At 43.6% G+C, this 143,037-nt stretch overlaps 4 protein-coding genes across 4 annotated transcripts; 3 read left to right on the plus strand and 1 right to left on the minus strand.

The window, feature by feature from the left end:
* The first annotated feature begins 7,142 nt into the window (after window positions 1-7,142).
* LOC104567782 (histamine H2 receptor) lies at window positions 7,143-13,706 on the plus strand. Its single transcript, XM_010214634.2, has 3 exons — window positions 7,143-7,424; window positions 11,061-11,237; window positions 12,785-13,706. Exons 1-3 carry the CDS (start codon window positions 7,153-7,155, stop codon window positions 13,461-13,463), a joined length of 1,128 nt encoding a protein of 375 aa, XP_010212936.2. The 5' UTR covers window positions 7,143-7,152; the 3' UTR covers window positions 13,464-13,706.
* A 2,324-nt stretch (window positions 13,707-16,030) lies between these two features.
* Window positions 16,031-58,532, minus strand: EIF2AK3 (eukaryotic translation initiation factor 2 alpha kinase 3). Its single transcript, XM_088524964.1, has 17 exons — window positions 58,243-58,532; window positions 51,980-52,109; window positions 37,331-37,525; window positions 35,398-35,528; window positions 33,265-33,499; window positions 32,774-32,936; window positions 30,748-30,885; window positions 30,120-30,242; window positions 29,249-29,469; window positions 28,834-28,946; window positions 27,703-27,825; window positions 26,302-26,451; window positions 24,602-25,376; window positions 20,979-21,146; window positions 20,312-20,413; window positions 18,148-18,210; window positions 16,031-17,081 (listed from the first exon to the last, which is right to left on the minus strand). The coding sequence occupies exons 1-17, from the start codon at window positions 58,500-58,502 to the stop codon at window positions 16,905-16,907; spliced, it is 3,267 nt and encodes a 1,088-aa protein (XP_088381090.1). The 5' UTR covers window positions 58,503-58,532; the 3' UTR covers window positions 16,031-16,904.
* A 5,623-nt stretch (window positions 58,533-64,155) lies between these two features.
* RPIA (ribose 5-phosphate isomerase A) lies at window positions 64,156-76,601 on the plus strand. Its single transcript, XM_088524965.1, has 9 exons — window positions 64,156-64,344; window positions 68,084-68,144; window positions 69,738-69,793; window positions 72,477-72,536; window positions 73,011-73,075; window positions 73,227-73,295; window positions 73,775-73,916; window positions 74,174-74,273; window positions 76,380-76,601. The coding sequence occupies exons 1-9, from the start codon at window positions 64,156-64,158 to the stop codon at window positions 76,475-76,477; spliced, it is 840 nt and encodes a 279-aa protein (XP_088381091.1). The 3' UTR covers window positions 76,478-76,601.
* A 14,580-nt stretch (window positions 76,602-91,181) lies between these two features.
* On the plus strand, window positions 91,182-103,581 carry SUCLG1 (succinate-CoA ligase GDP/ADP-forming subunit alpha). Its single transcript, XM_088524966.1, has 9 exons — window positions 91,182-91,303; window positions 96,316-96,419; window positions 97,442-97,558; window positions 98,134-98,346; window positions 98,435-98,492; window positions 100,554-100,637; window positions 101,311-101,462; window positions 101,969-102,157; window positions 103,125-103,581. Exons 1-9 carry the CDS (start codon window positions 91,255-91,257, stop codon window positions 103,149-103,151), a joined length of 993 nt encoding a protein of 330 aa, XP_088381092.1. The 5' UTR covers window positions 91,182-91,254; the 3' UTR covers window positions 103,152-103,581.
* Window positions 103,582-143,037: the final 39,456 nt, after the last annotated feature.

Consider the following 143,037-nt stretch of genomic DNA (forward strand, 5'->3'; position numbering starts at 1 on the left):
TGCAGCAGGTCTTCGGTGTCTCTTCAATAGGATTTCTGTCAATTTTTCCCCTCTTACTCACATTAAATCTGGGCTAATGGTTAACATAGAATTTGAAGTTTTTTCCCCATCACCTGGCACTGACTCATTGTGCAGGTTTTGGCAAATCATGGGGGCTAACAAAATGCTCACTCATTCTTGTTGACTCAGGCTGAGTGCCTCTAACTCTTGAGCGTGAGTTTCTCAGAGAAGCTGAGAAGCCAGGAGTACAGGCACTGCAGTGACTTGCACAACGATCCCAGAGACCAGCCTGGACACTGAGGAGTGAAGGTGCCTGTAACCTGAATCAGAGCACTTTAGGAAATGTTGGTCTTACTCATTGAACCTTATTTATCCTTCATTAACATAAGGGCAAAAATACCTAGGCTCCTTGAATGGGCTTTTGTTTGCAAAACAGTGATCTTCAGGTGAGAAGCTCAGTGGTGTAAACAAGGGAAAGATGTGGCTGTGTTGCAAACCTGACCATCTGATAAGTAGGACATGCCCTTTCACAGGCAAAAACATTTTGCTTAGAAGTACCATAAAAATTCTGGAGAAATCTCCCGCACAAGTACAAGGCATCTGCCCAGCAGCTACATGGAGATAAACAAGCCACTTCGGAGATGTGAACATACAATTTCATCAGTGTTTGTATGGTAGGCACCATTCACATTTCACTGCCAGCTAACTGAAGTTCCCAGAGACCCTCCTGATACATAACAGCTGGCCATACTGTAAAAAATCATGACTGCTTTTGCCTAAACCTAGGAATACTTTTTCCTGTCACCACAATTCAAGGGGTGTTTATAGCATAACTATGGCTCTTGGATTAGCAGTCAATCTAGAAGGACTGACTGGACAGTATAAGGTCTTTCCCTACAGGATAAATGTGTGAAGTCTCATCCATGTGTCCACAAATGCTCAATTGTAGCTGCTCATGCATGGAGTAACATCAATATTGCTTACTTGCAATGAAGAGGGGATGAAAAATTCAAATGGTAACAGAGAAAAAAGCTTGGGATCTGTCACCATTATTAGTCACAGGCAGTGCTCTTCTGCTTCTGAATATGTTTTTGCAGCTTTCAAGCTTCAAATTATTCTGTAGTTCAAGGGAGAACCACAGTTAAAATCAGATGGGGATCCATAACTCCATCTGCTAATTAACCTGACCCCTATTACAGCTTCTTATGTTTGTTCTTGTTCTTTGTCAGAGGTTATTTTCACATCCTTAACACCAGGAAGGACTGGGATACATGAATTTAGGTGGGAGACCTCTACCACAATAGAGTTTGGTTTTGATAGTTTCGAAGTGTTTATCTTCTAGTGGATCTAACCCTTTAAAATTGCCCCCTAAACAAAAAATGTTGACTACTTCCAATAGAACCCCCTGATCCTTACAAAAGCCTGCTGTGCTGATCCAGTTCAAGTTCTGATGAGTGTTTTTCTCTTTGCCAAGTACTAGAAATGTAGCAGATATAACAGCATGTAAAGTATTAAAAAAGCACAATCAGGGAGCACAGCAGGTGTCATGACTCAAAGGAACTTGGCTCTTTGAGCTGATAAATCCTATTGCTTATACAGAAATCAAGTGAAACAGGCTAATGTACCCTGACAAAGCACATCTGAAGCAGCTGTGCCTGATCTGCAGTTCAGCTAGAAAAACAGTGCTTAGCACTGTCTTTGGTGGCTTCTGTTTGTAATCCCTGTCAATCAACAGTTATTAAAAAGTTATTTCAGAGTAAAGATGTCTGTTTATGCAGCTTCGCACCTGACTAAATCAAGACAGACAGGAAGGCAAATGCTTTCTTCTTTGTTGCCTTTCATGTAGCTTCCCTAGGTATGGTGCTGGATAAGGGATAGGAATATCAGGCCAGGCTCCCCCCTCCCAGGAAAGAAAACAGGAAAAAGCTATAGTTCCTGTAGCTTCTCTTAGCTTCCAGTTTAAGGAAAGGTGTTGCAGTCTACCCTTGGCAGTACCCTGGACTCTGCACGATTGCGACTCCTGGTCCCATCCTCTGAGGTCAAGTTGCTTTGGATATGGAAAAGATTCTCCAGAACGTACACTTCTCTTCTTGCCAAGATCAGAAAAGGAATTAAATTCTGTTCTTTTCTCTTTCTGCTTTCCTCCTTTCTAGCCAGTCTGAAGTATAATGTAGAAAACGAGCCCCCAGCAAACCGCATGACCCTCGCATTTACGATATTCTAGGGATTACAAATTACACTTAACACAGTCCATTCTGCCGGGCTTATGGTGATTTGTGACATTGCAAAGTGTGATCCGGATCACAGGTGACACAATACCACAGGTTGACACAGCAGCGGAACACCTTGCCCAGATTGCTTCTTCTCATTTTCTCTATTACATATACATGTTTTTGCTTCCTATTATTTGTTGATGATTGTCACTGGTGGGGAAGTAGCAGTTTGGTAAAGCTTTTTTAAAATTTTTATATTTTTATTATTATTTACTACTATTAATATTTTATTTTATATATTTTATTATATATTTATATTTAATATAATATTTATAATATTATTTATTTTTATATTTTATATTCAAGATTTTTATTATTAAAAATATTTTTTTAAAGAAAATCTTTAAATTGTCTGAGTTGTACTTCTTACACATTGCTTATCTTCCGTGGCCGGGAGTTCCCATTTGACATACTGCTATTGAGGAGCATTTTGCCCCTTTTTCGAGTTCTGGAAATACTTTTAGCTTAACGCAGACCAATGCAGATTCAGTTTGATGCGAATTAAAAAGATAGAAAGACCCATTCAAAGCCCCCGAAGTAGATGTGAGGCCGTTTCCAACGTTTTTTGAAGGGCAACCTGCTGAGGCCACGGCTACAACACACAAGGTCCCAGCGGATGTTCCCCGCCATCACCGCCCGCGCAGCCGCCCGCGCTCAGCCGTTAACCGTCGCTTGCCCGCGCGCCTCAGCCGTTAACGGCCGCGCGGCGGGGCTGTGCGCTCCCTCCCCTCTTCGCCCCGCCGCCGTGGGGAGTCTGGGCCGGGCCGGCGGCGCCGCCCTGGGGCCGGTAAGTGCAGCCGCCCGACCCCAAGCCCGAGGAGACCCTTCTCCCTTGCTCGGAACAACTCCTCAGGCAGAGCTCTGCTCCGCTATAAACCCTCCACAGGGGTTCCCTTCAGACCCCCTGACCCGCCGCGTGCCCCAGGCAGGGCTATGCCATCCCTCCACAGACACTCAGCATCTCCGACAGGGCTCCCCCGACAGGGCTCTCCCAGCAGGGCGGTCCCGTGCCCTCCCATAAACACCCCTGCTCCTCCCTCCCAGCGGGGCTATCCCACCCCTCCATAGCCAGACCTCCCCGCCTCTCCCCAGAGACCGCCCCAAGCAGTCCCCCCTCTTCCCATAGGTGAGGGGTGGGAGCTCTATGGAAGATCCAGCCCTCCCCGAGGGTGCATTTTCCAGGGGAGAGGCTTGGCTTTTCCCACCCCGACTCCGCTGCCCCCGCGGCGTGGGGATGCGGAGGTGCCAGTGAGCACCCCCTGCTTTGCTGAGCGGGCCGGACTTCAGCTCCAGTTTTAAGGCTGCGACGGTGTCGGCTTCTTCGCCTGCAGCGCCGTCCCCCGCACGCAGGGAGTCAGAGACTTGAGAAAAACCAGAAGAAAGCTGGGCTGCTGTGCAAGGTTTTCCCTGCGTGAGCCTTAGCTACGTGGGGACAAGACACCTTGGGCAGACTGAGGTGGTGCTGTGCCATCCGCTTGCCTTTACTACGGGAGAGCGCACGCTTCTGCTGGACAGAGGTCTCAAACCAAACACCTCCGTACTGTTTAACGGGACCGAGTCCGGCGTAGCGGACTGGGGGCAGAAGTAACCGGCTGCACGAACCCGGGCAGAGGAGGAGCTCCGTGGGAAGGCACCAGGGAGGCTGCCGTGAGTCACTCGTCCCCTGCTGCTGGGAAGAGCAGCGAGCAGCCGGGCGAGCAACACCGGCGAGATGCTTCGTGCTGATGGTCTGAAATGAACGGCCGGTTTTGGAGGTGAGGACGGTCGGTTTGCTGGCGCTGGGTGGCCAGATGTGACGTCTGGGGCGGGGTGTGTGTGTTGAAGGAGTCGCTCTGCACTGGTTTGGGAGTGGGCAGCAAGGATGGCTGTCTGTACGCAGCCGATTTGAAGATGAGCCCTGGTATTTGGGAAATGGCTCTGATGGCTCTGCGTTCCCCCGGCACACTGCCCCGGACGGCCGGGGCTGACTCCTAGGCAGACAGTACCGCGAATACGTCCCCAGCTGCCGTCCCTGCCGCCCCGTCAGCTTGGGGCTGCACCCTGGCTGAGGGTGGCTGGTTCCTCTTCTTTCGGGACCCTTTTGCACCCTTTGCAAGGGTGGCCATGTCTGCGTATACTGTTGACCTCCTCCCTAACAAATCACAGACCTCTTTTTCATTAGGTGCCACACAACTGCAAACTGCAAAACCGTTTTGCTGCCCTTCGCATGGTGAAGACAGGCAGAAGTTGACTGGGGAGGGAGAGAGGGGAGAAAAGCTACCAGAGAAGCCCACTTGCTAGCGTGGCTTCCTCGAATACATGTTTTACCGCTGGAAGCATCCCCAGGGACATCTCTCTTACCACCACACACTAGGCTTGCGTACTAATGCTCTGCTTTCTGACAAACCACGCTGCAGCTGCAGTCCTGGCTCACTGCAGCGGCAAGGAATGAAACACATTTTGAGGTCCTGAAGTAGATACAGTTACGTGTGGTGGTGTGCAGATCCTTACTTGGTTTAGCAAGCAGCCCAGAACATGAGTCTGGCAGCAAGTATGTCTTCAAATTTCCTAATTAAGGTTTTAAAGTGCAGTCAGCCTCGAGATTGCAAAGGTTTATTATTATTTTATTATTTTTTCCCTCTATTGAAAAATATCCATTTAGTGATGAAATTAACCTTTACCTTGAGATTTGTTTGCTGAATAAATTAGTCATGCTTTCTGAATGTTGAAGGAAAACAGCTGACATTCTAGAATTGCTCTAGACTTCTATCAAGGAGAGTGAGCAGAGAATCTAGCCCAGGATGTTTATTTTTAAAAGGGAAGCACAGCTGTTATGTCCCAGCAAGAAGAATGCAAACCTTAGGGCACCTGATGCTGGCAGGAAACCTGGGGTGATCCCACATCATGGTACAGCAGGAACTTATCCATTCACTTAAGACTCCTTACAGGAAGGGTTGAAGGACTGATCCCAGAGAGTCCTCACTGTGCATAGCCACCGTGTCCCCATGGGCTGGTGTGCCTTGTATGAGGGTGTAATAGCTCCAATGCCTATTTTGTGAGTGGAAGTACATTCCTTGGAAGGGTGGCAACTTAAAGATTATATCATCTTCTGGTTTCTTGTATTAATTAACAATTTTCCAGGTGTTCAGAAGTAGCATTTCTTAGAAAGCAATGAGTTGCTGGTCACAGGCCAAAAAACAAACTATTGGCTATAGCACAAACTACTGATTAGCTTTCAGAAGACTCTATTGAGTATCCTCGAGAAGAAGCCAGGAGCAGAACACTGGACCTTCATTACAAAACTGAAGTTTCAAGCAAGAGATTCTTCTTTTTACTGAATATTTGCTTAGGATGTCAGAGGAGGACAGTCTCATTTTCCCCACCTCAGTCTGTCCTGGCATCTTGGACTTAGAGGGGCAGGAGAGTTTTGGTTCGCAATTAGCTAGCCTCAGCTTGAGGAAGGACAAGAGGATTTTTCCTCTCTTGTTTTTCTAGGGAGTGTTTGATGTTTCCAGATTGTTTTTAACTTGAAAGAAACAAAAGTAATAAATCCAGCAAAAGCAGAAGGCACAGAAATGAGCTGAGAATATTGAGGCATAGGTGGGTATACGTAGTACACAGCTAAATAGTATATGCTGGGGAAAAGTCTGTATTGCTTTTATAAAAGGCAACCTGGCCTCATGAACATATTCGTAACTGTTTTTTCAAAAGCCTTCTCTTAGGTGATGATAGATACCAAGTTGGCATAGTCTGTTTGGATTTCTGAAAGACTTTCAATATCGTCCCTCATGCAGGGCTTTGGAGAAAACTTGAGAGTCCTGAGCTGAGAGTCCAGAGTTCCTTGCATGGATAAATAATTATTGAAAAGATGAAATGAAAGGGGTGAGTCATCAGGTAGAAAAGAGCAGTGCTTCCTATAGGGATTGATGCTGGGACGTGTGTCATTCAATATGTTTCTAACAAACTAGAAAAATTGGTAAGGAAAGAAGCAGTGATTCTTGGAGATGTTACAAGGTTTTATCAGGTACTAAAGACAGTGCCTAACTTAAAGGATTGTGGAAAAGCAATTATGAGCCTTAAAATGGAAGAATAAATTTGTAAAGTGATGGACTTTGGGGACGGCGAAAAGGAGAAAACCATCCAGCTTTCATTTCTAAAACAGAGGGCTCTGAGCTGACCATTACTACTCAGAAAGAAGATATCTGCATTATGACAGGTAGTTCCTTGCAAAGGTCAGCTCCATGCTAAGTGCCAATCAAAAAAAACAAACCACGTTAGGGTTTATTAGGAAAGAAATCAAGGACAAACAAAGACCATCATTAAGCCATTATAGAAATCCACGGTGCATTTATATCTTGAAAGCTGTTTACAATTTTGGTCCATCCAGAGAGTCAGAAGAGTAGCAGGGAAGGCCGAGGGCCTTCAGTTGCCAGCCTGGGCAATAGTTTGACCTAGTCCGTGAATGACAAAAATGATAACTTTGATGACTTGCTGCTGTTAAATGGGATTTAGCAGACCTGCTTTAATTTTGGATTTATTTGCCCTCTTTATTCTTGACGCTTTTCTTTCTGTCCCTCTCTGCCCCCCCACCATGTCATGCTTCACCTAATGATGTACTTTTCATTCACAGCAGAGCTTTTAATTGTCATGAAGAATGTCAGCCAGTGCTGCACGTTTATGATCTTACTCTCAGGACTGCAGATACTTCTAACAGGCTGAGGACAATAGTACAGTGATGGCACAGACACAGCAGGGCGTGTGTGTGTGTGTTTTAAATCTATGAAAGGACAGATAGAAACGATTTACGCTATATTCACTTCGAGAAAAAAAAACAATTCATTTGTGTTAATGACCTCTTTTTTTCTTTTCTTCTCTCCTTGAGATTTTTTACAGTGGGAAGATGCTGAGGGATGAAAATGCATCTTGGTTCTCCAATTTCTCCTCTGCTGCCTCCTCCTTTGTGAAAGGAGGTGGAAACTGGGAAGGGATCGGCCTCCAGGAGGTGGTCATTGGACTGATACTAACCCTTATCGATCTGATCACGCTCCTGGGAAACACAGTGGTCTTCATCTGCCCAGTGGTGGAGAAGAGGCTGCGCACTGTCACCTACATGTTCATCATGTCTTTAGCCACGGCAGACTTCCTTGTCGCGTGCCTGGTCATGCCCTTTAGGTAAGAAGTTCTTGTCAGGTAAGACTTGCCTGCACTGTGTGCACAGCGTTGTTTGTTCCAGCTTTCGGCTGCTGCGAGCTGGGCTGTCTAGCAGTTGTGTGTTAATGCTTGGGGCTGAGCTCCTACAGCCCAGCTGTGTGTCTGTGGGTGCGTGGGTATGTACGCTTTCGTGCCTCACCTTCCCAGCCCAAACCTGTTGACTAGCTTCCCTTTACAATAAAAATATATGTAGAGAAACTTCCCAAGGGCTTTTCCCCCCTTTTGGCTACAGATGGGCCCTGGCAGCTCATCTAAACCAGAAGTCTAGATTTTCAGATGGCTACAGTGTGATGAGTCCTGGTTTCCAGGATCAGGGTGGCTGTTGAATGTTTTTGCATGCTCGGTTTGGGGAATGTGACTGCATTAGTGTTGATATTAAGCATGATGGCTACACTGATTCTCCTAATCCTTCCAAGGTAGGAGAAATTAGACTGCATTGTTCCCTCATCTTTGCCAGTCTAGAATGACTTTCAAAACAAGCGGAGTTGCATTCTCCACCTTTGATTTTATGCTGCTTTAACCTTATATCTTACTTTCTGGTGATGAGCAGGACGAATTAAAAAGTCCCTTACTAATGACAGAAAATGAATGATTTCAGATTGCTAAACTTGAAAGGCTATTGTAGAGTTGTTTAATCTTCATAGTTTTGTTGGCACTCAGAATTTTTATTATTCCTTCAGTCCAGTCAAAATACCGGTGGTGTTTATAGGAAAGGTTGGTGCAAAATAAATCTTTACCTGATAAGAGCGGAAAAAATGCACTGTGGAATGGGAGAGCAAATGTCATTTGATTCATTTCAGGTTTTGTCTGTATTATCAATTTGCAATGCTCTCAGATAACTGTCAGATTTGACCTGGGCAGAAAGGCCATCTCCCCTCTCTCAGGTTGTGTGAAAGTAAATATTTTATTTTAGGGTAATTTATTAAGGAGGTATTAGATAAGTACAGTATATGTAATGAAGGAAGAGACATTTCTAGAGGGCAGCTCACCCTGCTTAGGTCAGTATCTAAGGGAGCTTCACTGCATAGGTAAAATTAAGTAAAACAAATTCAGAGACTCATTAGCTAGTAGCTGGCTGGCTGCCTTGTGCTGCAAAGTGCCCATAAGTTTCTTTAAGGTGAGTGAGTGACTGCATTGTGTTTAGCATTCTTAAAGGAATCTAAAGAAGCCAAAGCTTATTTTTGCATGTTGTGTCTTAATCCTTATAGGGCTGCCTACGCTTCTGAATTTGGTACTGAAATATATTTTCCCAAAAAAAAAAAAAAAAAAAAACCTGAATTGCTAGCTCATATTGTCTGTTTTTTTTTTTTTTTTTTTTTTTTAAAAAGGGAGGGGCGGAGAGGGGGGCGGCTAATGGTGCCATTTAAACAATTTTGATTCTAAGCACTCTGAATATTTAAAAATAGGATCCAAAATCATCCATCTGTGTTTATATGGCTCTTCTCCTCACTTGATGCTGCAAATACCTGCTGGGGGCCTGAGTTCCACTAGTTGTACAGTGGTCTAACCTGCTCCCACTCTATTAATAAAGGCACTGGGAATTAAGGTAGCGAGCGACTTAACCAGGAGATGGACTAGAAGATTTTTCCCTGTATGTAGAAGAAAAATGGGATTGTTGATGGACCTGTTGGCAAGTCAGGAATGGAAAGAGCTTCCAGGTTGGCTGCCCTGTCTCAGGCTGCCCTGTGGGAAGATTGGCAAATGCTCAGAGCCAGTGAGTGGGGAACGACCTGGCTGAAGTGGCCTCAGAAGTCTGGAGCACTGCTTCCTTCCCTGCTTCAGCTGCAGGGCTAGATGGGGCTGAGCTGGGCTGCCACTGGTAACATGCTCTGCAAGGCATGGACTGGGCTTTTCTACATAGCAACCTGTTTCTTTTATTTTTTTTTCTGCCCAGAGTGGGTGCAGAAATGATCCATGAGCTACCACTGACAGCAGCACATGCTATTTTCTCCGCAGAGAAAATCTGTTTTTTTCCCCTCATGTGCTGCACAAACCAGGTCACTGCGGTAAAATGCACCATGCAGAAGAAGAACAGCAGAGGGTCAGCCCCATGAAGAAGGGCTGCACTTTGTGGCTGCCACAGTGAAGTCTTGCAAACTTTGTGGACCATTTGGTGAGGAACTGGCTCTGCCAGCTCAAATTCCTGTTGCTGCATCACCCTGCTGGGGTGCTTCTGGGTCATATCTTTCCCCAGTTCTCAGCTTCTTATCTATATTGCTCTTTTGAATTGCTGCTTGCTAGTTGTTAGCACCTTGGCTTGAGTGCTAGCACATGCCAGAAAGAAGTGTGTGTGTGTGGGGGGGAAATCCCTAGGAGCAGTTTTGGTTCAGGAAAAGTGGTTTTGCAAGAAAAGGAAAAAAAGGATTGTCACGCAGTGCTTTAATTTCGTAAGAGCAAGATTGCTGTTCTGCTCTTGGTCTGGCGTGTTCGAAGGAGCAGTTGAGCTCTGCTTAGCTTGTTGTTTAGGTACTCCAGGCAGCCCAGTGGTTTCCAGCCTGAATGTTTCTCGCTTATTCTTCTCTTTTCCAAGCATAAGTGACACACTGAGGTGAGCTCACTGACATATCATTTCTCTATCCATAAATTCCTTTTCGGTGTCTGTAAATGCCCTTTCAGTGAACAGTTTAGTAGTTTTCAGGCCCCCTGGTCTGCAAAAATGGAAGCCACCTAGGTGGACAAACAAGTTATCTAGTAGACTTCATTATTGCTTGAATTTTTGCATAGCCTAATCTTGCATAATGGGAGAGTGCCTAGGGCTGGGGCCCTTCAGCAGCACAGGAACCTCTTGATGCACTGGCAGCAATTGTTGGGCTGTGAAACAACCTCTGCAAGTAGTTTTAATAAGTTATTGCTAATTGGATGCAAACCAGGCATTGTTTTCTAACTCCTCTTACATCAAGTTGATTATTTTACTCCTCTTACATCAAGTTGATTATTTTACTCTCGCTAGATGGCAAAGCTGACCTAAGTGCACTGCAGTGCCGCTGCCGCAGCTACGCTACATTTACCACAAAGCTGTGAAGGTGCAGGGTAATTAAAGCTTTGCAGGGACAGGTAGTTACTCAACCTTCCACATAAAATCCAACCGCAGGGGTTGTTTGAGCAGCGCCCCAGTAGTTACATGAAACTGGTAAAAGGAGGAGGAAGCAAATTGCATTTAATTGAACACTGTAGAAGCGTGCAACAGCCTTCATACAACTGCCATGTGTTCCTTCCTTGGCTGCTCGCTTCTTACAGGCCCTCCCTGACTTTACTAGGCTAATTTTGGCATTTTATCTTCTTTTTGCTGGGTGTTTTCCTCACTGAGACATTTGTGAGTCAGATAATGTAAAAGACTCACAGTCATCCTCCTGGGGTTTTCTTTCTTTTTTTTTCTTCTTCTTTTTTTTTTAATATATACTCTTTCCCTCTCTCTTTTTTAACTCAAGAGTTGAAATCCTTCAGGTTTGAACCCTGAGCCCTGATGAAAGCTGAGTTTCTTGTTGCAGGGAGCATCTTCCATGCCCCAAGAATTGGGGAGAACTCATAAAGGTCTGTGATTCATAGCATTAAATCAGTCTGTTTCTGACTTTGGTTTCTCTCCGTTTTCCCTGCCAGTATCATTTATGAGGTGACAGGGATGTGGCTGTTTGGAAGGCTGTTTTGCAAGGTGTGGATCTCCTTCGACGTCATGTTCTGCACTGCATCCATCGTTACTTTGTGCTTTATCAGCCTGGACAGATACTGCTCTGTGGTGACCCCTTACCACTATTCAAGAAGGATGTCCCGTGGCAGGTGAGTGCATTTGCTTCAAGAATTTGACAGGCAACCACAAGGATGGCAAAGAGAGGGAAAAATTGGAGATGTTTCATTCTCACTGCAAAGCTCTAAGGCTTCTGTACCTATTCTACCATAGATTTTTTTTTTATGTGAGAATGACAGTTATCCATTTCAGAGTCATTACAGGTCCACGCGGTTATCTTGTTTGCAGACTTTTCACTCTGTCCCTATTCCTTACAGGCCCGGGCAAACTTAAATGAACTATGGACTGCACAAAATCTGAGGAGTGTGGTTAGAAAGATCTTAGCACCATTTAAAATTTTGCAGCTGGGAGGAATGCAGCTGGCCTGATTTGACAGTACTTCTGGGAAAGCACCTTTTGAGTTAAGGGTGGTTTCCAGAATGGGGTGGAAACCAGTGAGTGGGGCTGACTTGTGCTTGCAGTGTCTCCCTTGCTAGGCATTTCAGGGGGCGTTTTCCCTGAGGAGGAGGAATGACACCCAGAAGAACTCCTCTAACATTGCCTTCCCCCTCCTAAATCTTTAGTACTTACAAAGCGGTATTAATGTGGGGAACGTGGAGAAAACAGGATGGGTGTTTAAGCTGCTGCCACATTTCACATGTAATGTTCAAATGAGGACTGCAGGGTGGGTGGCTCTCCAGTTTGATTTCTCACCAGATTCTGTGCATCATCCCTTTACAATCCGTTTGCTACTGGCCTGTCTCACCAGAATAAGGCCCAGCCACCAGGTTTGGTGGATCCCTTTTTAAACTGTAGGTATTTAAAAGCAGAGGGGTGTTCAGGAAGTAGCCCCAGGGCAAAGGATGGTACCTCTGCATTTGGGTGTCTTTGAGTGCCCTTTTGCTGCCAGGCCTTGCGAATGTTACAGCACCCCAAGCCCCCTTGAACAAGTGCAGCTGTGGATGCTGCAGCTGCAGTCTTTGCTGCTCTGGCTACACTGCCGTTGGTGACTCACAAAGTGGGTTCAGGCTCCTTGGGAACTGTCTTTCCTCAGCTGCAGCTCGAGCAGTGTATGGTTTGCAGGGTGCCCACAGTTAACCAAAACAGGGAAGGGGGCTGTGCAGCACACCATGGAGAGCAAAGGCTGCAGTGATGCTGAGCACCTGCAGCACCCAGCAGCTCCACCCCTCTTGCAGGAAGGATCCCTAGAGGATAATATAGTAATGAGAGATGAATGCTGGAATTCATTAGAAAAAAAATCCGTGTGTTAAGGTTTAAATATTAACAAATACCTGTAAGGCCATCATTCTTCCTGGTTTCCCATCCAGCTGCGAGCTTCCCTTATACACCTGGGCTATTCTGTAAGCCGTAGATCCAGAGTACCAAGTCATTAGAGATGTTCACAGACGGTCTTAGAGACATTCACAGATGGGCTTGGTGTATCCCAGCTTTCTCTCTGCTCTGCCACTCTCAAAACCCTCTGGGACTGTTGTTCAGTGATATCCCACAGGGGTTACCATGGGGATTGAATTGTACTGGATGTTCTCATCTCAAAATAACTCGACCTTCTCCTCTCCCTTATTTTTTTCCCCTTTTGCAGGTGCATTGTAATGACCTGCATGGTTTGGGTGTACTCTTCCCTCATTTCCTTCCTTCCTGTCATGCAAGGCTGGAACGAGATCCCTGGAGTGGAGTTTGATGCAGGCAGAGAATGCGTCTTTGTCACCAACTGGATTTTTGCCATTGTAGCTTCTGCCCTTGCCTTTTTTGTCCCCTTCATGGTCATGTGCAGCATGTATTTCTTCATCTACCGGGCTTCGCGGCTCAAGGCCACGCGGATCATGTCTCAGACGCTGGAGATTCACTACCACCCCAACAGCAAGCGGCAGAACCACCTGCAGCTGGAGAACAAAGCCACTAGGACCATTAGCATTATCATTTCTGTCTTTGTGCTCTGCTGGCTGCCCTACTTTGTCCTGAATGTTTGGTTAGCTGCCAAAGGGGCTGATTCCACTAGCGCCGTCCTGGTTGATGCCTTCAAGATCATCACTTGGTTGGGTTATTGCAACTCCACGATCAACCCAATGCTCTATGCGTTCCTGAACCGGGACTTCCAGCGGGCCCTGAAGAAGCTGCTCATTTGCAGGCACAGGTCTCAGGTGGACATTGGAGAAGACATGGTTTCAATAGCCACATTTTCCAAGACTGCTCCAGACTTGGAATGTACTGTGTCGGTGCCAGTGCCTAACAGCGCTTTGAAGGGCAAACCCAAGCAATAGGGATTTGGAATCAGCTGCTGGAGGCTGTGGTGGGAACAACACAAGAACACATCTGAATGGAAGAGGAACGGGGAGGAAAATAGGGGAAGGAGAGGCTGGAACAGGGCTTGATAGTTTATTACAGCTGGGGGCGTACTACAAGATATTGCTTCATCTTCCAAACTTTTATGAATGATGAACTTTGCTATTTTGGGGCAATTTATCGTAGCTAATGAAGATAATTACTGTCTTACTATTTATCTTTTTTAATTAATATTTCCTAAGATGAATTCAAACTTCATGCTGGAAAAAAAAAAAAAAAAAGCTTGCATTGTGAACTTATTTTGCTCTGTTTATAGCCTGGTAATCTCTTACAATCGAAGGTGGGACAGCAGTTTTTTTTTTCCTGCTGAGCTTACTGTAACTCTCATGTTACAACTCAGATCATAAGTCTGATAAATTTTAACAGGTTCCCTTGTGTCAGTCTGTGAATGGGCGTTGGCAGGATGAGAGAGCAGAGTTAAGGCCTATATAAAGCCAGGGTGGACCGAGAGCTCGTGCTCGTCGGCCTGGGCTGCCTGCGCAGGGTTTAAAAGCAACGTGCTCGCTTCTGTAGCATGGAGGGGCTCCATGCTTTCACGCTTCAGACTTAGTGTTTGGCAGCATAAGAATGGTTCAGCATTGGTCATGAATGGGCAGGAGAAATACTGCGTGCTTTTTCTTTGGATGCCTTAGTAGTCTTAAATTCTACAACTTCAGGGGTGTTTTCTGTGAATTATTTATGACAAGTTGCCTTATTTATTCTGGAAAGATGGAGATGAGCTGGCCTTGCTGAAACATTTATCTGGAGCATCAACTACCCCAGGAGCTCAGAGGGGGTTACAGGTGACTGACACCAGCCAAGCAGCAGAGGTGGAGAAGTTACTGGTTAAGGGTGTGTTTTTTTTTTTCTTCACTGTGGTGCCTATACATTGATGCAGTGAGTGTAACCATATAGAGTGTTGCTGGAGAACACAGCAAGAAAAAAGGATAAATATCCTTTCCTCTCACCACTAAAACCCCAGCAACAGTGTACAGACTTCAAGCAGAAAGAAGAACAGATCACCTGTTTCAAATAACTACAGGAACACTATTATTATTCCTCAGTGCTTCACTGAGCTTTAAACAGCAGCTCCCTGGCCCTGGTTCCCTGAAAGGGAGCTGGGGAACAACTGAAGGATGACCCTGGAAAGGCAGGATTGCACCAGAACATGTCTGCAAGTATCTAACACAGGGTAAGAAAAGAGGGGCAAGTTGGTCAAAGGCCTGAGTCCTTCCACTTCCAGCATGAGGGTAGCAGGGAGGACAGACCTAAAACGGTTTAGCAGAAAGCAAGAAGCTGTTGCCTCAACTACCTCTGCTGCTGAAGACACACATGAGGAGGCGAAAGTCCTTGCTCCTTAAGAATCTGGTTCTGCAGGAGAAGAAACAGCTCCGATTCATGAAGTACATCAGCTCTTCTAGCTCCTTTAAATCCACTAAATAGTAGGAAAGGGTAAGAACCTCATGATCCTGATGTCGGACAGGATCCTTGTACCTGGCAGTCAACCCATTTTCATAAATGGGACAAGCAATCGGGTTCCAGCCCAAGAGCCATGCAGGCTGCCAGGGGGAGGGGACAGAGGTACAGGGCAGAGATACTGAGCAGTGAGTCAGGACAATGGTGTATATGAGCCTGAGATGAGAACTCCCTCGTGCAGCTGTGGTAGCCTTGGCAAAAAAAAAGGAGTTGGCAGAAAGACACATGCTCATGTCCAGGGCCACAGGAAGACAAGAGACCTGTGGCAGCCTCATAGTTATTTTCTAAATTTCCCACAGCTGCTCATAAATTAACTGGTGAATGAAACATCTGATGTTCTGATGGGCCAGAATCTAGGACAGGCACCTGAGAGCACAAGCAAGAAAATCCTGTCCAAGCAGTGGCACTCTGGCCTTACTGCAAGGCTATAAAGTGCCATTGCTTGGAGTGGCACTTCAGGCGCTGGCTGAAGTATCATAGCAGAGCACTGTGATCCCCTGAAATACCCGGCTCTAGCTTCACTTTAAGGAACTGATTTCAAAGTCTATAACTGCAAAATTTAATCTTGGAAAACGTATTGTAAAAAACAACAAAAATTTATGCGAATGTGTGAAAATTATCCCCTTTTCTTCCCCCTCTGATAACACGATTATGTCCAAGCCTCCATAATCCACACCTTAGCTTTGAGAGCTCCATCCTCCTCCAGATAGTATCTGGCTTTAGAGTGACACACATACACACACACACACACATGTCTTTACATACCATCTGCATTGGAGTAACAGAGGAAGGCAAAGCAAGTGAGATAAACTGTCTCTGCCCTGGCTACCCACAGCTGCCATCTGCAGCACACACCCCTATAGGGCTTCAACACAAGCAACTACTAGAGTTTTTTTTTTTTAATAAAAAAGTTTATTAAATCATTTAGACTTGAAAAAAGTCACAGTAATTAATGCACCCAACAATTACAGCAAGTGCATTCTGTACACCACCAACCCAAATGGATTGATTCTGTATTTTATAAATAAAAATTAACATATTTACACTGAGAAATAAAAGCATGGTATTAGGCAGTTAAATTAGCAGATTAGAACAAATGCCTACCACTTGATTTTTTTTAAAAAGTACAAATCTACAAGATTACATAGGACACGTATGACTTCATTAGGTTTAAATCATCAGAAGCACAACATTTCGTACATATTTCTTTTTACTATGGCTCTTCCAACCATTTTCTATAAACCCCCTTTTTCATGGCAAAAAGTTCCTTTTCCTTTTCTACAGGTTTATCAGTATAAAATGCATTCCCTAAGAACTACAATAGTGCGGAAATACGAAACAATTTCCTCTAATGACTGACCATGGAGAGTGACCGTATGTACAGGTGTGGTACTTTTTTGCTTTAAAAATAGTGCAATTTCCAGTTTACCCACCAGGGACAAAAATGGAGTCATAGTTTGTTTCAAAAGCATCTTCATTTCAAGAGCAAGTGATCTGGATATACACTCACTAGGCTTAGAGACTGTAATTTGCACTATAAAAATACAGTATTTTAATTCTATTTACATGTTACAGATCTCTCACTTACCCAGCAAGCTGACATTTACAGGCGTAAAAAAAAACCCAATAAACCCAAACAAAAGATAATGAAGCACAAAATTGGTAAGCACAGTAGCTGGACCCATCCACCTAGAAGAGTTTAAAATGGAATGTGAAAAGTGTAGTTACTGCCTTGCCTTGGCTGTCGGAGTAAACCAAAATCCGTCCAATGCATCTTATACATTAAACATGGCAAAAAAAGCTGAAGTAAACTATTTCCAAGATAGACATTCTGCAACACAGGATCCTTCTGCTGAACAATCCCTTTAAAGCCTGTCGAGTGGAAGAAGGGATCCTGAGGATGTTTATTTGCTTGGTTGTCTCGAATGCTTATTTCCTGATAAACTCATTGTCCGTGACCGCTGTCTCAGCACTGGTTTTGCTGGCAGTTCCAAGTCTTCAAACACAGGGTTTTCTATGATCACTGCAGCCTCTGGTCTCTCCGTGGGGCTTGGAGAGAGCATGTCCTTCACCATGGTGTACTAAAAGACAAGATGAGATGTGCTACATGAAGCAGGTCAGAAATTCCTCCTCCTTTAACGTTCCGACTTCAACTGTTGCTGTATGAACTGGAAAGCATCCCCAAGTGCTTTCTTAGTGATTTGAGAATTAATATTTCAGGACAATATTTAGAAGTGCATTAAACCTTTCAAAACATATCACTGTGCATCCACTGCCTACGTTTTTATCAAGAACTACACTGTTTGGCAGATGAAATCTGACTCAAGGTTCAATTGAGTGATAAAAACTTCACATTATTTGCTACCACAAGACTTTAAAAATCTTGTATGAAGTTTAACTTATAGGCAATTTTTAAGCATCAGGTTTAAGCTGCACTAGTTTCACAGGGTGAGATGGAGTATTCCTTGAACTATTTAGGTAGTTTGAAGATTCTTCTCAAATCTCATCACCAAAAGCACTTTCCAAAACATCTTGGAGTGAGAAACAGCGTGTCCTGCTCCCGCAGAGCCCAGCGCATTCCCCCCAGCCCCTGGAGCTGTACAGGAGGAGAGGCTGGGCTCTGAACTCCTGCACTGAAGCCACCATGAAACCTAAAAGCATCTCAGTTTTGCAGAGGTTTTTAAACCTCCTCTTTACCTGGAATGTTACCACTTTATATAGCTCTCCACTTGCAAGATCCAGTTCCTGGAGCTAGACCCCATACATCCATGATGCTACCTGTCTAGAACTCTCTGCACTTCGTGTACATGGACTCGTTGCAAGAAATCACATCAAGATTTAGGTGAAATGAGTGACAACAAGTGACAAAAGAAAGTCAGCTAATATCCTACAGTTACTGCAGTTAAACTGTGTGGCAAAAACATCGCCATGCACAGAGCCACGGAATGGCTGAGGCTGGAAGGGACCTCTGGCGATCAGCTGGTCCAACCCCACATTATAACATTCTAATTTTGAAGCATCGTAAAATACTGGACAGAGAAATGCATCTTAAAGACATGAAAGCTAAAACTTCTGCTTTTTTTACTTGCAAGACAACGGAAAAACAAATCAGAAAAAGCTAAAATTACGAGCATCAGATATACTTACCTCTTGTGCATACTTCTGAGTGAACAATGATGGGAACTTCAAATTTCTGACATCACTTAAGGTCTGTAAAATATTAAGAAAAGCACTTAATTCTTCCAAAATACCATTTCCAACAATGTATTCTTATTATTTTTCAAAAGTATCCAAACTATGCAAACTAATAATCCTGATAAAGGAAAGGCTTTCTTTTAATTATCGTTTTCGTGGTTCAAACTACAATGTATTTAAATGTTCACACTACTGTTTCCCTATGGATGCAGTTACAAGAGCTCTGGTCTTCGCAATTTTAGAGCGTCCAGATGCACAGACTCTTGCTTTCCCACTTCGGCTCAGCGAGGTCAGCGCTGCACCACCTGTAACCAAGATCTCCTGAGTGCAGAATGGAGATGCAGGCAATGCCAGGCTCTCTCTTGGCACTGTAATCCCCAAGCTGCTAATGGGCTCACAGCAGATCTATCAGCGGTTTCAAAGGCAGCTCAAGCGGCCCATTTGTGTGTCCCTACAACAAAGCTGCTCTCCATTAGTCACTGTTCGTGACAAGCACATTGGCTCCATCTAGTGACAGTGCCTCACACGTTCAACTACAGAATTTGCAGCAAGCTATTGACATAAATTACGTGATTTACAGCAAGCCATGACCCGCTTTGGCATGCATGCTTCTAGTCCAGAAAGACAATATTTAGTACTCTACATTTTTTAAGAAGTATCCCCTTCACAAAAAATAAAAGGCATAAAATAAATAATTTTGAAAGAATAAAATAATTCTGAAGTTAAACTCAATCTATTATTATTTTGCTGAAAGCATAAGCTGATCATTGCAGTCACAGCCACACTTCTGAGAAAGATAAAATTGAGTTCTGTGCCAATAAATAGCTCAAAAAAACCCAAACTTCTTTTTTACCAATCTATCTGAAATCTGATCTGTTTTCAAACATCTTATCTGAAAACAATCTGCGCTGCCACAGACTAACCGCTAACAGCCTGAGGCAGAGAGGCATCTTACATTTCTCCTCTGGGAATTTTTCTGCTTACCAGACACTCCGAGGATTTGCTGCACTGCCTGGTCAAGCCCGGAAGAAAAATTATTGGGAATTTGAGGTAATTTAGGATTCATTTTCCTGATTACTTTGCTTTACTTCTATACTCAGGGCAGACATTGGAAGGGCAAAGCTCTTGCAGTCACCGCTGCGTAAGATCTTGATGATCAAGGAAAACCCTGGGGCATATGTTCCAGGCAAATTATTTTAATTTGGGGAAATATAGGGAAATTTAAGCTGTTTTCAGTCCAAGTTAAGCAACTTCAGTCCTCTAGAATATGCTCCTTTGTGTCATTTAAATCTAGAAGGCTTTAACAGAAGAATGCAAGACCAGCAGATATGAAGCACTCGGTCCAGCTGGTTTCATGGTTTTGTTCAAGATGTTTTTACATCTCTGCAAAAAAAGAGCCTGTCCTTACATTGAAACGCCAAACATATCCCAGTGACAAATACAAGTTATAACAATTCTCTCCTCTTTCATGGGTAGGTCATTGATCACAATGTACAAGAAAAACAGGCTGTAGCCCTTGCTCCTCTGTATGAACTTGTTCCAGATGGCAGAGATGGATTTCACATGTGTTCTAATAGCAGAGAAAAATAATAATGTACCACCAAACTTCCCAAATTCACAGCTGATGCAACGAGAGGTCATTTTATTACTGGGTAGATGGTGCTTTAAGAGGAGCAAGACTCAGCCAAGACTTGCTATTAGCAAAGCTAATGGCAACTTCCACTATATGTTTTGAGTGACAAAGCACTGGATGGGCAAAGGAGGAAGGAATGGCAAAAACTCAGCATGGGTCAAATTCTCCAATGAAAAACAAACTGATAGGCTTAAAGCCACAAGTGTATTTGTTGCTGAGGTCCTGTGTGTCGTAGTTCAACAGTTTCTCTTACTTGGCTTGACAACAGTGTAAATTTGTAAAGAAATCAGGGCCTCAACTGAACTGCACACGCTAGCAAGACTGCAATTCATTCCCGATCTGTACAAAGCTGAAAAAGAAGCTGTCCTTCTAATTTCAAAAATAGAGCCAAGAAGAAGCTCTTGCAAATGCTTTTCCAAGCGAATGGAGATTTTATACAAGAGACCAAACAGCAGATAATCCTTGGTAAAACACGGTACCTACCCTGACCCTCTCCATCTGTGTGCTGAAGGGGTAAAGCAGCTCAAAGAGAATCAGCCCCAAAGAAAAGATATCCACTTTGTGCGAATAGGTGTTCCCATAGATCTGAAAATCCAAAATTAGGGTTAGGTCAGTCAAAGTCCTTACTGCACGGAAGGACACGGTGTGATCAAACCCCACTCGGCCAACCCACGAAGTGCCTGGTTCTGTGCAGAGCCAGGGCAGGTTTTCTATCAGCCTCTGGGCGCGCAGCCAGGCTTCACCAAGGGAGCAAGAACCAGCCGAGCGCCTGACCATCAGCTCCCCTTGGCAGGTACGACTGCCAGGTAAAGTGTTTCAGCTTCAGTCTCGTGTGCCACAGCGTGTTCTTTCTCATCAACCCTGAATTCGTTATATAGTTTGTCTTCTCTTAGCAGTAACAGCAAGATTAACTAATCAATGCACCTAAGCAGAAATCATTAGCCAAACACTTTTTTGCTGTGATAAATATACACCTATTAAAAATATTAATTTGGGAATTCAGTTTAGGTCAAAATTTTACCTTGATGGTTACAATAAAAGAATTTAAGTAACCCGATTGCAACAAGTCACTACATAGAAAGAGTGCCTGATGTGTGAGCTCCTGGGGATCCACACAGCTACCAGGCCTGCTGGAGCAGAGAGCACCAACCTGTTCGGGGCTCATGTAGAGCTTGGTCCCTACTTGTCCCGTGTGTCTGGCGTAGGCCGGCATTGGCGTGAGGACCGATTCCTCCTCCTCGTCTTGGTCCATAGCAGTTACCAGTCCAAAATCCCCGACCTTTACTATGTCATCCATGGTGAAAAATATATTGGAAGGCTGAAAAAAAAATCAATAAAGAAAGAGAGAGAAAAAAAAAGCAAGTAACTAACAAGTCTCAAGGTCTCAGTACACAGAGCATTTTGTTCTAATTCAGCTAAAAATTTCTAATTAAAGATCACATTAGCAAGACAGGCTGAGAATCCCAGCTATTCAGGAAAACAGAATTATTCCACAATAACCAGTGTCCTCCTTGAATCTCAGACTGCTCATCTCTTGCCTTCCTGTAGAGGGTTACCAACACCACAGGAGCCTGCAAAAATAACATCTCTAGGAAAGAGCAGCACCAAGTCACCCCGTTCGCCATCACACACATGGCAAATTCCCACCTCACGCTGCAGTTCTTACTCCTAATCATTTATTCTGATCTCCGAGCGTTACAGGCACCCACAAAATCTTTAATTGGCTTACAGCATATACCATCTTTACTTTAAATTATAGATATATCGAAAGTCTGGGAACAAGGTCCACTCCTTGCTTGTACTGAGTGGCCCTGGGGGAAGAGCTTCTACCCAACGGAATTAAAAGTTTATGAACTTTGCAGTCACAAGAGCAGCAACACTGACACCCTGGCTTTAACCCTGCTTTAGCTTGCTTGCCACATACCACCCTCTTTGCTTTAAACTATGGCAATGGACACTGACATTGAGGGAAATGCACACAGAAGCACTCGGAAATGCTTTCAGAACTGAAACGTGCAAGACACAAACGTCTCCACGAAGGATTTAGAGGCTACAAACTTCATCTCCGTTCCCTCCCCTTCCAGCGCACACACAAACCAGGAAGATGCCTCTTGCTTCGCAGAGAAACCCACGGTCTGTGCCCGGCCTCCCCTCGCGCACAGGGCTGCTGCAGACCGGGGAGAGCGGAGCTCCCGCAGCCCCAGCGGAGCGCGGCCGGCAGCAACGCGCTCTGAAGCGAGGCAGGCGCCCTCAGCTGGGACTGAAATCAGGAAAATACAACCCATTTCCAGTTTAATTATCTTAGCTTGTGCACAAAGAAATTTCAGATTCTTCCATCACAGTAAAAATTCCCAGGTTTCCACATAAATGAAGGATGTAATCACACATCTGGAAGACTACTGTTCAATTCAATTAAGGATGCTAAAAAGCGGCTTTTTGTCAATCCTTTGATATCTCATTTGATCCAACATGTTTTTTTGAGCTGCCAAAGCACGGCTGACAGCTCATTCTGGGAATAACAGCCAATCCACCTGACAGACATAATTATTTTACTCTCTTTCAAAGAATTAGAAGCACAACCCATCCAGTTGCTTACCTACTTGCCTAAATTCCTACTGTCTTGTCACTAAGCTATCTCTGATGAGGGGGAGCCTAATGAATATATCTCAGTGTGTTGTTAATTTAACAATTCTTTTTAAATAAATCTTTGACTCTTTCAATATACAGGCATTCAAAGCTATTTTCACACAGGTCCAACCAGCTCTCACTGGTGCCAATGGGAACAAGAAGAGCTACAGTAGAGCTAGACAGAGGTTAGCAGAGGAAAACCAGATTCACACATTCATGTATTAGAGCTGACAAACAAAATTAGAAAATTAGATGAAACTTCTTCCAAGGAGCTCCTGAAAACAAGAAAAAAACCCCTACTAGCCGTTATTTTGACCAAATTAACAAATCATAGACAAATAAACCTCTAGGATATAAGAATAATGTCTACACATGCACAGGAAGTTTTCTGAACCCTGGAAGTTGCTCATTTGGGGAGATTCTTCCAAGTTGTTTATACCAAGTAAACAAAAACCCTCTTGTTCATCTTCCTGCCAACACTGAACTTTTAAGATGTTCCAACAAAACTCCACATAACTGCTGATTGACACCAATGTAGCTTTAAGCCAAGATCTACATAACTTTGCAGAAGAGTGACCCCAGCAAAGACTCTGCAGAGTTTCCAGGCACTGTATTGTTAAGAAATGCTATTAATTAGCATGTCTAGCAACATATTAATATATGGATTAAATTACTTGTCTGCTAGGTTTCTCAAGCACTAAAGATTTTCATATAGTTTGGGTTCAAGGTAACTACTTAATGCTGATGTGAAAAGAAAATACTTGGATAGGTTATGAGTTTTTCCAACTTTAGCATGTGCTTTTAGTGTTATCGAACTTTTATTCCCCTTTTAACAGACATACCTGACACGGTATTTTAATCTTTTGTTTCTACTGATACCAAATGTTTATCATCTGAGGAGCTCCAACACAGCTGTTGGCATTTCAGTATCTGCTCCACTGAGGTGGGTATTAATGCTCCCCCAAACAGAAATGGTAACTGCCTCTCCAGGACTTGACAAGAGTAAAGAACTGCAGCCCTCAGCGATGTTATATGAGACTATCTGCATCATGACTCCTACTTGGTTCGTGGTAAATCTGTAGATTTTGGTCACTGGTAACAGTGACACTTCCAATACTAGGTTTCAGCAAGATAAGGCAACACAGAAGAGGTATAAAATCCAGTAAGTTACTCCTATTTCAACTATCTCAAATGCCAGAGCTAAAAGCAAACAACTTTCCTGTGCTGTAGAGCACTCATTACTGGTCTTAACACGCTGCACCTTATCACACATTAAAAAGATTACAGCAGTCAGCACTGACTTAGGAATTCAGCTGCAGAACAGCTCACATGTCAGTCCTACAGTACTAATGCATTACTTTTGATTTCTGTAAGCATGATTAACACTGCTGCTCTTAGGCAATATCGCTACAGAAAGAGTAAGGAGAAAAATAAAGAATTATCTGGTTCACACCAAACAGAAATTTCACACTAGGAGCTTTCTTTGCCGTATAGCTCAGCAATGAACAAATCTGTAAAAGCACAAACCAGAATTAAAAACGCCGTAACAAATGAAGCAGATCCATGGCAGGTACAAGGGGTCTTGCCGTAGGAAGAGTTGAGTTGTAATGATAAATGATGAATGCTGACTTCCTGGAGCACCCACTTCCAAATTATTGTAAAAATATCAGACTTTGCTTTTGCAACACCCATTCGGAGGTAACCAATACTGTCAAATATCTTAGTAGGCTTTCTCTCCAATGTCATGTTATCCCCACATTTTTTATATATATGTGTTACCTGTAATCACATGATTTCTCAGTTTAAAGCAGAACCTAAAATTGAGCTGAGAGGCAGTCAAACATGCAATTGCTGATCCCCAAGTTAGTAATGCAGTAAGCAGGCAGCTACTCTGTGCTGCCATCTGAATCAGTCCCTGCGCTTCAGGAATTTTACAGCAGCAGAGACTTGCGTGTGACAATTTGGGCACAGATAATTCAATTGCCATAGCTCCAAAGATAATCTCACAGCAGCAAACCAGAAAATATTTGTCAAAAGGACACAGCCAGTGATCACAGTTACAGTTAGAGCTTGGAAAATTCAGGCATTCAGTGACGTTCATGCAAATAGAGAAAACATTTCCTACAATATTCCACCAATACAAACCTTGAGATCCCTGTGCATTAATCCTTTGCTGTGCAGAAAGTCAACTGCTTCGGCTATCTGCAGAAATATCTGCAGACACTCTGTCCTTTCCCTCTCCTCTATCATGCATCTTCTGCTCATCCAGTCTTTAAGGTTCTCTTTCCTGCAGAGCTGCATTTGGATGTAAAGATACACTTTGGGAGAGGTGGGTTTGACCTTTTCCGTTGTATTTTTAGAAAAGTCCAGGCTTAAACTTGTTGGCCTTGGTGGAGAAATTGAGAGGGGACTTCCTGAAGCAGATTTCCTGTCACTGGACTCCTTCGTATTTGTAGGCTTATCCTCAGAAACACTTTCATCATGTGAAACATCAACTTTATCCTCCTTACTGGAAGCATTCCCGCAGCCAGAATCTTCAAACACAATCGAGGACGACGTCCCTTCCCTCAGGTGTACCGCAGGGATAGCTGCAGGGCACATTTCAAAGGAATGACCCAGCTGGGTGGTGTTGATGGTACTGTCTTCCACATCACAGCCCATAAGAACACTGTCCTGCAGGTTTAATAGGGGATCTTTGGACTGGTGCAAGTCCCTGTTGTCCGTGGCAGAAAATTCCAGAGGAGAAAACCGGCTTTCCAATGAATCAGACTGTCCGCAGGATACCCCCACGGAAAAGGACCCTACTCTCTCAGATGAAGTGGCAATAACTTCAACATATTCTTTTGCAGAGAATGGCTCTGTTCTGATCTTAAATGATGGAACATCCATTGGACTGGGAGAACTGAGTGGCCAATCGGTGCTAAAAAAAGGAACGGAAAAAAAGGAACAGACAGATCAACACTGTAGAACTTCACCTCACCATAAATGAATTTTCAGAAGACTATGTTTAAACTACTGCTTGCTTTGAGAACAGAAGGCATCCTGACATAATAGCAAATGACTCTGAGGGGGGAAATCACTAGTAACCAGAATTCAGCATTATTTCTCTCAGTGAGGATTATGTTTTCTCATTGAGATAAATGTATTGTGCTAAATATCTCATGAACGATAAAAGAAAATTTAGCAAACCCTACTCCCTGCCTCCCTCTGTGCAATCAGGTTTATCTTCAGCTCAAAATATTCACTTCTTTTTAACATTTATTGCCACGTTGGAAGAGTTAGAGCTGTGAAATGTTAATTCAATCCCTGAAAATAAAGGTCAATGTATTCCAAAAATTCTTAGGCATTTTAAGATGTTACTATGAGATCACTATATAGTCTCATATTAAGCCTCCTTCCTTCCTTGACACCTTAAACTGCTGCTAACATAAATTCACTTTTTTTCTTCACTTTCAATACCCTCTTAATCTTCTCTTTTACTTAATTTTCTGTTTTTAACCTAATTCTACCATGCACTATAAATCACCCACATAAACCAAGACAACAAACTGGAGGACAGCAGAAACACAGAACAAAGATGACAGAAATAACAAATCTCAGTAACAACGCCCGATCTTCTACCCTTCTTTCCTTCCAAAGAAGGAAAGTTAAATGAAGACCTATAGCATGTTCCCCACCCTTTAAAAGGGCCTTTACACACCCTTAATTATCTATTATCTCTTTCCTGACTGATGTCTCCATCTTCTTGGATAGTCAACCAGTTCTCTCATTCTGTTGATGAACTTCACCATTGCAACATTCAACTGCTACAAAAATTCCATCGTGTCATCTCATGAGTGAGTTACCTTTCATCCTTTAGCCACTGCTCATCCATCTTCTCCTGCCATTGCTCCGGCGGCGCCTCCAACCACGCGTTGAAATACCGGACAATCCCTGGGTGCTCCAGCTTAGCCAAGGCCTTCACTTCCCGCATCACCTTCTCACGAGCCAGCTCCCTAGGGATTTGGGTGAGGAGGAGGAAAACAGAGGGACCAGGTCACACCAAGCAACAGCACAGAAAGGAAATTTCTGCAACGGAATTTAACCAAAGCTAGTCCAGTGTAAAGCAGGCTGGTAGCACTGTTCTTCACACCAAGAGACAGATCTGCCTTCAATTCCCCAGAATAACTCCTTCAGGTTAGAAGTGTGGGGGAGCAGCATATGCTCATAACGGCTAATTATTTAGTCATCTCTTTTCAAAAAATTATGGGCAACAAAAACTTAGAAGAAAAACTTCACCTTGCTCTCAGTTCTTTACAAGGATAGGAAAATGGCAATATTCTAGCAGGGATGTAGAAGACACTGACACAAAAGATGACAGACCATTATACCTCAGTGTTAATTACACCCTTCTTTAATTGGCAGAACTTTTGGAGACTGTGTAAAGACTATCTCCATTTTACAGGTAGAAAAACAGGTAGCCTGGTATCCTACAAAAACTCTCTTCATGAGACTATAACTGGTTCAAATCAAGTCAAAAGAGCTTTATTTAATGAATTTTAATGTTATAGGCTTGGAAAAGAAAAAAGCAGGCTACCTTAGTTTTTTGAACAAAATCTTTATCTTAAATAATCATAGTTATTTAACACATTTAAAAAATCGTAATTCTAGATTTGATAGCTTTACCCCCTCCCTCTACTGGCCTGCCTGTTGCTGTTCTAACTCGAGATTTCCAGAAGCAGTGTCTCCCATCTCCCACTAAAAGGAAGTGCTGCAAGCTCTGTGTAGGGGAATTCAGCAGCATGGCTTGACCACCTATGACTGAAAGAAAAGGTAAGGGTTGTGGGACCAGAAAATGAAACAAATGGACAAATGGAGTCAGAAAAGCTGAAGAGGGAGGGAGGAAAAAAAAGGATGGAATAGGAGAGGTAAAGAGAGGAAGGAGAGAAGCAAATTAACAGTGCTACAAATCACTGGTCCTGTTATCAAAGGCTTTATTCATCTAGGCAATCAACGGAGCTCCCGTGTAGCCGTAACATCCTTTCGAGTGTCCTGCTATGCAAGTATTTTAGCCAAGCAGGTCACCCTTCTGCTGTGATTACATATGGCAAATTCTCAATGCCAAAACTCAATCAGCCCCCCAGTAAAATGTATGTTATTCATCCTAACGTAATAGTATCTGGAAATTAATTCAGGAGCAGATGGTTCAGTGTAGGATTGGTTTCCACAACTCATTACTTTGTCTGTATCTCAAACTCATTCATTACCTGTTAGGCAAACGGATCCTTTTGATAGCATAATTGCAGTCATCTACTTTATTTTTGGCTTCAAAAACAACTCCAAAACCTCCACGACCCAGGCACTGAATTGGTTCAAAATCTGTCAGATATCTGGCAGGAGAGAGAGTGTCACAGAGGGGCAGGAAAAGGGAGGGAGGATAGTGGAGAGAAATGCATTAGTAAGGGATACTCATAATGGGATACCCATTTTCCTTTTCTAAGGGTGAAATATTTCTCTACAGGCAAAACATGCTGCGTGACTTCCAGCATTTCTCTGGTCTTTTTGCCGTGCTCAGCCACTGATGTAATCGGGGGGTTGGTTGTTTATGAAATGGACAGTTGCTGATTACACACTTATGCGGTGTCTGTCATGTTCCCAGCAAGACTCCTTACAGCAGCACATAATAAATGGAAGAAGCTTTTAGGATTATTAGGTTGGGTGCTTACTGTCAAGATGAGAGGTGTTTAGCCTAGGTTTCTATCCTCATAACTAGATGGTGACAGCCAAGCATCTAAATCACAAACTGCCTTAAAAATTGCCCCCTCTCAAGCATTTTTGCTACTAGCTCTTCCGTGCATCTTTTTTGAAACATCACTGCTTTTATATCTCATAACCCTTCTTATTCTTCCTCATTCTTATTTCTCTAGTTCACAGCTTCAGCAAGTTGCAAGTGGCTTATGGCCATATTTTCTTCAAATACCAGTGACATATGCCTAGAAAGTCTTTTGCCTTAACCAATCTCCTTTAAAAGAGCGCAAAGGACTGTTTCAAATATATTCTACTCATTTTGCTCATAAAATTTCAGATGCTTCCATCTCCAATTCCTCAAACAGAAACAGGACAGGCACTGAGGACCTCAAGGGTCAATTTTCCATTTCAGTGAGAAATATAAGCACAATTCCAAACACAGGCATCCTGAAGCCTCTCAGCGACTGCTCAGTGATTGCCATCCCATTGGCAGCGTGGTGGCAGGGTTGTGTGTTGCATTTGACACTTATTCTACGTAGTCTGAGAACACTAGTAGGAATCAACAAGTACAAACTCGCCGGGTAAGGTTAGTTCTCACCCCGACCAAAACACTTTAGCAGTCTTGTTGAATTGTGGTTACTTGAGCTCACCTTGACACGTATCCAGAGTTCTTGACATCATTCCAGCTGCTCTCTTTAACATCTCCACATGTGGACTCATATTTACTGTCAGTCTGACACTGTGTTTCAGATTCCTTCCGCAGCTACCAAAACAACAAAAAGTCCTTACTGCCTGAGATCAATTTGTACCTTTACATATGACATTAAATCACTTCTGTGTAATTCAGATATTGTTGAAGCAATCTATTTGCTTGCTGCAGCAGTTAAGCGACTTGTACACAGCAGCTGACAGCTTTCACAAATACATTAAATAAGAAATACAATAAATATAGGCTTTTGATTTTGCTATTTCATTAGTTATTAACTTATTAACACTACTCACTGAAAACCAAAAGCAAAGTCTAGAATAATGCCTTCTGTATTTAGGACTGAAAAAGGTACTTACTCTGCTGTGAGGATGGGGATGAAAAAGTTTGCGTACAATAAAAGTTGTGGCCACGATGCAGAATACAATAGTGCCAACTATTTCTTTCCACCAGTGAAGCAGAAGAACAGGATCTTTTTTGCGAATATTCTTGTAATTCATATCCTCATAAAATCTAACGGTGATCTGGGTGCTACGTTTATTTCTTTCTCTCTTGTAGTAAGGTAAATAATAACCGTTATCTGCACAGGAAAGACACAAGGAGGGAATAGATTAACTTGTGGGTAACTACAAGCAATTCTGTCTTGTTATTATTTCGGAATAGACGCAGAGTATTCTTGTTTGCATGTCCTATGATTTTTTATATAGCTCATTCCATAGCTGAATTCGGGTATTCAAAGCTGTGGACTTTGAATGGACTTTGAACTATGCCAAGCTAGGTCTCCAGTCACAGTTTATTGCTGAGGCCTGACCACTGAAAGACTCAGCACAGGAAGTCAGCCACATAGCAAAGCCATACAGCAAGGCTGAACCTCTAGCAACGTTAGCAAATTCTGGGGAAAAAATCTAAAAAAATCCACCACAAAAAGATCAAAACAACAATAAAAATCAACTTTTTTCACTATGTACAGCTACTACTGGCAATGACAGTACACACAAAACCTCTGCAGTGGCAACTTCTGGCAATGCAAAGTGCTCTGTGTAGCAGTGACAGCTCATGCAATGCAATTTGGAAATCCTAGTTTGGAAATCCTAATAATTTCCTGCTTCATTAAATGTTAAAAGGGCTATATATTTAAAATCAAACACACGGGCATTCATTGAATTTCACAGGTAACATATGAGTAAATGTGGATATTTGAAACAATTCCAAATTTAGGCTTCCGCTTACCATATGGATACTGCAGAACCGAAAGTGCTCCATTACTGTACTCTTCATGAGAATATTTGTCATTGCTGAGACACTTGTCAAATTCATCCGAGCCCACCAGGACTGGAGTCCTGGAAGGAGAATCTAAGCATAGAAAGGAAATTTAGTTTCTGAGTTAAGCTGTCATAAAAACTCCACACTTTCACACATATTCTATGAGAATTCCAAATGCATAATTTTAGGAAATGTAAGATTCAATTCATGAATCAAAATCCATGCAAGGAAACATCTAAAGGGTATTTTAAGATAATTATCACCTAATAAATCTCCACTCTCTCCTTGCCAAAATACTCTTTTCTGGACAAGTCCATGAACCAATCTTCACATCACTGCAAAAATTTCATCCTTTTTGCAGAAAGATTTGAATTAGAAGATGAGCAATTCATCAATAAATAAGATACTGTCAAATTCATAGTTTAAAAAAGATACTTAGATATTAAACATTCAAATAAAAAAAAAACATTAATATAGCACAGAGATTGTTTCTGTTACAGTTGGAAACATTAGACAAGGCTCATGCATAATGGGAGTCAGAAAGATGTCCTGTCTTTCCATTGCTAAGATAACAAAACTCTGCACTGCTACTTACGGATTAAGGGTTTCCATTTGATTTTGGGAAGAGGAATAATTGCATTATCATTTCTGGATTCCAGAGCCTTTGGGTTGGTTGGGAATTTTTCAGAAATTCTGACTGATGACTGCAGATAGAGCTGGCCCCTGTACATACCTAAGTAATAAACAAGAGATCACATTCGTGTTAAGATTCAGACCAGCACAGAATTGCCCAGTTATGAACGTGGTTAAACATTTCTGGCACTTCAGGTGTTTGGTTTTTAACCTCGCATTTAGTGCACAACCAACTGCCGTTGTAAGGAACAGGAAGGCTGCTAGGCACCCCTAATGCCTTACCTGCAGGACAGCAAAGGCTGGGCATGGAACCCCACTGGAAAAGGGGGTTTCTCTTAAGCACCATTTCAGAGAGCACCCACCCATGGAAGGAACAAGCATCTCATGTTTAATTCCAGGTAGAACTAATGAAAACTGTGAAAAATATATTTATTACTGTAATAGGGAAGTCAAATCATCACCATGCATTAATCAACAAAAAACTGGTTAAGATCCAGTTTCTCTCCTTGTAGAACAGTGTTCAAGAAGGATCCCCATCTCCTCTAGAGATGTCTTTCATATCTGTCACAGATCTCTTCTGTCTTTCACAGTGATCAGCGCAGCAGCTTGACCAGCAGTTGTTAGACAGCTCAGCTCAGTTCACAAGGCAATTTGTGACCCTACACTTACTTACCCAAGAAGTTCAAGGAGTAATTTTGTTATTAGTGACTCAAACTGCCTAACTGAAGAAAAGCAAAATTCATACCCTTGTAAAATTTCATTATTATAACCTTTATAACTTATTTTAATCTTTGCAGTTCATGCTAGTTTGAAGAAAGCATTTTGGAAAGTATTTGTCTGTATTCTGATTACTAGGTCTGGATGTATTCAAATAAGATGTTGCCTTTATTCTAAAAAGTGCAAGAGATCAACATGGCTTGTTTTGACTGCTGTAGAATCGAAATTTCAGAAAAGTGCCAGCAATTTTCAAGAGTTATAAAGCAACTTGGGCTTTCTATATGTAAGACTTCCTTTAATACTGGTACAGATTACTCCTCAACTGCCATTAACAGAAAAGCTGCTATTTTTAAGATTTATCTGTTTAACCACTAACAGGAAAACTGAGTGTAAAATCTGAGTGTAAAGACTCAAGAGAAAAAGGCTAAGGCAAAAAGAGTCTTAGAAAGCCAAAGCACATTTACCTCCCAGAGAGACAGCTCTATTTCAAATTGTCACAAACCACATTAAATAAAGTTAAATAAGTTTTGACAGCTGGACTCAGTAGTACAAAACCTTAGCTGAAATTTCTTCATGGGAAATTACTGTAATCCATGTAGAGATAAAAAAAAAAAAAAAGAATGTGACAGATCAGTGGGCTGGAAGGAAATATTGCTTATTGCTTACCGAGCAGCAAGACTGCCTTGGTAGGTACAAGGCTATCTTCAAAAGTTCTGAGACTTGGAAATATCTCAAAAGTACTGACACTACAAAGCAGTGAACATTCTGGTGTAAAAGATTTATAGTTTTACTATCTTTTTTGAAAAAGAAAGAAAGAAACAATCTTATTACTAACAGTTTAGTCCAAAGAAATCAGACAAATTAATTCTGCTGGAGTCAAAGCTATACCTTCTCTGCTGGTCTGTACCTTCTATGCTTGTTAAAATTTCTAAGATGGATACAAAGAAGAATGTCTTGGAATGATGGCAGCAGGGATGACCAGAGCAGGCTGGAGGGGATGAAAATACACCTCTACCCATTATAAATATTTAAGTCAAGAGTAGGTGCCCTTCTGGGACACGTGTTAATGAAATCTCAAATTCTGGTTCAAATTTAATGGTCTGCATTATATGGAGTATCAGACTGGACATGTAATTACTGTTCTTGACCTTAATCTACCAGTACAAAAAGATCTCCTTCACTAAAACCTCAGCAGAGAATGCTGATATGCACAGCATACATGTCCATATCCATATTTCCATATGCAGAGAATGCTATAATAGGTGTCTCACCCAAATAGACACTGGATTCTGTGGCCCCTCTGGCAGCTTCCACAAGATCTTCCTCATCTTCTAAAGCTTCATTGTTCGCAGTGTAACTTGTGTCATCAAACAGACTGATTGGAATCACTTTGCCATCTTTAACCAGCCATGCAGAAGCAATTGGAGTGCAAAACTGAAGAATAAAGAGATACGTTGAAAAAGTAATGATAAATGACATGCTTAAGCTCCTTGGATTAGTTTTTGTAACAAATGTAGCAGCTGAAAGATAAAAGTTCATTTTTAAAAAAAGTTACAAGCAGATGTGTGGCTTTTTTCCTTTTTTTTCACTAAGAATCATAGAATGCTTAAGGTTGGAAGTGACCTCTAGAGATCATCTAGTCCAACTTCCCTGCTCCAGCAGGTACACCTAGAGCACATAAGAAGAAAACTCAAAACAAATTTTCTGTAACGCTGTAAAGCTTCTACTTCCATAACATTTAATATTTTCTCTTTTTCAGTACCTGGTATTCCCATTCCAGATGTCCTCCTCGTTTATTAAAAGCCATAACCTTCCAGTCAGCTACGGAGACCTTTATCACTGTATCTTTCATTACAGCTTCCTGCTCCTCCACATCTGAAATTATTTTAGTTTCTTCTTTGTTCATATTTGCTTTAAAATTGCTCTCAATATATCCCGCTCTAGTTTCAATATCTGGGACATAGCGCAGTTCAAAGTGACCAACGCTGAAATTCCACCTTAAAGAGAAAAAGAAAAATTTTGTAGCAACAACTTACATTTTACAAGGGGAAACTCCCAAGCCCTCCAGCCAAAAGACTCTTAAAGTGAATTGTGTCCATTTGACCCATATTTTGCAGTAGGATTGGAAGAGGAAGCCAATTGTACCAGGAAAGGGGATGCTAATCCTCTAAGGAGGCTATTTCCAGGACACAAGCCAAACAACTTCTTGCACAACATGATGCATGAGTTGAGAAGGCAAAGTAAAGCAGCTAGTGAAGAAGAACCAATGGATTAAAGGTTAAGTTTAATATATGGGCATCGCAATTAAAAATAATGAAATATATTTGGATCTGTTTAGGTAGAATAACATTATGCATCTGATAAAAGCTGCAAATGTATGGTGTTTAGGAAGCAGCGGTCTATGCTCATTACACATTTCTCCATTGATAAAGCAGATTTTATGTGAAACAATTTTCAAGACGGGGAAAAATTATTCTTTATTTTTGCTTTAATCCCAGAGGTATATTAATACAGGATCTTTCTGACAGCTACGGCAGCGAAACCAGGACTGCTCAAAGGTGAATATGCTCTGAGAGAAAGACAACCATATCAGGAACACAGAGATGTCTTGTATGGCCAAAAGCTCCTTAACTTTTGCAAACCAGCAACTGAGGGCAGAAACTGAAAAATATTTTCAGAAGTAACGTTTAGGCACCCAAAGTTTGCTAGAAATACCTTGGCACCAATGAAGAGCCCGTTCAGTGCCCCTTAAAACATTTAAAACTCATATGATAGAATTTGTGCATATTTTATATTTTCAGTTGAACGTTATGGTTTTGTTCTTTCTCTGGATTAAAACACAGCAGATCTACTGTGCCAACAGGACAGCATCTCTTTCTGACTGCAAAGACAGGAGCATTTGGATACACAGATGTCACATGTTTGAAAAAGAGATGCACAAAGGAAAGAGCATGCACATTGCTAGGTTTTTGTGACATGCTTCTCCCTTCCCTTTGAAGGCTTCTGATCTGCTAATCTATTCAAGTTGTAACTAGGTTATCTCTGACTGACTACAGCTGCACAACCTGTTAAATCCTGCTGCAAACAGAAGAGGGAGCAGGGGGAGCAGGGAAAGACTTGTTCTTTGCTACATTGTTAGGCAATTATTGAATGTAAGTGGAGTAACCAGACTTTTGAATTTTTATTTTATGCAATATATATATTTGTTTTACTTGTGGAATGTGCATTTTTATAAAACTCTGGATGTGTTAAAAGCTTCAGCATGATAACACCAGTCGCAGCCTGAGGCAGTCACCACTGAATCACACCTTTTAAAGGACAGAAACATCATGAAAAGGACAAAGTTGCTTTAAGAATGAGACTTAAAAAATGGACCAAAAACATTTTAAAAATTAGCTTAAAATGACAGCTGAAGACATCAAGTACAAAATATTCCCATGATAGTTACCATGTGTATGTAAAGAACTTTAAAAAGCAATAGATCAGTTAGTCATAAGAAGAAAAACTGTTTCCTGATGTATAAGACCAACTGTTGGAACCATCACATCTGTGACTTCCCTTGTGCAGCTGCTGCTGGCAAACTCTTTGGAGATATCCAAGGACAAGAAAAGTCATTTTCATTTGATTTAGGGAGAGTCAGTGTGTGCAAATACAATTTTTGTCTAATCATCTATAAAACTGAAGTTTAAGGGATTTTTCATATGCATTAAAAAGCAAAAGGGCTAGAACTTAAACAACAGTCTGCCACATTCCTTCAGTTAGGAATCTCAACTGCCTTGTGCAGTTTGTAATTTAATAAGGGTTTAAAAAAAAAAAAAAAAAAAAGGTCAAGTCCTTAAAACGTTACATATTAAGGACTATTCTCTGCCTGTTTTTGAATTATTTGCACACTTACTTCTCATTGCCACTGCGCGGGCCAACAGCACGGACCGTTTTCTGGGTTCGGTGCAGGAGGAGAGTGTCCTCCTGCTCCGACTCGTCGTCGTCCCAGCGGCGGCAGCCCATGGCCGAGCAGATGTACTTCACCTAGGGGACAGGGCAGGGGACTGTTTAGAAAACTTGTGAACTTCAAGACAAACAAACTTAACAAACAGTAATGTTCAAAACTAGCAGTTTTTACACTATATTTTTGGCTCGCAAGTGATTTAGAGCTCTGCTGTTTCAAGTGCTCAACTTAAGGGGGATCCTGGAAAGTCTGGTTTAAAAGACCACGAGAGCTTTGCAGACTATAGCTTTCAAAAAGAGCCAGGAAGTCCACAACTGGAAGCCATTATTCAGTTTAGACCATTTCTGACTGTCTTTTGACTCTTCATGCTTTTCTGCTTCTAACAGAGAGGAATCTCAGCTTCCTCTTTCCCACCCTATCTCTGCGGACATAGAAAAATCCTTTCTACATGAAGCCTGGAGGATAATTCTGTTTCCATGCCACACACATCCCAGAATAACTTTATTAACTTCAAATGACGCACTACTCATTTGTATAAAATACTGCAGAGCCATCCGTCTCGGTCTTCTCTGCTGTTAAAGGAGGAGAGTGCCTTATTTAACTGTCCCAGCTGCATAGGCTTTGCAATACTCCCGATTTCGAAGATGATGTTTTGGATTAGAAAATAGAATTTAGATTATAAAGGCAATAGTATTTGGGAAAGCAAGTTGAATACAATTGTCATCAGTCTGAATTAATGTTATACTGCCAAAGGCAACAGATTGCTGAACCTCTTAACACGGCAGAGTCAGGCCCTGCTTTCTGTAAGGTGCATCACTGTTACTCAATGCACAAGCTGGGAATCAAAGCACAAACTGAAATTTCCATTTCCTGAACACGGGGGAGGTGCCCTCTACTAGAGTGAGTTAGTGTCCTCTGCTCTCGATGAGGAAATCAAAGTGATCTCAAAATCAGTTTGGGCTCCATATTCTCTCTCATGACTTATCACCACAGAAGAGATCTCTGTCAAACTGTCGCGTTGAAATGGGAAAATTGATTTTGTGAAAAACAAGCATTTGAAGTTCTCAGTTTTTAAAAAGCATTTTTAGCACCTGTTTTTGTTTTCCTCCTTGTCTTTTTTAAAATACACCAGCATTTATGATTTAATCTCTTCTTTACTACATGAAGTAACTATAATCATTTTAATATCTGACCCAAAAATGTTGTGGAAAGAGAGTCATGAAAATCTAAAACTCTGAACAGTGCAATCACTTTCTTTTCTTTTTAAGTCTTTTTTCCTTTTGTGTTTTTTGAAAGACAACTTTCAACCAATGTATTTCAGATAAAAAAATGCCTTCTAACCTAGCCAGATCGCAGTTTTCATCTAAGTTTTGGACCTCAGCAAACTGCAAAGCAGAGCTCAGTTACAGCTACATGATAGAGCCAAATTCCTCTAAGATGTTGCTGGGAAGAGGCCATTTCTTCTTCCCTCTTCACTCGCTTCACCTCACGGAGTCCCTGCCCCTTCCCCTGTGCTCGCTCTGGAGCTCGGCCCACACTTGCTGAGCTGACTAAATTTGCTAGCCCAGCACAAGCTAATCCAATAAAAAGTGAACTGTCTTCCGTTGGGTTGGCAAGATGAGTCAGCTCAGAAAGGGCAAGACAAGAGTTAGAGCTAGCGCGAGGGCTGCAGCAGGAGGGACCGCAGTGGGATACAGCTCAGTAGCAGCCTGCTTACCCCTATTCCAGCCTGCTGGATCTGCTCAATGAGTTCAGATTCTGCTCTGCTGTGCCATGCAATTTTATATTACCAGTTGTATCATGCTTCAAAACCTCAAGAGCAACCTATTTACAAGGCAGTCCTAGCAACACACAGTGGCAAGGGAACTTTTCCGGCTTTTACCTTCCCCGAATACGAGCTCAGCCCGTAGGTTGTCAAAGATTTTCCTCCAACTAAAACGACGTCCTCGCCGAATTTGTAGGATGACTCAAGAAGAGATTCAACTGTGAAAGGAACCGCTTCCATGCTCTCTCGATCTCGATCCCACTGGAAAAGGTCCCCATCCAAGGAAGGAATTATCATCTTATTTCCAAATACCTAAAAGAAATGCATTGAATTGGCTGTTAGACACCACTTAAACATCGTTTTAGCAAAACACACACACAGCACAAGTAGAAACACTGTATGACCAAATATAGGGCTCTATATGCCTATGGTTTTATTTTTTCTAGTTTTATATCTAAAAATCTTCTGTTTTAAGTTATACTGAAGAGAAAAAAAGCCTGAATATGAAAATTAAATTCCCATTTCACTATCTTAACAGTCCCTTATAAACCAATCCAGGATATGATGCTTCTTCCACTTTAAGCAAAACCATTTTAAAGATCAAGCAGCTGATAGATTAGCATTCATCCAACCTGCAGAAAACCTGATAAGGAGAATAACTGAGGTGGATAAGGGGAATAACTGAGGAGACTAAATACTCACAGGTTAAAACACAACTACGACAGGCTATTTACAATAGTTTTAAGACAGGGCGCTGCAAGCAAAGTTCTTTTTGTATTTTTTTTTCAGAGCTGATTTACTGCTAAATGCAGAATCTCCCAATCACTCAAGATCAGAGAACTGAATTCTGAAGAGCTAAGACTGTATATGAGCAATTCTGCAACTAATGACTACTCCAGAAAATGCATTATCCTTTAAAGCAGACAGAGCAATTATCATTTAAATCAGAGCTCATCTTTCATTTTTGCCTTTTTAGACAGCTAAGTCTAGCTTCTCCTCCCCACAATTTCTTATGTTGGAGAATACAATTCCTTTAAAACTCATCAGGCTTTTTCTTAAGCACCCAACAGGTTAAGGTATCTTCTCCAGGACCTGGAACTCCATCCATTACACTGAGATACTCAAGGAGATCCTGGCTCGGAAGTATGAGTCATTGCCAATGAGTACTAAGGGACTTATTAAGAAACTCATTATCTGCATGATAGACCATAACTAATACTGTGGAGCCACAGCGCCTGTGCTTTTCAGGATTAACATAGAAGATTATAATGCTTTTTCAGAACCTCTGTCTATTTGGGTAGTACCCTGCAGCATAGTCACATTAGGTTCAGATACCTTACACTTTGTCATTTAAAGATGGCTTCTGGTATATGCGTGTTAGTCACTCCAAACAAAATATTCCTGCATAGACTCCAAGCCACTGGCATCTATTACAAAAAGATCCAAAAGGTTTCTGGTTCTTATTTCAGGAATTAGTGAGAGGACCTGAAACCGCATCTTCTGCATGACTGAAATTCTCTCTACCAGGAGAGTTTTTATTCCTGTAACTGGGTCACAGAAGAACATACGGCACTAAGCAGAGTTGGGATTCATATAAATAGGGAGGGAAAGATCTTGTAGATCTGTGCATATCACGATTAATACCTGATAGAGCTTGCTCAAAGAGAACATTTAGGGGGCATTACCTCAGAGGTGACTGCACCTAGATCCCTCAGGATCCAACACCAATGCTCTGCAGCAGAGAAAAGTCTCACGGTGATTGACAATTAAATAAAACATCCTCGCAGGAACACAGTGGGTAATTGAAGAAGTGATAAAAATAGACCCCTGAGTAGATGCAAAGTACCTCACAAAGCAAAATGAGGTAAGTTTTTCCCCGCCCAGATATTCACCTTGTGGTAAGAAGGGCAGGATCAGGTACGAGTGAGCTGTGATGCACAAGGAATGCTGCTTTATGGCCCAGCTGGGGTGGGAAGATACACATACACACACATTTACAGAGAGTAAACAATAACAAAAGCAGAAGTTTGTATGGGGAGAAATATTAGAAATCACCCTATGATCAATAGGAAAAAAAAAAAAAAACAACCAGTAGGGCTAACAGCTTCTTGTATTACAGAGCAGCTTGTGAAGCTTAGAAGCCGAAACTTCCTGATTTTGGAAAATGCTTTCTTGAAAGCAAAAGACTCCGATGCCAATACCGGCCCTAACCAAGTTTGACTACTTTGTTAAAATGTTTGCTTTACACAGAACAGTAATGTCATTGCGATCTTTTTTTTTGCAATACACTTTCATAAATGCAGAGTAATTTTGATGAAAACTTTTAGCCTGTGCAGCCATGACATTACGTGAATAAATCCTCTGTCAGGCCTTTTATCTGCAAGGTCCGAATGCCTGCAAGTGATTCAGGACCAATCTACAGCCATACAAGATATTCTGCGGAGTAAGAAACGAACAGACAAGGTTCTTTATATAATCAGCTTTGCAAAGAAACAATAGCTAAACTGATAGCTGTACTACTGATTCGGCATACAGAGATCAAGCCGGGTAAATCCTGTTTTGCCATCAATATATCACATGGAAATCCATTAGCCACAGCTGTTTGCAGATGATGCAAAGAAAACAAGGGAAAGGTAGGAAGCACTGATATCGGAGGGGCCGAGATGGGCATTTTTGAGCAAAAAGGAACATTTGTTCTTCATGAACGAATGAGACAGTATCCTTGGGGTCTCTTCATAAGGAAGACAGCCTTACAGGGCACTCTGTGCCAGCTCACTGCTACCAGTCAGCAGGGAACAGGTTCTGCAGCAGTGGTGGGGGAGTGGGCAGAGCAGGGAGGAATGACGTAGCTCTGACAGACAGGGCTTGGACTAGGGCAGCTCCAAGGAAGAGCTGGAGGGATCCTAGTGGTTTGAATGTAGCTCAGAAGCCCAAGGTCAAGCAGGGTCAGAAGCTTTCAGAACACAGGAGAAGCACTACTAGGAATGGAGACATTAGGAAACAAAAAGAAATGCAAGGACAATTGGGAATACAGAGACCCAAACCTTAAGACAGAAAACCAAAGGCATGTACCAAGAAGGCATTCCCAACCAAATGGGCTCAAAAATGTTATAGTCACTTAATATGTGCTCTAAATGTCAATGCAAACCCAAAGTCAGCCCATGGGTAGGGTCCCCTGCTTCCTCCACACCAAAGGGAGGGAAGAAGAGGCTATGGCTACCTGCCTTCCCATGCAACAGGACACAGCTTCTCTCTTCCGTCCCAGTAACCACTTATCTCCTTTGATATAATCCACACACACACAAGTTCTGCATTTTCACTTTCCTCCATCACTTGCCTGTGACAACTTATGCATTAGTTAGCAGGGAACTTCAATCTGCTCACATGGCTGGGATCTGGGGTCACAGGTCCTCACAACCTGACCGCCAGACCAGCCACATTCTCCACCTTTTGCTGAACGTTTAATTATGTCCTTGCCTCAGCTTCACAGACATGTCAAGTCCTAGTAGGAGTTCAGGCCAACTTCAAGTGGCACCCTGAAGAATTTCTACTAGGTCATTAGGCAGTTAAATTCATGTGACCATGGTCACATCAGACACATGGTAGTGGTACTCGCTATGATCAGGTTCAGGTGGTTGGATACACTTCCCAAAACCACAACTGCAAGGGCTCTGCCTCGGCACGCTCCAAGGGCTGACGTCCTTGCCATCAATTTACAGAGACTAGAGTGGTCAGCAGGCAACCAGAGGTTGCATCTACTGCTGAGCACGGCAGCACCACGGTGGTTAACTCAGAGCTGCAGGGATAGTGACACACACGACACCATGTTCCCTCATCCTGAAGTTCTCCAGGGTCCCATCAGTGATTCCTGGGAAATTTTTCACTGTTAAACAAGAGAGACAAAACATTGGTCATCTCCGGGAACACCACACCCAAATTCCCAACATGCAGGTTTGCTTAGCAACATGCACTTGTATATTCCCAAGATATGAGTCAAATCAGGTCATGCTTTGCATGAATTCGAAAAAATTCTGACAGCAAGGCAGTAAACTGATCATCTGTTAAGATCTCAACCCCTACAAATTGCAGATGAAAGCCAGGGCAGCTCTGCTTGGTTCTGCTCATCACCTGCCTGTGCTCCTGATCGTAAGAGGAGCCTAAGGGAGCAGAATATCCCATATGACCCAGGAAGGAAAAGCTGAGAAAAGATACAGCTGCTGCCTGTGAACCCACTGGAGGGGTGAGCAGTGGCAGGGGAAAGAGCGATCAGACCAAGGGCCAGTGCTGGTGCGAGAACAGATGAGGTTGAATGACCGTGAACAAGCATGAGTGAGGCATTTCAGTTACCGACCATCACACACGTGGCATTCTACAAGAGCCTCCAGCTGGAATAGCAGGATAAAAAACAAAACAAAAACATCTTCTTGCAAGAGGATTTTACCTATAGCTGGATGATACACCCTGACCAGGGACTGCACTTGATTACCCCAAAGGTCCTCTAGTACTAAAAAGGCTTTATCTCAAAACCGGGGCAGCTGTGTAAATTTGCAGGTAAACACACGTGTCCAACAACAGGCACTGGCAGGCACAAGCCCTGACATTATTTTTCCAGGTTTTAGACACAGAGGCTGCAGCAATCCAGCAAATAATATTAATTCCTATTAGAGCTCCTGTTCTCTGTTCTCTAGGATATCTAGAGGCAGCCAAGGGACTTTCCTTGAAAGTAGAAGGAAGCCGCATCGGCATGCGGCTCAGGTAGAGGAATGACATCAGCCCGTATCTCCAAGGCATTACCTCATCCTCGCCCAGCAGTGAGTCACCCGGCAGTCAGCTGCAAATCTCCTGGCACGGCAAATGTAGGTTACCGCGCCGCGCTCGCACGTTCCTCTGATCCGTCAATGTAAATAGCTATTTGTTCAGCTCCGCCGGGCGGCAATATGGCACATAATTGTTAAGTGGCTTGTCTTTCAGAAGTAACACTTGGAAAAAAAAATAAAAAAATAAAAAGCGCAGCAAAAAGCAGGCAGCAGCCCGCCCTGCGCCGAGGAGGGAGCCGCGGCCTCCATTGGCTCCGCGCAGCCCTATCGGCGGCGGCAGCCGCGCAGTCGCCAGGCCGACGGGTGAGGTAATGCCCGGGCTCCGGAGCGAGGAGGCGGCGCGCGCGGCCGCGAATGCGCCGTCTAGACGCTCTGCTGGAAAGGAGGGCACCCCACGAGAGATCCCACGGCGGGCTGGAAGCGGCTGGTTTGTTTTAGGGGGAAAATGGGACGTGTAAACAGAGGGAAAAACAAGCTCACGCGCTCGAGCTTTCATGTGCTCTTTAGCGGCGAGAGTAATATCCGTTTCCCGTAACTAAAGATCGTTAGCACATGAAGCAAAAATCAAGCGTGCTCACGTGCAGATGGAGCTGAGACAAATTCGGTGCCAAAACAGTCGCTATCGGCTGTGGTGGACTTTCCACTAAGTCCAAGGAAATAACTAAACCGGGGTAAAATATTCCCCTCGGAGCAGAAGTCTTAGGTCTCTTACCTGTTTCTGATACTTAAGCTTGTGGATTTCAAATCTGACTCATGTGATGAACTCTCACTTGCCTGAGATGCTCATTCTGGTCATTACTGATAAGCAGATAACCCACAGTACTTGTTCCACATGTGTCAGGTTTGCCTAGGACCCATTTATCAACTGCTCTTTCTGATAGACTCTCGGGAGGCACCTGCACAGAGCCACTGGCTCAGGACTCTCCTCTAACAGGAGAGGTTATTCTTCCTCTTCAGTTTAAGCATGGCTGACTCCTCTGTTTTCCCTTCACCTAGGTGCAGAAATTGAAGCATAGGATACATGGATGACAATGTAGCTTTGTTAACTTAGGCAAATCCTATTTAAGCAGAAATACACTGGGATGCAGGGAAACAGTTCAAGGATGTGTTTTGTTTTTTTTCCTTCCCATCAATTCCTTGCTAGGTCTACAGCACTGACACTTCTTTAAGGAGAGTACAAAGAACCAGACACCAGTACTATATTAAAGAAAGCCCATAGAGTTAAGTTATTCCACTGCCTGAAGCTCATGCAAAAACCAATATCCTTCATGGGACACAGTCCTGTTTAACCAGCCAAGGGAGACAAAACGTGACAAAGGGCAGCCCATGATTCACATCAATCCCAGGTACAATAACCTTCTGAGATATTCTCAAGGGCAATGAGGAAACCAAAACAGGAAACACCTAGAGATAGTTGTTTTGTCTAGAACTTCATTTCTGCAAATACCAATACGCTTCGTTCAGCACCGTAACTGTTTTCAAAATACGTAAATGTGCCTGTTGCCAACTACATCCTGCTCCTCATCAGTGTGGCGACACTACCTTCAGCGCCAAAACCACAAGAAAGGTTGTGCTTAAACTTCTGATGATTCAGTGTTTTGCCACAGCAGTTTATCAGGACAGGATCATGCAGTCCTCCTCCTCTGATGAGGTAAAGGACAGCTGATGCCGGGCTGGCACATTGGAGAAGCCGAAGGAATGGGTATTATTGGAGCAGGTGTAGAACACAGTGAAGAGCTTTGCATGGGGGTAGTGAGGGTACATGCCTCTAAAAGCTATAGCATTTTCTACCCGCAAGCTGTGCAGCTTACCTAGAGTTGAGGGCTCGAGAGATGTGTCAAGTCAGCAAATCTGGCCCCATTTCTGCCAGTGGCTGTGGTAGGAGCTGTTTGATGTTAGCATCTACTTAGTAAGGCTGTTTGTCTCCATCCAATACCTTCCATACTCTACTACCCGATAGTTTCTACTTCATTCTTCCTCTGTTAGGGAAGAATGGACCAAGCCAAGCTTTGGTGGGCAAATATTTCATGTATACCAAGCACATACTGCAGAGCATTGAAGGGAAACTGCACCCTAGCCTTGTGCCTGGGTGAGTACAGGGATTTGAGAAGTTCTTTAGTCCCAAACTCTTCAAACACTCCCCCACTTTCCTCCAAAAAAACCCCAATATATTTTATGTATATATATATATATGTGCATGCATATATACACACATTGCTTTTGGAAATGTCACTTGCAATGTCTTGCCCAGAACTTTATTAAATGACTACAGCCGATATCACTGTCATGAGTCTATGCTTCAAACCTGACCAAGCAGAAACTGTCCTGACAACAGAGACACAAAAAGCAGCAGCAGCAGCACTGTAGCTGCAGAATATACTCTCACTACCAGCGTCAAGGGCGCAGTATCATGGCTGACTTGAGTTTGTCATTAAAAGGAGCAGTTTTGCACTGTCCCCTGCCCCTCCTTGAGCAGCCACAGAGAAATGGATGGGGGAACCACAGTGAGTTAACCAGACCCTGTCCCACCTTCAAAAGGACCAAGCTCCCCAATGCTGTTTGCTGTGCTATCAAATAAACCCTTCTGAAGAAGGCTAACAAACTAAAACGCTGCCGTTGCTTTAATCATAGTCAAACAAGACTTGGGGTTTTGACTACAGACATGCCAGCCTGCTTTGCTGCCATGGTAACAGACTTTTAAAAACTGTTCCTCTTAATAATAAAAACAGCACAGTGCTTTAAGAAAGACTTTATTTTGACATTATTCCATCCTCCCTTTTTAATGTCGCAAGTTTTATTAATAAGAAAAAACTGCAATAGTTTTCCAGAACTTAAGAGCATCCTCCCCAGACAAACGGGAGCTGCAGCTATTGAGCCCATCACTCAACTCCTTGACAATAACAGTACATATGGAAAAAGATGAGGGAAGAAAATGAAAATTACTGCTAACCTCACTACTGCAGAAACAGAAACATAAGCCACCATGGCAAAAGTGGCATTGTACCAGCACTAAGGGGTTTTAAGTTGATGCTTTAACTTATGTCGCCTTGAACTCCTCTTGCAAAACTACTCTAGGGAGAAGCAAGAGGCTTCTCTTAAGAGAGAGGGTAGGAAGAAGACAAGAGCAAAACCCCTGTCTCTTTAGAAGTCCAAGATTTATGCTGATCTCTGTCAGGCCTTGAGGTTTTCTCCCCCAGCACAGCCACGACAGGGAGTTTAAGGACACAGAGTATCCATGTCTTGGAAAGCACTGTGAGCCGCAGAGCTACTCACAGGAAAAGGGAGCCAAACGCAGGAGGGGAATGGGCAGGGCAAAAGCAAAGTCTCTCCTTCTTCAAGGATTTTTAAAAATGCAGAAAGGTTAAACGACAGAGCACAAAAAAGGCACTGCAAGTCTGACAAAGATTAATGCAGGCAGAGCACAGAGTTCATAAGAAATTCGAAAATGAAATGTCAGCATTTGGGCTGCGAGAAGAATGATTTGTTAAACTGCCTGAAATGCTTAGAGGTGTGTGCACACATATATGTGCATAGATACCATATATACATACCATACATGTGCATATCAAATATGTGCTGAAAGTTGAAAAAGGTCACTAGGGCAAAAGAAACCATTTTTGTTGTGTTCCGGGCAGCTGAAATCCAAATCTCTCTCCTCAGTTCTGAATGAGGTGTTTGTCCTGGCATTAACTCAAGCTGATCCATTTTAATAACTATACACACTAAAACTGCCCAACAACCAATAAAAACACGCAGTCTACCATATCCAATTAAATTACAAGCTACTATAAAAATAACTAAACAACAGAGGAGGCTTGGAGACAGCAAGCTGACGATAAACATCCTCTCCCAGATTTGCTACAGTATTTTGACAACCACAAGCAAAGTTGGCCATAAACATTAGCCCAGAATGACTCCGGTTTAGAAACTTTTCTGGCTTTGTTCAGAGAAAAGTATCACTTGTGAGGATTAGTGCTGAGAGCTCTGATATCATTCAGGCACAATATTTAGCTAATGTAGCTTCCCACGTGCCTTGGTAACGGAAGTTGTCTCCCCCCCAGTGTTATTACAGTATGAGTTAAGAGGACGCATGTCAGCACGTTATCAGAGCTTCATCACTGCTAACCGCATTAAGTGTCACTAGGAAAGCCACCAAGCTGCAGTTATAGGAAGCCTTTTTTCTTCTTTGTAATTGAAGGAGCCATTAAAGTGATATGATTGCCTTTGAAGATGTGCAGTTATGATAAATACCGAAGACCACTAGTCAGAGAAATTGCCCTACTTGTCACCCCAACAGAAAACACTGCACCGCATCACATGAACTCCTAACTCGAGGGACTGCCAGCAGATCCCCTTCACCCAGATTTACTGGTCCACATTTGAGAAGTTTGACAGGATTTTCTACTGAAGCAGAACATCTAGCTATCCAAATATTTTGAAATAATTGCTCCTTAGCTGATTAATTTTTATCCAGTAAACTAGTAGAAGTTGGATTTTCAGGAGAACTACGAATAGTTTGCTTAGTTTTATCAGGAAAAATCTGTCCACAGATCTCTAAGTTTGCCAAGTATTGCCAGGTATTCCTTGTGTGTCTCCAGAATCAAAAACAAAAATACCCCTTGAGCCACAGGAAACATCCGTACATCTACAGAATTAAAGAGCAGTCGCATCTGTTTTCCTCTCATAAAATACAGGCTCTGTTTCTTCTGATAGCATTAATCAGCCTTCTCTGCTTCAATTGTAATTAGAATTTATCTTTCTTTGAAGTACAATTCTGGACACTCACTTCTCGTTCATTATGTGCTTTTCCAGGACCATTTAAGACCCTAATCTCTCCCTGCCCTCAGGCAGCAGAGGATCACATTTCCCCCCTCCCTGCGCAGGATTCAGGATGGCAGTGGATAACCTGGATAACCTGTCACAGCATCTCCTGTACAGAGGAGTCTTTATTTACCATTTTAAACCACGCACCTCCAACCATCCGCGCAAGCGCAGTTATCAGTCCCCAGATCTCTGGGTCATTCAGCTATATCTAACTCACGTTTACATCTGTAACAGGTAACAGTTATACCACTTTATCTGCAAGGAAACAGATTTTCCTCAGACTGGTAACCTTGGTCCAGATTTACTCTGTTTACCACAAGAAAGGAGGACAGTTTGGGGTCAATTACGACATATGGAAAATAATTTTTATGGCATTAATAGGAATTTTCAATTTTTTATACTTCATTTTCTGGAGTAAAGTTATGCTTCACACAGACGCATATACACTCTAAAGCATCAGAGAACCAGCTTCTGAGTTTCTATGTGAAGCCTGATGCCACCGCACAGCATTTGCTCCTACGTGAAGCCCATGATGGTGCCCAAAGACTCCTCCGCGCTAGACAGAAAACGCCGTTTCTGGTGCTGATGTGTATACCACACCACATGTTTACATTAAAAGGTAACATTAATCTGAGTCAGACAGATGCTTTTTGGGGGATGAGGAGAGAAATCTTGAAGCAGAATACAAAGGATTAATCAGGAACATAATTTTTATTCAGGCTAATAAAACTAATAGAATACTTCTGCAGCGTGCCCTAGGAGGGGGGTATGATTTTCCTCAAAACTGATGTCATAAGATTTCTCTCTCAAAGAGAGAGCTAAAATACTTACCCTCCCCTAACCTCAGGCAGTGCACATTAAAGAAAAACTAGAAATCACAAGTCCACATCTCTAGAGGGCGTTTTGACCTCTCGTCTTGCTGCAAACTGCTCCAGCTTTGTAATTTCTCCTGCGCTGAGGAGCAAGAGGCCAGAGGACAGGAGTTGCTGAATTTCTTGCTGCGTTCACAAAGCGGCCCAGGATGGGTCCTTTGGTCCTTCTCTGCCCTTGACAGGGCATGGAAACTGCTTTCTTGGAAGCACAACCAGCCTTTCAGGGCTGTGCTGGGCAGTCAGCACCTCACCCGCATTGCAGGCTATCGCTGTTGCTGGACGTTTCACAGCAGAGCTTCATGTTTCTTTTCTTTTGGGGAATATCAAAGGATTGAGAATTTTAAAATGCTTGCAGCACAAAGCAAGAAAGAGGAATTTATACTGTATACTAAATCCTTTTGTGATGGAGATTTACAGACTTGCAAATCCCTTCCTAACTTACGTACTGCTATAAGCAGCAGCCTGTCCTCTCCAAAGGGCAAAACAGGAATAAACCAAAGATACCCAGTGGTCCAGTCCGTCTACAGCACAATTAATTTCCAGCTTGCCTCAACATGTTCAACTTCTCTGCATTTCCACATTTCTCTGGAAGAAAAAAATACTAATCCTAAATTGTCTCACAAAAATCAGCCATTTTTAAACAGGAGGAAAAAAAAGGCACAAGCAGATAAATGTCTAAATTTAAAGAAAAAGTTTATTTTGCGTGGCTATAGTGCTAAAAAAATGGCAAGAGTACAATATTTAATGCAAAGCACAAGTCTCAAGGTATTGAGAACCTTTAGAAAAATAAGGATGTTGATTAACAGATTCTGTAACACCACACCACGACTATTTCATACCACTGCAGCTCCAAAAATTGTTTACTGTGACTGCTCTGCCAGCCCCATAGATTCAAACTCATTTTGTCACGTGATCCCAAATCTCCCAAATTAAGAAATGGGATTCTTAGGGATTACTCTTTAATACCCATTTGGGAGCAAATGCAGTTACTTTTATCCAGCAGATTCAAGACGTGTCTATCCCGACTACTGAAATCATGATTTGAGCCACCCTATCCCAGCTCCCTGCACTGTTCCTGACAGCTCTTAGTGTCACAGTCACAAACTTATTTTCAAGCTGTTACTCTCACATCATCACCATGAGGTGTGCCCCTTGTTTTCCTATTTCTCATCCACCTCAGCTACTAGCTTTTTCACGGCAGCATCCTTACAGCTTACCCATCCTGTAGTGGGTCTTTTTCTGTCTCCATCATCTACCACCCTTCTCCAGCGTCCCATCGCTCATGCTATCCTCTAGTGACCAGTCACTTCGATTTACAGGTCACCCCACATTTTGTGTCTCATAAGACAGACAGAAACACAGTATTTTATTATATAGCTTTCTTTTGTCTACCATCTATCACATCAGACACAGCCTTTACTTCCACACGATGAACAGTCATTATTCCCACAGGCTGATTCCCTCAAATGTATTCCCATCTAAGTGCAGATGGTGTATTCATTACAAAGTTAAATTTTAAAGAGTAAATGGAAGTGGTTTTGTTAAAAGTAAGTTCCCTTTTGGAAAATTTGAGATTCAATGACTTTACCCTGAACTTTACTCTTTGCTTGCTAATGAGGAATTTTGGAGTTGTAACTTCTTGAAGGGAATTTTTTTAAACACATAGTAGAGGTGAAACCAAAGTTCTGATGCACAAGGCTGAAACACAGAGTACAAGTTTTTAAGCACCAGCATCCTGACCATGACTATAGAGGCTGGAGCTCAGAGCCAAAGAGTGAATTTTATCATCTCAGTTACCCAGATAAACAATTAGCAGTTTAACACACTTTCTATTTTAATTGATCTGTTCATATGACAAATGATGAACATCTCACTTGTCAGTGTCTTCAGCAGTAGTTTCAAGATCTGAAGTGTTTGACAGAGCTGCTGGAACATTTGAAATTTTACTACCTCACTTTCCTAATTAACACATGAGCTCAAGACAGCCTAGCTGACATTTTACAGCTAGGCAGAGGTGAAGCTAAATTTAGGAAGTAACTACAGTTCTTTTAAACACTGTATGTTTAAAGCCTTAATGTCTATTCTTAAAAGGCATTTAAAAAATAATTTGATACTTTTACACCAGGACCTGGAACTAGAGCTCATTGCACTGTCACCCAAGAGCGCAAAAACAGAAGAAAAACAGGTTTACAAGTTCCTCATTCTGCAAGGACACAAATCTCTAACACTACAAGGATAACACGAGAGGAGTTTCTCACCTGCTGTTTCCTGGAGGAAGTTCTACATTTACACCTTACCTAATCATACTGCTTCAAACACAAAATAGTTTGTGGCTGCAAGCCCAGAGAGCATCACTGTTTCAAAAAGGCTGAAAGGTGAAGAAAAAGCCTCAATGATTAGTTTGAGAATAAAACTGAACTTATCAGAGAGAATACAGTGCAGAGCAGGGAAGGGACAGACTCTGATGCTTTAATGAATCTGAGATTTTGACCCAGAACAAAACTGACAATTGTTCACAGCACCCGTAGAGAGAAGTATTCACTCAAACAGTCTCTTCATCAATTGTAAGAAGTCTTCCAGTTCAGTCTGGTAACAGATTAGGTTTTAAAACATGTAGCAAGCTTAAACATTTTAGTGTAGCATACCTGGAGCATTCATCATTCCTATTTTTTCTTACCCTAACAGCATTTATTTACCTGAAAGTAAGTCACCAAAAAAACCTATATTCATAAGCTAAAAGGCTTCTGAAAGAACAGAATGAAGTTCTCTATGTAGAAGAGAACTAATTTTGGACATTCTGCATCATAACTGTTAAAACCTAAGCATTTTCAGCAAAATCCATCACTGCCTTTGCCCACAGTTTAAGAGATGCAATCATTTGAAATCTGAACTGAAAACTTAGTATGTGTACAGCAAATATAAACAGTTGTTCGATTTTCACTGTGGTCCTGAAAAGCTATCCTGCACAACAGATTGCAGACCAATATTTTGAGTTTCTAGTACGGAAAATTAGCTTTGATCATCCACAAATATAACGGACACTTTGCCCTTTACAGTTTTCATGTTCTTTTCACTTCTGCTGTAGAAAACATTTTTATAAAAGTTCTTCTCTCCCAGTTTTTTTTTTTTTTTTGGTTAAATCCCAAAATATCCCGTCTTAAAAGAACAAGCCTCAGAAAGTTGCAACCTGAGATGAAATTCTCCAAGAAACAAGCACAGGCTGACATTCCCTTTATTTTTATTATCAATCATATACTTATTACTACCATTCACACACTACAGCACCAAGAAAACCTTTCATTAGACTTCTTTATGCTGAAAGCAGGTGATGTAAATTAGTCAGTAACCACACACAAGATGCTCAGTGTCAACATCCCGAATTCAACTCTCCTTCTCTGATCCCAAAGCACTAACCTGAATCCAGGAAACACAAGATTGGTCCTCAAGTCCAGTCATCCACAACAACAAAGGTTGGCACCACAAACTACCTCCAAGTTGGTACATTCTCTCCTAGTTCTAGGAGGGAATGACTCTTGGTTTGCTTCTTTCATGAGAGAAGAAAAGCAAAGCAGCTTATTTCTGTTTTCTAGCCTAAGGTGTTTTTTTTTTCTTTTTCTTTTTTTTTTTCCCTCCAAACTGATGGCTGAAATATCCCCTCAAAAGACATTTAACTCTTTAGGTCTCCTTTTTGCAGCTCATCAGCCAGAAATGATGCAACCCTTTTTTCACTCAGTATTTCAGGGTGACCTTCAGTGCTCTCCTTTGTTGCTAACATAACACTATTTCATAGGCAGCCTGCTTATCTAGTATAATAAATGAACAAAAGATTGTTTTTTTTAAAGTCACAAGGCCTTTTGCTTCTCTCGAAGGGGAAAGGAAGAAAGGAAGGGCCATGAGAGGTGGCAGTACTTGCCAAAACCCCTTAGTAACACAAAGCAGATCTTTAGGTTGCTTCAAAGCACAAGGAACTCGTTTCCAATCAGTAATTGCACACAACCCCCCATCTCGGTTACATCATCCAGCTTGATAGTTGTCACAAAGATCAATCTCAACTATAATGGTGACACACGCTAGTTTGGAATGGCAAAATGATGTAAACACTTCTGACAAGTTTGAGAGTGCCACAAAACTCTGGCCACACTAAGTTTGCTGTATTATTTGGCATTTATCATGGTGGATGAGAGAGCACTCTGGTTATTACAGAAAAGTCTATTATTGTCAAAGATTTCATCAAGAAAGAGATTAAGTCTTACCTCTGGTTTGCTGAGGCTGGATGACACAAGAGAACCAGATCCCACATCCAGATCCCACTGTTTTCTCCCACTATTTTCTGGATCCAGTGCAGCAATTCGTCCATCCAAAGTGCTAATAATTACTAAAGACCTGAAAGTCAAGACACATTCCTTAGTCAAAAGAGCAACCTGTAGTTTTCTCTCTTCTGAAAATACACACTATTAGCTATCCTCTGAACCTATATTCTTTTAAATAAACTTAAGTCAATATATTCTGCAAAACAGCACTTGGCAGCTCTACTTAGACAAAAAATAAATAAATAAAAAGAAAAAAAAAAGAGTAGAAAAAATTAAGTGTGTGGCTGTATGTCAAACATTCTACAAACCATAACACTCTTGTTCTGGTTCAATTGCATAGAGGGTATCTGACTTTTTACTCCTAAATGTAGGGGGTACAGCTGAATGAGACCTTCCTCTCTTTAGATATTTCTGTGAAAAGTATAAATACTATTTTCTCTAGCTCCTTGTCCAGGGATCTTTAATGTGACTTCTTTTAAAAACAAAACCCTCCAACAACAATTAACCCAGCAAATCAGCGTGTAAGAAATGCTAAGTTGTAACCAAGTAAATTCTCGGCATCTGTAGCTAAAGCACGGAAACCATGGAGGAGATTTAACAACATCCTATAATAAATTGAGCCTCTCTCAAGACAGACACAGAACACCACACAGAAAATAACTTCCAAATGCCTGTGGACAATAAAGCAAATTCTCTTATGCCACTTAAAGTGTAAGTAGCCTATCTGGCTATATATATATTTTTATATATCCGTGATTATAGCAGACTAGCTGTTGATTTCTCCACAGCCTGAAACTTATCCTATATATATATATATATATATATTATCCACGAAAAATAGACATACAAAATTTCTTACACAACTGAAATGAGTATTTCTGACTGGGCTAGAACTCAAGCATAAAAATAAAACAAACTAAAAAAAAACAACACACAGGTAGTGGCCAGAGATGAGATGCTGACATCTTCAATGGTCTTTTTTCCAGGGCAAACCTCATTTTCCCTGACCTGAAATGGCTGGGACCTGCGGGCAGCCCTGGCTCGCAGCAAGGCACCATTCGAAGGGCGGCGAGGGCCACCCTGGATCCCTTTACAAGCTGCTTGTGCTGCGAGAGGCTGGTTTAGTGACCCAGAAGGACCCTGTATAGACACATTTCAATGAGACAAGAGAACTGTGTAAATAAGCCTGCTCAGCAAATTAACTTTTTTCTGGTCTAGAGGAGGAGGCAGGAGGGGGGTTTAAAAGGCTACTGCACACACAGATACGTACACGAATTACCATCCAACCAGTAAGAGTCACAAAATTATGCAAAACTGAAGCCAAATAAATTAGCTTATCCAAAACTACCAATGCGGTAAGCTGATGGTTAGGCAGGAACTGATGAGGGCATTTGTTTTCCTTTAAGGAGGAAAATAAAAAGCGTGATCTTAAAAATATGCTCAAGGACAGTGGCCTATTACATCACCCATAACAAAAGCCATGTGAAACAGTGCAGTTTTACATGCATTTTTATAAAACCTTATACTATATTGCACTAACCTTCTAATGAATTATGGAAAACTGAACACATCTTTAAGCTGAGTCACAAATACTGCAGCAGCCCCTATTCCTGAGGGCAGCCAAACATCACATTCCTCCATAAAACTTAAACTTCTTCATTTAAGAAACTGTTAGGAAAGTACCAATTGTGCAAATATTTGAACAGGAGAACACACAAGTTTTATAGTCGAGTACATATAATTATTGCAACTGCACAGAAACCAAGAGCAGGTTAATAATAAACTAGATTGAAGGAGACCGTATCTCTGAGCACTGTAAACAAGGCGCACACCAAAGGCCTTGGACACACGTTTAACAGAACCTGTTTGCATATTATTGTAAAACAACTTATTTGAAATACTCTCGTATTGCACGAAAGTATTATTCTAAGAAGATCTATTGAAATTTTATCTTGATTCGGCTGACAACTAGGATTTGAGGGAAAAATGAAAAAAAAAAAAAAAAAAAAGATAGAAGCTAGAAACATTGCCAGAATGGAAAGAATCTTGGCAATAACACTGCGGAGATGAAAAACGCTACACATCACACTGTAAAACACTCCCTCCCTATCTAGTCCCAGTGTTTCCTTTAATCTAGCTCTTCCCACCTGTCTCATCCCTCTATAAGAAACGCTTTATTCTGTGTTGTACCTTTCTGTACTATCTTTCCTCACCAGGCACAAATCTCGACCTGAACAAAGACTTCTTGCTACTACCTGTGGGGAGCACCAGGACGCACATCTAAAGCGGTTAAGCGCCCCCAAACCCCTCCCCTCCCTTGGGTGCAGTGACATTCTTGTTACCCCCCGCCCCGCCACCAGCCGTAAAATGGACTTTGTTTCACGTTCTCCACCTCCTGAGCAAACATCCCGAGACCCGGAACGGGCCCAGCTCTGTCCATCGCTCTAACCTGGCACTGAGCTACATGCAGAACTGGAAGCAGGAGCAAGAAAACCACTGGTTTCTTTCAGGGTTTTTAAAATGAGTGATTTGTTTTAAACTACGATGCCATGTGGCAGGTTTCTCATCCCATCTTCAGCTTGCTCTCAAACCACATTCCTGCATGTCAAAGACTAACTGCTAAAAAGAATCCTAATTTGTGTACTAAAACCCACCGTTACTGTCTCTAATTATTTATTTTTCTATAAATTGCAATCTTAATGCCTAGTACCCCCATCTCTGACCAACTCCAAACAGGTTGAAGTCCTGTTGTTTGCACTCAATCAGTTCAGGATGTCTGCACATATGCTGGGAGCCTTGGTAGTTCTCACCATGAAGTTTTCCTTTTTTCAGCTTCCCTCCTTTTCCTGAGAAATTCCACTACTTGAAAATTTGAAGCCGAGAATACAGAGTGCTGATAAGAAAAAGATTTCTCCATCTTTCAGGTAGTCTAACTGAGCTGTAATTTGAAGAACTAGATTAGTACATTATGATAAAAGCCATTTAAGTTAATGCTATTCCAAGAAACTATTTAATTCAAGAGAACTTAGAAATGAGGAGGTGTCTTGCTTTTTGTCTTCCTGGATGGCTATCACAACAGTTTACTGTGGCAAATGATGCCAAATTCTTTTGCCAAAACACTCACCAGTGGAATATGGTCAACGATGTGAAAAGTTATTCAAGAATAAAGAGTGTTTTAGCCATCTCTTTGCACAGCTTTTGTTGACACGCAATGCAAATAAGTCACAGACTGTACTAGGGAGTGAATCAAATCACATACTACTAGGGAAAGCAAAAACAAAACAAAACAAAACTAAGCACAGATCTAGAACTGGAATTCTGGCAATTGTCCCTACAAGCCTGGACCAGAATAGAAATACACATACACGAATATATGCGTAAAATGAACAAACCACTCAACTCCAAATCATGCAGTTACTTGAACTCCAAGCTTACGGACAAGAGGTGTCAATCAGAAAGCTGAAAACGGAAATCTTAAGACAATCAAACCCCTTTATCACAAGCTAGAGCTCCAGAACATATTATAGAGCAAATGGTGGAGACCGTGATCTCTCCTGGGTCCTCACAGATGGCCAATAGGAGGACTAAAGGACAGGATCAGTATCAGGTAGTGCACACAGACATATTTTTAATAGCAGCACCAGACAGAGGCCATGTTAACACTATGTAGTCAGATTTTATTTGCGCTTAGTATGAAAAAGCATCCAGAAATACCATTTTTTTCCACTCAGCAACTATAAATAATCTCTACAGTTAAGTGAAAATGCTGCTTTTTACCATTTCCTGTCCTCTTTCGCTTTCAGACATGAGCTTGCTATTGCAGCGCAATTACAACTTTCTCTCTTTAAATTATAGAAAAAAAGATCATCTGGAGACTTTCACATACATTTATAAAAGGTGACCTAAAGACACTGTCTATATCCTGTTATGAACACAGCAAACTCCTCCACATGAGAGGGCTCAAGCACAGCCCTGCTCTACTTTACAGAAGTTAAAGTATTTGATTACCTACAATCAGAAGAAAACAGCTAAGATTGCAAAGGAAAAATCCATCTAAGAGAAGATGTGAAGAGGATGGAGGAGGAAAACTTACTGAGCTTGTCTAGGCTCTTTAACTCAGAAAAATATTTACATCTATTCAAAGGAGTTGTTCTCATTAACAAAACAAAGAAGATATTAACATCATCATTTATGTACAACATTTCCCTCTATCCTGCTTCAGGAAAAAGAAAAGATCCTAATACTGGACTGAAGCTGTTTGGGGCATTAAAGTTCCAGTACTGTAATGGGACTATTTGTCAAGCTTTACTCTAAACAGACACTCTAATTTCAAAACCCTCATGCTTGTGTGTAACAAGCACAGTAATTCACTAACCATCACATTTATTTTCTTCTAGCAAATAAATTATTCTCAACAACCAGACAATTACTTTCATTTGCCGACAGAGCAACAGAGTTTTTCAGATTACAATGACATACTGTTACACTGAACGGATATTTTATTGCTGAAGAACAATTTGCTGAGGTGAGCATACAGCTCACAGATACTGAGGTTAAAAAAATAAAGAATTAAGGAGAATACTACAACCATACAGCAATTGTGTTTTCATTTCATGACAGCAAATCTATTCCAACGTACTACTCAATTAGAGAACAGCTACATTTACTCTGAGGCTTTAAATTCTTAGATTGAACATCCTCAGTGCTTTTACTTAACTAGTAACCACACAGAATACATGCATTTAAATATTTTTTCAAGGGTAAATAAAAGAAGATCTTAGTAAAATTGGATGCAACTCTCTTCCCCACAACCAGTATAGTAGAACTGCAGTAAGCTAGCTAGGCTTTTGATGACCCAATACACAAGAGCATGACTGTTGTTAATAAGTGACTATATTTTCCTTAAAGAAAACAGGATGCAGAGCTGTCAGTCGGTCTCTTCCTCTAAACAAGTGCTCAGGCTTTTCATTTTTAGCACACACTCTCAAATAGAGCATGTAGTCATGCCTCTCCTCCTTTAAGCTCTAGCTGTGGCTTATCACCTCATCGCTTCTCAGCCAATTCAGAAACAGCCTGGAAACAGCTCAGTAACATTTCTGCATTTGAGTCATTCATTAGATTCCTCCTTTCCCAGCAGCTCTGTGCCACACGCACTTATCAAGTATTTTATTTCTCTTTGTTGTATTCTGAAACTTGTTTGGCAGTTTGTCATGTGCTTTCCTTCCCTTCAAGTGCACACTGGTACGTGTTTAATAGGCAATTAAGCAAACAGGAGAATTATCTTTTCTTAAAAGAAAAGGGATGACAAAAAGGAATACATCACACTGAACACCCCGGAGGTGCGAGCACTGGAAGGAATTTAGAGGACAGACCCCAAGGACCGTGCCTTGACTTTCGAATTTCCTTGCGGCTAGCACAGCGCTGTCCCTCAGGGACGAGTCACAGAAGGAACTGGGCTCAATATTATCACGGTAGCAGCCAGTCAGGCCAGATGCCCAGCACAGTGACATCTAGCAACTTAGTAGCACAGCAAGAATCAAGACATCCTTTCTCCCTCTTTACCAGGGAACCCCCACCGTGACAGCCAGGTCCTGAAGGATCCTGCAGATCCTGTGAACTTTCTGGCTGTCCCTGCACACTAGGTCACAGCAGCCCCACTCCTCTCTTTTGTCATGACCCCCTTCCCAGCACACGGCTCTTCACCAGCCCAGTTCACCTCTCCCGTGTCCCTCCTCCAGGCCATCCCCACTCGCACCCCCCGCTGCAGGCCCCCTGCACCCACTGCTGCGGGGCTCCCCGATATCCCTTCGCACCACATCCCCAATGCCAGGCAGCTCCTTCCCGCTGCACAGAGACCTTGTGCTGACCCCCTGCCCAGCGTCCCCACGTGTTGATCCCGCTTGGCACTATCCCCATCCCAGCATCCACTGACACCGATCCTAACTCCACTGACCCCCCTCCTCGTCCCATAGCAGGCACTGACCCCCACTCCATCCACCCCTATGCATTGACCGGCACCCTATGCACCCTCACACGCTGACATCCATCCTACGCACGGACCCCCACCCTATGCACAGACCCCCATACACGGACCCCCATCCTACACACGGACCTCCACCCTGTGCACCCCCCCCACACTGACCCCCACCCCACGCACTGACCAGCTGCCCCCGCAAGCCCAAGAGCCCCAGCTCCCTCCCGCCTACCTGCCGCCGCTCCGGGCCTCGCCGCTCTCCTCCGCCTCCTGCTCGCCAGGTGCCGCGGCGGCCACGCCGGCCTCGTCGTCCTCAACTGTCACGTCAGAGGGGAGCGCGGCGGGGGCGGCGGCCGCCCCCAGCCCGAAGGCGGCCTCGGCATCGCCGCGCACAGGCGGCGGTGGCGGCGGTTCCGGGCCGCCCGCCGCCGCCCCCAGCAGCACGAGCACCGTGAAGGCGGCCAGAGCGCTGCGGCCGCGCGGCCCCCGCATGGAGGGGCCCCGCCTCGCCCGCCGCCGCCGGCCGTTAGGGCATGAACGCCAACGGCCGCCGACAGCCGTTAGAACATCAACGTTAACGGACGCCGCCGCCACAGAATGGGCGCCCGCTGCGCGCCGCCACCCACCCCGCTGCCGAGCCCCGCCCCGCGCGCCGCCACGTACCGGCGCCCGCCTCCCCCGGTCGACCCCGGCAGCCCATTGGGCGACCGGTACGTCGCTACGGCCGCTGCCTGCGCCTGATTGGCGCGGCCGCGGGCGGGGCGGGGCAGAGCGCGGCGACGGTGTTTGTCAACAGAGCGGCCGGCCCAATGGGAGCCACGCCGCTTCCCCACCGCGGCCGCAGCGGCCAATCAGGATCGCATGATTCACCGAGGCGCTCGCGGATTGGCGGAGCGGGCGCCCCACACGTGCCGCTGACTGGCGCGCGCGCCGCACGGCCCCGCCCCCGAGCGGCCGCCCCTCCGCCGCGCTGGAGACGTGGCCGTTTCTCCGTGTCGGGAGGGGCGGGCGCAGCGGCGCGTACCAAGGGCGCGCGCCCGGGGGGGGGGGGCTCGGGGCGCCCCTGCCGCGCGGAATGGACGCGCCGGGCGGGGAGGGCCCCGCGGGGCCGGCGCCGCCGCCATGAGGGGCCGCGAGTGCCCGTCATGCCATTAAAAGTAGCCATTAAAATAGCACTAGCCAAAGTGTTTTGGGGTTTTTGGAAACGCGGCTCTCTGACCCCTCCGTGAGCTGTTCTCGAAGAGCTTTGAATTGTCATTTGTAGACTCCCATCTGCACTTCTTTCCTCCTGTTTACACTCTATTTGATGAGCTGGAAGAAAAACCTCACAAAAACAACAGCAGAAAATAAAAATAATAATAAAAAGGCAGCTCCAGGTGTAGGCAAAGCTGGGTCACAAACACCAGTCCCCAGGCAGCCCGTGACTCGCAGGCCCGGGATTTCTCTTGGATTCATTCATTAACAGCGAAGTCCACAAGAGTTTTACCTCGTGCCGCATGCCAAGCGGCTCGTGTTAGAAAGTTGTCATTTTTAGTAACTTAACTGACATTTTTTTTATTATATCCATATGGTCTGGTGCTAATATTTGCTTTATTTAGATAGCTCCTCTGTCTCTCGAGTGCTTGCCCCGTCATGTGTTTATGAGCGGTGATCACAGCCCTTCTGCTTCGCAAGCAAACGAAGCCAAGGACTCTTATTCCTTCCTTGCGCTTTTGGCTCTCGGCTCCCCCTCGTCTCACGAGCCCTCCCTTGCACCTGTTCCCAATTAAATTAATATTCTTTGCGTAGCACCGCTGCGAACAGGCATGTCGAAGGGTAGCTCCAATACATTTACAGTTTGAACTCTCTTTTATGGAGATGGTGCAGCAAATCTAGCCCTGTGCGGTGCTTTTTGCAGGAACTGCTGCTTGTTTGAGGGGCTTAGGGGCACGTAACTCAACAACCACAGCAAGCTTTAGGGTATCTGGATACCCCACAAGCAGAGCAGTACTTCCACATCTGTCCTGTTTCATGACTGCTTAAAACACATGCTACTTAAAACACAAAATGCCTTGTGAAAGCGTTCTTACCACACTCATGAAGGTTAACTCTTTTTCTTGTTCTTCCTCCCACTCCCCTTCCCCAGAGCAGCAGTCTGGCAAATGCTGCCTTTTCTTTTTCGGTGGCTGTGGGCAGCTTTCAGGAGAGCCCATATATTCTTCAAAGTTGCTCCTGATTCCTGTTCCTCAGCTCTGCAGCCTAAGTATTAACGATCACTGCCACTTTTCGTTTTGGAAACTCTGTTCTTTAAGACATGGATGATATTGCTCACAAGTCCATACACTGAGCACTGTATGATTTCCTCTCTGTATTAAAAAACTGGCGCCAACAACTCCAAACTTCCTGCACTTTGCAGAGCATGACTCACATGCTCCATTCTGTTCATACTGACTGACACAAGGGATCTATTTTGGTCATATGACAATAACTTAAAATCCGACCAGCCATTTAGCAGGAAATCAAAGCCAGCGCTTGCAAGATGCCTTGCAAAACGAAACTCAGTGTATGCGCGGCCAGCTCATCTGGAAGAACCTGCTCCAGCAGAGCGAGGCACCGCAGCGAGAGCCCATCGTGCCACCTTGTGGCTGCCCTATCCAAAAGCCATCGAAAGGCCTTGCAGGATGAAAATTCAGGCTGCCAAAAAGCTGTGCACATGGGAAGCGATTTACCAGCACCCCTCATTTCTTTTCTTTTCTTTGGCAGAATGAAACAGAATCACAGAACGGTTGAGGTTGGAAGGGACCTCTAGAGATCATCTAGTCCAACCCTCCTGTTCCAGCAGGGACACCCAGAGCACGTGGCACAAGGTGGCATCCAGGCGGGTTTGGAAGATCTCCAGAGAAGGAGACTCCACAGCCTCTCTGGGCAGCCTGTTCCAGGGCTCTGTCACTCTCACAGTGAACAAGTTCTTCCTCACGTGGAGATGGAACTTCCTGTGTTCCAGTTTGTACCCATTACCCCTTGTCCTGCCACTGGCCGCCACCAAGAAGAGTTTGGCCCCAATTGAAAACCAAGCACTTCCGTCAGGATCCCAGCAGAGACAAGAAGCCAAGCAGGTGTTATCCACCGAAATGTTGTCGAGCTGCAGTTTGCAGGATAAAAAAAGAGATAGCAAGAATGTATTTCCTGAGGCATGATTAGAAAACGGGCTTGGAGCGTTACTGCTGGAAATAGCGTTAATCTGGAAAAATGAGTCAGAAGTGCTTTCAAACACTCTCCCTTCCACTTACTTTCCCTGCTGTGTTGATGAAGTTTTACCTCCTTGGGCCTTGTTGAATTTTAGCCGTTTTGTGCCATTGCCAAAAACGAGAGGGATGTCGGATAAACAGATCTGACAGCCAGGGACTAACTCAGGTTAGCGTGAGCTGTCACAACAGTTTTAAGATGGGCTAAGCCTGATGTCCTACAGCCTTCCCACTGCCAACTGCCACCTTCTTCAGACTTGCACAAGGCCAGGAGTCTTGACCTTCATTTTTTGGGTTGTTTTACCTTTCAGAAAAATCCTTCCCCCACCAACACATGATGGAAAATTTGGCAGAGGATGGACCAGCGTGTGAGAATACCCTTTTTGGTGGATTTGTTGCTTTGGACAAGAGCAGCTTAGGCCAGATATGCAACTCCCCTTCAGAGGGTGTGTAAAGTTTGTCCGAGCCAGTTCAACTCGTTCAGCTCGGAAGAAGGAGCCGCTCTCTTTGCCCATGAACCGAGGCGAAGCAGCTCAGCACAGGCTCAGAGGAAGAGAGTACGGAAGAGGATTGTCTGTTTTTGACAGCACTGAGCTGTTATCTCAGCTACTGGGTAATTTCTTAACATGTAATTTCAGCCTTCGGTGCAGAACTGAGCACCCAGGGTCACACAGCCACCCCGACAAGGCTTGTGGTCCAAGCAACCCTCCTCACCAGGGTGGCATTTTGTTAGAGTTCAATTCTAGCTGTTCTCACCCTGTTTGACAAGGAAAATGCCTCTTCAAACAGAGAAGGTTCAAACGTCTCCCTCTGCGCTGAAGCCGCGTTCGCTCCCAGCGGGGCTGTGGCATGGGGCAAAAACAGCCTTGTACCAAAGGACTTGGAGCCACTCGTGAGTAGAGCCCGCTGACCCCAAAACCTGAGGAAAATTCACTCCTAAAAGCCTGGTGCCCTCCTTGTGTGCAATTCCCAGCACACCATAAATGAAATATTCTGCGGAAGATTTTCCTGCCTTCACTGAAACTGTAGATTCTGGAGAAAATGCTATCAGAGAACGGCATTATCTGCAAGTGGAAATGTTTGCGTTCCTCTGGGCGTGCACACCACAACAGATAGGCTCCAAGGCATAGCTGCCCATAGCTGCTGTGAGACTGCACACAGGTTTCTGAGGTTGTACTTAACCTTAGTGCTTGTTAACTCACATACATGTGAGTAAAAACTCTCATATGTATGTAACTCATGTTAAATAACACCCATATGAAGCTCACATGGAAGGATGGGCTTGCTGATCAGTGTAACTCCCCCACAACTGCTTATTTCCCAGTCAAACATTAGGGTAATGAAAGGAGTAGCCCCCGAGCCCGGTCACCTTCTCCTTCAGGTCTGATGATGCATTTTGGAAGAACTCAGTCCTTTTGGATGAGTCTTTGGGAAATACAGGCTTCACTAAATGCGTGTTTACACTTTTAAAGTGTGTGATTTGCAGGAAAGATCGCTACCAGCTACTAGAAAATGCCAAATTGTTCTGCATAGTCATCACATGCTTGTAACAGCAAGTCACCTGCTCGGGACAGTGAGGTGAGGCCTTGATTTGCTCAGATACTGCCTGGATGGTGACAATAGAGCCTTTGTTTGAGGAACACCCTGTTGTGCAGAGACTGGTTTGTTTGTCCAAAGCAGAAAGGATCATTTCTAGCCCTTGGAAATCACAGCGGAACTGCAGAGGGTGGCAGCAAAGCAAGTTGGTCATGCATACAACTGAAAAAGAAAGGCACCAGCAGGTCTCTCTTGTGCAAATAAATATGTTAAAAAAATGTTTTCAGCTCCCTGTGATCTTGAGCGAGTCGTCAGTGGTAAATTCCTGTGATTCCCATGGATCTCGGTGGGGTTGCAGCGGTTTGAGATGCTGCAGTGTGGTCTTGGCTAAGCTCCAGGAGGGAACGCGCCGCTGTGGAGGGACTTGAGGCTGACCTGCCTCCCTGTTACCTTCTCAGGGACAGTCCCAACAGCTACAGGGGCAAGGAAATACAGAAAGGAAAAGGAGTTATGTGCTCCCAGCTGACAAGCTGGGTTGGGCTGGACAGTGGCCCTGCTGCAGGCCCAGATAAGCTGTGACGGGTACCGATGTTGTCAGAGAGCCAACGTATTTTGAGGAACAGCCAACCCTGGCCCCTTGGTGGGGGAACTGCAGATTCGTTATGGTTGGAAAAGACCTTTGAGATCATCGAGTCCAACCGAAAGCCCCTCAATGCCTTGAGGGTGCCCCTCAACACCCTTCCTGCCAAACCGTGTCCTCAAGCGCCTCATCCACACGTGTCTTGAGCGCTGCCAGGGACAGCGACTCCCCCACATCCCTGGACAGCCTGTTCCAATGCTGGATTCCTCTTTCCATGTAGAATTTTTTCCTGTTGCCTAACCCGAACCTCCCCTGGTGCAATTTGAGACTGTTTCCTCTTGTTCCATCTGGTTATCGTGGAGAAGAGAGCGGCCCCTGCCTCACTACACCCTCCTCTCTGGTGCTTGCAGAGAGCCCTAAGGTCTCCCTGAGCCTCCTCTTCTCCAGCTCCAGTGAGACCTCCCTGTGGGCCTGAGCAGGACCCAGAGGAGCCAAGCTGGGCCGAACCGAGTTGGGTCTAACCAAGTTAAACTGGGCTGAGCTGAACCGGGTCGAATTGAGCCGAGCCGAGCCAAGCCAAGCCCGGTGGGACTGGGCCGGGCCGGGCCGGGCCGGGCTGATCCGAGCCTCGTGGACCGGTCGGAACCGCGGCGGGCGGGGCGGTGCCGCGCGCACTACAACTCCCAGCCGGCCCCGGCGCCGGGAGGCGGTGGCAGGGGCGGTGGCAGCGGCAGGGCGGGCTCCGTGCGCGGCCTCCAGCCCTCGGCCCGCACGGGAGAGCCCCCCGGGGGCGGGCCGGGCGGCGATGCGGCTCCTCGGCCGGCCGGGCCCGCTGCGCACCTCGGCGCGGGGGGCAGCGCGCCCGCCGGGCAGGCCCCGCGCGGCGGCGGCGGCGGCGGGGGGCGGCGGCGCGGCCCGCGGGCGGCCCGGCCGCACCATGGCCGAGGAGGCCAAGCGGCTCGCGGCGTGCGCCGCCGTGGACAAGCACGTCCAGGTGAGAAACGTCCGCCGGGAGGAGACGAAAACGGGCTGGAAACGCCTTTTTCCCCGCCTCGGGGTCGTCGGCGTGAACGGCGCCTCGCAACCCCCCACTACGGACGGGGTGTTGGCGCTTAGCGGGGGGAAGCTCCCCTTTCCCGCCCGCTTTCCTGCCCGGGTTGTGTCCCGGGTTGCCGGAGGGTTCACGCTGTGCAGCCCCTGTCCTGCTTTGGCACCCGCGGCTCCGCACCTGGGTGCTCCTCGCTGCACCTCGTAGGCTCCCGATATCCCCAACGCGCCCCAGAGCTTTACCCAGGGCGGTTGGTAACCCCGGGGCTTGCCTGGCAGTTGTGCAACCCCCTTCCCAGCCCCGGTGTTACAGGCTGGCGGTTTGCAAGAGGAAGGATGAGCGTTGCAAGGTGCCGGGCGCCTTCGGGGCAACCGCTGCTGCGGCTTGTGGTAATGGCATGGCCGGTTGGCTGGAGTAAAATGTGGCTCTTAATTCTGCACTTTACCTGGTGAAAAGTTGACCGTTGAGTTTTTTTTTTTTTTTTTTCCTTAAAACTTACTCTGTTGCTCCTGGCCTTGTTCCAGCTGATTAAAGTTCAGGGCCTGGCTAATAATGCTGTTGAAGTGCAATAGGTGGTGGTGGGGTAATGTGAGCTTGAAACAGCTATGGAGAAATGCTTGGAGTCACAGCAGAGGAGTTCAGCAGCCTCAGTTGGTAGCGAAAATCTGCTTCACTCCCTGCCCGCGGGAGGGTCGGGTTGCTCTTTGCAAAGGTTAGTTATGCGGTTGGCCACTCAACTGTTGCTGTTAAGGGAGAGAGTTGTGCAATATCCTAAAATGCAGCTGCACGTTTCTCTCTTTCCTTGCCTTGCAGGGATGTGTGGAAGACCCTCCTGAGCCGGGGTTAAGTTGTGCTGGACAAATCTTTCAGATGTCCTGCTCCTGCAGGATTTACAGCCTGCCTGCTCCCGGCAGCAGCACACAAACCCGCTTACCTTTGCTGTCAACCTGTGATGCCGCGACATTTTTATACGATCCTTAATTAAAGCCAGGTTGGCGTTTCCATCCACAGCACTTGTCCCAGTGCAGTTGCGAGACCAGAGCCCTGTCGTACGGAGCAGGAGTATCCTGAGCAGACCCCGGCCATGAACAGGCTTTGAAATCAAGGTCTGTCCTCCGGTTCAGCGTGATCGCTCACAGGAGTGCGGGAGCACAAGGATCAGGGCTTTAGAGCCGTAAGCTGCTTGGGGGAGAGCTGGCTTTGCTGGTGCACAGCACCTCTAACAGCCAGGCTCTGCTGCAGTCCTGTGAACTTCCCTGTTAGAAGGGAAAAGACGGGGTGAGAGAGTAGGTCCCGCTGCTGCGCAGGACTACGAGTTGGTAAGAAGGAACTTGGGGTTTTGCACTTTTTTCCCCCCATTCTTTGCTCATGTAAATTCTACTTTTGGGCCTTGGAAAAACATGGATCTCCCTGAGTTTTTGCAAGTTTGATGAAGTAGTTTTGACTGGCCAGGCCCATGTGGCGTTGCCAGCAGGCACTTGTTCGGGTCTGGAGCATGGGTCACCATCTCTCACCTCCTCAGGAAGCTTGGAGAAAACCTTCTGGTCGCTATTGACCCCGCTTGCGCTCTACACAAGCATTGTGCCAAGCTGCATCGTGGCCAGATGCCCCTGTTTTATTCACGGAGCTTTTACTGAGCTCTCTGAAGTGTCGTTTCTTGGCTGTTGTCGTTTCTTGGCTGTTGTCCCTCGGTGGGGTCAGCGGGACCTGCCTCTCGCACGCTGAGCGCTGGTGGGCACAAGGTAACCCTGCAGCGGTCTTGAAAGCGGGGGGGTTTTGGCCAGTTTGGGCCCTGCCCTGGCTAAAGGGGGAGATAGTAGTTGGGATAGGACGGGCTGGGTTAGACTGGTCTAACTTCTTGTCTTGGTAAACCAGCTTGGCCCTGGGCCCAGGGGCAGTGTTGCCCCTGCCTAAGGGAGGACGTTTTGTCCCTCAGCAGTGATAAAAGCCTTAAGTTTCCTGCCATTGGTAGTCTGGTGGCTTTTGTGAGTGGTTCCCACTTTATTATAATTAAGGTGCAGATATCAAGTCTTTGCCCATCCCTTTAGGGCATCAGGCTGCTCCAAGAAGCTGTCCCACGCCCTCGAAATGAGAGTGAAGAGATGAAACTGCTGCTTCCAAAGTCCAACTCAGCCTTTTGGCACAGTGGGAGTGTTTCCAGCCCCATCGGCCTTGCTTGTCCCTTAAAGCTGCTCCGGTGGCCGGGCTCGGCCCTGGCTGCCAGGGAGAGGCAGCCAGGGAAACCTGAGAGCAAGTTGGGTTCTCCCATGTTGCAGCACTGCTGGCAGCCTTGCCAACACAGTTGGGATCTGCTGCTTTCCTCTTCTTTTGCAGGCTTATAGTGGTTAGGCAAGGCTGGAGAATAACATGAGATGGGTTTGGAGCTTTTCCTTTTTCTTTTTACGCTTTTAACCTGCGGAAGTGAAGGAAATCACCACCCCTAGGGGAGAGTGACCTGATGTGAGCTCCAGTTTTCCAGGCAGGCTTGTAAGCCACTCGGATACTCTGGATGCGGCTTTGTACAGCTGCCAAACTGTGGATTTGTTGGGCAAGGAGAGAGCTCCTGGCTTGTCTGATGGTTAGGCTGAATCTGTGGCTGGGTTGGGTTTCTTGCGTCCAAATTCTCTGTAGTGGTATTGTGCCACTTTTAGTCAGTTTAGGCTTTGGATGTTGTGTAGAGAACAGGCAGACGCTGTCAATCAGCAGCGTGAGGGAGGCTGCAGGTAGTTCTTGGTGGGCTGATGCGAGGCAGCAATAAGCACGTGCTGTGATTTACATCTAACACAGTTTCACCTTCCGCCGCTCTTGGAGGTCCTCCTGCACGGTGCACGAAGCCCCTGCGATCCCCTCCTAAGGCAGAGGGAGTGCTGGGCTGCGCAGCGGTTCCAGTACGGCCCTGTCCAGCCCATGCTGCTTGCCCCTCTTCCCAGGATGTTACGAGCCTGTCGTGGCAGCAGCCACGGGCTCTGCTTTGCCCTGGCCGCTGCGGCCATGACCTGTTTACTAACAAACCCGCGGGCAGCGAACAGGCCCTTTTCCTGCACGGCCTCCTTGGGAGATGTTATCGCGATGCTGTTCCAGCTTCCTTCTCTGTGAGATCCTCTGGAGCTTCCAGCCCTGCTGCGCTCTAGGGGCTGCTCCTCTCCTGCTTCCAAGAGGAAAAGCCTCGGCTGGAGCTTGCAACCTGGGCTGCCCCTTTCCAAGGGGGATGTTGCTGTGAGGAAGTGTCCGTGGGCTGCGCTCTGAGGTGCTGCCCCTGTGTGCCTGAGGATATGGGAAGTATTTCCCAGACTTCCTTTGCATTAAGCCATCATGGGGGAGGAAAGTTAGGCCCTTTGAGCTGAACTTTTCCTGCTCCCTCAAGGATTAGCTGGAATTCCAACTTCCTGTGTTGGTAGCAAGCATATGTTGAACAGCCTGGAGAGAGCTTGGACTGTAGCAGTATTTAATAAGCACGTGTCCTTTAAGGAGTGGGCGAGTTGCTTAAAATCCCTTAACAAGCCCAGCTAAAACTAGAAAGTAGTTCTGCCCTTGCTGGAGCAGCACATTTCTTTCTTACAAATACATTGGGATCCAGGGTACCTCTGGGCAAGGCTCCAGTAGACTCTTCTCATAGAGTCTATTGGGAAAAGCAGAAGAGACCAGGCCCCCTGTAACAGCTCTCTCCTGTCTCTCTGATTTTCAGAACAACCAAGTCCTTGGCATCGGCAGCGGCTCCACGATTGTGCACGCGGTGCATCGATTAGGTAGGGTGCTCTCCTTCGTGTCGCTTCCGCAGCAGAAAATCCCCCTGTCCTGCCACCCCAACTGAGTGAAAACTAGGCCTAAATCGTGAAGGTGCGGACTCGGCACTTCGGCCTTCGGTATATTCACTGGCTGTTGTGCATGAAGCTGAAAGTTAAAACAGGGACTTTAACTCCAATTTACTGCATAGAGAGTCCCGAGGAGTTAATTTTTCCTTGACTTTATTCAGCAGGACTGTGTTTTGCCACCTGTTCTCCCCCTTGCAACTCGGCAATGCAATTTACTGGCATCCACCCCAAACTGGAGTTAAAAACCCTCTGTTAGTTCCAGCTCTGCCCTGTCCTGACTTGCTCGGTGGCTCCAGGCCGTGCAGCTGCTTTGCTTCCCTTAACCCGTTTGTATGCGGCTGATGCTGCCTCTCCACATCCCGTGTTACTTGTGCCAAGGGTCCTGCTGAGGTATAATGGAAATAGGGATTGAATCCCGCTGCAGTTTTGTTATGCCCGGTGGCGAGGTTGATCCGTGTGCATTGGATGCACGTTGTGCTCAAGATATGATTCAGAAAGTATCTCCCTCCTTGCAAAATCTTAAAGCAAGACAGATGCATTTTTGGAGGGTGACTGTGAGGCTAATTAAACCTCTGTGCCCTCCCTAATGAGGCATAGGGATGCACTTCCCCTCCGCAGGCTTCTGAAGGGCACTTTCAGCTTCAGGGCAAAGCTGCTTGTCGAGGTGTTGTACCCAGAGCCGCCGCACGCTGCTCCGCTTGGCTGCCGAGCTGGGTTCAGCCTCCTGGCTTCCACTCAGCCGCTCCTGACCTCAGCGTGGATCCATTTTTCAAATGAATGTAGTATTTGCAGCCTGTTCCAGGTGACAAAGCATGACCTGTCATGCCTATGAATGTGTTAGCTCCGGCTGTAACCATACACGACCTGTATGTGGCATCTTCGGCTCTTGCAGCTGGTGTTGCTGCCTGGAAGCCTGTAGTCTATGGGCTTGTTCTCACGGGATGGCTGTTGCTGACGCCCTTGGGCTGTTGACTTATGCCTAATACTGTACTGACTTAAATAACACTTGGTCTGTAATGATACCTTAGTTATAGGTTTTAGTCATTTGAGGTTAACCTGAGGGAAGAAATATTTCCTTCCCTTTAATGGAATACCGTAGTTTATTTTATTACTGCTCTCCCTGTCATATATTTAAATGTTTTAGAATGGATGGATGTGATGTCCCCAAGGCAACAAGCCAGAAAACCTTTCAGACAGCTGCTCTAGCCCTCTGTTTCTGAGGACCAGGGCAAAACCTGTTTAATGGAGAGAGAGCAGGGGGACTGATTTTTCCCGGCGCTGGTTTGCTGACAGGGCACAACGGTTGCTGGAGATGCACAGGTTAATGGCCCTTGGGCCGAGAGCCTGTGCAGGGTGGCACCTGTTTGCGTTTTGTGCCCGAGTTATTTGCAAGCTGAGCAATTAATTGCCGTGATTCAAAGGGGTCAGTATGAGCTGAGCTTTCTTAAAGTGACCTGTGCTGCGTTTTGCCTCTGCACTGAACAAACTGAGGCTTCTGCTTTATTTTTCTTTATTTTTTTCCTGCAGCTGAGCGGGTTAAAGAAGAGAACCTCTCAATTGTGTGCATCCCTACGTCTTTCCAGGTAAGTGCTCTGCCCCGGGACGCCCTGCTGGTCCGTGTTCTTAGTCACGCAAGCAAATTCTTGGCTGGGGGAGGTAACTGCGATGCTCCCTGACTGGCTCCCTGCTGTGTGGGTCACCTGGAAGCATAGTGAAACTCGTCCTGCTGCAGCCTGCAGGCTGCCTGGGTGAACTGGCAGCGTTGATGCCTCTTTCACCTGTCCTGAGCTGCTTGGATGCTGTGGTTCCAGGAGGTTTGTGCATTTGGAACATGCTGTAACACCCGTGTCCCAGTGTTGGTGTGTGACTTGCTCTATATCCAGCTGGATTGCACAAGGATGCTGTTAACCATCATCAACCAGACTTGTACTGCAAAACTGTTTGGAGATGCTTAGACTGGTTTCCTTTGGTTTGGGATCAGGCCCTGAAAGCTTTGAAAATCATGGTGCAAGCAGTAATAGCAGGCAGGCTCTCCTGTGTTTTCAGGAGGAAACCTGAGGACAGAGTGTGTCAGCTGCCTTGTATGTGAAATTCCTGCAGAGAAATCGGCTTAATCTTTTCCTTTGCTGTGCAACTTTTGCAGGGATGAATTCATACCCAACTAGCTGCTGACAAAGTTTGCAGGGAGGCTTATTGGGAAAACCCAGGGCTGCTCAGGAAGCGTTTGAGCTGCTTCAGTGCCTTGAGGCAAATGGTTTTGCTCTCTCCCCTTCTGTCCCCTGAGGTGGGAATGCGTTGGGAAGAGCAGCTGTGCATCTTGTCCCCCTTAGGGCAGGGTTTGGAAGCCGGGTGGCAATGTCCTGCTGTGGAGCTTGGGACTGGATCTTTGTCAAAGCTTTTTTTTTTTTTTTTTTTTTTTTTTTTTTTTTTCTTTTTGTAGTTATTTCTCTTATGAGTGTAAGAGTGTAATCAGCCTGAGCAACTTGATCTGGTTGGTGGTGGCCAGTGACAGGACAAAGGGTTGTGGGTACAAGTTGAAACATAGGAAGTTCCATCTCCACGTGAGGAAGAACTTCTTTACTTGTGAGGGTGACAGAGCCCTGCAACAGGCTGCCCAGAGAGGCTGTGGAGTCTCCTTCTCTGGAGATCTTCCAAATCCACCTGGATGCTGCCCTGTGTTCTAGGTGTCCCTGCTGGAGCAGGGGGGTTGGACTAGATGATCTCTAGAGGTCCCTTCCAACCTTAAGCATCTGTGATTCACTGTCACTCCATTTTATGTATCTTTGATTTGTCCAAAATGATCTCCTTCCCTACACATCATGTACCTTTTAAACTGGGGGAGAACTCTGATTGCAGTTGCTAGATCTTACAGGTAGTAGTGAAAACAAATGTCTAAAGGTCTTGTGCTGAATATGGGGTGAGGAATGCCCTTAAGTGTTGAGATACTCTACTGCTGTGTGAGCTATGTTTTACCAGTAATGTAAAATCTCTGCTGTGAGAGTGAGGAGATGGTCCATGCAGATGTGTGATCTAAAATCCTCCAGGCAAGGGGCTGCTTGGTATCTTTTGCAGTCTCTTGAAGCTCGACCAATTCTAAATGAAGCATTTCCAGGTCAGCAAAACAGCATCTTATTTTTGCTATGTACAGGTGTAAATGGCTGTCTGAGGTCACTGGCAAGGAAGAATTGGTTTCAGTGGCCTTTTATTCTCCTCCCTTCCCTGTTGTAAGCTCTGGTTATTCCCTGAAAGCTCCGTACATGGGCACCCCGCTGAGAGGAGTCTGGTTTTCCTCTAGCGAGCCCTCCTTAGGGCGCTGTCGTGCAGTCTGATCAAGAGCCCGCAGCCCCTGCGTGTCCAAACTGCGTGCTAGGAAATGCCACAGTAATGCAGAGGGTTCAAACTGCTAATTCCTCGGACACAGTACGTATGTATGGTCGACCCTGTTAGTGTTCAGTGAGTTAAATTTGGGGGTATAAATTGATCCAGGCTGTTGCGCTGGAGTTTCCTGCAACGGCTGAAGTGTGGTAGGAAGTTTAGACTCGGGCAGCATTGTGCAGGGAGGGAATCTCACCTGTGACTGTTTGTAACACTGAAAATTGAACCAATTTAAGGTTTGGTAAGTGCGAACTTTCATTTAAGCTGATGAGGCAGGTGAAGAGTCATTCTGGGTGCTCTGTGCTGTCTTGACACTGCAGGGAAATACATAGCTACATCGGCATAAGCAGATCACATTCCCAAGGCTGTTTCAGGAGGTTCCCCCGGCTTTTTCATAAGAGTTTTCTTTCCCCGCCCCCACCCTCTCAATAAAAAATATTTTCACCATTAGTCATGTATTTCTGTCCCATATTTTAAGTACGTTTCTGTCTTGCTCCCATTTTTCAGCCAAAGGAAGATGGAGGGTCTGTTTTAACGGCAGCATTATCCAAGTCGATACAGATGAAACAGGCCTCAAAAATCCTGTATCTACCCTTATATTTGGATACGCGTGATTCCCTCCAGAGTTCATAAGGCTCCTGGTTATTTAGTTTGGTGAGACCCGGGTCCAGGAGTGCTGATGACCATCTGACCATTTTAGTTCAATCACTGAGTGTGGATGCAGCGTTTTCTCCTTGCTGGGTGTTGCTGGCGCTGGATGCAGCTCTGCTGCTCAGGATGGAGAAATCTGGCTCCCCCAGAGAGATTGCATCCTTGTTGGAATTGGGGAATAGCGCAGCCCGGTTCCTTGCTCTGCTGCTGAGCAGTGTTTGCTGTGTTCTTGGTGTGCAGGCCCGCCAGCTGATCCTGCAGAACGGCTTAACGCTGAGTGACTTGGACCGACACCCAGAGGTGAGTGGAAACCTCTCCCGATCTTCCCTTGCCAAAGCACCAGGCTCACTTGGCTCCTCTGAGGGCAGTGGTTTAGGCACTGCGAACATAAGTGAAACGAAGCCTAAGGTGGAGGGGGAAGGAGTTCTTTTGCCCAGAAGTGCAGGTCTGACTGGCAGGTTTGGCCTCAGCACTGAGGGGTGGCTTGTGGTGCCCAGGCTAGCGCAGAGCAGGGGCTGCAGGGGCAGGAAACTGGCCCTGTGCGGAGAACTCGTGGCTTAGCTGGGGCTCGTGTCCTGGGGTGGCCGTGCCCCAGGCTCTCGCCTCTGGCCAGGCTGGTGTCGAGGTGATCCCAGCACCAGAGGCATCCCTGTCTGCTGGCACCTCTGTGTGTGGGAAGGGCCTGGCTGCCTCCCGGCAGGCCCCTGTGCAGGGCTGCTGCTCTCCTGCACCCACAGGACATCTTCCTAAACCCAGTATTTCCTCTTCCTGCAGCTTGACGTGGCCATTGATGGTGCAGACGAAGTGGACTGTGATCTCAACCTTATCAAAGGTGGCGGGTGAGCCTTGCTCTGTGTGGGTGCCAGGAGGCTTCTGAACTCCCTTTCCTAGCTAGGAAGAGCTGGACAGAGGCAACTGGCCTTTGAGGCCACGGGACACCCTGATGTGCAGTCTAATGTGCTTCTTTGTTATCCTTCCCTCTCTTTGCAGTGGTTGCTTGACGCAGGAGAAGATAGTTGCAGGATATGCAAAGTGCTTCATCGTTATTGCTGATTACAGGTGAAATATTACTATCCTATTTGACCTTCCACAGGGGAGTATTTGGATGCCCCTGTGTTGCAGCGTTATTTTCTTTCCAGATGGTCAAAGAGAGCAAGAATAGGTAGAAATGAGCCTGACTCCCAGCATGTCAGCTTTGCAATTTTAATTTTCAACTCGGCAGACCTGCTTAGAAGTCTGCAATGTTTGTGGTTCTAGTAGTTAAGGAGGGAAGTGGCTGTATTGCTGTTTCTGAGCTCAGTAGTTGTCAGCACTGAATAAATTTCCCCATTAGCTTCTGTCCTGCTCATCCACATCAGAACAAGGTTCATGAGGGAATTGAGCTTCACAGTTTGAATTTGTTCTTCCTACATGTGTGCACAGGTGAATAGCTGCTATGCCCTCCAGGACCTGAGCAGTTTGCAAGAGATAAGATGCTGTGTTCGTGTTGTTAGCAGTGTGATATCCGATGCTAATCCCACCTCAAACTATGTCCTCAGGAAAAAATCCAAGAGCCTTGGGGAGCAGTGGAAGAAGGGAATTCCTATTGAAGTCATCCCCATGGCCTATGTCCCCGTCACTAGAACCCTGACGAAAAACTTCGGAGGCGCCGCTGAGCTGCGCATGGCCGTTAGCAAAGCCGTAAGTGTCCCTGCTCACCTAAATAATGTTTGTTTTTAATGCATTAAAAACCCCAACCCGAGAGCCTGCCCACGCTGTACGGGGGCCCTGTGCTGCTGCAGCACGAGTTGGCTCCTCGGGACACGTCTCCTGCCATGGTCTGGCACGCAGGTCTCTCCTGGTGCCTGCGGGTGCAAACGCTGCTCAGGGCCCCGGCTGCCCAGGGAGAGGCTGTGGCAGAGCAGGAGCTCGGTGCAGATAACGGGTTTGCTCCCCAGGGCCCCGTGGTGACGGACAACGGGAACTTCATCCTGGACTGGAAGTTTGACGCGGTTCATAAATGGAGTGAAGTGAACACAGCTATAAAAATGATACCAGGTAATTTAAAAACTGAGAGGTGGCCAGGACTTAGCCCATGCTGGAAAACCCTGACCAAGTGAGCCTTCCTGTACCCGGGATGGATGAACTATACATGAGCAGGACTTCCATGTGGTGGTGAAAGCCTGAGGTGGTCCCAGGGCCCCCACAACCCTGTCTTCACTAGGCAGGTCAATCCTACCCTCCACCTTCCTGCCCTTGTGCCCTTTTAGAGAGGGGCTTTTAATGGTCCTTTTGTGGGCCCTGCAGTAGCTCTGGGTTATTTTCTAGAGACTGTTTACAGCTCTGTATCCCTCTGCTCTCATGTAGCCTCCAGGTTCACCTTGCTGTGAGGGTGACACTTATCTTAATGTGGCTGCTGCCCATAGCTGTGTAAATGTCTACATTGTTGTAGCTATTTCTATGCAAGAGAGAAACAGTGGCTGGTTATATTAACTGTTTCTAAACAAAAAGCAGCCTCTTTTGTTCAGGAGCACAAAAGAAGCCCAGATTAAGGGGCTACAGGCTTTTTCTAGAAAAAGGCCTGAGATATCTCTGTCCTTAATGGTTCTGAGAGCTGAATTGCACTGAGTGAAACTGCAGTTTCTAACTCCCTGGCAGAGTGCGTCAGTGCCTCGTGTCATCCAAAGACAATATTTGATACTGAGGCCCTGATCTGGTGTTGTGAGTGCTATTAAAATGCCCTGGGAGCATGTTCTGCTGCAGATACAAGCCCTTAAATGCTTAACTTGGAAGTCTTAACCATCAGAAAGTGAAAATCATATTTATTTGTTTTAATGGGTATGTATCAGTCTCTGCTTGTTGGAGGGCCTTCTGATGACACTGAATAGTCCTGTTTGCCAAAGTCTCTCTCCACTGCGACCACTACATCTATTTTTAGCTATTTAGTAAACCCCACAAATCAGCAACTTTCTTATAGAAAACCAGGACGAAGCTCTCCTAGAAGCAGACCTTGAAGCAGGTCTTGAAGGAGACCTGGTACCTTGCAGCAGAGCCCACTCTCACTGTGGAGCTGTCCTTTTCCTTTGTTCTGTTTTTAGTTACACTGTTAATCTTGGAAGGAAATTTCACTTCTCAAATTCTGCAGTCCTGCCATTCTGGGCTGCTCCCAGATGTGGCTTTCTTGGCTTTTCAGTCTTCTTATCTTGCTCCTCGGAGGCTCCCTGCTTATCCCTGCTACCTCCAGCTCTGATCCCACAGGTCATCCCCCTTTAACTGAGCCCACTGCCATGTCCTGTGCTGAGGAATGGGCAGGGATTCTGCTGCACAGACCTCAGTGCTTGCACAGAGGGGCAAAACCTCGTCCTTGCCTCATGATCAGAACCTGAGGCCGGAGCACAGGACATGGGAACAGGTTAGGTGAAGAGTCACCAGTAACTTCTAGCTGTTCCTGTGTGGTGGCTTGGCTTCCCTCAGCCTCTGTGATGAGGTTGATTTGCTGAAAATTACCCATTTTCCTTTTTTCTGCTCAAGACAGAACTGCTAGGTACTGCTAGGTGCTAGAGGTGTTACCTCTAGACCTTGGCTTGTCCAAGTGTTTAACTAGTCTGAATAATTACCTGGCACTTGCTTGCAGCGAACAGTAGATGGCAGGTTCACACCTTAGGAAGGAGTAGATCCAAAAAACCAGTGGCTGCTGCTGGTCTGGAGGAGAAAGGAGAGGGCACGTGATGAAAGCTCACTCCATCATGTGGATGCAGAGACCATCTCCTTCGCTTGCTCTCAGGAATGGGCCTGCCAAGGGGAGAAGAGGGTCGCTGCTTGGCAGAAGTGCGAGAGCACTTGAAGACTGGATGTGCGGTGGCATCTGGGCCCTGGCAGCGGGGCTCGTTGTTGAATCCCTGCACTGCTGCCAACAGCCCGGTTAAACCTGTCCCAGGGCCGGAGCTCAGCCTGGAGCGTTGCTGACCGCTCGCTCTGGGTCTGCAGTGAGGCCAGGGCCTCGGTCCCTTGTTGCTTCCTCTGCAGCCCTTGCTCTTCGTCCTCAAGCCCATCTTGCCCTTCTCACAAGATGGGCAGTGCCGTGAGGTTCCTCCTAGGCTTTTGGGTGGCTGCGGCGCAGGGTGGCGGGTTGCGCAGGGTGGCGGGTGACGCGTTGTCTTGCAGGTGTGGTGGAGACGGGGCTCTTCATCGACGTGGCCGAGGTGGTTTACTTCGGCATGCAGGACGGCTCGGTCAGCGTGCGGGAGAGGCAGCCGCGCTGAGCGCCCCGCGGCCCCTCCGTGCAGCTGTGGCGACGGTGCCAACCCGACGTGTTGCCTTAACGAGCAGCGGTCGTTGCAGAGGACAGAGGAAGAGACGATCGGAATCCGCTGACCTGATACTGAATGTCTTTTTTTTTAACAAAAAAAATATTCTATTTCTCTCTATATATTTTTACTTTACTGGAATATTGTTTTTTTTTTTTAAGAATCATTTAAACAAATTGCTTTAACACTTTTTTATTTTCTAAGAAATATTTACCAAAAGAGATGATTCTTATTTTTGTTTTTGTTTGTGGTTTTGTTTTCTTGTTTTTTTAAAACAGAACTTGAACCCTTCTGGTTGCTCATGGTGTTTAGTGGTTGACAGCAGAAGTACAATCCTAATGCATTAATCTTACTCACTGGAAGGGTGATTTTGTAAGGGGAGCGTATCCAGTTGGGACCTGCTGATGCCTTATTTGGAACCTTTTTGGTTCGGGATTTTATGCCTTTTATTTTTCTACACCACTGTTTGTAATAGTCCAGGGTGTCTAGTTATCCTCTGTGCATAAGACAAATCTGAGCCTAGGGGTACTGTGGTCTCTACATCCCTCTTGTCTGGGACATAAACATTTTAAGGGCCTTTTTCTGGGCCTGTGTATGGAGGAGACATTCATCCTTTGGGCTAAGTTCTGCTCTTGAACAACTATGGTGATCTAATACCTCTGATTAAAGTCTGTTCCTATATATGGAGACATTCTGGACTTCAATCCTGTAGCACAAGAGCAGAACAGGGTCCCTGTTGCAGTTTACAGAAGCATATTTGAGCAATTGAGCACAACGAGAAGTACTGTTCAGTGGCAAACTACATTGGTGGGAACGAAGGTTATTTAGCACCTCTCGCAGTTGGTTGATTTGCGGAAGGATGGAGCAGAATGTGAAGGAAAACAAGTCTTCCTGCCTGAACTTACCACATGGAGGAGGAGGGAGACGCATGGTTCGGTGTGTTGTTCTTTGCGTGTAGGTGCTTTGCATGGTTCTGGTGTCGAAATGCAAGCCCTTACTTTGTGTTACAGGCACTGAAATAAAGAGCTGTTAAACCAGATTTGGCTGTAGTCTGATTCTTAAAACAACCATTTCCCGGACAAGGGGACAGATCGTATTTGGACCAAGTCATCTTGCAGTTCAATTTAGAGCTTCTCTTTGTGTTTCTTTGTGAAGGCAAACTTTACCCAGGCCAAATTCATCTATTCTGCAGCTGATTTCTCTTTTCTTTAAGATAAATGCATTAGATTATTTTAAATGAACAAGAATACATAATCAGTGCTTGTTAACTGTAGCACTTTGCCATAGAAATATCCTGCATTTGCATGTCTCCAAACTGCCTGTTCAAAACATAGTTCACTTTTGTTAAAAATGAGCTATTTTTGCATCTCAATTTTCCCTTTCCTCCATGCTTTCCAAAGTGCTTGTACGGAGAAAACTCCAGCCAACAACTTGCTGGAAAGCCAGGAATATCTCTTCCTGCAAGCCTGATAACTGCAGAAATAATTCACAGTATAAGTCCTGTCTGGAGGGCCATGGGCTGGTTTCAGATACTTCCTGGGTTCCTAATGTAATCCCAGCTCCATGGAGCACTCGAGCAGAGCCTTGTGACAAAGCCTCTTCTCTCACAGCGTGCTCTGGAAAATGAGATTAGCAGGAGAGAGCGCTGCTGTTGACTCCATCTCCCTAAAGTCAAACAGCTCCTTCTCAAAAAGCCAATAAATCCATTATGGTGCCATTAGGGGCTGGCCCTGGCCCAGGTGTGATCTCATTCAGCTTTGGGCCTGGTTCAATCTGAGCCTGAAAATCATGGCTTTGAGGGGGCTGGATGGAAGGAAGCTGGTATAGAGCGGAGCTGCTCCCAAATCCGCAGCATACGGATGCATAGGGACCTGTAGCAGGAGCAGGGCAGCTCCTGGCCATGGCTTACTGGGTATTTTTATTTCATTTTTGAGATAGAATAACTTCCAGGAGAGATGCTGGTGTGGACCAGGCATTGCCAAAACCTGCAGTTCCCCATGCAGAGGGAGCTCAGCCCCTTCTGTGGGCTTCAGCCTGGAGAAGAGAAGGCTGAGAGGGGACCTGATCAGAGTCTATAAATACCTCAAGGGAGGCAGTGAAGAGGATGGGGCTGGTCTCTTCACTGGTGGCCACCGACAGAACTAGAGGTAATGGCCACAAACTGAAGCACCAAAAGTTCCGCAGGAACTTAAGGAAAAATTTCTTAACAGTGAGCGTGACAGAGCACTGGAACAGGCTGCCCAGAGAGGTTGTGGAGTCTCCTTCTCTGGAGATCTTCAAAACCCGCTTGGACGCAGTCCTGTGCCACGAGCTCTAGGTGACCCTGCGTGTGCAGGGGGGTTGGGCTAGATGAGCTCTAGAGGTCCCTTCCAACCTTAAGCATTCTGTGATTCTCCCAACGGAACAGTTTGGATTCCAGTGTCCCAGCTAGTTCGCACTGGGGGCAGCTGCTTTTTTCTCTCACATAAATATAACAACTGAGGGCTTCAGATTCAGTGTCAGCGATCTTTGATTAACAGGTTAAGTAATTAGGCTGAACAAATTGGACTAAAGGAAAATAAATTATTTTGTTAAAATAAAACACCTTGTTCCACACAAGTGTTGCTGCCTGTCAGAGTTTTATTATTGTCACTGTAGGGCTTGTTTTATGATCTGACATAATCACTGTTCAGAGGAACCAGAAGGACTTTTAGGTCGGGTGGTTTAAGCAAAGATCATGCAGTTATTTTGGCTTTTTTATTGCTGCAGCAGGACAAAAAAAAAAAAAAAGAAGGAAAGTAGTTAAGTCTTCACTTTCAAAATGAATTTTCAGGTTTTATTTATCAAGCATCATGAATGCTCCAAAATTTCTTTGCAGTTTTGTTTTAGTCAGTGAAGAGCAAAAAGATGATGTATTTCATGTTAAAAATGAGCTTAAAGAGCTCTTTAATAATAAATTTAATAAAAAAAAAACACATGCTCTTTTTTTCTGTTGTTGTTTCTAAAGCTATTGGAGATTATTCATTTCCCTTTCTGGTAATTTTAACAGGTCAAAATCATTAACTAGTACTAATTCCCTTAAAACATTTTTGAAGTCTAAATTTTAGTAACTTGTAAGTGATTGGCTTTCTGTAGTGCCCTGTCAACTTGTAATCAGTATTTAATAACCTGCAGTTTAATCCCAGTGTAATGTATTTGGCAATGACAAATTAAATTGAAAAAATCTTGCTGTAAATCTACACAGCAGCCTGGGACTTCCCATATTAGGACTGTAAAAAAATAGACTCTATTTTTTTTTAAATTCCTTACTTTAAAAAGAGATAGTCTGGCCTTCCTCTTTGCTTAAAACCTTATTCTTTCTCCTCTATTTTCTGTTCTGCTTCTGGTTGTATGGCAGTAAAAATAAATAAATAGATGAACAGCTCTAAAGCTGAAGCTCAGAATTTTATAAAATATACATTAATGCTAGCAGTTAAAAGCAGCCTTTCCTCACAACAATAAAATAATATCTATTAAAACCTGTCTTAGATTGTTCCCTGCTGAATTTCACAGTGGGATTTCAATATATCCAGTATATTTGGATGGGAAAAAGCAGCGAGGCTGGATGAGAGACCATTCCTGAGCTTTCCACAGGTTTTGTAGCAAGTCAGCATGAAGCTTTTAACAACAGCTACAAAGGGGTCATCAGAAAAATCTCTGCTCTCGAGCTTGTAGGGGCTTCATCACATTTTCAGCAGAATCAGCTCCCAAGAGAAGCAGGGGATCCTGGAAGCTGAGATTCCAGGCAGTGGGATTCAGCTACTCTCGTTTTCCCAAGAAGCGAATTCAGCTGGAGAAATTCATATTCTGAGGTCTGTATTTACTGCTTGAGGAACATTAGTTCTTTTAAGGATGTTGTTATTTACAGGATCAATACTGCTACTTAGCCAAATATTGTGTGCTCTAATACATTTATCTGTCTATTAATCGATCTCTGCAGCCACTTAGCTGATCAAACAGGTAGAGCAGGACTAGGAGCAACTTATTCCCAGTGCTGCTGCATTGGTAATAGGATTTGTGTCACGTTGCTTGCCGTCCAAAAGCTCCATGCACACTTAGCATGAGCAAGCTTGGGGCTCCATGGAAGGATCCCAAGTGATTCATCCCACCTATTTTAGGCACCTCCTGGCGGTGCCTAGTGCAGTCTCAGAGCCCAGAGGCTTGGCTTAGACTGGAGAGTCATTTTTTGAGGGCTAAGAGTAGCTGAGCCCAATTCTAGCCCTTGTCATAGTGCTTTTAGAGAGGAAGGAGATCTCTAACCCAGCTCTCACTGCTGGGTTGGTGGAGATGCTTGGGTTTCGTCCCGCAATGTTCATGTCCATGGAAAGCCCATTCAGAAAAATCTCATGTGACAATTACTGATCAGTCATTTATGCAGCTAGAGTCAGGAAATTGCTCGGTTTTGACTTGGAGATGGTGACACGCATTCCTTTGGAAAAAATGTAATTGGGAAAAGCCAGATCAGAAGAGAACCCCCCCTGCTCATGCTCTACCCGTGGACGGCTGTACAAAGCTGACAAAGTCTCGGCATTTTGTTTGGCTTTGGACTTGGTCAGGCTGTAGAGCTCCTACTGGAGCTTGTTCCATAGGCACCTGCCAGGACACAAATGTGTAACACACACAGCTTTCAGGTGTTAAAAGGCCGTGCATTCGTAGCCATTGCTTAGGCAGATTAAATCAACAGGGAGTCTGCACGACCCTACAGTTCTTCACATAGGATCGAGACAGTAAAGGACATTCAATCTTGATCTAGTTAGATTTGATGACTTGATTTGAAAATCCAAAAACCTCACACAGTAGGTGCAGCACGTTAAGCAATACAGGTGGCTTCTGATCTGTATTTTCTTTTTTTTTAATCTGAATTCTGGCTCTTATGACTCTGAAATTTGCTTGCCCATGAGATTACTGCACACAGTCCTTCTCTGTGTCTAGCATCTACGCTAGTGTTAAATTCTTTTAAAAAATCTGCAGGCTGATTGCTCCCTGCAAAATGTGGAAAGTCCCATTTAAAATATGCTTCGTTTTTCAAGAAAAGATTTGGAAAAACAACTTCTCCGTTCAAAAACATGACAGAACCTCCAGAAAATATATTGAACCAATACTGACCTTTTCTTCCTTCATAGGAAATATGAAGATTTTAATGCTTTTAAATAGCTTTTTATCCTTCTTCATATCCTTCATGGGTACTCCTCACTGTGGTTTCCCAATAACAAAGCACTTTGTTTGGCATGCATGCCAAATTGATTCTGCATTCATGCTAAATTTATCGATTTCATTTTTTGTCCCTATTAGGTAGCACAAGTGGCAAACTTACTTGCTGCCCCACTCTGCAAGGCCCTATTTTTTTTTTTTACTTAATAAATTTATTTTTCTTTCCTAAGGTTAGGCAGGCTATCTCTAACCTTCAAGACAGGTTTATTTGATATATATTTACTCATCTGGCCACTCCTCCTGATAACTTTCATTACCCTAAAAGCACAAAAACCCTACAAAAAAAGGCCCAATTTGTCAGCATAACAGAACAACAACATAAAAAAAATGCACTTGGGTTCAATCTCTAGCTAGGTCACCTGTCTGCAAATGGACTATCGTGCTCCACTGTCACCCGCTACAAAAACTTCACGTCCTTCCAATTTAGACCATTACTGGTCTCAGAGGCACCATGTGTGGCAGATTGGCAGCCTGAGCCTCAGGCAGTGCAGGTCTGGGTGACCCCAGAGATAATTATGCCAACTTAGCCCAGCCCAAAGTTGGGCCAAGATCTTGCAGAAACCTCCCACGTAGGTGCCAGGGAAACATTTGCTGAATGTTACTTACCAGAAAACATCCTGATTTCCAGTTCATCTCTTTTCTTTTGCATTTTAGCATCATTCTGAATGCCCTTGTTTTCCCCTATGGGTCAAAGTAAAGACAATAGGTATATATTTTTCCCCACTTCAGAATATTCAGTGAAGGATGCCAATAGATCTTTCAGAACTACTCCAGAAAACGTGCAGAGTACTTCATGCAGGCTCTGGTTGCAGCAGCCTGGTTTTGCTGAGTAAGACGGAGGCCGAATCACTCCACGTTCACCTCCAGATCAAAGGGATGATGAAATGTGCCCATGGACCTGGCTGCTGGCCAGGCTCCCCATCCCTCACTAATTACCTGCAGCACATGAGCCCTGCTGGCGCCTACGCCACCCGTGAAGGGCTGATCCGAAGCTGATTTAATGCACTGACACTTCCAGCAGGCAGATTGCTTTTACACTCTGAAGAATATTGCTGTTTTCCCGAGCAAACCTGATGAGCTCCAGGGTTGGGGGTTTGCCATACAGCTTCAAGAAGACAAAACACACAAGAGCTACTGGTTTGGCACCCAGCAACACATTGTCACGTTGATGATAAACACATGGTTTGAAACCATCTTGTTTTTCTGAAATCCAGCAAGAATTCTCAAGAAAAGTACTTTGGTCTTGTTAAAATATGTAGAGTGGAGACTCTGATGCAAAATATACAACATATCCTGGGTGTCTTGAAGAGATTCACCTAGGGTATCCCTCTGATACAGCTCTACATCTCCAAGCCCTGAAGAGCACCCAGCCCAAGAGTTATGGCTTAGACCATAGGTGAAGAAGTAGGTTGAAGGTGAAGAAGTCTGCCCTAACCTCAAATGGGAGCAGGAAACTGGATATATTACCTATGATTCTTAATATTCCCTGAATACAGGGACTGCTAGAGTAGTCTAGGGGAAAAAAATCCATGCTGTATATGAAAGAGTACAGAAGAAAAATGGTTGTTTTTCAGAGGTCCTACCTGGAGTAAATGGTGAGCTGAGTTTCTTCTCTGCCAGGATGGGAGGTCAGTTCAGGCCAGGCCTAGGTGAGCTCTGATCTCGTATTATCACAAAGGACTTTGGCCTTTTGCACTGTCTAAGGATGCATAGATCTATTGGCCTCAGTTGTTATTCCACTCACTTTTAAGGCAGACACAGAGACAGGCAAAAATAAAGCTTTAAAATGCAGACAAGGGAGTTGCTAAAGCTGCAGTAATAACCTTGCGATAGTTTGGTAGCTAAATGTAAGTTGGGTGAGTGGACACAAGTTGTATTTGGATGCATCTGATCAAGCTTGGAGACTAGAGATGCTGTTCAGGCACCTTTGTGTGAGCTGGTGGCTCCGTATCCTTGTTACAGTAGTGCCCTTTTTGCCCCGTTTTTCACCAGTAAGGTTTCATCTTTGGTCCTCCCAGGTCTCTGAGGCAGCAGGGAGATCCTGCAGGAATGCAGCAGGACCCGCTGGAGGGGAAGAAAGAGTTAGGGAGCACCAGCACTGCAGTGTTAGTACTGTCCTGGGCTTTTAGGGTTGAATCTTCAGGGCTTTTATCAAAATAAATAAATAAAGCTTAAGCACAAAGTGTATTTCATTGAGGGCTGGAAGGAGACAAAGTGCTGAAAAGCAGCTGGCATCACCTTAAACCCATCCCCTGCCCTGCGACACTCTTCAAGGAAGAAAAGGCAACAAGGAAATTGAGAACTGGCACCATTTCCTGGAAACTGCCTAGAATTATTTCTTCCTCATCCAAAGAGCTGCTCTTAACAATATGAGCTTGTCAGGAAAAAATTTAAAGAGGTATTTGAACCATTTTCATCCTTATCTTTCCCTGTTAGGTTAGCAATATATCTTAACATTTAAATTTCTTGATACATGCGCTGATGTGCATTTTTAAAGGCCAACAATATTTTAACTCTCTTCTACCTTTTTTATTTAGGTTATTGAGTTTATAGCTTCAGTGGATATTGAAAATTTTTAATAGCTATAATGTCTGAATAACTGACTAATTCCCATTGGACCTCTGCAGGTCATCAAGTGCAAACCCCTGCTCAAAGATGGTTCTGAAGTCAGATCCAGTTTCAAACTGGATACGACCCTGAGCAACCTGACCTAACTATAAGTTAGATCCAACTGAGTTTTAAATATATCATTTTGAATATATGGTTACTTGGGAACAATTTCTCCAGCAAAACAAAATCCTCCTGTGAGGTGCTACCAAGGAGGAAAGTCCCGTTGTCAGATCTCAGGTCTGTCCCCTCTGACAGCTCTAGTGCAACGTGACCGTTCAGTGGATCCTGCTCAGGTGTCATTGTGTTTTGGTGGGGTTCAATATCAGATGGATGAGCTCCCCAATTCGATTGCCCTTGCTGCCCTTGATGTCGGCACACAGAACACGATACTCTTCAGTTACTGACTTGCTTTCTATCTTGAAAGTTTTATTTTCTTCCTGGCAAGATGATTTTGAAATTCGCCTATGGATCTCACTGTGTCCTGGGAACAGACTTCAGCCAAGGCCAACAGGTATGATGCCCAATTCAACTTTTGCCTAACAAAACAAATCTTGTATCAGCTGAGTCCACCACTCAATATCCTGCTCCACTAATGCAAGGCCCATAGCAAGGACAAATTGATGTGACTTTTTAAATTCTATCTATTAACGTCATTGATTAAGTGCTGCCATCTCATGGTCATAGTCTGAAAATTCATTGTTGTAATCTGACTAGCTATTGTACATCACCCCTAGTAAAAATGGAAGAGTTGCCATGTTAAGTTGTAGGTGATGTATGAGAGTTAAATAAACCAGGTGCAATGTCCCTCATTTCCCTTGTACATACGTGGGGCAACTCATGCTGCCCTGATCGCCAGTGTCAAGCCAGCCAGTTTGGCTTGTCCCATTTTGAAGGCAAAACTTATGGTTTAGGGGACCACTCAGCGCTGCTCAAAGCTGGAGTTAAGTCACCTCTATCCCTTGATAGAGGTATTTGAGCTCTGGAATGATGATGAGACTGACAGAGAAATGAGGGTCACCAGAGTACACCAGGAACCAGAATGTGACACCTACCATAGTGGTGACTCAAGGAAGATGCAACTGAAAGGATCAGGAATAGCAAAGCTCCTGATCCGCATCATGAAGCTGTAGAATTCCCTGAACTGAAATAAGAGAGACAATTAGACAATATATATTCAATTTGTATAGACATCCGGGAAAGTGGACAAAACACTGATGTCTAGACAGGCTCAGTGTATGCTCTGAAGCTGAAGAATGGTTGCGGAGAGATTTATACCTACTCTTGGGCAATCCTTGTGGTACTGCATGTGAGCAAAACCATGTTGAAACCATGTTTCTATTATAAATAAGAAGTTTGAAGAGTTGTCCTTATTTAAGTGAACCTCATTCTTATCCTCACCCATAGAGCTGAATGTCTTGTAGTACCCATTCCTCCTGGAGATGGTGTCACAGCAGCTGGGGCCTGGGTTTCTGAAGCAAGTTGCACAGAAGAAAGTTTAAATTGGTGCTTTTTATGAGTACTAGCATTTTTGGGAGGCAGAATTCAGAATATCTGGAGGGCAGAGGGAGAATATCCCACCAATATTCCCATTCTCGAGCAACCACGTTTGGTCCTTCATGCTCAGATCTTTTGCCTCTCTGCCATAAGGTACTTAACCAGAGGACAGACACAGCCCAAGAAAATGCTCTGGGTCTGTCCTTGTTATGTTCTGCTGATGTTTTTGCTATTTCTTAGCTATTTTTGCAGGATGAAGGTCCTGTGTTCCTGTACCAGCAAGCATCGATAACTATGAAAATAAAGCAAATGCTAGAAAAACTAATGCTAGAGAAGGGTAGAAGTTACTTTTGTCTAACACTGAAATAATCAGAATAAAGGAGAAAAGCATATCCTTGTGGTTAGGCTGTTTTCCCTCTGTCATCGGATATTTCTTTGTGGACCTGCTCCATGCTCCTCCTTCTCCCTGTTTTCCTGCTGCCGTTTCAAACAGTAAGGTCTAGCAGGACTTGGCTCAGATTAAACAAGCTCCAGGGTATTTTTGTGCCTTCTCTGTCCAGTTGGAGGATTTCAGAAGTGCAGGAACTATTTGCTCAACAACAGTAAGTTTAAAGCTTCTTCCAGATACAGTCTGAAGTCAGAAACCTGCTTTTGCTTAGTGACATGATCCCGGCTTTTCCTCTCTAGCTATTAGAGTGAAGGTAAAGGGCCCAAATTAAGGCTCTTCAGTACAAACAGCCCTGGGAGAAAAGGCAAAGAGTGAAGCAGCTGTGACATCTAGTGGCACTTGTGGCTGTTTCAGTAGAGAGGAAACTACACATAGCAAGTCATTTTAGATTTTGGGGAAAAAAAAAAAAAAAGAGGCAAGACTTGCTGACAACCTCCAGTGCCGAAGCCGCTTCAGGAATGCATAGGAAAATACATATTAAATAATGTTAACAATGTTGGAATAGGACATTCCAACGTAGGACTGCTGGATCCCGGAAACGCAGCATCCTTGTGGACCAAAACAGAGAGCCTGGCGCAGATGGGGTTGTTTTCTAACCAAAAACAGTTCTTCAAGCCCAGGCACCTCAGGGCCTCTGGCGCAGGGGAGAGGCAAGAGCTTCGCATGGCCCAGATCCAAGCAGTGGGGTGGCTGGGGAAGCTGCAGCTGGGCTCAGAGGCTGCCTCACGGGCACATCTACCTAAAGCTGGGCTAAAAACAGCCACAGCGGGGACCCAGCTGCCTCCTGACGTGTGTTTTTCCAATTCCAGCAGATCACAGCTCAAGTCACAGCCTGCACACAGGCACTTGCATGGCTGAGGCAGTGAGCTCCGTCACACCGTGTTGGCAAAGCTCTTCTGAGGACTTTAAGGGATTCCTTACTCATGTGCCTGTGGGCTCCTCGGTCTTTTCCTGATCAGCCTGCTTAGGATGCTCAGACTCCTTTTTCTCCCAGCTCACTTCATACTTTTGTTATGGATTTGCAGCACGGTGACAGCTGAGGCTAGGCAGCAGCTAAACCCTGTGGTGCTAAGTGAGAGCCTGCGTGCCCAAATGCTGCTTGGTGCCCTCCAGGTTTATCAGCCGGTCCTAACAAAAGCTGTCAGCTCCCTCTCCTGCCTCACTTCTGATTTTTGATGGGAGAATTGCATGGGCTCATGCGCTGCTGGGGACAGTGTCGCACTCTGTGCCATCCACCTGGACTCTTCTCCCCCACATCCCTCCCTCCCTGCTCCCACGTGCTCGGGAGCCACTCCTGTGTTCCCGTCAAAGACTTTGTTCTGCTCCTACCAGGCGTGACATGGGTTATTTGGGAGGTAACGCTCGTGATATGGTTGATTTGAGAGGTGACACTCGTGACATGATTTACTTGAGAGGTAACGCACTAACTGAGCTCTTTTACCTCCTCTGGGAGGAACTGGAGGGAGACCAGCCAAGTCACACGGCTGGACATCCGTGTGGGAATGTCCATAAGGACTTAGGAGCAAGTCCTATTGAACCCAGTGCCCGACACAGAGGGCAGTGAAAATGCTCTTTAGTCAGCTATTTGTAACCTGAGTTGAACACAGCTCACTTGCCGCCGCCTCCTCTTCCTCTCATCCCCTTCCTCTTTTTCACTTCCCTCTCATCCCTTCCTCTTTTCCTCTTCCATTTTTGAGAGTCACTGGACTCCTAGATACCAAGGGCTCTGTAACAGCAGATGATGAAAATGATGTGGCAATAAGAGAAGACAGAAGTAGATGGATCTGCCGCTGTGTACGGAGAAGCAAATTGTTCTGTGTATTTTGGGGCGGAGAGGCAGGCTGCAACCTTCTTCCTACTCTCCTGCGTTGTGACGCTGAATTTCAGAAATAGATTTCTAAAACCCCTGAGGGGTAAGAAATAACGTTGTTCCATGCCTAGTTATGCAGAGACAGAGGAACCAGAGTGTTTTGGGGCTGCTGAGGTCAAAGGGACTGTGCAGCTTGGCTGAAGCTGAGCGGTACACCAACATCCTGAAGAACCAGCCGGGCATCCCGGAAAGGAGTGTTGTCTCATTCATCATACGGGGATTAGTTGTTATCCAGCAGCAGTGTCTTCACAGGGCAGAGACCTAGGAGTCAGCCTGAACTCTCCTGCTTCTGCAGGAGCGAGGTGGACAAGCCAGGAAGCTCTGTTCTGTGCACACTTCTCTTCCCTGCTTAAAAAACCAGCTGGGATGCTGGGAGCAAAGAACGGCATCCCAAAGATTCAAGGTTTGTTGAGAGCTCCTCGTGGATTATACAGAAAAGGAGCAAGTGTCACAACACGAGCAACACCAATCCTCAAGTCCTAGTGTCTCTTATCTCTGCTATCTGGGGCCATATCAGAAGTTAAAATAAATCAATTTCTAGCCAATTCCTTAGCAAATGCTCTCAAATGTAGCTCTGTCATTGCAGCATCACCAGCTGCAGGGAAAAAAATCCAGTGGGCTAAAGCACAAGTGTAGCTAAACCCTTCAGTAAGTATCCTCACCTCTGCTTTTCTCTCTGTTATTTGTGGATAACAGAGGAACAGTCCAGCTGTTCCTGGCGATTCTTGCAGGGCTGAGATGCTGACACCATTCTTTGCTTGCCAAAGCACTGAAACCCACAGAGGAGCCTGTTTTCAGAAGGGTCAGCAGCTCTTCTCAGTTCTGGCCTTTATTTTCTTCAAATCAATCATGTCTTCTGTGGTTTATACTGAGCTCAGGACCAGATTTTACAGGCAGGTGTGTTAAGGGAGGGTCTGTAGGAGCAAGAAGTTCCTGACCAGCATATTCCTCAGCTTAGAGATAAATCCTTACAATTCTGACACTATATTCCCAGGGAATTGTGCTGCAGGGATGGGGTGCAAGAGGCTTGTCCCCATTATGAGCTTCATTTCTGGGAAATGGCTAGAGGCTGACAAGGTCTTACAAACAGGGTCTACAAATCAGTACTGCAGAAACTTTGGGGAAGGGGGAACTTTGGGACTAGAGCAAGGAAAAAGGCATCCTGCTTTCCACTGATCTCATATGATAACATCCAATAATGACATGAATGTATAGATGGGCCAGCTGAGGGAGCAGCATTTACTGAAGCTGCCCGTCAACTGCAAGACTCATATCCCCAACAAACCAGGGGCCGTGTTTAACCTCTGGCTGAGCAAGGTGTCCTTATTTTGTTGCTTGATTTCATGCCTCAGTGTAATTTAAAATGCATTTGATACACAACAGGCAAGTTTCATTCTGACACCAGCATGAGAAAAAAGAAATAAAATGACCACTGGGTCATATAATTTATATATATAGCTAATTTATATATATAGCTAAATATATATAATTTAGCTGGGGTCAAATGCTCCTGATTTCACTGTTTTCAGGACTTGGACTGTTATGTGACCCTTGCAAGAGGGGTCGTTCTGAATGTGACAGCTACCTATGAGCAAAAATGAGGGGGACCACTTAGAGATATCAGAGTTTTCATTTTTCTGGTCATTTTTCTGCTGTCCAGTCTTGTTCATTTTTCTCATCTCTATGACATTTTCTTACTGTGTGTTATTCGGTAGATCAGCTTCTCTCTTTATCATGGGAATTGTTTGTACAGAAACAGTTGCTAAGATTGAAAGCTTCTCATATACACAGCAATAATACAATAGCATCTAACTTGAATAATCTCTGCAAGAATCTAAGAGAAAGTCAAGGACAGATTGACTTGGAAGTGGAATCTGGTATTTTTAGTAGTGAATGGATTTCTTATAGAATCAGTACATGTGCAGTCTAAGGGTGTCAGTTACCCTTCATAAGAATTCAAGCAAGTGCCCACAGACACACAAATAAACACACACGGTTTTTGAGGGCGGCTTATGACATATCGCAAATCCATACCCAAAAAACAATGTATCTTAAAGTACTCTACAACCCACTGTGGGAAAATCTTACTGTGGAGTAGTGATTTTTTGTTGTTTTATATGGACTGAGATCTAAGGTCACTTCACTCTCAGCTGCTAGAACTGCATGTTCTTTAGTGAACTGACCTCATACCATTCATTCCACGTTTTTCTAACTTGTTCACATGTCCTAGGTGCAGACATGCCCTCTGCTGCCCAGCACATGTCCATCTTGCAGACCCTGTCCCTAAAGCCTGGGAAACTTGTGTCTGCCTCAATTTCCTGGTCAAAAGCTAGGACGGGTTTGTTGTTGGTGATTTTTTTTTTTTTCTTTTTTTTGGGGTGGGGTGGGGTGGGGGGAGAGTGTTAATCAGCCTTTTTTTTTTTTTCCTTTCATTGCACTGTGGCACATTTTTTGCATGACAGTACAAATTAACAAGAAGCAGAGCCATCACCAATTAATATCATCACAAGTTAATAATAAACGAGTATGGTGAAACAAAACATTTCAATTTGTGCTGAGCAACTAACCACAGTGTGTGGGGGTATATGCACCAGCTGCACAAAAACACCACCTAAAAGCGTTACCTTTCTTGCATTTTTACCATGCCACGGCTACAAATCCCCGTTTAAATCCGTGTTTAAATTTGTATCTGTTTAACACCTCCCCTCCTCACTTGACTCTTAGGTAAAACCTAAAGGCTTTGCCTACCAGCCCATGAAGGCTCTGACGGTCGGTGGGGGGAACGGCTGCCCCAGCTCGCAGACACAGTTTGTGCCGCGAACGTTGCACGTTTTGGGCGTTATCGAGGCGGGTTTCCTGCATCCCCCATCTCCAGGTTGCGGCCGCCATGCTGCGGCCATTGAGCGCACTACAACCCCCACAATCCCCCGCGGCCACGCTGCGCCTGTGATTGGCTGTCGCCGCGGCGGCGGGTCCTCGCCGGCGGCCCAATGGGCGCGCGGGGCTGCCCGGCGCGGCGCCGGTAGCGGGGCAGCGCTGGGGGCCGCCGCCATCCGCCGGGCCCGCGTCGCCGCCGGGACGATGTCGCAGTGCGGAGGCGCCGCCCGCCTCCTGGGCCGCCTCTTCCACCGTGAGTACCGGAGGGAGCGGGGGGGGCTCCGCGGGGCCCTCCCGCTGCCCGGCAACGCGCTGCGCCCCCCGCGCGGGCAAGGTCACCCGGGCCGTGCCGGGCCGGGCTGTGCAGGCCGCTGCCCTGTGCGCGGCCCGCGGGCCTCGCGGGGCCCGGAGCGGCGGTGGGAAACTCCAGAGTGGAGCCGCCGGGGCGGTTTGTTGCCCTCCCCGCTCGTCGGGGGCAGCTGGGCCTGGCGGTGGGGGCGGGCAGCGCCACGTCGGGTTAATCCGAGCCCTGCTGGGCCCAGGGGCAGCTTCGAGCGTGAAAAACCTGCCTTGTTCCCGTTAAAAACACGAGCAAGAGGTTCTGAGAGGACGCAGGAGCGTCGAAGATGCCTTTAGGATGGAGGGGGAAGAGGAAGAGACTAAATGATTCAAGAAATCTTGTTTTGCAACACTAAAGTCTTTTGGGAAAGCTCTGCTAAACCAAATGTTCACGCACCCCAAAAAGCTCATCGTGTTTAGTGCCCTTTGCAGAGTGCCCAACAACTGCTGCAGCCTTAAATTGGGCCTTTGTGTGTGCAGCATTTGAGTCACAGATAATTAACATCTGTTTTTGTTCAGCGGTGATTCCAAATCACGTGTTTCTCACGGTTGCTGTTGCAAAAGTTCTGGTTTTATTGGGGCAGGGTGAAAAACAACCAGCAGGGTGGGATTTACTCACAGGCAGGAAGCTCAGGAGGTTGTGCAATGGTCCTGAGGATGTGAGGGGATGGTAAGTGCCTGCTCAAAGGTCAGGTCAGAGCAGTGTTTGCATAGGGACCGAGACAGGAAGGACATACACAGGGCTATACTGCGCTGCTGGAGAGTGAGGCTCTCTATAGGCACCTTAACAGGGGTCAGAGAGTCAGGGCTAGGGCTCTCCTGTGCCAGGTTTGCTAGGAAAGCTCTAGGAAAAAGGCTTTGGAAGTGCCTACGTGAAATGTTTCAAGTGAATTGGTTGAATAACCTCGCCAAAACACTGCTATGAAAATAACAATCCAAACTGAAGAATTTCTCATTTAGTTTCATGCAGTCAGTGTTGTGGGGAGGAGGGAGCTGGGATTATTTAGTGTGGAGAAGAGGAGGCTCAGGGGAGACCTTGTCAGTCTCTACAACTACCTGACAGGAGGTTATGGTGGGATGGGTCCATCATTCTCCAAAATAACTGTGGACAGGACAAGAGGAAAAAGCCTCAGGTTGCACCAGGTAAGATTCAGGTTAGATATTAGGAAATGCTGTGAAATCGTCCAAGCCTTTACCTGTGTTTATTAATGGCAGGTATGTGGGGAGGGCACTCAAATTTTCTAATAAGAAATAGCTGGTGTGTGTTGAGAGGAAGGTGCCCTTTTCCTCAAGGGTTGCATATTTCTCCAAGGTGCTTTAAATGATTTAAGCTTAGTGGACTTGGGCGACAGCTTTCCTTTCAAAATGCTTCTGTCTCTCCTGCGACTCCCTGTAGTTGGGGATGCATGCTGCTATGAGCAGGGATTTTTGCTAACCAGAGAGATATGTTTTGGAAAAAAAAAAAATGTAGGCTTTCCTGGTTGTCGTTTTGCCTGTTATTTCTGTTTGATGTGGTAGCAGAGTAGTTGTATCTGGGCTTTACATATTGGTTAATTTGCTGAAGTCCTAAACTCCCTGGGCTGTGTTCACAGCTTGAACTTTCTGTGATTTAACTGGAATTTGTTCAGCAAAGGAAGGATAAGAGGCTGGAGGCTGGCTGCATAGAAATCCTTCTCTGAGCATATAGTCTCCTATGAGAGTAGGAGTAAGATGCCTTGAGTCATCCTCAGTAGCATGAACATTTTATAGTCAATAATAACAGCTTTCTAATAGTGCAATTCATATCTTTCAAGGTGAACTCTATAGGCAGATTTAGGGGGAAAGAGGGAGTTATTTTGGATAAAGGTTATTGTGTGTTTGAGAATATGTATGACCTGATAGGAAAGACCCACAAATAATAAAGGAATGGAATCAGAAACTGAATATTCTGGTAACTTCAAGCCTTCAAGTCACTAAACTTTGAAATTAGCAAAGATCAAAGAGCTGAAGCAAAAGTTACAGAGAGGAATCGCTGCTATTTTACCTCGCTTCTGGATTGTACTCGCTCTGTAGTGAGTAGTTCCAGTTGCTACTTTAGCTTCCAAACTTTTTTGGAAGTAGAAAAGTGGGCGAGAGGGAGGTGCTTTAATTGAATTCCTGTCCATAGCTGTAAGGAATATTGCAAGAAATTCTGAAAATGCTGAGTTTTCTACTCTGCAAAGTCTGAATACAGAAGAGATTTAGCCCGAGTATCCGGTCTGTGCTGGCTCTTACACCCCAAATAAGCTGGGTGAATGTAGCTTGGGTTGTGTCGTGATTTGTGCTGTGAAGGTGTTGCTGCTACAAGAGCACCTGAAAACTCAGTGTAAACAGGACCTACATTTTGTGTCTGTTCTCAAATTTCTTGCAAATGAGCTAATTATGCTTTGAATGGGAAAGTTTTAGCACTTTTCAAATCTATCCTGCAGCAACAAGGTTTTAGTAGCTGAGTATTTTTCATACTTGGTTGTCCTCTACAAGGGGCTAAAAAAGCTTCTTGCCACATTATGTGTCTTTTTTTAGCTATGTCAAAGCTGAAGTATTAGAAAAGCCAAAATAAACCATTTGTTATTTGCATAATGTTTTTTTGAAAGTCACAAACTGTGTGGAACAGAATAGGGATGTGGCTGAAGCAAAGGGATTGCCTGAAAATGGACAAAAAATTCCAATTCTTAACCTTGCTTTTTAGTATTCTTTTCTAAAGCTTTATTACAGGCATTTTCTGACACAGTAATGTCATTTTAGAGCTCTGGTTTGGCCAAACGCAGCATTTCCGCTGTGTTCTTGGTAGGACTCCGTGTTGGAAGGACTTGCTCTTTTGCTCTGGGGCCTCACTGGGAGCCTGCCCCTTTGTGACTTTGCCTATGCGTTAGAGGTGCATTAAAACAGCATCAACCCGAGCTTGGCTTTTGCTGCCCTGTGGCTGAAGCCCAGTAACAGAAAGTATTTTGTCTTGCCCCCTAAAAGGGGACGTACATTTTTTCTCAGGCACCCAACTCTGAAGCAGTTGGAGCTTGTGAATGAAGATCCTGGTTGGAAAGTGAGACTTGGTTTCTATTTCTGCCTCTTACCTGCTGTGAACTTAGGCCAGGCCCACTTTCCACCTGTTTCCTTCTCATCTCAGATCTGTCCTCATACTTAAATTGCTGCCAGTTTGTGCCCTTTATAGCAAAACCTCCTCTTGGCCAATAACTCTGCTGCTCCCACTGAGCTGATAACCAGGGGCAAAGTTTTCTGCTTCACAGAAGGATGTGGAGAGAAATACAGAGCTGTATTGTATCCATGGCCTTTTATTTGTTTGTTTATTTATTTTGGTAAATCTCTCTCGTACTAATCCAGCTTAGCAAATGCAAGGTAACTTTTTTTTTATTATTATTATTTCTTCCAGAATCTGTAGCTCCCTACAGATGTGCCCATGCCAAGCTGCTCGCATGAAGATAGCAAACTGCTCAAACCTATAGATGGGCTTTTTTGAATCCACTGTGTTTTCTCAAAACAGGGCCTTTTTCAGGAGTAAATCTGTAAAAAAGCTTGGCATTTAAGGTCTTTTTTTAGTTATCAGTGCGTAAAAATAAATCTTTTTTTTTTTTTGGACTATTTTGATAGCTCTAAAAAGACTCAAAAGCCTCTTTTCCTTTAAGAGTATCTCTGTATATTCTTCTCAATAAATCTGAGAATTGAGAAAGTTAAGCTTCCAAAAACATTTTGTGACAGCTTATAAATATCTGAAAAAAGATATGGAACAGGCAGCTGGACTTGGACCACAGAGCTGCTTTTATGATGTGAAGGTACAAGTGACTATTTGTCAAAGTGCTTTTTCTTTTTCAAAATAATATTACCAATAAAATTACCGAGTAAGAGAGGTGACCTGTGTGCCTGGCAAATTGTGCTCTCCCCTTTCTGCGGGTGAGTTACCATCACCAAAGCAGCCTTTGGAGGCCACGCTCTGCTCACGGTTGCACCCGTGACACCAAGCAGCGAGACTTCAACATTGCACAGAGCGCCTCGTAGCTGCATTCTTTAAATCTGGGGCTTTTGTCCATTATTGATCCCTTTTTTTCCTCCTTTGCTTCAAAAATCCGGTGACAGGATCTGTAATAATGCATGTTGCTTTGGTAGGTGCCAGTGAAATAGATAAAGGTGCATTTAGGTTAAAACCCTGCAGAACCCTTAACAGTTTTGTTATAGTTTACTCAGTATCATTCGGTAAACATGTTTTTAAAGTTTATTTGGATTATTGTGTGTTGGTTTGAACTTCAGTTGCCACCATGGTTCCTTAGAGAACCCCAGCGGGTGGTGGGAGCTGAAGCCCTGGGTTTGTGTTGGCACTTTCCTTTTCAGGACCTTGAGTTTGGGAAGGACAGTGAAGTCCATAAGCTGTTTCTGTCTTAGCTTTATTTTCCTCTTTGTGTTCTTTCAATAGAAGTAAAGGATTAACCATGGTCTGAGAAAGCTTGATTGTTTCGGGGCAGAATGAAACAAAATAGCTTAACAAAATAGCTGTCTAAGGCTTTGGGCTGTGTTCTGAGCTAATGTGTTTGCTCTGTGTTAAAATAGACCAGAAATGTTCATAGGGTTTGTTACTTTATCCCAGGTTAGAAATGACAATATCTGCTACTACATCCCTTCAACAAATGAAGTTGTAGCTGGTCCATAAACCCACTTAAAAATAGTCATGAGATTTAGTACCCTCTTTGAGAAGTACGTAGGCTGGTTCACAGCGAAGAGAACTAAAGGTGTTTAATATCTCACAATATCAAGTCATAAATACTTCATAATTTCAGAGCTGCTTTTGAAAATATAGAACTCTGCATCAGTGCAAGCCTGAATATGGGTGTGCTTATTTCATAACGCATTTTATAATTTTATTGATTAATGCCTCTAACGGTTTGGTCTCTCTTCCTGTAGTGCAGCAGAGTGGAGTGCGACACTGCTCCTACTCGTCGTCGAGGAAAAATCTTTATATTAACAAAAGCACAAAGGTTGTCTGTCAGGGTTTTACAGGCAAACAGGTATGTGCTCAAGCTGAAAACGTGTTTCTGTGTCGTCTCCATTAGATTAGTGGGTTTTTTTGTTGTTTTTGTCTTTAGCCTATTTATGGTATATGACTAAAGCATTTATTTGTAAAAGATGTGTGGATGTGTAGTTTTTGAAATTATTTTTATTTTAAAGCTACAAAAAACCTTTCGATTTTATATGTATCCTTTTCACAAATGCCTCAATAAAAAGGCAATGAAAGCCCTTTGTTACTGAAGCAGGTGGGCAATGCTGCCTTTCAGGCCTGCGTGCTTGACTGGTGTCGTTGGTTAGCGTTCGTATTTTGTTAATGTATTTTTGTTTTGCTCAGTGATGCAAATATTAATTTGAGTTTTCACCTCTAAATATTCTTGCAATTCAATATTCTTTACATTTTTAATTTTCTGCAATTTGGCATCCCCCCCATTTATTAGTAAAGTTCATGTTCTGTAAACAGACTTTTTAGCTTATTTAGTGTTTTGTTCACTGAAGTGCTGTTATCGCTGGAAGCACATGTTGCTGTTGCTGATTCCCTTTGACAAAAATCTAGATTTTTAATTTCTGTTTTTATTTCAGTACGTTTAATTATTCTCACACTCATTTACTCATTTGCATGGAGATAACACTGCTCTTGCTGTAAGTATCAACCAGTCGTGGATAAGAATGCTAATTTCTTCTGCTTCGTTATCATGTTTGTTATCTGCCAGAACTGATGTGGAAAATGAAATGCCTGTATGTCTGGAGGTGTGCTAGCAACACAGAACAGACTGCCATGGTTTAGTGTGCAGCCAGAGTACTCTTATTTAAAAGAAAAAGGCATAGCACATTCTGAATCCGTTTAAAACTTGTTGATGCACTCTGCAAAAAAGCTGATTATATATCTACAGTCAAATCATGTCTTTCGTTGTAAATGTAAGTGCTATAAATTGCCTTCAGAGTTATAGATGTGATCAGACTTTTGATATGCTTTATTGGCTGTTGTGAGCCTTTTGACTTTTCTGCCTATCTTCTCTTGTAGGGCACCTTTCACAGCCAGCAGGCACTGGACTATGGCACAAATCTAGTTGGAGGAATTTCTCCAGGAAAAGGGGGCAAAACTCATCTGGGTCTGCCTGTCTTTAACTCTGTGAAGGAGGTAATTTGCAGCAATGACTAGAGATGAGTAGAGGGGCTGACACAGTTTATTCCAAGAACTAATGTTGCAGGACTCTCTTCCCTACTCACACTTGAGAAAAAACATATTTGAAATATGAATATCGCTATGTAAGAAATAGAATAGAGGCTCTGTAATACAGTGAACATTTACTGTAGTAATGTATGAGGCATGTAAAGAAGTTTAGCTGCTGCTTTGTAGTCTGCAGAGTCTGGGTACTTAGTAAGACAAATGATTTTACCCCCCAATAGCCTTATGTTTTGTATGCAGGTAGTTTCTGATAGATTCCTGTGTGTATGATGAACTTTTAGCAAATTATTATATAAGGATGGTTTGGGAGGGAATCCCTTCTAGAGAGTGGTTATGTCCTCAGTTTCCTAGTTGCGCTCTATGTGTCCGTCTTTAAAGACTTCACATTTCCTTTGCCCGTAAGTAAGTGACCATATATCAGTTTATTTAGTTTATGGCTACGGCGGGCGTATTTGGGTGCTACTTGTCACATGTTCTCTTTGGGCCCACTAAGTGCTTGATACCTCTTTTGTTATTGCCTGTTTTAGGCCAAGGAACAAACTGGTGCTTCTGCCAGTGTTATATATGTGCCCCCTCCGTTTGCCGCTGCCGCGATCAACGAAGCAATCGATGCAGAGATGCCGCTGGTCGTATGCATTACTGAGGGAATCCCCCAGCAGGACATGGTTCGCGTTAAACATAGGCTGCTTCGTCAGGATAAGACTCGACTAGTGGGCCCAAATTGCCCTGGAGTCATCAATGTAAGTGACTTCTGGATTTGTGCCAAGGCCGAACCATTCTTAGTGATGGTTTCAATGCTCCATCTGACTTCTCCTGCTCTTTCTTTAGCCTGGAGAATGTAAAATTGGTATCATGCCGGGTCACATTCACAAGAAAGGAAGGATTGGTGAGTTTCTGAATACTTATGCATCATCTAAAACTCAAATTTTGTACCCTATTGTTCTTATTCAGCAGTCTAGTCACATTCTACCCTGAAGATAGGTAATATACCTTGTAACAGCTTATCTGTCCTTCAGTTTGTAAGTGAATTTAGCCACTATCAATCCTGAAGGCCAAAGTCTGTCTGTCTGCTGTAGCAGGCACTGAATGTTAATGGTAGAAGCCACATGTATTGGGAAGGATCCCTTAGGTGATGTAGTGGATGTGGTTTCCTTGATGCCCTTGTTTGAGCATTCTTGTAGACTGATAATTGGATCAGAAAGGCAGCGATGGGTCCGTCATCAGATGTTAACTGCACACCCTACTGCATGTAAGCCTGGAGTCCTGACTTCTTTGGTTGCTTGTTCTAAACCATAGGAAGAACAACTTCATTATTTTTAAAATAATGCAGTATGGAAACTAAAGAAAATTATTCCTAAATGTGATTTAATAAATAGCACTTCAGAAATATTGCTGTGGACAAGGCTCTCTGCCGGTATCTCTCAACAGCATACCCGGTTTAACTTAAACACAATACTCTTGAACAGAAAAGAATGGTAAGGTTGCAAAGTGAATTTGCTGTGGAGAAAGCTGGTCAGTGCACTAGAACTTAGGGAGTTCAGTGCAGTTTTCCTAACAAGAGAAACTGTTTTTGCTACTTGGCTACTTCTGACTGGAGATTAAGCTGTAGCTGCTGCCTGCTAGACCGCACGTTAGCACTCGGGTCACACTACAGCTTTCAAAAGAACCTGTAAACCTGAAACTGAAAAGTCAAAGATGACTGCAATTAGGTCCTTTGTAGATACCACCAAGCCAGTGCTCTATGACTATAAAAGACAGCATCAGCTGGTGTTACCTTGAGCTCCCTTCTGAATCAAAATTCTGTTAAAACTACTTTGGAAATGTCTAAAAGAAATGTTTTGTAATTGCAACATACTAGAACCCAAATGCAAGGCACATCAAGTGCAGGAGAGATCTTAAATCCTGAGTCTGCTTGCTCCACTACTGCTAGAAACATTTTTGGTGGTGGTCCAAGAATCCCAAAGTGAAAATATGAACTTTAGCATCCTCCCGGCTTCCTTTCAGGCCATGACCTTTGGTGAAATGCTCTCCAGCTTTCCGTTATTCTGGGGCATCCAAACATCATCTGGTAATCGTGAGACGCGTGGTCTTTGGACTACATCTGTAGCTACTGTCAGGCAATATGATGTGTGTTGTTTTGTTGTTGTTGTTGTTTTTTTTTTTTTCCTTTGTTCATATAATGCATTAGTTTCAATCCATCTAACATGCAAGGTAACAGGTAAATGTGGAAATATCCTTTTTCTAAGAAACTGCCTTCCAGTAATAGTGATAGAAAGCCTAACTTGAGAAAACACATATCAATGCCCTTTCCCACCACTGCCTCTCTGTTGCTTTCTTTCCTTAATTTAAAACTATTCAATGCATCATTTACTTTGTATGAAATCTAGTACAGTGACTGGTAAAGGTTGTGGCCTCTGATAATAGCGTATAAAGTAAACTTTAAATATTGATCATAGAGCAATGGGCAGCAGCAACAAATAAGATTACTTGTGTCTGTGCAGTTTCTTTCCATTTTGGGATATCTCTCATATGCCCAGCCATACTGCAGATGTGATTAATACAGAATTCTTGCAAATGTTGAGCTGCTGCCATGTTTCAAGTACAATGTATCAGCTACTTGTATACAAGATGAGAAGTATGTTCTTCCAGCAGTTTTTGTTTTCAGTAGTCTCTATGGTACAGCTATAATGTGAGAAATGCCATCTCAGCCAGCATCACTAGCTTGCTGGGCAGCTGTAAACAACTGAAAGTTGAATGTCAAGAATTCCAGCCCCAAAATAGTACAGATCTCATGTAGACTTCTCACCTTTTTTTACAAGGATACCTGGAAAACCTGGCAGCTCGTGTTTAGCTTAGTAAGGCATTTTTTCCTGAGTATAAGAACAGCCATTTCTAGTCATGCACTTAGCCGATTAGTGTCAAATTATTCTTTCTTTCTTCCTTAAAGGTATCGTGTCAAGATCTGGCACTCTGACATATGAAGCTGTTCATCAGACAACGCAAGTTGGATTAGGGCAGTCTTTCTGTGTCGGTAGGTTTCTGTAGAAGCAGCCTGTTATATCTGGACTGATCTGCCTTTTGTTTAAAAGAAATCCAAAGTAATTCCTCCCTAAAAGTCTAGAAATTGCTGAGTGGCTTCTTAATCTGTTAAAACCTGAGATCCCTACGGGCTGTGAAGAATATAACCTGAAGAATGTAAGCCTTCTGTTACTCTTTCCATGTCAAACTAATAAAAAGCTTAGGGAAAAAAGAGTTTGATGGAACGTTGTCAACAAACATGAAGTCAGTATGGGGAAAAAAGTTATTCTAAGAAGTTTAATATTCTGTGAAGGGATATGCTATTCTTTCTGACTGAGCTGGGTATGTTAAGCAAGATGGCTCATTCACATTAAATTTCTAGCAGGAAATTTGTAGGGCTGAGGCCTCGGCTCTTCTGAGAAGCTCCATAAAAGGTCTAACAACTTATTGTCTGAGAGGTGGGATCTTGCAAACATTAAGCTTTGATGAAGGCTTTGGCCTTCTGTAAATTATGGGGGACATGTCTGGAGCAGGAACTTGCACTCTCTGTACTTGGGGAGGAGCATTCAGAGATTTCCCTCTTACTGGTCTTCAAGAGTATCCTGCATGCTGAAATATGTGTTGACAGCCTTAACATAAATGGAATATCACTAATTTGATTTATCATTTTTGTGGATTTTTTTCAGGGATTGGAGGAGATCCCTTCAATGGAACTAATTTTATTGACTGCCTTGATGTCTTCCTGAAGGATCCTCATACTGAGGGGATCATATTGATTGGAGAAATTGGAGGAAATGCTGAAGAAGATGCAGCAGCATTCTTGAAAGAAAATAATTCTGTAGGTCTTAGAGCCCACTTTCTGTTTCCATACACCTTGGTAGTTAGCTACCTTGCTATGTCATGGAAAATGTGATTTAGTCTCTAATCTATATTTACTCAAAAACAAACAATCACACTGTTATTCTAGAGAAAGAATTGAATTTAGGGAGGGCTTTAACCAGGTTAAGTTTAACTGAAATGTCCTGACAGCTTTAGATTCTTAGTCTTGTAATGAGATTTGTACTGAACAGAGTGGTGATGTGGGTATTTCTTTTGTTGTTTGTTTTCTGATACATGGGCCTGTTCTGTAGAGAGATGTCTTGAAACACATGGTTTATACTGTGAAGTAGTATTCCATACAGTATTCCACCCAGACTAGTGGTTCCACGTTGCTTTAGGTTTCTGGTTGTCTGCTGTCTTATCCTGACTAGTCAATATTTTTTTTTAAAAAAAGATTCAACCAGCTAGAATTGCTTTTCTTCTCAGCCTCCCCCATGTAACACATTATTTTCACTTTCTGTGCAGGGCCCGAATGCGAAGCCAGTAGTGTCCTTCATAGCTGGGCTGACCGCTCCTCCGGGCAGGCGCATGGGTCATGCTGGAGCAATCATTGCTGGGGGCAAAGGTGGAGCCAAAGAGAAGATAGCTGCTCTTCAGAGCGCTGGCGTTGTGGTCAGCATGTCTCCTGCTCAGCTGGGAAGCACCATATACAAGGTTAGTTACTTGGAAGCTGTGGTTTTGTATCCAGAGTAAGACAGAAGATACTTTCTTTGAGAGGAGAAGGGTTAGGAATATGTCTTTTACCCAAGTATCCCGTGACTTAACATAGGTAAATATAAGAGCTCTGTCAACTGAACAAGCTGTAGTTATCACTGCAGGTATTAAATGATATGCAAGAGTGATTGTATGTAATATTGCCTTTGTAAGAACATAAGCATAGAACAAAGTGAAGGTGATGACATTTTGTGCTCAAAGGTATCAGCTCTTGAGTTGTGTTTTCTGGATGCTATCAGGGGAAGCAAAGAATCTGAATTAATTTTAAATGAAGAAAACACTTTTTCAAGTAGGATATTTGAGGCTGGAAAGCTTAGGCATGTTGATATGTCTCTTAAGTACTAATTCAGAATCACAGCTGAATGCACACAGTGAGTAAGCTTCTGGTGGAGCAGGATTTTTTTTAATGTTTCTTAATTCTTCTCAAAAAAAATTCTTCACAGCTAGAAGAAATGCAACTGTGCAAATCGTTTTCTTTTTTGTCTTGTGATGCCTGTATAATATGGTATCTTCACAGGTCATTGCGTCAGGGACTTTTTTTCTATGTTTTTTCCTGTATTAAGATGGAGATCCTAATGATGCCATTGCTTCCCTGGCTTGAATGCTTCTGCATAATTAGTGTTTTTCAAGCCTGCTAGGATAAACACTTACTTGACAGCACTGCAGTCTGGATGCAGTGCAATGATTGCATTATAGTGATGCTGGTTCTTCATAGCCAGTTTGCTTATTAGAGGTGAGGAAATACTTGTCCTGCTTTCCTTCCAGCTCCCACATACTATGGTTTTCTTATTTTAAATTTTAATTCCAGTTTTTAATTCCCGAAGTTAGGAGTTCCTAACAAATGCAATGTAATCTAAAATATACCAGTAGTAGCAGCGTATCACGTTCTTTCACTTGGCTCTTGCAGGAGTTCGAGAAGAGGAAATTGCTGTAAGAGAAGACACTGTGGGAGACTGTTTCCAAAATACCAGTGAAGCACCTGGCCTCTGCTTATCTTCTGTCTGCTAGTCTTCAGTTGCCCAAATGACTGACACTGGTCTTTGAATTTGACTTTGAAGCCATAAACCTTTTGGCTAAACCTGTCTGGATGTCTCCTTGGTTCAGACATGATCATCCGATTGTAAATTGCAGCAAACTAGTAAATCCACTACTAAACCTGATTCATCTTCTGAATTCCTGAAGCAGAGCCATTTCTTCAGTCATCATAAAGAAAATCAGTTGACCTTGAAGGTTTGAATCTTTTGTAACTTAAGCACTGCCCATTTGTAAAGTCACTTCCAGAGATGCTTGTAAGGGTCGAGGCACTGACTTTATGCACATATCACACTTTGTTTTACTTTAAAAAATAAAGTCTTACTTGTTCATTGTTGGCAAGTACATTTGTTTAAACGACAGGCCAAAGTTTCCGTCCACTAAACCAAAGCTGCTGAATCTGAAGGGATTGCTTGGTAATTCAGAGCTGGATGTGCCTCAAGTCCAGACTTCCTTTTGGAGGCTGATGGGCCATGCTCACCTGCACTGGCAAGGAATTATGCTTGCTGTTCTATGAAGAGATGGATTTTATGTTCATAAATCTAAGTCAGATTTCCCATATAAAAGCATATTCAAAATGATTTGTAACCATGAAAAGGATTTGGGCTTTTGCTTACATGAATTTAACTGTTTAACTGTAACTAGCACCATGTTGTTTGTGTGTTCTGAAGTCCTAAAACCATTTGATACATAATGGAGAGGAACAGTTTTTCTCAGGAAAGAATGTAATAATGTGTCTTTCTTGTCAATCACTCCAAAATCCATAGGGGAAAGCTCTATTTTACTTTGAAATAGCCCAAATGCAGTGCCTGTAATAAATGAGTTCTACAAGTTTTACCAGGCTAGGCTAAGCCTAGATTGCTTTCTTAATACAGAGGACTTAAAATAAATTCATGTAGCCTGACACTTGTGTAAAGCAAACTTTGTGTTCCATAAAGGTGCTGTTACAAAAACATGTGTTGTTATTTGTTTAAAAGTGTTCCTCGTTTTCTCACTCAAACGCTTTTCCATTTTTATCTTGCTATTTGCAAGTGATGAGCGTCTTGCAAGCAATGAAGTATCTTGATGGTGACATTTACAGTTCCCAGGTCTAAGCCCTGAAGAAATGCATAAAAGGACAGGTCATATCTATGCTGCACTGAAGATATATTAATATGCTTCATTTACAGTAAGGCATTAGCCAGAGGCTATAGGCTTAAGGACAGAGACCAGATACTGTATTATTCACCTTGCTATGATTTACCAAGACCTGATGCCATGGCACTAGGTGCTTAAGAGATGGATTGGGTGATAAATTGTTTGATAAGGCCTATGCCAGCTCAAAGGAATTTCTTGCTAGATCTGTACAGCTTTCAAGTGGAGTGTGGTTTAATCTGAAGGAGGAAAAAAGACTAAACAATGGCCTTTAAGTAGAGAAACACCATGGCTAAAAAGCCTTAGTCTACCTAAGAGCCTGATTCTGTAGCAGGGTATGGCAGAATATTACAGTTCTTTTAATGAGGTTGCTAGTCAAGATAACTCATGGTGGTGGTGGGCTTCTTTATAACATGTCTGTTGGGGAGAACTCTTTGATGAACTGCCCCCGTTTCATCAGTGTCACCAGCGTTGTAATAGGTGACCTGCCAGGACAGCTCAAGTGCCGTGAGCTGCTGCTCAGCTCGTTCCATGGAAGCCCTTCTAAAGGCCCTGGCTCTATTAGAAGATAACTGTAAATGACAGTGACTGGTGTCCCTTGGGAAAATGCTCCCTTTGTGTCTGGAAGTCTGAGCACGAGTTGAAAAACATGATGGTGGTTCCAGCGTTTGCACCAGCTGCCCAGTGCCTGGTCCCGTTCCAGGCTCCTGCCTTGGTCTGTGCCACCCTGGGCTCAGGTTTTTCCCTGTCTGATAGAAAGGCTTCCGTTTTGCAGCTTTTTGTTGCTGCCTGAAAAGGTACCCTTGGCAAATATTATCCCGGCCCTTCATATTGCTGATGAAAATGTGTCTTTGGAAAATATGTTTGCATCCATTCAATATCATATAGGCTTGTGAATAAATATTTTTAATAATGTGATCTGGAAAATCGATCTTATTTTTCTCCCTCCATCCCCCAACTTTGCTAATGTTAATGTTTGATATTGCACAAAGCTTTCTTAAGATCCAGAAGTTTTTTCAAGGTAGACTTGGCAATATTTTTGGTTCAAAACTGCGTGTATCTTTATAGGATAAGTTCTAGATGCCCCTTTTGGTCAGAAAATTTCATCACAGAGCTGATTTTTGTGGGTTGAAGAGTGTCAAATGCAGCTCTTTTGTCTTGCTAGATTTTTTTCTCCCAGATGTCTTATAATGTCTTCGTAGTCATTGTCCTTGGTGTTAATGCTTTTTTTTATGTTTTTCGAGTGTGTTAGTGCCTAATTTTTCCTCTGTGGTTATACTGCTCTCCAGGATAACTTTTGTTATGTAATATTTTGGGGGAGGACAGTGGTAAGTTATTCTCCGTATCTCTGTGCTTGAAGAGGCCATCTGACCCTAGATCCTAGCAAGAGGATTTCTGAGATTCCCTTTACTGAAACGTGCTAATCAAAGCAAAAGGAAACATCAATACCAATTTGTTAATATTTATGTGCTGCTTTGTGAAGGGGAAGCTGCTGAAAGGTGGAAAACGCTCTGTTCAGGTATCAGGCTGCTCTTAAAATTGTATGTGGTTATTCGGGAAGCGGTGGTGGATCTCTCAGTAGCAACTGTGGCAGTTCCTGAGGTTCCTCATAGTTCCTGGAGCTGTCACATCTCTTCTGAACGTGCCATTCTTCCTCCTCTTGGTCGCCTTTATCCCTTCATGTTGGGCTGAGATGCCCGTGGGCCGCAGCAGGATCTAATTAAAGCCGGACAGCTGCAGTACTGAGGTGCTTTGGTGGAATTGAAGATGCAGCTTAATTCCTTGCACATATAACAATAGATTTACAGCTTTGAGGTGGAGAGAGGAGCAGTCACTAATGGGCCCTCGGGGTAACAAATGGATGAGAAGTTGCACTCTGGCAGAAGGGGGCTAATTAAGGAGTCTGCAAGTACCTGAAGAGTCACCTTGCCCTTCAGCCTGGGGCGACGAGCGGCCTCTGCTCAGGCTCTGCGGCTGCTGCCGGCAGCTCCAGCGATCAGATCCCCTGGCAGGGGCCAACTGAGGAGCTGGGACAGACAAGTTGGACCAGAAAAGTGAAGTGCTGGCCAGGGATTTGGGCACAGTCACTAGCAGACTCCTCAGCCAGCACTTGGAGCATTCAAAGTGCATGGTAAAAAGCGGCTGCTTTCCGCACAGTTGTGCGACCTCAAAAAAGAGAAGAGATCAACCTGTGCTTGCACAAACTACATAAATGCACAGCCCTGGGAGGGGGACAGTGTCCCCCCTCCTATAATCTCTGAGCCGCACGCAGCAGCGTCTGTGCCGAGGATTGATGCAGTGGCCTATAGCGAGGTCTGCGCCGCGCAGATACATAATTAACAGTCTCTTAAAACCTGCTTTGTTGCTGTAGAAGACAGCACAGCAAATTTACAGGCTTTGGCACATCTGTAATGTTTTGAGATAATGGCTTCCAAAAAGATCCCCAAGCCTCCTTTTGTGGTTTTGTTCTCTAGGTGGCAGATTTTGACCCTAAAACATGGTTTTGGTTCCCACTCTGAGTTCAGAGACTGAAAGCGCATAGGGGAAATTAAAGTTCAAAGCAAGAACAACAGAACTTTATTCTTTCTGGATGTTATATTGATTTGCAATCATATTCTTTTAGGTTAGCTGGAGAGAGGGAGCAAAGCTGCATTTCCTCCCTGCTTGTTTTTCAGGCTGGTCTGGGTAAACCTGTGTGATCTGTGTGGTACTCAGATGGGACCTCGTGACTGATGATAGCTGCCAAATACTGACTTAGAGAAACATTTATCTCCATTTTGAAGTGGACAAGAGGTGTCTTAAATAGTTTCTTCAAGAGTTTAGCAAATCAAGACTTTTTTTCTCCATTCAGTTATAGGACAAGACTGGGTGGGGAGAACGTGCAGGGGTATTAGGAAGGTGAGAACAGAATTGCCAGGCCCGAATGGACTTTTTTTCTTTCCATTTAAAAGGCAAAACCCGACTACTGGGTAATAAAAGTCACCAGCTGTTCCCTAGAGACTCCCTAGAGGGAAAGAGGAGGAAATTGGGCTCCTTGGAAGGAAGCATCTTCCACCCTGTTCCCGTACAATAATTTTCACTCTATCTGGAGCTGTGCTCATCTTCCCCACGACCCAGCGTCGTGCTGGAAGTTTCTGCCATCGAGAAACCAAGCCAGATCTCCGGCAGTTTCAAGTCACCTGAGTTTCCTTCCCGGTTTCAAGTTTCTGCAGATTGTACCCGTTAGGAGCTCTTTTGTTGTCCTCATTTCTGATGCATTGGAACGCAACAGCAAATCTGTATTTTTCAATTTGTCCTGATCATGGTAAACCCCCTTTCTGTTGCAAAAACACTGTTAATAGTTTACTTAATGCGTTTTTTATAAACCATATGAGAATACCAAGATATGATTCTTGTACAGGAAACCAAAAGCATACAGCATTTGTCCATTCTTTCTTGCATTGACTGTAGTAATGGTGGGAAACAGTATAATTAAAAAGCATTCTTTCAGGCTGGAAATTGTAATTGCATTGTCAATTTTATGGCAGCAGCCTTCAAAAATAAACAAGAATTAGTCAGCTAAAGAGAATGTGCTCAGCTCGTTTCCAAGGCCCTGATGTGCGGTGAGCGTTGCTTTTTTCTCCCCCTTCTCCTACCTTGTGTCTGAGCAGCCCCTGAACACAGGTATTCTTCCTACCTTGGACTTATATCATGGCATTGCAGCGATGGGGGGACATTGCCCCCGTCCCTGCCGTTCTCGTTAACGTGGGGGCTGCAGGTTTGTGCGTCAGCTCTCGCCCTGCCGACGTCCCGGTCCCTCCCGCTGCAGCAGCAACACGCGGGTTTGCACAGCAAGAACTCCTGTCAGGAGCGAAAAGCGGGGCTTGGCAAACACGGTGTGCGCCTACGGAGACTGCCTTACCTTCAGGTTAGGGTTAGAATAAAACTGATAACACCAGAGTTGCTACAAAGTCCTTGTACTCATAAATTTGAGATCCCCCTGTTTTCCTCCAAGCCAGAGAAATTTTCCAGTTCTGCTGATTCTATCCGATAGGCAGTGCTGGAGCCCCTCTGTTAACAACTTTATGAGCTGATACCCAAAGAATGTTGTTCCTTGCAAATTACTTTCTAGGTTACCACGAAAATGTACGTCATTGTGTCATGGAGTGGCAACTATATTAAATCTGCTTAGATATTTAAGATGGGTCACTGTCTGAAATCAGCTCTCGCCTGCCTTGTTGTGCAGAAAATGCAATCAATAATTGTTGCAATGGTCTATACAGTTAAAAACATTTCCTTTTTTTTTTCAAAACAAATTTTTAATTCATTAACATCCTGTGTATTTACTGCTTAAAAAATCATACACATCTTCCTGGAAATCTGCAGTATCCCTTCAATAAAGCACCAGTGCAAATGTTTGGAAGTTGTTTAAAAGAGGAATTATTTCATCATGAGAATAAAAGAAGAATGAGAACAACTCACTTGAAGAGATTGCATTGTCAGTTCTGATTTAGTGTGTGAATAATATTAGCAGTATGTGGAGAACATGTTCTCCTGGATAGGTTGTTTTTACGTTGTTAGAATCTGCGTGCTTGGATTTACTGCTTGAAACTATGTTTTTTTTTTTTCTTCAGTGAATGGTTGTAATAACCAGGTTTTCCTTAATTTCTTTCTTGAATATAAGCATTAAAGGAAGTCACCCTTGAGTTTAGATCAAAAGCAGATTGCCATTTCTAATGATATTGTTGTATATTTGTCATGTTAACTCTGTTCCTTAGGTGCCCGAGGAGTCGGGTGGAGAAAAGCTTGAAAATATGACTTGCCTTCAGCCTATGAGCTCAGAAACTGGAACCTGGGGAATGACACCCGCTCTGGAGGTGGCTGAAGTCACAAAACCCTTTCAGAACAGTTCCAATGGCAAAAACCGAAGTAAGGAGAACTGGGACTACATCAGCTCCAGAGCCAGGCTTAGCTCAGGGCTCAGGTTGTGAGCCCAGTGGAGAGAATAGCAATAGTTGGAGGAGAAAAATATTTTTTTCTGAGGTCCTAAATCTCAGTTGGAACCTGCTTCTTCCTATTATGGTTAATAAGTAAACGCCCAGGTCTGCGAAAGGATTTCAGTTCCTCATTCCTCATAAAGTTGACATTCTCTTAAGGACTAAAACCTTTAAAGTATCTCAGCTTCTGAAGATGTTTGTGTGCTTCTGCATTTATGAGCAAAATGGTCACTGCAAAGAGCTGTTTGCTACAGAAGTGTAGCTAAAATACTCATCTATGTGGCTCATGTATTCAGGAGTCAAACCCAGTGGCCAAGATGGTTCTTTCTGGCTTTAAATGTCCACAGATCCAAGAAATAATTTCCATGTTGCTAGCTTCAATATGCCACTGAGGACTCCTTAATGCGCTGCTTGCTTTTTACCGGGCCCGCAAACCATGCTGAACAGTGCCCTGGATTTGTTACGTGGATAACTGTTCTTGGAGGGCTTGAACAAAAGCCTGTCAGTGCCTTAGCACAGGGAAACTCCAGTACAAAACTTGGATTACAGGAGGTGAGAGGCTTGTGTATCGTCAGATAACAGGATAATTCAGTCTGGGAAGGGACCTCGGAAGGTCTCTAGCCCAATCTCCTGCTCAAAGCAGGATCAGCTACAAGGTCACTGCAGCAAACCCCAGCTGGCAGCAGCGTCGGTTTCAGAAAGTTGTTATTCTAAAGCATAGCTGCTGTTCTCTGGTCTACGACTGCGCTATAATCCTACCCTTCAGCTTCCTCTTTGCAGCCTGATTCTGCAGCACCCCCAGTAGATTTGGGTAATTTAAGCTATTTGTCCATATGGACACTTGAATTGTCTATTTGTAGAACTTGATTGTTTTTCGGGACTCCTCGCCTGGTTTAGAAGTGGAGCAACTCATCTTCAAGCTGTCAAAAGTAAAGAAAAAGAAAAATTATACTGCCTTTGCCTATCACCATTAATATGAAAGTTGTGCTTCTGTTTCAGGATCAGTTTTACCCATCCTCTCTGAAGGTGACACTTGAAAAAATAGGCCCAGTGGATCTCTTGGATTTCATTTTGTTCTGTTGGCTGCACAATTCAGGAAGATATAAGTGAGATATTAAAAAGTTTGTCACTTTCCCTGTAGTTTTTATACACTGCGATGCTTCATAAAACAACCTGTTCAAAGAAGGGATGAAAGGGACCAAAGAACATTGATGTTAATGATGTGAAATTTATGCTACTTGTGGTTTGGGGAATCAGGTCCACAGCTAGACTGGTCCAGAACTAGATATATTCCTTGGTTTGCCTTTCTTTTATAACTGCAGCCAGTTCAGCAATCTGCCAGGCAATCCAGCTTTGTAAAGGCTCTGGTAGTTTTAGGGCTTTAAGTTTCATTTTCTGTGCCTATGTTTTTGAATAAATTTTTGAATAATTTATCTGGGCACCTAGGTGGAAGCAAGGGAATTTACCCATATGTCAGCATTAAAAAATTCATACAGCAAATGGATGCTGATAACAATTGTTTAAATCATACCCATATTATATGGGTATGAAGACAAGTCTCCACTGTTTGAATGAAAATGACGTTTCTTTGCTTGATGATGCAGCCACAAAGAGGACATTCCTATTCCAAACCCGTATTCCCAGGAGAAGAGTATGGCGAGTCTGTATCCTGACTGAAGGATATAGCTCAGGTTCAGCAGGAGGTGACTTTAAAATGGAAGACATGCAGAAAATGTCAATGAGGGTGGCTGGAGCAATGAAGAATGGGTTGTCTCCAAGGAGGCCAAAAGACTTTGATTTAGAACAGCAAGTATTTGAACCATTAATCCAAACTATTTGGAGATCACTAACACTGACGGGAAAGGAAGGAAAGAAGCTTTTCAAGTGACAGTGATATGAAGAGATCTGGTTACAGACTATATGGCTATATAGACTTAGCTGTATGGCAACTAGAAACAAAAAGGAAAAAAAACATGTTTTTCCTACAAAGGAAAATAAGAGAGGAGGGCCAAGAAGCCTAAGCAGCATGATGTACATGTGAAAGTTGTACGAAACACAGTTTGGCCATTCTGTTGGGTCCTTCAGTCTTGTATTCAGTCTTCCAGGGACTCATGTCATCGTCTTTGTTGTGGCAAAATACTTCATTTTTTTTTTCTGTAAACAGCCCATTTTGGGCCATACTTGTGATTCCCAGAGGAAAAAAGAGAGGCAGTGAGACAGAGAGATTAACAGTGACAAGTTCATTCTCTTTCCTTTTACCCTTCCTTTTTCTCCTCTTTCGATATGTTCCTGGTTGTCTCTGCACAAGATTAATGAGTTGAATGGGGGAAGTGCCTCTTTTGAGTAATTGTGGGTGATTACATCCATGATCATTGCAGGAGAGCTGAGGTGTTATATTCACGGAACCAGATTCTGATGCACTGGGCTGTCCATCATGGAAAGAGCCATTTCAGCTACTCAGAGACGCTTAAGGGCTTTAAAGCAGCAGCAACCATTCAGGGAAAAACCTTTGTGAACATTTTTGGCAGCTGTGAAAACCCTCTGCTTAGTACACAACAAAGGACCACAAAGCAACCAAGATGGTCGATAAAATTAAGGACAGATTGGCAAATCTCAAGATAGCACTGTGTAGATTTCTCACCTGTATCTTGAAACCAGTCTAAGTCTGATCACCTTGTTGGAGAATGCACAGAACAGCAATGGAAAGAGCTCATAGAAGCAAAATGAAAAAAATCAGCACCATTGAAAAGCTTTTATTGAAAGAAATGAATACAAGATGATGCTGTAAAGGATCAATTTTGTCACTCAGGTTCTCCACGTAATATGAGAACAAGGAACCTTCTAATGAAACACATTTTAAAGTGATGAAAGCAAATGCCTCTGAACAAAAACACGACTACTTGTAGAAACCCCAGCCATGAGGTATTTGTGAAGAAGAGAACTCTGTGAATTAAAGGCAGGAATTAATTCTTTTGAGGTCAACAAAATCTCAGTGGCTTCTCTGGCCTGAAAATAGAAAGAAGGAGCTTGTTTCCAAATGAGGGTTGCCCATCTGCCATATGGCTCAGTTGCTGTAGGCCAACTAATTTCTAGAAAGTATGTTAAGACTTATCAAGTTCTCCCTACACAAAGATTATCACCTCTACAAGAGCTTTTTTTCTGTTGAGACTCCCTAGACCACCTTGCCTTCCACATCTGATTTTTCAGTCTCAGAAACTAGCTCAGTGAGAAGGGAGGTGATAACTGAGTACAAAATAGCTTTATAATCTAGATAATTATCTCTTATTCATAAGAACAATTCCTTATATAATTCCATTTTGAGACTCTTTTCACCCATGTATTTTGCCCTCTCTATCTCTTTTAAGATCTCCTTTCACTTCCATACCCTTAATCCAATTTCATCTTTCTTTAAATGCTCTACCATGTGCAGTCATTTTGCTGACATGGTAAGTTTTTCATTTTCCACTGAGAAATGACTCATTTATTACAGTAGAGGTTCCAGTTCTTCACCAACTGCTTACAAACGCCCTTTGAATTGAGCTTTGAATGGGCTTCATGAATAATAATACAAAAATAACCCAGTGATGTGATTTGACTAGCTCTTTGAAAGCCATAAATCATCCTAAGCACCATCAGTTAAAAAGTCCACTGTGGGGAACAGCATGCATTTGCCAAGTCAGAAATAGGCTCTGTGCAACCTGTTTACAAGACTTTCAGAGCCAGACAAGTGGGGAAAGTAGGACATTTTAGTCTCGTGTAGAGACTTGGACAAGGCGTCCACTGTGTTGAGAACTTAGAGACATCCTATCAGTGCTGTGAAGATGTCACAGTCCAGATGGCTCCTGCCCAGCAGGGAATTGCGCAGCTCAGAGGCAGAGGATATTGATGGATATGAGACAGTCCTGAGCACAGGCTCCAGAAATGTTCACTCCCAGTGTGCAAGACCATTGGTGTGGGATCACACGACAGACGCATGTCTGGAGCACTGCCCCATGTGGCAAGATGAGCAGATTGGCTCTCTCTCCTATTTCTGCTCTCTTTCTCATTCCCATGGGCGATAGGTGGAGCATCATGGTGGTGGTTGGCCTGCAGGGGTTGGCACCTGAGGCCAGAGAACAATGTGCTGCCTCCTGGTAACATTAACCAAACTGTAGGGGAGCTAAGAGAGAACCAGGAAACTTGGCCTTGCTTCTTGTCCCTGGCCTTGCTCAGACCTCATGCCCAGGGAAGCAGGTAGAAATTGCTTCTGACTTAGAGCCTGTGGATGCACATGATGATGGGAAGATGAAGAGAAGCTTGATTCACAGAATTTGCTCTGGGCAATGCAGCTGTGTGCTACTATATGTAACTTATTCGTAAGCAGCGCTGTAGTCTCACTGGGCTGCCCAAATGTGTCTGAATGCTTTGGGGAATCCAGGCATGAATTTACCATGTGTGGAATCAACAGCACCAGTGGCTCCTTCATCAAGATGTCATGGGATAAACCATGTGGAAGTCTTTGGCTCAATCTCTCAAGGGATCATATTCCTAAGACAAGATATCTTTTGATGCAATTTTACCACATCATGTGGAACATGGTAGAGTTAGAGAACATGAGCTAGAAAGCCTGAAAAAAAATTGCTGAAAAATAGCCATTTATTTTGCACAGTAAAATGGAAGTCTTACTAACGTAGTTTTTTTGGTGGCAGTTTTTGATGGGTTAATTTTTCTCCTTCTCCTTCTATCTTATTATTCATCAATGAATACTAGACAATGAATTAGTTCTGCATGCTTTTGTTTTTTGCTCTATTTGTTTTTCTCTCTCTGTTTTTCTCTCTTTGTTTTCCCTCATTGGTTTTCTCCCTTTTCTTTAAATTGGGCAGTTCCACATTGGATCTGTTTCTTCTTTGAAAGTATTTACCAAGAAAGAAAATGAGTTTCTGATAAATGACAAACCCAGTAAAAAGGCAATAACTCTCTTGACAAAATAAATTTATGAATTAAGTTAATTCATTAAACTTATGAATAATCTCATGAATAAACTTACGAATTGAACTTTTGTGGAGCTGCTGGAGAGAGTCCAGCGCAGGGCTACAAGGATGATCAGGGGCCTGGAACATCTGCCCTACGAGGAGAGGCTGAGGGAGCTGGGCCTGTTCAGCCTGGAGAAGAGAAGGCTGAGAGGGGACCTGATCAGTGTCTATAAGTACCTCAAGGGAGGCAGTGAGGAGGATGGTGCTGGTCTCTTTTCAGTGGTGGCCACCGACAGAACTAGAGGTAATGGCCACAAACTGAAGCACCATAAGTTCCACAGGAACTTAAGGAAAAATTTCTTATCAGTGAGGGTGACAGAGCACTGGAACAGGCTGCCCAGAGAGGTTGTGGAGTCTCCTTCTCTGGAGATCTTCAAAGCCCACTTGGACGCAGTCCTGTGCCACGTGCTCTGGGTGACCCTGCGTGTGCAGGGGGGTTGGACTAGATGATCTGTAGAGGTCCCTTCCAACCTTAACGATTCTATAATGCTATGGTTCTATGAATAAAATGTTGAACAGTATCCAAAGGATTTGGATTTCTTTTTTCAGGGAGAGGGCAAAATCCTTCTTTTTCAGAGATACTATTTGTTGAGAATAATCTGACCGTAGCTCTGTGTCTACAGATGCAATTATAGCTGCAATTCCAGTAGTGTCTTCCAGGCTGGAGACGTCCAGTGTTACTGTGGGCTCATGATGGATGTGGTGAGATCGTCGCTATAGGCAGAAATGCCGTTTTGCTTCTTCTCTGAGGGGTTGGTGTGGAACCCATATGGAGTGAGGGGCAGTTCTGGATAGAGCCCAGAGAAGTGAATTGGGAGGCATGTTCCACACCTTGGTCAGCTGTGAGATGCAATAAAGTTGGTGCCCTAGGAGCATGTAGATCAGAGGCAGAGGCCCCAGTTACTCCAGTGCTAGTGGAGACTGATGCAATTGAAGCCCAGGCAGAATATGTGTCTCAACAGCAGTTTTAAATTGCATTAAACTTCCAGCTGCAGCTGATTCTGAGGGAGCTCTGCTTTACTGATGGGCTGATTGGAGTTTTAGGCGTCAACAGTTATCTAGTTATCCAATAATGTGCTCCAAATATCCTTTCTGACCTGTATGAGCTCCTCTCTGAACTGCTATGTTCACCTGGCCAGATGAGAGGGAAATGGCAAAGAGCATTCTTCAGCATTTAAATGTATTTTTTTTCATTCTTTCTGATGTCTAGTGACTGTTTGTTCCTCCAGCGCAGCATGGTGTAAATAGCCAAGCACTGTCTTCCCTGGAGGAAGCAGTCCACCCTCCCCTGCTCTCTTTGGAACTGATTGCTCTTGTTTGGCAGGGTCTTTGGGAGCTGAATATCATTTTGGCTGATCTGGTACTACTGGATCCTATTACTTTTCTTTTTGTCTCTCATATACTAATTCAGGAGCTTTGCTGGGTGAATGCGTGTGAAGCTGGACAATGAAATTTGCTTGATAAACTGAGTTTGAACAATTCTAGCTGCAAATTGAAAGGCCACTTGCAGCTCTTTCCTTCGTGGCTTGGTGAGCACAGTGGTATTTGATGGTGACTGCAGATAAATTATGGAGAGTACAGCTGTACAATAACGGGCTGGTTGCATTTCTGCCAATGTCATAAATCAAATTTGGCTCAGTGTTTCAGTGTTTTGTTTAAACTGATATACTGAAATACTGCGTCTGCTAATTGTGACTTAAATACTTGAACTCAGTGGAAACTTTAGCAGGTTACTATGATTAATTGTGATATTTTGGTACTGTTGATGCTATGGATCATAAAGTCTGCTTTAACAGAATGTAGCTACAGGGGAAGATAAATTCCCTTTAAAATTAAAAGGCAGAGATGTCAAAACTATTTGGGCAGAACCCTAATGTAGGGACTGGCATTTCCTCTTGTTCTGTTGTTGAGTAGGTACAATAAATTTTCTGTGTCTTTCTTTGGCTACTTCAGCTATAACTTACTCAGGAAAAGGACTCTCTTCAAGACCATCTGCACATTGCCTCATGAAATGGGGCTATAAACACTGCAGCGAGCCTCCAAACTCTTGAAGTAGAAGTAATGGTAATTCAGTCTCCACACAAACATATCTGAAATATAGCTATACTTTGCAGCACACATCCATCTTGCAGGTTAAGGTGGAAGAAAAGCCAGCTGCAGAAGGCCGCAGACAAGGCTGGAAGAGGTAAGGGGTATTTCTGTGGTGACCTGAGCAAAAGGAGAGCCCTCAGCAAGATGCTGAGGGTGATGGGACTGACCTGATGAACCAGAAGGAAGAGGGACCCTGGCAGAGATAGGATGGAACTGGGCTAATCCTTATGATAGAGCAGAGGGAATTGCCCAGGTCTTGTTCGCTTCTGCAGCTCTCAACAAAATTGGGACTGCTCCTATTCCTGCACAAAGAGCGTCAACAGGTTGTCACAGGCAGTGACAGTGCAGTTTGCTTTCCCTTGCACTGAGGTGGTTGTGAGTTGCTTCCTTGTGTCTTGAACCACGGAGAGAAGATCCTAGAAAATAGCAGAGAAGTTGTATGTAGAGAGTGTGGACAGCCTCGTACTGACGACAGCAAAATTGGTGATTCCTTAGAGCCGAGACAGACACCGTTGGGACAACACGCCAGGTTCAGGAGATACCACATTAGCAACAGGAGCTTGGATAGGGTCTAAAGCTAAATTGGTATTTTCAGCATAGGGTAAAGCAAACGTTAAATATGGTGGTATTTATGTTATCCAAAACCGCCTTTATAGAGGCAATGTGCCCCAGATTATGGCATGGATTTAGGAGACTTTGGTCAAGGAGAAGCCAGTGCTACAGGTCTTTGCACTAATTCTTCATTTGTATTTTCTATTTTATTGTTTTAATGTCCTCTCAAGAGGCTGTTCCTTCGCACAATGACCTTGGGCAGCAGCGTAGCACAAGGGAGGGTCTCCTCCAAGACCAGCTATGGAGACCAATTCCTGTGGCTCCCATTTCTGTCCTTGGCGGGGAAAAAAAAAAAAAACAACATTGTCTGACTGCTGCACACCTGGCACATTGTCTGCCATGACCAACCAGTCTTGAGAGGTGGGTGCAGAGGCCAGTTTGATGTGATGGCTTGTTTTAAGCATGGTAGCTGAAAGACGGGTGTTATGTGTCTCCATTTTCTCTATCCCAAATACTCAGAGGTCGATAGCAAGACCCAGGAAAATGCCCTGGTCATGGCTCAGTGGCTTTAAAGGATACTGTTTGAGATGCCCCAAATGCTCCGCCTGGCACAAAATGTCCCAGGGGTCCTGTAGGTCCTGTGTGTGGTTTGCGCCTGTCATAGGTCTGATGTCCCAGTGCTTCCCAGATGGCACTAATATCCAGCCATGCACACCAAGCTGTGCCTGTTTGCCTCTTCCTCATCCTCTGTACTTGGGATGGGGAGCCTGCGCTCAGCTTTACGTTAATCAATCTGTGAACTTCCATCAATTCCTGTGTCCAGCGCTCATTAAAGCAGCTTCTGTTTTGTTGTGAGTCCTCTCTCCTCTATTGCAGCAGTTTTATTGGTTTTGCAAGGCAATTGAGATGGGTGCTCTATATGTGCTTTTTTAAAAAAGTACACAAGTTCCTCATTTAAATGTAATCTCATCAGTTCAGGGCTTCGTAGATGCCATTGAATATGTCTGAGGCATATATTTTAGCTCTAGGAAATCCTCAGTGCAAGACCTTAGGCATTATGACTGCTTAAATAATTTCTAAAAGCCCTGTATTTCTATTTCTATGGTTGCTGTGTCTTCCTCCTGGTTGTTTTATAGAAGATTTTTAAGAGAAAATCGGCAATTAATTACAATAACAATAATAATTATTATTAACTGTAACAAGAGTAATAATATAATAGAGTTTACCACTCACATAAAACACTACCAAATCATGTGAATGAAGTCAGACCAGAAAATACATAGGTATTAAATGCGTAAAGTAATTTCCTTCAATGTTATCATGATATCTTCTAGTGTAATCCAAGAAAATAGACGGTCACAACACAGCTATAAATATTCATTTGTGCTACAAGCGCTTCGTCTCTCATCTCCTGCTATTGGTTTTTCATCGTCAGTAACATTACATTATTTCTCTCAAAGTCGAGCATGAGAAGGCATCAGATGCACAAGAGCAAAATTAAAGATAAAGCTCGCTGAAATTAAATTTCCTCCCAGTGAATCCTGTTAAATATTTCTTATCTCCAAAGTCACTCTTGTAAAGAAATGCTTCATAATCTATCTGTCCATTAAGAGGAATAAAGTGCTGTTACATACTGGAATAAAGGATGTACACATGTGCATTGTCCTGTCCAAGAGGACCCTGATCTTTGGTGATGGTTCCTAGTTTCTGAGTTAATGCAAACAATAGTATGGTTCCAATAGAGGAGTTTTATGGTTTGAAAGAGCTATACGGTCATAAGAGATATACAGGAACAATGCACCTGGGACATATAAAATTCTCGAATTTCAACCCTCTCAAGGAAGTTATGCTTGAAAGTGGATATAAAGAGAAAAGCCTGCTGAAATTTTCTGTCTTTTCTTTCTCCACATCTGTGAAATCCAAAGTCATACCAAAATCTACTAAAGTCACCTAAAGTCCTTGTATAACAGAGCAACACAGTCTTACAAGAAACCACAATCCTGGTAAGAAGGCCTGGCCATATACAATCAACCCTCTTCTCTTCCCAAGTAAATGTCTTTAACCAAATCTATAAACAAAGCTCTCTGCCCCGGGGACAGAGACAACACACATCACTGTTTTTCACTTTTCTTCTCAATAAAAATAGTTAGAATTGTATTGATGTTGCTTTAATTCATTCATTATGTGCTTTTTGCTCACAAGGTTAGAAAATAGTGTGAAGTAAAACAAAATGCATGGGTAGTTTTGATTTAAAGCATAAACTAAATCTTATTTTTATTCAACTTCTGCTTTCATTCTGAAATTTGCTCCTTGGAAGTCAAAAGAGTATTGAATATCTGCTTTATTTGGAATTTTCCTGCTGAAAAGATTTTGAAGATCACTACTGAAACCAAGATTTCCTTGTAGAAAATAAGACAGAAGTTTTTTCCAACAAAAAATAGGTGCACAGTCTAGTACTTCTCCAAGCATCAAAGTCCAGTTGTGAATCTTCCAGTTAGAGCTGATTTCGGAGATGATTTTTCCCAGGAATTCCAAAAGAAAAAAACAAAGAGTAAGTCCCTCACAAAAAAACTAGAAGAATCTTAATGGCAACCACCAGAGAGGCAATCCCCACACTCCCGTTTTTAGAAGTCCTGTACTTTTTAAGAAGTTGTCTATATAAAAATTAGCAGATAAATCTGACTGCCTAAAGACACAGAGGTGGTGGCTGTGAAGAACTATGAACTATGTCATTCATCTGAATTATCAGTTTCAAATTACTTTTTTTTTTAATTAAAAAATTCTATCTCACAGGGAAAAATGGTAAATTGCAATGATTTCCCTTTTGGATTAGTTTCATATTGTACTTTCTAATGTTTTTCAGGGCACGTGGCATCAGTGAGCTGAATATAGTATGAATATGTCCTCCTTATGTTTTCTAACATAACTTCTATCTATATGGAAGACAGTTTTCGAAGATACTTGAGATATGCCTATATGAGGTCTTTTTTGCAAGAAAAAAGAGGGAAGCAGTTGTATGTATAAGACTTGTTGCTTGCAACACTGATTTTGTATTTATTGATTCTGATTGTTTTAATATGAATGATCTTCTTTTCTAGTTTTTCATTAGTGTGTATATATGAGCTGTTTTCCTTCTCTTTCTGAAAAGAAAACAGCTTCAAACTGTTTTGCGAAGTTAAAAAATGTGTTTGTTAAGCAGGTAGCTTTGTTCGCTTCATCCTTTTAAACTGACACGCATGAAGCTGTCCCAGGGAGCTGTGCTTGCACAGCGGCAAAACAAGCTCAATTCCAGCTACCTCCTTTTATTACTACAATCAAAGCCTGTTTCAACACCCTCAAAAGCCTGGCAGGGTGGATGTAAGATGAATGACAGGAATTACAATGCAGCCTTGAGGAACAACTCCAGACAGCCATTCTTAACAAACATTTACCTCTAAACCAGGTAATGTAATATCCATGAATTAACTATTTATGCTCTACATGACTCTGCAGAAAATTTGAGTTACTGCGCTCTATTGATTTAGTATTACTGCACACACATTTATGATGCAAAGGTGTTGAATTATAATGACTAAAGCTATTTATTATTATAAAGCTATTTAACCTTGCATATTGATAGTAAGACAGTAGAAGTCAGACAGTAAGAACCAACTAAGAATTGTAGGTGTCAAAATAGTTTTCTTTTTGATAAGAACTTATTCAAGACTTAACCAATAAATACATCTCAAGGCTTTTTACCCTGTTTCCTAATTAATGAAAGCCTAAATATCTGTGGATGGCAGGCACTCATATACTGTTATCCATACTCACCATCAAAGCTTTGGATTGGCCTTCTGTTTGTATAAGGTTTAATAAAGCAAATCAAATGAAGACCCTTCCAGTCAGGCAATGCTTTTCTCATGGTATCCAGGCTCCATGTGCTAATTTTGCTTTATGGGCCTGAGTTTTCCTTTTTTAGTGGTGGAGCTTCTCAGTGGTCCTGGTAGGTGATGGAGAGGATAGATTTTTTTATGTTTCAAGGGTAACAGATTACTTCTTTCTCTTTGTAGGCAGCCCATTTTCCTTCTGAGAAGGAGCAGCAGTGCTAATAGTTGATCAGGGGAGATAGTGTCACCTGTGAGACTGATGCCTAGGTTTTGTAACCTTGCTATCCTGCCAGCAAGTGCTCTGGACATTAGTCAAGTGCATCAATAGTTAGAGAACAACAAAGAACAAGAAATAAAGAAAGCTGCCTGGGAGAGAAAAAAAGCAAATTGCTCTTCCTTACAGTTATGTATCATCCCATCCTGGGAAACTGAGTTGATTTGCAGAAGCTTCTTTTGGCACTTTGGGGAAAAAAAATCTCACTTGCTTTGATGGCCAGGACAGGGTCTGTGAGCTTGATAGAGCAGCATTTACAGATATTAATTGATGGCAATATCACTTTGTAGTGGTCAAGGCTCAACCCCTGAGTGGTGGTTCTGGCCAAAGCACCTGTGATCCAAAGGCATGGAGCAATGGGACAAGAAACGGAAGATGAGCCCTGGGTCACATCAGTCTTGGTAGAACTGGAAACAGGAACCAGGTCTCTCCCTGGTCTCCCAGACTTGGATGTCTCAACAGAATGGGGATTGGTGTAATGAATTTGTCAGGCTTGGCCCTTGGGAGCTCTGTGGCAGCATCATTCTTCCTTCACCTCTGCATCCACAGGGCTTCCTAGCAATTAGTCTTATTGCTCCTTGGATGGAGGAAAATTCTATGCTGATTGCAGTAAGGGAGAAGAGAGTGGAGGTGTCTGGGATGGTGCAGAGCATGTGTCTGTAGATAGGAAAGCACAAGGAGAAGGGAGGGAGCTTGAACTTTTTCCTGTCCATGGCATGGAGTTCACCAGCTGGTTGAGCTGGGAGGGAGAGATGCCTTGTGGCAACTTCAGCACAACAGAGAGGCAAAAGGTCTCAGGCTCTTGTTTGCCTAATGTAGAGTCAAAATTAAAATAGATGGCCAGGGAAATGTGAAAGGAAGCCTCCTGTTTTATATTTGTCTGTGTGCGAGTTTTTCTGTTCCTAAGCTGCCCCTGATCTATTTTTATTGGGCCAAGTTGCAAAAGCTAAATTCTATTGCGGTCATGATTTCTGACCCACTAAAGTGTTAGAGAATTATCTCTTAAGGCAGAGTAACTGCTTAATACCACATATCCCTTGTGTTCAGTCACAAAAGCTGCCTACAGGGTCTAGAAATTCTAAATTGAGTGATTATCTATTGCTAATTGCACTCTTTAGACAGACATGGGGAACAGACATATGGTTTGAAGAAAGGCTCCATTTTTTCCCTGCCACTGCTTTGGTTGCTTACTGCTAAGTACAGCACTTCTGCTGTTGCCAGGCCCTCAAAAATGTAGAAGGTGAAGGAGTCAGGAGGAGGAACAAAAAAAAAAAATCAGAACTAGCAGCTTTTCTTGTCAGAATCATTGTTTGCTCTGTCATTTTAAGGCTATTTGATGCCAGGCAGCCAAGCTCAGTAATGAAGTCATTAACATTGGCCTGGACATGGAAATATATGTTAGGGACAATCTTGCATTGGCCCTGAGATAGAATTGACTTAACGACCTAAGCAGTCTCCTAATGCAGTGGTGATAGCTACAAAGAGAGCATTTATCTTGCAGTAAAAAGATAAATCTCTAGAGGAGTACTGGATAGGAACAGGGAGTTATTTATTTATTTTTGAATGCTGCAGCAACCTGCTTATGGAAAGTGTTTGAATGTCATAACTACTTGTGGGCACAAGGTTCTGGAAAGGGTGTCCATGAGCTGCGAACTCAGCTCTCTACTTTCACAGGCACCTGAATCAGTTAATCCCTTCAGAAACTTGCCAGTGTTCAAATTCAAGCTCAGCTTTTTGCCTTCCCTGGCTCTGCTGAACCTTATTTCTGATAACCTCGTAAACGGTTTAAATACAGCCTCCATGTCTTGAGGAATCCTCACGTGCTTATAATGATGCTATTGACCTTAGCAAAACCGTGAGCATATCAGGAAGGCAAGACAGGTCCTTCAAGATGCAAAGCCATGGATATTTAAAGCAAGTTAATAACATTATGGACAATAAAAGCAAGCAACCATAAAAAGCAAGACTGTTTGAGCGATTGTCATATTTGTCTTCCCTGCTTTAAGACGGGGTTAACAAAACCTCAACTTTTGTAGAGCTATCTGCTTCAGGAATGCATACTGGGAATTCAGACAGGGAAAGTGCGCAGGATTAGGAGGACAGACTTCACCTCATGGGATTGCATTGTCTGTAGTTGGATACCTTTTGCTGAGCTAGTCACCCAAGGCTGTGGTCAGAGCCAATGGAGACAAATAGGAATGTCTAAATGGTGGGTACTTTATTCAGGAGATCAACATCAAGACCTTGAAGGACTTATACCTCCCAGTCTTTCTTTTTCTCCATATGAAAGACCTAGGAAGATGGGCTGAGGTGGTGGTGCATTTGGCATAGACATCTATATTTAGTAGGATGAAGCATACTTGAAATAAATAACAGTAGACTGCTTCTACCTGAACCCCTGGGGACTGCAGGGTAAGTCACGTCTCTTAGGTGGGCCAAATCAGCTGCTGAAGATGCTTGACTGAGCAACTCAACTTCCTAGTCATTGCAGATAATTTTCTAAAATTTGGATGATTCAGGAAGGCTTAGTTCCCATGCTAGGCCTTTCCTCACTTTTTTGAGCTATGGGCAGTCTCTGAGGAATGTGTGTATACATTTCCTATTAAAGTCAGGTCCTGAGGCTTGATAGTTAAACATATGGTATCAGCATATCTGAGCCCAGCTGAGTGGCTCATTAGAGAGTGTTTGCTGCTTGTCTGCTAGCTGCTCACCAGAGTGAAGAATGGCAAAAGGTGTTGTATTAAAAGGGTAAATCTATCTTATGAGGAAGGACTAAGCAAGCTAGTCCTGTTTAGCCTGGAGAAGATTGAGAAGGGATCTTATTAACTTGTACAAATACCTGAAGGAAGAATGTAAAGAGGATGGGGCCAAACTCTTCTTGGTGGTGGCCAGTGACAGGTCAAGGGGTAATGAGTACAAATTGAAACACAGGAAGTTCCATCTCCGTGTAAGGAAGAACTTATTTCCTGTGAGGGGAACAGGCTGCCCAGAGAGGTTGTGGAGTCTCCTTCTCTGGAGATCTTCCAAACCCGTCTGGATGCCACCCTGTGCCCTGTACTCTCAGGGTTCCTGCTGGAGCAGGGGGGTTGGACTAGGTGATTGCTAGAGGTCCCTTTCAACCTCAACCATTCATTCATTCTGTAAAGTTTCCGGTCTGTGATCTATGTGTGTAATATTCACACTGAAAAAAGTTCTGTAGACTTACCCAAGATATTTGCTACAAGGGGGCTTGCAAATTTAGAGCCCTGGAACAGGCTGCCCAGAGAGACTGTGGAGTCTCCTTCTCTGGAGATCTTCCAAACCCGCCTGGATGTCACCCTGTGCCACGTGCTCTAGGTGTCCCTGCTGGAGCAGGGGGGGTGGATCTCCCTTCCAACCCTAGGGTTGGAACCCTTCCTAAGATTGGAAGTCCCTTCCAACCTTAACCATTCTGTGATTCTGTTTGATTCTGTGTGAAATTCCCTGCTGATTATGAATGCTCAGGCACTTCTAAATCCTCCTGGTGCTTTTACTTTGATGTCTGAGTACTTTCATGAACTAATTTAATGCCAAGAAAAATCTGAAACTAGTTTGTGTATAAACCTACAAAGTCTATGCTTAAAGCTTTATACTCATAGTGAGTTGTAGCTGTAACAGCTTTGTAACTACTGCTAGGCAAATATTAAGGCATGTATGACAAGATTCAGGACAACATGCTAAAATTTAGGTGGTATTCTGAAGTTGTCAACAGTAAAATGTAGTAAAGGGTAAAAGATGAGAAAGAGGTTAATTGATGTAATTGGTGTGAGTAAGGGGTGTTACACAGTTAGTCCCCCAGGAAGGAAAAATTATCTTTCTCCCAAATCATATCTGGTCATATGTGGAGATATGACAACTATGTTGAATGCATAGAGCAGCAGAACCCAAATTAAGGTCCATGGACTGCTGGCTCTCCACGAAGGCTTTGAAAGCTTCTTGCCACTGGCCAGCAATGTTTGTGGAGTTTCAAACTCAAAACTTTAATGTAAAAGTAAGAACAACTTCAAGAAACTGCACAGACTCTCCTTGTGGTAGCATCTTCGCTGTTGCAAGATCTTGCATACCAGCTGCTTTTTCCTGAGTGAGACATGACATGTAAATGGAGTTATTTCTGCAAAGTGGCCCTTATGACAGGGACCTGCTTCTATAGAAGCTTAATAATGAGGATGTGGTTGTCTAGTGTTATGCTGTTAATTATTTCAGTATGATAGTGTTTGATCTGCTACATATAGATACCAGTTAAAAGATTATAAGCAGGTGTTTAGATTGGGGAAATGCCTTTAGTTAAGAAAAATATACCTGCTGACTGGAAGTTCTGCAGTTCAGTGGGTCTGATGTCATGATCCTTAACCTTATAAAAAAAATGCCCAAAGATTTAATATTCATTAGAAATGTTGCAAAGATATATGCCAATATGGCAGCAACACATTCACAGACTGTGAAACTAGGAAGAGTAGTTGTGAATTGTTCAGAATTCTCATCCGAGCTAGAATTGCTTCTCTGAGGAACAGGTTAAAAAAACCCCAGTTTGACAAAATGCCTGGATGGCAACTGATCTGCAAACATTGGTCAGACCTTCCTGTTGTTACTTGGCTTGGTGGCAGAATGGGTGGTTTAGGTGCAAAACCAAGCTGCTAGATCCAAGAACCACGCTCTGCATCTTGGAGAGCAGATGTTTCAAGATGCTGATCCTTCTGTTTGTCCACCCTGTCCCCTGCACTGAGGTTACCAACCATGGCATTGAAATGGTTGGACAGAATTCAAGGCTCTACCTCCTCCCTTCCAAATCAATCCCTGCAGTAGCTGCCTGCCCTTTGGCAGAGCTATGGAGCCACCACAGATGGCTACCCAGTAAATATGAATCAGTGTCATCCTTTGCCCTTCAAAAAGCCTCAGTGGCAGCTTGCTCCTCCACTGGGCATTGCTCTGCCCGTCAGAGTCTCAGCACTTCATGGACGGCCAAGCTGCAGCCTGGAGGAGTGTAACTTACTTGACTGTGCCTGTGGGAAAACAAAAGAAGAAAGAACCGGAGGGAAAAGCTGAAGACAATTGTGGGAAACGCTGAAGACAGTTGTGTGGGCTTGAGAACAGAGGGGAGCTTGTGGAAAATGGCAGCTTGATGATGCATGGCAGAACCAATCTCTGCTAAACTGGTTAATCTATAAGTGCAGCTCAGCTATCCCTGAGCTAGACCTTTCCTTCTTGTTCCTACCCTACAGCTGGGTATGGTCTTATTCTGTGAATATTCTCTGTGCTGAGATTTGATGGCTCTGAGAGACCTGGGTCTCTCCTTAGTTTTTCCATGCTTGTTCCTTCCAGCCCTGCTCTTTGTGTAGCTCTCACCCCCAGGAAACCTGAGACATCTTCTTTCATTATGGGAAGAAAATCATCACCTAAGTTTTCAGACCCAGGAGGGGTCAAGAGCGGTGGTGGGTGGAAGAGTGGGAATAAATGGATATAAGCCTCCAGAATTAGTCCCTTGAACTGAAATTCAATCAGTAGTGAGGGGAAAAAATAATCTCAGTGGAAGTGACTGATTTAACTTTTAATCATTCTAAGGTGTACTTTGCTCCAAAGAGCTTTGCTGGGGCGGATTCAGCATCAAACAGGCAGCCACAGGCCCTGCTTTCAGATCTGTTCAGCTGGCTGAATAACACAGTCAGTCAGCACTGACTCACCCCGACTGCCTGCGAGGGAGAGCAGTGGCACCTCAGCTAGGGACTTAGAGGGACTTGAGTAATTGCAGTTTAGGACTGAGTAAAACAGTTTCACGGGGAGTACAGTGGGAAGGTTTATCACCCTTTTGGGACTCTTACAGGAGGGTAAAACATTGTAATGGATGGAGTTTTTCTTAAATGGGACAGCGCCCAATAGTGGGGCCAGTCTGCTGAGGGCTTGCATTTTATTTTCCCTTTTGCAAATGGATTTTCTTGTGTGAGAGCCCATAGCTTGGGTGGCTGAGGCTGGTAGACCTGGCTGAATTTCTTTTCAGACGGTGTAACCGCAAGACAAAAATCAATACAACAGCTCCAGCAAATCTGGGCAGTCTGATTTATGCCAAGGCTTGTCATTGGGGTAGGTGGCTGACGACCTTATGGTAACGTCTTCATCCTCTGCACGTATTCAGACTTAGCAATCTAGCAGTGTTGACCTGATTCATCTGTTCTCCTTCCAGTTCTATTTCTGCCCCCAAAGCAAGTAGTGTTTGCTCTCCGTGCCTCCTTGTGCTTCCTCTCCATGCCACATCATCCTCCTCCTTGGCATTCTTGCCAAGTTAAAAGTTAAGGGCTGAAAAGAAGCAAAAAAACCTATCCAGCAAAGACAAATAAATGAGCAACACACATGAAAAAGGCTTGCCTTGAAACTTAAATTGCTTGTTAACTTTCTTCTGGTTTTGGCAGAGAAACAGATTATTTGCAGCACCCCAGCCTTAGGAACTTGGCTGCTTTTCAATCTCTGACTAGGGCTTCGGTACTGGGAATTTTATTGTCTTCAACACCTGCAAAGGCAAAGCTAATAAGTGACTGAAGTTTCAAGGTAAAATTTGAAGCTGCTGGCTTTGTTAATTGAATTTTCAGCCTCATTCCCTAAGGAAACAAGACTTGATCTTTGTCTAACTTGCTAGCTCTATGCATGTGTCTCACAATTAAATTTTAACCCCCAAATTGACAGGGGAGTTGGCATCCCAAAGAGGGATTGTTACTATCCCAAGTAGTGGCACGAGAAGTAATGCGCAGGTAAGAGATGAAAGACCTTATTTGTAGTCCTTATTTGTAGGGAAGAAAAGCCACAGTGAGAGCTTCTTTGAGTATCTTTGGGAGAATCCACACTGCAGACATACTGGCATGTACCCCAACCTGCCAGAAAACCTTCATCCTGATCTTACATTATACCCTGCTGCTGTGTAGGCGGCTATGTGAAGCTCTAGTTTCTCAGAGGAGCTCTGTTGTTTCTGGTGAAGGCTGGGAGCTAAGATCTACCTAACCTCTCCTCCTGCTCCTGTAGCTCATCTTTTCCAATCAGCGCATTGTTTTACATCTACTCAGTAATTAACATATTTTTGTCTGTTTTTTTCATGCCTCAAACCAATTTTTATCTTGTAAGAGGATGAGATAATTATATAAAAGATTGAAGCTATAACCCAATCTGACACTAGGTTGTTAGGAATTGTTCCTGCCTTTTATAACCAAACTATCCTCATAAAATCGGCAGCATTACTTGAAAGAAATTGATCCCCACCAGTTTACTAGGGACTTTGCAGTTTCTTCATATATAAGGTTTTAGGCAGTTGTTATACAAAGGTTAGGATAAAAGAGAGTTGGACAGAAGAAAAGTTTATTTCAACTTTCAAAAGATCAAGAAATTCAATTCAAAGAAATTTAGAAATTCCAAGCAGAGACTCACAAAGAGTAGTTGTTCCGTTGCTTTTACTCTTGTGAACACAGTCCTAAGCCAAGAAAGACTTATGCATGTATCTGTCTTGCAAACTGAGTAAATTTCCACTGCCCATACATTTAAAGCATATTTGCCTTCAGGGGAACTTTGCCCAGAGCACAGTTAATTGCAAGTCACTGAAGCTTTGCAGGAATAGGTTTAACTGGGGGTGGTTGCAACAGCCAAAGAGGAAGTGAAATTGGAGTGAAGATATCTCAGAATGTGTGGAGTTGACATCACCCCTCCTTCACCACCTCCTATTCTCCTGAGAGGCCCCTTATGTGTGTCCAGGCAATTCTTGAGGATTGCTAGAGGAACAGAAACATAGATCTCATCTTCTGGCATGGCTTGCTGCTGTTCAGCAATCATTATATTCCTCTTGCAAGGAAAAAGAAGCCAGTGAAACACCTCGCTCTGGTAGAGAGCGAATCTGTGTCAGGGAAATGTGAGGAGGGGGAAGGAATAAGGAAGCAGTTTCTTTTTTATTTTTTTCATGGATGTGAAAAATAGAAAGCAGCTGGCCAATATACCGAACGAGACAAATTCCTTCAGTCTCTGTATGGTCAGTGCCAGGGTAGTTAAGAATAATGACCATAGAGGGACTTAGCAATCAAAAGATATTAACACATCGATGTCTTCCTTGGCATATGTCACCAGCATGAGCTTTGCAGGCTGGACTGTGGTCTAGGCTCAGCTCTGGGGTTTGTTTTTATTCCTTGCCATCCCTGCCAAAAGCTTGTGGATGGTTCCTGGGAGATGGGAGTGTCATTTGGTTTCAAAACAATCCCAGCATTTCATTTCCAATCTCTACACTTGTTCTGCCTAGACCCTTTTTTGAGTGAGAGGGAGCAGGGGTGGGATGCTCCACAGTGCAGAGCTGCTGATTTCCAGTGCTCTTCAAACCATCATCACCTCACTGTCTGCTGGAGTAAAGCTCTGCTATGGTAGTAGATGTGATTAGCTTTCAACTCTGGTGCTACGGCATAAATGATGGAGGGCCTGAATAAACAATTTGGAAGCATGTTTTGGAAATGTTGCTGTTTGAGGCTCCATTAACCTCTTAGCAAAATCCTTCTGCAGAAAATCTTTTGCCCTTAATTTCAGCACAGAATAAGTTCTAGTTCAGTGCAGAAGTAGGGGAAAAAAACCCTCAAAGTTCAGTTTGGATCCAAATGAGGTGAGGTCTTTTAAATAAATGCAGTTGCGAGGAGCCACATGCCACATGCAGAGAGGCAAGCTACCTCTTCCTTTATAGTGTGGTAATTAACAAACCACATTGAGTTTAATGCTAAGATTAATACTAAATACCATTTCTTTTCCTGTATTGCTCTGAAGAACAAAAATATTGATGCTGCATTGTAATGAACACAGGCGAGCACCAGAGGGTAGTGTATTACACACAAAAAAATCCCATCAGCGTAGCAGAAGCTATTTGTGTTTGAAAAACAGATTGATAGGAAGCGTTTAAGCCGAAAGCACCGCAGGCGCCTCCCGCCGCAGCCCGCGTGTGGCACCGCTCACCGCGTGCGACACGAGCTGCCGCCTCGCTCGGAGGGGACTGAACGGCTGCACTGGGCGCAGAAGAACATTTGTCTGAGGTTACAGGCTCAGAGCACCTCTCCGCTGCATCAGGGCGTGATGCTGTGTCACAAGTTTGATTCCATGTGCCCACATAGCTCGTGAGCTGTCAGCACAAAGTTTTGCAGAGTCTGACCTCTCGTGCATCTCCTCTCCCCTGCTTCATGCTGGGGACAGATTTGAGTGTCCTCTATCCTCCTCCTCTCCTATGCACCTCACTGATGTCCTGCTGAAGGAAATCTGGCTGAAGAGAAGTCACAAGCCCCTCATCTGGGTCACCCAGGCATGGGGCTCATCATAAAGTGCCTCTTCTGCCCAGGGTGAAGGTAACTTTAAACAGGTCAGCAATATGGGGTTTGCAAAAGCATTGAGCACTGGATACAATCTGACTCTGATCCTGTGAGCACTATCCATGTTACCTAGCTCTTGAATAGCATTTTTGACCACTAGATGTCTTTCCAAGGAAATCTGTTTCTTCTTCCTCTTATTGCAGGCTTCAAAACTGAGGCATGAGCAGTTGAAATGACTTGCTTGCGTTCACCTTGTGCTCCTGACTTTTGAGATGGTGTTTGAACCACTCTGAATTATCTCACACTTTGTTTTTTTTGTTTGTTTGTTTTAAGGAAATGCTGTCCTTGATCTGCTCTGACATGTACTCAGTCTATGCTGGCCCCACTTGACGGCTGGCTGTCATTACTTGGGCAACCTGCAGCTCCAGGAGGGAGGTACTGGAGAAGGAGAGGCCCATTGGCATGAGGGCTGCAGGGGAAGGCAGCACTTGCACTCTCCATGAGCAGATCTTACATGGAATTGGGACTCTGAACTTCACATCCCGGATGCTTTTCTCTCATTACATTTGTGCTGAGTTGACTTGTCTCAGTGCTGTAGAAGAAATATACGTGAAATACTTGTAAACCAGTACAGAGGGATGTTGTTAGAGAAAAGCTATGTCAGTTGAGATTACATATGTATATTTGCACATTAATATTTGCAGATACTCTCAAATGAAAATTCTTACTTTTGCTTTAAGACAATGAAGTTCTTATGGTTCCTTTACTATCTGTTATAAAATAATGTGGGCAAGCCCACAGGGCTTCTTAAAGGTACTGGGAAGAGGAGCAGACCCCTCATCACCTGCTTTGTCCCTTTGGTGCAACACCCTAAATCTCACATCAGGAGACATTCCCAGACAGGATGGCCTTTCTTGTGTCTGCTTTTAGATGCATGAGGTCAATGAACTCTTCCTCTGAGCAATAACTTCCAGAGAGGCTGTCTCAAATGTCCCTTCTGTCAACATGCCACCTGCAGATGGATTTTTGTAGAGATCAGCACAATCCTTCATGGTCCAGACTTCCTGGAGAAAATGAGGCGTGACTGTAATTTTTAGACCAGCTTTTTCCTCTCCTATCTTAAAAGATGGACAGGTAAATAAGGAGAAGGACATAAAGACACCCAGTCTAAATGAGAAAGTCCTTGTCACTGGCATAGGCAGCGACAGTTACAGATGGCCATTCTTGAGCTTTCTGGTTGCTTCCCATTTCGCTTCCAGCTTGCACCAGTTGTCTGCTGTCTAGCATGCCTCCACACATCTATTGTCCTTCTGTCATGTCCTGAAGGTGCCTGACATTAATGTCACCTCTGTTTGTCTTAAACTGCTCTGCAAAGTGAATGGAAAGCAGCTGGTGAGCACCTGAAGCACAGCCCAAAGCAGAGACACAACGGGGCCTCTCTGCATTTGGCTCTGTTTGGATTCAGTTCCCAGAAGGCAGGGGAGGGTTCTGTGCCTTTTGTGAGATGACTTCTTCTCACATCCCTTTTCTGGAAAGTGAAGGAAGATCTGGAGTCTTCTCAACCCAAAGGAATATCTTTACTTTTTTCATTTCTGGACTATTTTGCAAAGGGGTACATTCCCCGTGGATTTTTGTCAATAAGCAGAAAAGGCTCATAAAATATTTGGGACCAGGGAATAATGATGATGGGACCTGTGCTCTGTATGTATTCACGTAAACATCACTTGGGAGCCCTGATCTGTGCTATCGCTGCCAAGAGCTGTCTATGCATCTCGCACTGGGGAGTTGTGGAATCAATATAAAACAGACAGAGGCCAAGAGGTTTGTTTCAGCTGAAATGTTTTGTTTTGACCACTCTGGAAGCAGGTTTTTGCTCAGATTTCAATTATTTTCTTCCTAATCCCTCTTGTGTTTTTATATTCTATCTTGGGCAATTAGAGTGAACATAGGTTTCTAAAGAGAAAGTCAGTTCAAATCAGAAAATTTGGAAGATTATTTGAAAATTTTGTAAAAAAAGTGTCTCATAGAAATTGACACCCCTCAGAAGAACTGACATTTTGAGACATGGTGTTTCATCCTTGCGTACTCTTACTGGTGAGTGAGGAAATCCTTACAAGTAGCCGAAAGGAAAAGGAAGTCCCCAAAAAGCTAAGCAGCCATGTAGAAGGGGGCACATAAATGCTGAAATGACTCCTGGGCAAAAATGGTGTGTCTGGGTGGATTATACTCAGTTAAACCCATGGCCCTCTCTTCTGATGACTTTCTCTCCGACATACTAAATTCAGAGCAACCTGATCTTTTTGCACTTAATAAAGTGGATTTGTGGCTCCTGTTTCCTAATGAACTTCCTGAACATCTGCCAAGATGCTCATAACAAGAAATGTTATGAAAGCCATTTCCTAAATGGTTTGGGGCTTAATTTGGTCCTTATGGCCCTGGATAAGTTAAAGACTTTTGATCAGCTTAATCACAGATATTTGTTTTATGGTCTGAGGCCTCTGAGTTCTGCAGCAGTCATTCATTTCTGGTGTTAAAATGCTACATTCTGTCCTTAATCGTCATCTTGGTGATAAAGGTGATTTATAACTTTGCTTTTTTTTTTTTCTGTTCAGAACAGGATATGACAGCTGCCATCTCTCAGGTATACTGCGTCCTCCATCGAGCAAACCATTAATTCTAACACAGCAGAGGTGTCTACCTTATTGGTCTGGAGGTCTGGAGACACATGTATCTCCCCTCAGATAAATGTAGTCAATTAAATCTCCCATTAAGATTTTTTAGCTTCCACAGATGGTCTTTCTTTCTCTCCTATGATAATCATATTAAAATTGCATGCAGAGCTATTTGTACTTTTTAACGTTAGCATTCGTGATTCCAAATCAGCTGGGGGAAAAGGGAATTGTCACAGTTTTTATCAGCCTCCTTTGCTGTCATCGTAATCCCTTCAAAGGGAGCCACTGCAGCCTGAGTCATTATCAGCTAAAATGTGTTTGCACTAGCAGGTGAAAAAAGTAAAATGGCTAATCCAGGACTTTGCTGGGAGCCCATGGTGAGGAGAAAATGTATTTTCTGAGAAATTATTTCTGAAGAAATGAGTAGGGCCAGGGAAAGCTGTGCCCACCTGGCTCTTCCTTGATTCTGTTGAGCCAACAGATTCATCTCCAGCAATCAAGAAAAGCAAATTCAAGTCTTAGAGAAACTTGTTGCCTTTGGATCTAGGACTGGTCAATGCAGAGTGCCCTCAATTTCCTCTTGTAATCTTGAAAGCAATGCTAGTGTTTGAGAACACAGCGACGTAAGATTGGAAGGGGTCTCCTGGGTCAGCGTGTCGTGCTGCCTGCAATCAAAGGCAGGGCCTCACATCCTCCTTTCCAGACAGAATGAAGATTCATCTTCAGCAGTCAAATTTTCCTCTTTTATTTCAGATCCAACTGGGAGCTGATTTAAGGGAACTTGATTCTAATTGACAGTTTAAATATATTAATGGCCAATTTTACCCCACTTTTTGTCAGTGTTTTCCTTCAGCCTTAAAGCACTTTCTCTCTCTCTCTCTCTCTGTTGTACAAACCAAGATGAATTGGATACCCCTCAGCTCTCTTTGCCAGAGGCTGGGCAAGACTCATTTCAGAGAACATCTTCTCCCTTCCCATCTCACCCTCAGAATGGTTTTCTACTTTTCCCAGTTTTATGTCACTGTCTTGAACAAGAATGACCAGTTACATACCATAGCTTTACTCTACCCAGAAATATGTGCATGCCTCTCTGAAGTTAGGAGACAGGAACTCTCTTTCACTAAAGAGTCCAGAGGTGCATATTGGGCTGGGATAGATCTCATTTAACTTTATCTATTTAAGAATTAGGCCTCCAGTCCCCTGTCTTTTTCTAGAATAATGGAAGATATCTTCCTAAGATACTTAGCCTGGCTGGAGTATGAACTAACTGGGTTACCTTTGGAAACTGGAAATACCTTTCTCTTCTGTTAACAGTAAATAGCTGAGGTGACCATCTTTGTCTGCATGTCTATTCTTTAGATGGTTAAGAGATGGTCTTGGGGTTAATGTTGGATGCTAGCTATTGACTTTAGACACATCCCTGCCTTAGTTCTTCTGCTACCACAATCACTCTTACTTGACAGTACTAGCTACTTATTTCATTCTTATTCATTCAAGGCATCCTGGGTTTGGCAATCTGGAAAAGGAATGCCCTGGATTTATAGCTCAAGGACAGAATCTTCATCAAGATTAATGAAGAATTAATTTTAATTCTGATGTATTTTACTTTAAAACATTTGCAGACAATAAGCTTTACTGCTTTAATGAAATATATCTCATTAAAGGTCTGTCAAAAAGAAAATGGATTATTTTTTCCTGTGCATGGCAAGAGTTTTTTATTCATTTCTGTGGTCACCTATTTATAGTTTATGTCATAGATTTCAAAGCAAGCAAAAAAGAGCCTTCTCCATTTGCATTGGCTCATTTGTAGCAAAAAGGACCATACAATAATATTAACCTTTATTTCTCTTTTGAGTGGTGAGGAGGGAAGTACTTAATGCTCTATAACTTTTGTTTGTAACCTACTCTAAATATGGAATTAGAAATGAGGAAAATGGCATCTTGTAATCCTTCTTCATAGTCTTGATCAAATGGTTTCAATAGTGTGAAGAGTTTCTTTCCTCATTTATGAATAGAGAGCAAAATAGAAATGGAACACTGTGCAGGCAGGTTTGGCTTTAAAATTAATATTAAGGAAACTGAGGAATATATGGTCAGTGCCTCAGCCACTTACAAAGCAGTCTGTTAAGAGAAATGGATTTTCTGACCTGAGTGATGGGGACCTGTCTATGTGCTGCGGGTTTTCATCCTTCACAGATGCTGGGGTGACATTTCCCTGTGGAAGAATGATCTAACAAAGTCCATCGCTCTTTTCCGCTGTTGAGATTCACAAACTAAAATCTCAGAAGAGGGTTTTGATCTGAGACTTGTTGCTGAAGGATCGATGTAAGTTAGGGCTAAACACTCCGGTACAATTGACTGGGCACCTGAGTGCTACTAAACTGCTGCTTCTGGGATGACAAATAATAATAATACTAATAATGACAGCCATCATCATAACAGCTTTTGGTGGAAAAACTTAATGGATAAAGAACTTAAATGTCAATAAACTTACGATAGTTTCATGAGCGCTGAAGTTTTGCTTTCCAAAGAAAATACGCCCAGAGTTAATCTGACTGCCAGAAGTAATAATGAACTTCTCAGGCAAGGACAGCCTTCCCCGCTGTGGGAGCAGATCTCTTGTGGCTTGCACGCCCAGCTTCTCAGCTACAGACTTGGTAGGGAGTCCACGCTGGCAGTGTCATATTTTTTTATTTTCTTCTCTCTGTGCTATCCCTGACGCTGTGTGTATCCTGTTCCATGCTGAGTATGCCAGGCTAATGCTGTAAATTACACCGTGGTGTAATTGTTCATAAATGGCTGCATGTCCCTGCAAATGACACCAGAATGCTTGCTGAAGTGACATGTAAGTCAATGACGACTGCCAGGTCTGAACTAAAATCTCCGGGCATAGGAAAAAAAATATATTGATACTTTACAGTCTTACCTCCTGATGTTATTGTTTCCATGTCTTATTTCCAGAGCAAGTAGAAGACAATTACCAGTGCTTTCATGTGGCTATAAAGTACAAGTTATTATCCACTGATTATAGTGCTGCACCACTCAGCTTGGATATTCTTTTTCAGCAGAAATTTAAAAGAAAAAAAAATTAAAAAGTAAAAGTGAAAAAGTAAAATTGCAACACAATTTGGAAATGTAAGCTATTTGGGTAGGATGTAGTCTCTCTCCTACTACTGAGATTGTGGCTTTTCTAAAGACAACTCATAGAGGCAGGGGAATCCCAAGATGGCTGGAGAGTTTAGAGTTGCTCCTTTGTAAGGTGCACCATGGCTGGTGCAAAGCTGGAAATGATGCCTGTTTTGCAATACCTGAGGATGCATTTTTATTATAGAACAAGGAGTGTATTAGGACTGAAGAAGAAATAGATGAAAAAATAGTGGATCTGCATAAAACGTATTGAAGCATGGCTCATTTACCTGTGCAGATGATCAAAAATAGCCTTGATCTTCATGTAATCAGAGTTAACTTTCTCCAAGTCATCAATGATTTTCCTATTTCTACAGACAAATGGTGGTAATCACCTGTCCCAAGAAGACCAGAGGAGAGGAATGAGAATGGAAATAGAACCAAACCTTCCGTGAGACTGAGACAGGTCGCAGGATGAAGTTACATGAAGCAAGCTTGCCCTCTCTGCTCCCCATCACCGTTAGGAAGAGAGCTCCCAGTACTACTACACCAGTGCTGGGTTAGATATGCCAGGTCTCCCCTGACTCTGGGACCAAGGTGATCAGGAGTGTGATGGAAATGGCAGGTCTTGCCTGCTCCACACTGTGGTGATGAAGCACAGAGCTGCTTGGTCAGGATCCCCAAGCAACCCTGATAACTTGGTAACAGGAGGTAGGGAGCAAGCACTGCATGTCTCCATGTATTTCCATTCTGACTGACCTCACCTGTTTTGGAAGTTAACTTTTCTAGCTTTCTTTCTATTAAAACATAGCCATTTGTGTTTAAAAGCCTTTTTGGTCTCTTTGATCTCTTTGAGGAGACTATATGCCTAGGATACATCTAGGTCTAGGTGTATCCCTCTCAAAGCTCTATTTCTAACAAGTCTTTTTCCTGTTCTGGGGACTATTTATGATTTAAGCCTTAGTACTCTGTTTTTGTTTCTCCCTGGAAAACACTTCTGATGGGAAACGCTTTTCCTAAATTCCTCCAAGAGAAGATATTCTTTTGGAGAGCATGTCCACATTTGGAAGAACCCAGGAGGTACCAGTTGGTCAGATCACCTGCCATACATTGATGTCTAGGAAGAGGCTTTGTAGCTCAGCTTTGTTATTTCTCAAATGAGCCTGAGCAATGAGGATGTTAAGCTTGGTCTACCAGCAGTTTGTTCTGCAGCAATGTAACCTTTGCTACTTTAGGCACGAAGGAAGAATACCCAGTAATTCTTCACAGACTGCTTGCTTTGGCAGCAGTACAAATATCTAAAATGAAGAAGTGCTTGGTCATTACTAACGTCTTATTCAGCTCTTCTTAGGGCCAAGAATTTTGTTGTTAAAAGGAATAAAAGAAGAATTTTGCAAACCATAATTTATTTATCTCCCCTCTTCCCCTCTGCCTCCCTTCTTCTGTCAAAATACCTCCATGACCTTCCTAGTGGTGGTTGTATAAGTCAGAAATACTTATGTATGACAATTGTTCCATGATTACTTTTTTTTTTAGCAAAATAAGAAGGAAAATAAAAGATTTTTACCTACTGAGTTCAAAGAGAACAGATCAGACCTAAGCTGGGGCAGAGGGAGGGGAGAGACTGAAAAAAGGGTTATATTTGTGTTAAAAATAAATACAAAAAGGAAGCAGAATTCCCCAAGTCACAGTGATTACTAGAAATTAATTCAGTGAACTGAGGTTACTCCATAAATTCAGCTTCAAGGCAAGGATAATTCAGAAATATGTGAATACATGCCAAATGGTGGTTCCCTATAGGTAGGGGCCATTACAGCTAGTCAATGAAAACAAATAAAGCTTGGCTATCCATAACGGTAGCTGGAAAGCATCCATCATTATTACTCATATCATGCAGCCTTTAACATTAAATTCTCAGAAATTAATCACAAAACCCAAGATTTTGCTAGATGAGGAGAATGGGAAGGAAGGAGTCTTTCCTTTGGGGTGTTTGGAAGAGAGCTGCTTTTACTCTGAGACATTGTCCAGAGAGGTAAAAACAAAATAAATCGGGAAAAAAACACATGGAAAGACAAAGAAATAAATTCTTGTTATAAACTATGATCAGCAGGCTTTGAAATGCTGTTCTGGTCTGCATTACAGAGAAATAATACATTTCTCCATTGAGAAAGGGTTCATGATATGAAAAAAATGGAAGAAACTTTTTTCTGACCATCTGATCTGAAAAGAAACGAGTATTGCAGCCTGTGTGGGCTGAACTTTTCACTGGAAGCCCATCCTAAGGATTGCAGAAGTTTAGCAGTCACAATAACGTGATGGGATTTCTAGCCAAGCTGATGCCTTTTTCTCTTGTATTTTTCTTTTGCTAAACTCCTCTGGCAACCGTTACCCATTTTGTTTCAGCTATTCTTTGGAGTTGAGAAGATTTCCTCTGGATTTAGGGCTCAACAAACATGGCAGAGACACTTAGCAGAAATTAGCCTGTGTTGCACTGACCGAAGGTTGCCATAAAGACATAAACCTAGCATTAAGTGGCAGGGTCTGGACAGGATTGTGCATCTCCAGTGAAATAATGGTACACAGCTGGTCACATCTGTCTATATGAACTGCAATTACATCTTCTAACAGCTAACCTAATCACATCTCTGTACAAGAAATTGGCTAAGATCCTTCTAGACAACAGCATTTCTGTAGAATAATTGGCTGCAGCTATTTTATTAAGATATGGATTGCCCTCTAAATTACACGCCTAGTTAACATGTCTGACTTTTACCTGGTTAAAAATAGGTGAGATTGTTCTGGACTTTGGTGACTTGTATCTCTTAAGAACTCTGAAAGAGAAAAAAAATAAGTTCTTCATATTTACTCAGTATTTGGGGCCCAAGTGAATGAGTATTCTCATCATCTCATTAGTAGGACATAGCGTATTAGAGAAACAAGTTGTATTATGGCTCACGTGGCACCTTCAAGCTTTTATGTGACTTATTCTTTCAGTGTCTTGAACTTTGCTAAGATTCAAGCTTTTCTGCCACATTTTTTCATGAAGTAGAGCCAAAAAGGAAGAAATGATTTTGTAGACGTAGTCATGAGGGTCGAGGGAGAAAAACAATGAAAGCAGGGTGTGCAAGATTTATACTGACTGGTTCCTCTAAGTGTCTTCAAAGTAATTTGGGAGGAATTCAGTTTCAGGTATAAATGTGCTATGATGAATTACGTTGCAATTTAAACATTTTCTGCACAACCTGGAGGTGGGTTCAGAGATCACATAGGCGGTGCTGAATGGTAGAAACGGAGCTAGTTAAAAACCTGATGCATTTTCTGCATGAGTCAACGCAAGATTGAGATGGTAGGTGTTTGAATATCTGCACACTTCTTCTAGATAATGTAATTATATTCTCACTTCAGCTCAGCTATAAAAAGAAGTCAAATTTGCACTGAAAAGATCTTTACCCCTTTTCTGCTGATCACTGCTTAGCAAACTATTTTACAAGAGAGGTTTGTTATCTTTAATAGCACTAAAATTACTTTAAGCAATTACCTGTGTCATTTTAAACTCTACAGAGGTTATTAAAATATTCTCATGGCAACTATAAAGAAATATGAAAATAAATAAAGACTAAATTGTATCCTGTTGCAAAAAGTTACTTGCATGAAGCATATTTGATCCACAGCTTCCCAACAGGTAGCCTTACCTCCTGAACTGAATACCTTTCTGTGATGTTTGACCTTCCATGTTCCAGCATCAGAGATGCAGCTGAACTTAAAATAGCCATTTCATCTTCTGGAAACATGAAAACATCAAATAAACAAAAACCAAAAAGAGAAGTATTGCAAAAAGCTGCAAAGCAACCCAACAATGACAGCCTTGGACAGAAACAAATCTGAGCATTGGAAATTTTATTTTTAGGCTTTTCTTACTTTAATGTGAAGTATCAGAAATTAACTATTTAAAAGAATACTTGATGTCAGCTCCTGCTTGCAGCTCTGATTTTTTTTTCACTCTTTTTTTTTGTAAGAAATTTCTTATAACGTCCAGTGATAGATCAGTCCAGGAAGAGCTTTCTGCTAGAGCAGCTTATTGGTGGGTGGTATAGGCTCCTACAAGATAGGATGGAATTATGAGGTAATCGGGAATTATCAGGAAACTGTTTTGGTTACAGTTCTAGAAAACTATCCTTCGTTGGTAAGGAAAGATCTAGTAAGGCTGTCTCATCAGTAAATGGGGCTGCATCCCATATCCTGGCAATTCTTGTGATTTCCATCTCCCACATCAATGTACCAGAGCAAAATAGAGCTGAAGGTGTGGCTTTTTATATAATAATGATGTTGAAGGAAATTAGCATCATTCTATTTAAAGGATGAAAAGAGAAATTAATTTAGAGTGTTTTGACTTCCATTCCTGAGACATTACCCCAGTGGAGCAGGGCAGGGGCACGTTCAAAACATTGCATTGCAGCATGACAATAGCATCAGTGAACATGAAAGCTAAATTAATTAAAATAGTGGAAAAGCTAAAGCAATTATGTTCCCATTTCATTTATTTTCACAAGTACTATTGAGATAGCAAGTTTGTAATATCTGCTGTAATTAATAATCTCTTGTTGCACAGTTGTTATTAAACCAAGTAGTTATTTTTCTTCCACTGTTTTCCCTCCACTGAAGAGCCCAGTGCTAGGAAGTTGAAGCCAACACTTCTCCAAACTCTATGCAAAGTCCAGCTTTAGATGGCAGTTTGGTCATGACATGGTGTTTTTCTTTTGTTAAATTGTGACTTGAAATCAATTACAATCACAGTGGAAGAGCTAAGAGTTGCTGATTCAAGCAGGCTTTCTTTTTCTGGCAATTTTGCACTTAATGCTCCCTTCCCTCCCACCTCCACAGATAAAAGCTGTTCAACTTCTTCAGGTTGTTAAGCATTTGGCCTCTGCAAAGCCCAGAGTTCAGTGACCATGTCAAAATCATTACCTGCACTGAATGAGAACCATTTCTTTTTGCTCACAGTCATACTGGCAAGTCCTTTTTCTGTTATTTTCATACGGTTTCATGGAGTTTGAGGCTAGAAGATCAAATCGGGTGATTAGATCATATAATCTGGCTTACTGTGTATTGCAAGTCTTTGCATCCTACCCTGCTTCTCCTAAGTGACCTTGAACTGAAGCATTTGACTCTGCCGGCAAATAAACTGTTAGGAAACCAAAGCAGGGAGTACAGATTTTTTTAGAACTTGTGTCTTATTATTTACCAATATTGTGGATGCAGACAATAAATTTCCTGCTGCAGCAGAAGAAAGAAGATCACAATTTTCAAACTTGGAAGGGACTAGCGTAAGACCATGCTGCCCAAAGCAAGTTGAAACCTGCCTTTTCCAGAGATACGGCTTATGAACACAGAAGCAGTTAAGGCTGCAGCATCCTCCCCAGTTAGGCTTACTGCAGGGAAACACCTACCCTATTTCAAAGCTGAACTCATTTAATGCAGTCTTCCTGCTTTTTAGGTCTTTGTTAATTTACACCAGTGGCTCTGAAGTTTCTCATCCCCTTTTCCCCTGTTAGTAGCTCTGAATTTCATTTTCACTTCTCCAAGTCTCAACAGATTAAGGGTGAATTTTGGCATAGATGCACAACGGTGCTTGAACTCTTTCAAGGTACCCCATGTGCTCTGCAGCAACTGGAGAAATGGGAAAGTCTCCTATGGGCCTTGTGTCCTATCTGTCCGTTCCATGCTTTCCGAGATACTAAAGAGCATCTCAGAGGGCACGAGATGTCTGTGTTTGACGGAAATGAGTCTTTCTCTAGACTTCACATGATAGGACCTATATTCTAGGTATATCACAGGAAATGATGGGAGTTCTCTGGGTCTTAAACACACATGGTATTTGGTATGATCTTCTATATAACAGCACATTAATCAGGTATGTAAGTGTGAATCTAGAAGATTAATACAATTAAATCAGGAGATTTGTAAATCTCCATCCCAGAATTCAGACAAAACTGGTACCTGAATTTACGTAGCTATGATATGCCTAACACAGGTAATGCTATACATTTGTCAAATAACAAACCTTACACAATAACAATGAATAGAAAATTGGGTTGAATAAATACAGACTTTCTAGTCAGACTGTAATAGTAGGGAAGTCTTCAAATTTTCAGAGAGATTAATCAAATTCTGTAAAAGCGTGGAGATAAATGGAACAAAATGAAAAGAGGAATGTATTACAAATTACTATATAATTTACCTTCTATTGTAGAGTAATAGGGTTTTTTGTTGGGATTTAAAATGATAACAGTTTTAATCTCTCTGCACTTCAATGAACATTCTAAACAGTACCACATGGAGAAGTTGGGGATTAGTACAGGAATCATGCAGTATATAAGGATCTTCACAAAAGAGAAGTAATAATGTGTTTGGCTGAAAACAGAACCATTGACCAAGAGGGATGTTACTACTGGAGCTCTATGAAGACATATTTTTAGATCAAATGTATTTAACTTTTAATCCATTTTTCTAGAACTAATGGGACAAAAGAGAATATGTCAGTGAAATGGGCTGATCATATAAAGCAAGCAGGAGGGTCAGAAAGGAGGAGGACAAGGTGTCATGAGGGAGGAACAGGATGACAGTGAGGAGGAGAGCAATAGCAGTTGAATGAAATTCAGTGCTACAAAGTGCCATATAGTTCACTCAGGAGCTAATAACAAGAATTTTTGCTGCAGCCTTGGAAATTGTCCCTTAAAAATAACAGAGAAAAAGGAAGAGCTGGCC

Source organism: Tinamus guttatus, unplaced genomic scaffold (assembly GCF_059628265.1).
Source record: "Tinamus guttatus ecotype Peru unplaced genomic scaffold, ASM5962826v1 Tinamus_guttatus_pri_ptg000218l, whole genome shotgun sequence".
Taxonomy (NCBI): domain Eukaryota; kingdom Metazoa; phylum Chordata; class Aves; order Tinamiformes; family Tinamidae; genus Tinamus; species Tinamus guttatus.

Bases quoted from the DNA above. Each gene is read 5' to 3' on its own strand.
- LOC104567782 (XM_010214634.2), top strand. From the start codon at position 7,153: ATGCTGAGGGATGAAAATGCATCTTGGTTCTCCAATTTCTCCTCTGCT. The intron at 7,425-11,060 runs GTAAGAAGTTCT...TTTCCCTGCCAG, and splicing joins TGCCTGGTCATGCCCTTTAG to TATCATTTATGAGGTGACAG. The intron at 11,238-12,784 runs GTGAGTGCATTT...CCCCTTTTGCAG, and splicing joins AGAAGGATGTCCCGTGGCAG to GTGCATTGTAATGACCTGCA.
- EIF2AK3 (XM_088524964.1), bottom strand. From the start codon at position 58,502: ATGCGGGGGCCGCGCGGCCGCAGCGCTCTGGCCGCCTTCACGGTGCTC. The intron at 30,886-32,773 runs GTGAGACACCTA...TTTATTACTTAG, and splicing joins AGAATCCAGTGTCTATTTGG to GTATGTACAGGGGCCAGCTC. The intron at 18,211-20,311 runs GTAGGTACCGTG...AATATTTTACAG, and splicing joins CACAGATGGAGAGGGTCAGG to ACCTTAAGTGATGTCAGAAA.
- RPIA (XM_088524965.1), top strand. From the start codon at position 64,156: ATGCGGCTCCTCGGCCGGCCGGGCCCGCTGCGCACCTCGGCGCGGGGG. The intron at 73,296-73,774 runs GTGAAATATTAC...CTATGTCCTCAG, and splicing joins ATCGTTATTGCTGATTACAG to GAAAAAATCCAAGAGCCTTG. The intron at 74,274-76,379 runs GTAATTTAAAAA...GTTGTCTTGCAG, and splicing joins AGCTATAAAAATGATACCAG to GTGTGGTGGAGACGGGGCTC.
- SUCLG1 (XM_088524966.1), top strand. From the start codon at position 91,255: ATGTCGCAGTGCGGAGGCGCCGCCCGCCTCCTGGGCCGCCTCTTCCAC. The intron at 97,559-98,133 runs GTAATTTGCAGC...TGCCTGTTTTAG, and splicing joins TCTTTAACTCTGTGAAGGAG to GCCAAGGAACAAACTGGTGC. The intron at 98,493-100,553 runs GTGAGTTTCTGA...TCTTCCTTAAAG, and splicing joins TCACAAGAAAGGAAGGATTG to GTATCGTGTCAAGATCTGGC.